This window comes from Dermacentor variabilis, chromosome 11 (assembly GCF_050947875.1).
Source record: "Dermacentor variabilis isolate Ectoservices chromosome 11, ASM5094787v1, whole genome shotgun sequence".
Classification (NCBI taxonomy): Eukaryota; Metazoa; Arthropoda; class Arachnida; order Ixodida; family Ixodidae; genus Dermacentor; species Dermacentor variabilis.
The window spans coordinates 109,030,605-109,174,783 of NC_134578.1; the positions used below are offsets into that span (position 1 = coordinate 109,030,605).

At 46.2% G+C, this 144,179-nt stretch overlaps 3 protein-coding genes and 1 long non-coding RNA gene across 7 annotated transcripts; 2 read left to right on the plus strand and 2 right to left on the minus strand.

Moving 5' to 3' along the window:
* Window positions 1-5,757: 5,757 nt before the first annotated feature.
* On the plus strand, window positions 5,758-63,574 carry LOC142564011 (uncharacterized). Of its 4 annotated transcripts, none has more exons than XM_075674815.1 (2): window positions 5,758-6,114; window positions 62,258-63,574. In XM_075674815.1, exons 1-2 carry the CDS (start codon window positions 5,830-5,832, stop codon window positions 63,455-63,457), a joined length of 1,485 nt encoding a protein of 494 aa, XP_075530930.1. In that variant the 5' UTR covers window positions 5,758-5,829; the 3' UTR covers window positions 63,458-63,574. The 4 variants fall into 4 exon arrangements, with proteins under 4 accessions (XP_075530930.1, XP_075530932.1, XP_075530931.1 ...); XM_075674817.1 differs by having other exon boundaries at window positions 5,764-6,046; window positions 62,258-62,341; XM_075674816.1 differs by lacking the exon at window positions 62,258-63,574 and adding an exon at window positions 11,232-11,348 and having other exon boundaries at window positions 5,765-6,046.
* An 11,180-nt stretch (window positions 63,575-74,754) lies between these two features.
* On the minus strand, window positions 74,755-76,302 carry LOC142563423 (uncharacterized). Its single transcript, XM_075673977.1, has one exon. It carries the CDS (start codon window positions 76,300-76,302, stop codon window positions 74,755-74,757), a length of 1,548 nt encoding a protein of 515 aa, XP_075530092.1.
* Window positions 76,303-86,825: 10,523 nt separating this feature from the next.
* On the minus strand, window positions 86,826-102,442 carry LOC142564012 (uncharacterized). Its single transcript, XR_012824463.1, has 3 exons — window positions 102,287-102,442; window positions 92,586-92,644; window positions 86,826-88,118 (listed from the first exon to the last, which is right to left on the minus strand). It is a non-coding gene; the product is annotated as an uncharacterized LOC142564012 (long non-coding RNA).
* A 4,648-nt stretch (window positions 102,443-107,090) lies between these two features.
* On the plus strand, window positions 107,091-114,371 carry LOC142564015 (TNF receptor-associated factor 6-like). Its single transcript, XM_075674819.1, has 2 exons — window positions 107,091-107,420; window positions 112,040-114,371. The coding sequence occupies exons 1-2, from the start codon at window positions 107,136-107,138 to the stop codon at window positions 113,252-113,254; spliced, it is 1,500 nt and encodes a 499-aa protein (XP_075530934.1). The 5' UTR covers window positions 107,091-107,135; the 3' UTR covers window positions 113,255-114,371.
* The last annotated feature ends 29,808 nt before the right edge of the window (window positions 114,372-144,179 follow it).

The following is a 144,179-nucleotide window of genomic DNA, read 5'->3' on the forward strand; positions in this document are numbered from 1 at the left end:
TCTCAAAGCACTTGTTTACACCTCTAAGCAACACAATATTGTTCTGCTGCTGTTTCACCAATGCTTACTGATGGTGCCCAGCTTTGCATTCTAAGTTTGTCCTCACTTTGTATCAATTCTCTTCCGCTTCGTGTTTTCAACATTAAAATTTTCCCCTTGCCTCGAAGCATCTCCGAGTTATATTCTTTCCCTGCCTTCTCCCATTCCAGAGACAAGTAACGATGTGCCACAGGACGCACGAACATGTTTTTCCTTTATGTTTCTCAAAATGGTCGTATTGCATGTTCTGTATTGGATGGTTTATCAAAGTCGTTTGAGATAATCAGTGACGTTGCAGGCAGTGTTTCTAATGAGAGGCATTCATGCATGTGACCTTGATTCTCCCACAGGAAGCGGCACACCGTAGAGAGTAATACTGCACGAGCTTTCATTCCAAATTTGAGCTGTTCTTGTGCTAAGAAGTGGTTTGGTTGGTACTTTGCAGGCACCGCCATCCTGGATGTCGTTACGCACGACACTTTTGTGCTTGCAGGGCCCAAATATGGTTAGGGGCTTTTCAAACTTAGCATGCGTCGGTACTTCTTAAGACGAATACACACTAGCGGAAAAATGCGCGCGGCACAGAGCTTGTGGCAAAACGCAACTGCGGCAGAGCGACGGCACCAACTGGCCGCGAGCCGCTGCGGCAGTGACACGGCAGCACGAAAATCTTACCTCCTATATTTTACTTTGCATGCAGGTGCGAGACGTCGCGTGCTTTTTCCTTCATCTGCTGACAGAGTGGTGCTGTATTTACATTCTTCGTTCTTAACACGAGTTATGCCTTATGGAGATGACAACGTTGTTTTCACAAATCATAATGATGTCGGTGTGCTCCCTTCTGTTGCGGCTTTCCCGCGTTCAAAAGACAAGGGGCATGAGGTGCTGCCTCCACGTTTGAACGCGACAGCGTTAAGGAGCTCGTGTCGCAGAAAAGCCGGTGTCGTCGGCGGCGTTGGCCGTGAGCGAAAAATCCCGGCAGACAATTTATACATAAAAACAACTTCCGCGGGAATCGAACCACGGTCTTCGGAGTGTGAGGCGGAAACGCTACCACTCAGCCACGAATTCGATCGCTGAAAGTGGGACAAAAACGCCTCTAGTGAATGCGGTGTTGCCTTACAAACGTGCCGTAGAAAGCTATACTGCTGTGTATATCGGTAATTATAAGCATGCAAATTACAGAAGTCGCAGTTAAACGCGTAGCGACGTACGTTTCCGCTACATTTCTTCTGCACTTACCGCACACGCAGAGCCTTCTTGCGGCAAACACAGAAGACCCCTCCTCTCAATGTACGGCGCTTCCCCGACAGGTGGCGCGCCACGCGCGCATTGGGGCTGTGCGGGCAACGGTGCCAGGCGCGTCGCGGCCCCGACTCCCTCTCCCCTGACGACGCTTCGCCGTGCTCCCACACGGGTTGCAGAATCAAGCGCCGTTCCTTTCTTTAGATTACTATCTATCTATCTATCTGCCCGTGCCGATCACGACGTTTGGCTGGCGTAGATCCTTTCCCCCTACGAGACACCGAGTTCTTTGGTTCGTTCCGTTTGCTCAGGCGCACGTTTCGTTGCTGCGCCGAACGCTGCATTGCTGGACGCTCACCGCGTGATAGGTGGGCGCAAAGTCCGATGCGGGGCGCCTCTTAAGTGATCGCTGCGCTGTAGCGCATTGTCTTACACCCCTTGGCGGGTCGACGGGAACGCTGTCGCGTTCCACTCTTGAAGGCGAAGCTGAAGCTTCCTCCATTTTTTTTGTATTCAGGGTCCGTCTTCTCGTACAGACTTGGACATGGCGCACTGTCTATAAACACCTTTCCATCAGTACATCTTCGTTTAGACTCATCATTTTGGAAATTATTTGCAAACCATGACAATCAAAAGAAGCGCAAACGAGACCAAAACAAGCGCGAGCGAGAGCTAGCTTGAGTAGACGATAGTGCGAAGCGAGCACACCGACTGACACCACATACGAGTACAAATCAAGAGGTTGTGCGGGTCCACAGGAAACCAGTTTCCGCTGCACCCGTCACTGAAAGGCGTCACGAACGCCGGTGACGGCGAACACCGCCGCAAAGAGCCGCGGGAAATCAGAGGGGTTATTTATTCTGCAAGTCCACCTAGCGGACTGTCCATTTCGGCTGCTCCTGACTGCCTAGAGCCTATCGTCTCCTCCTCTCTCGTACACCGGCATCGAATCAGCAACGGCCGAAATAGACAGTCCACTGGGTGGACTCTTGCAGAATACCCCCCCCCCCCCAGGACTGATCCATCCTGCGGCACGAAAAAGCTGCCCTGAAGCACATTCGATGCGCGCATCTTGCCGGCGCCGGCGAGCCGCGTGTGTTTTTAAGGCGAAAGCCTTTATAAGCTGATGGCGCAGTTGGTGTCAGCAGACCTTCCTGTTGAAGTGCCCGCCGAAGCTTCGTCACGCCATATGAAGACAGATTAAAGAATGAAAAACGAATGATAATGACAGTTAGTGAATCAGACGGTTAAAATAGAGATTCGTAGATGCTATTAATGACTAGTGATGACTAATGACGACTACTAATGACATGTAATGGCTACTAATGACTCCCAAATGACCAATATGCCTAACGATGGCTTGTAATGACCATAATTGATTAGAAATGACTAGAAATGTCTAGTATTTAGTAGTAATGACTAAAATGGCTACTGATGACTTATAATGACTTCTGATGACTGGCATATCACCAACATGTCTAACGACGGCTTGTTGTGACCATAATTGATTACAAATGACTAAAATTCTTAGTAGTGAGCAGTAAAGACTAATAATGACTGAATGACCAATATGAGTAACGGCAATTTTCAACGACTACAATTCCTTAGAAATTACTAAAAATGCTTAGTAATCACCAGTAATGACAAATAATTACTTCACTGACTTGTAGTCACCACTAAGACTATGACATGACGAACTTGTCTAACGACGCCTTCTATTGACCACAATTGATTACAAATGACTAAAAAGGCTTAGTAGTGAACAGTAACAATAGTAGTGAACAGTAATGATTAAAAGAAAGAAGAGAAAGAGAAGAGGCAAAGAGAAAGAGGCGATTGATAAGAGGAAGAAGAGTAGGGTTTCACCACTCGCCTCTTAAGAGAGGTCTTAAGAGATCTTAACTTTCCGCTAGTGTGTATCTGCCTTAACCTACCTTCGTTGCATACTGGACACCGTATCCTGTTCGACGCTTCTTTTGAGCATGTCTGCTAAGCCCTATCTATATTCTATGGTTTCATTTTCTTTTTGTGTCAACGTTTGCACCTGCACTTAGCATAAAATGTCCCTGGTTGCTCCAGGCTCTTCAGTACGAGCCCATCAGGCAAGACAACAGCCACAAAAAGGCAAATGAGGCCTCCCTTTGACAGCGGCACAGTGTGAAAACGAACTCACCAGCCAACGAGATTTGCTACATAGGAAAGGATTATTCGCTTTAAACATTTTCCTAATTAATACAAACATATGAGCTTACTACTAAATACTCCTGTTATCCATAGTGAAAGTTCAACTTGGTTATATGATGGGGGTGTTGCAGCAGGTAGGGTTAGCTTGGCCAGCGGCTGTTCCACCTGATCATCTCTTACGTACTAGCAAGGCTGTGTCTCTAGATAATGATCAGCCTCGTGTCACGAAGTCAACCAAGTCTTGGAATTCGCTTCCTCATTACCCAAGGCACAGCATGTATATATTCGTTTTATATATTCCCGTTACTCACATTACGATAGCGTGGCGCTTCTTTGTAAAAGGATGAGTATCTTGACGTCAGAATGCCGACAGACTGCATGCATGAAAGTCACTTTCCTGCTGTATTATCATTGTATCAGCATAATTAAAGTGCTTACCTACTGCCACTGGAAACTAACCCTGGCAACGTACAATGCACAATCCCTCTCGAGTGGAGCTAGCTTAGCAGGACTCTTTGAGGAACTATCAGGCGTTGTTTGGGATATCACTGGCCTTAGTGAAGTTACGAGAACTGATCAAGCTGATTAACAGTGCTGACTAACGGCCGGGTCCCCTCCTATAGAGTACTGCCTCATAAGAAGCAACATGGAGTAGAATTCCTAATCCACAGGGACATAATGGGCAACATCGACAAATTCTACAGCATTAATGAGAGGTACGTAGCAGTAGTCATATTAAAACTAAATAGGAGGTATAGAATAAAGGTAGTAGAAACCTATGCCCCAACCGCCAGCCACATTGAGACCGAGTCACGCAGTGATCAGCGAGTATGCACTGACGCCATCACCAGGGCCGCTGAAGCCGGTGAATTTGCCTGCGCTCGCCTCCTGACCTCTCAAGAGAAGCAACGGCGTTTGTACGATCGCCAACACCGAGACGTCCACTTTTCGCCTGGATCTCTGATACTCCTGTGGTCCCCATCTCGTAACGTTGGCCTGTCTGAAAGCTTCTGTCTCGGTACACATGCCTATAGCGACTGCTGCGTGTATATATATATATATATATATATATATATATATATATATATATGAACACACACTTCTGGACAGGCAAGAGTGTATACGCATTCTTGTGCGTATACAAGCGCCTGCCTTAAAAGCCAGTCGGTAGTGCTCTGCCTGCCAAGGATGGAGTGTCGGACCCCACTTGCGCTACGTCGGCGGAGGAGTTGAATGAGCCGGGAATGTCACCTGAATTGAAGGGAGCGCGCAGGTTGTTTCACTCTGCCTTCGCGGAGAGGGCCAGTCCCGCAGCCAACTCCGCACCGCTTCGCACGGAGCAACAAAACTGTAGCAATAGTAACACAGTTGTTCTGCTCTCGCTACACTCCCTACAGTTCTAAGAGTGTACACACATCGCCACCAAGAAGTGCTTTCGCCGAACACACTCGTCAGCGAGTGCGCTCTGCAGTAATTGTCCCTAAGCGTTCCCGTGTGTCAGCCTGCGAATGACACTAGCGGCAAAACTTACTCGCTCGAAGTGCACTTAAGCTTGCCCTTGTGACCCGTGTGCCAGAGGTACACTGGAATCGCAACATGCTTAAAGCTCTTATTCAAATGATATAAATTTGCCGAGTTTATTCCTGCGTCTTTGACATCAACGAAACAGACGAGCGCGAATGTGCTCTCCCGCACCCGTGCTAAGCAGTGGGACTCACGCGGTGTTCGAGCAGGTTGGCGTTCCTGCCATGGATGTACAAGTGCGATCGTGGCCTAAGGGCTGTACAAGGTTGTACCTTAGAGTAAAATCTTGTGGCCTAATGAATAGAACATTGGGGCGCTTCATTGAGAACCATCATTCGATCCCAAAACGGGAAAATACTTCAAATTTTATTTCAAGGAAGAGCGACTCTCAAGTCAGCAGCAGCATCCAGAAGCCACAGTGAGGAAAGGCCGAGAGGGTTCAGATGGTTCAGATGGTCTTTTCAAGATTCTTTTTTTTTATCCGATTCTTTCTTCATTTGACAGCTAGTGGAGCTTCTATCGTAGAGTGATGCTCGGTGTCTCAGGAAATTTTCCATAACTTTTAGTTCCAACGTTCGCGACCTTTACAATTCAACTATCCGAAAAGGCGATAAAATTGTCGGTAACAACATTTGCGCAGCTAGGCGAGCTGATAATTTCCCCATCGTTCCATGCCCGTTTGCAAGCGACGCCGTGAACAATGAGCAAAACGGCGTGCGCTTATCAGAGTGATAGCAACCTTGGCAACCGCTCAGAGGGCAAAGCTCTGGCAACGTTTTGAAGTTTCCGCGGAACCGTCGCTACGACGTTTGCCAGTCGACATATGTGCGCTTCGTCATGGCTTCTCAAGAGCAACGATACACGCTGTGTGGTTTTACCGGAGAATTGGACTGGAGACCTTTGAATTTCGCCGAGCGTATTCCTGCTCACAGAATATGCAACGCGTGTGGCGTGCTGCCCAGAGTGACCGCTTTTCTGCCCTGTCGACACGTGCTGTGCAACAGCTGCTACGAGCAGTGCGTGCTCCGTGAGGGTCACGCCTGCCCACTCGACGGTGAGCAGTTCCTTCAAGAAGACGCTGACTGGAGAGACTTTCCTTTAAAGAACCTGCTCAGGCGGAAGGTAGGGAAAGAATGCGTGAGGAAAATAATCCGTGTACTAATGCTAGCGAGATCAATTTTGCAAAGTTCACTGAATATATTGACACGTGTATTTATCTTTATCGGGCGACCTCGTTTCGCCGCTTAACAAATGTAATCGCACAGCGCGGGACGCGCCTGTATGTATCCGAAGTTTCTGGAAAGTTATCGATGCTTCTACCCGGCTGTCTGTTGTCGCCGAACCTTGTGCTATCTGATTTCATCACCTGACGCGAATGGTGTAGAACTTTGTGGGAGGCACGCGGGTGCCGACGATTAGTCTGGAACATTCGACGACTGATCTATAAAAGCCGACGCGCTTGACCCGCAGATCAGATTTTCGACGATCGCCCACCGTGTTCGCCGCTATAGTTGTACTATACATGTAGCCTGTTTTTGTGGGCACAGGTTCGCCCCATAAAGGTTTTGTCTTTCACAGTATTTGCTACTGTGTTCTTCAACGTCAGCACCACGTGACATCTGGTGGAGGTGCTGGGTAAGATGTCACGTGGTGGTGACGTTGAAGAACACAGTAGCAAATGCTGTGAAAGACAAAACTAACTTTTATTGGGCGAACCTGTGCCCACAAAAACAGTCTACACTTATAGCACAACGATAGCGGCGAACACGGTCGCCGATCGTCGAAAATCTGATCTGCGGGTCAATCGCGTCGGCCTTTACAGATCAGTCGTCGAACGTTCCAGACTAATCGTCGGGACCCGCATGCCTTCCACAAAGTTCTGCACCATTCGCGTCACGCGATGAAATCAGATAACACAAGGTTCGGCGACAACAGACAGCCGGGTAGAAGCATCGATAACTTTCCAGAAACTTCGGATACATACAGGTGCGTCCCGCGCTGTGCGATTACATTTGTTAAGCGGCGAAACGTGGTCGCCCGGTAAAGATAAGTACACGTGTCAATATTGAAAAAGCAAAATGGGGATTTGTTAGAAATACAGGCAATTTTCTGTTAGAGCGGATGAATTACGTGTAAGCTAGATGAAAGGCTATATTATATTACCTAGGAGTGAAACCGCGAAGACAATCATATAGTTGGGCGCTATTGTCCGTACGTATGTGTTGTTGCTTTGAACTCGCCATAATCCTAGGTTCCACTTACTGCTGATTGAAAGCTATGCGAACCCGTGCACAATCAGAAATATTCAGCGTAAGAAGCAGCGAGTATGAAGCAACGCTATTGATTTATTACCTTTCTATTTGGGTGCGCTCACTCGCACCCGTTATTGAGACATAGGGTGCTCTTCTTTGTCTTTATCCTTTAATAATTTCTTACGCAGGCATTCTACATTTTCTTTATTTTTTTTCTCGTCTGTCTTGTTCTCCGGCATTTATTTTGCAGATAGATATATAGGTAAACTTTATTAAAAGAATAATCAGAAAAACCGCTAATGGTCGGGGCGCCTAGTCCCGGGCTCCGCTGGCTCTTGCCATCTTCTCAGCTCTCTTAATCAGCTTGAGCTGGTCGACGAGGGCCGAGCTGGACAGCAGTGCCTCCAATTGCTCCCTCGTGGTGTTCGTGTCGGGTTGTTCTATGTTGTGTACTGTGGACTCCGACGTATTGTGGTATAGTGTTTGTGTGGCCCCACAGCACGGGCACTCGTCCCTGTAGGCTGTGGGGTGTATCCGATGTATTATGTGTAGGTTATGTGCGTCCTCTGTCTTCAAAATTCGATGGGGTGGTGGATATCGCAAGCGACGCCCTCTGTGAGAGTTCACCGTGGCTGAATACTCGAGGTCGACAGGGTCCAGGTCTTCTGCAGCCGGCGTGATGAGTGCTCGGATATGTACGAATCCTCGAGCTGCCCTGTTCGCTTGCAAGTTGCCCGAGATGCCAGTGTGGCGCGGTATCCAGATGATGGCTTGGGGGGTGAAGTCCTCAGGGTGCTCCTTGAGTATTTGGGCTAGAATTCGTGCAGCAAGGCTTCCAATTGTTCCTTGTAGCAAGTTGCCGCAGGCCAGTTCGGAATCCGTGAGGATCGTCAGTGGTTGGTTTGCGTGCTGACCTTCGCGGATGGCTAACTGCAAATGTTCTTCCGCGGCGTCGAATGCTAGGTTGCATGCACTAATCAAAAGCGATACTGATTGACTAAATTGCACTAATATATTACCTGATATTCTCTGAATAACGATATAAAATTAGAGTGTTCAATCATTCAAGCACAATACCCGGAGCTTTTGTCTCTAGCTGCGTCTGTGTTTGCTCCATCTGCGCTCGACTCGCAATGCATTGAATCGGTATCGCGTAGAATAACTCTTACAGCCTGTACTTCATCGTTAGCAGAGGGTGGGATCACGCAGCCCTCCATGCATATGCGTATACAAGTTTCCCGCTGAATGGGAGTGTTTTTATTGTGCGTCCACGTTAGCGTCACGGTAACTCGCCACACTCTGTTTGCGGGTCACTGGCTGACCTCGCTCGCGGACGAGGAATTCTCCATGCCGCAGAGATGATGGGTCTGGGACCCAGTTGTTTGGTTAGCGGCAGCCACACAGTGACGTGCCGAATCAGCGGCGGAGGCTTGGTCGCAATGACTGCGCTCTAACGTTGCCGGCAACCGCACAACCACGGATCACGCGTCGTGATTACTCAGGGGCTTTAATGTTGCGCTGGTAAATACGAAGTCGCGGGGTAAAATCGCGGCTGCGGCGGCTGCGTTTCAATGGGAGCGAGCTGCAAAAATCTTCGTGTACAGCGCATTTAGGGCATGTTCAAAAAACCCAAGGTCTTCTAAATTAATCTGCAGCCCCCAAATACGGTGTGCCTCATAAGCAGATCGTCGCTCCATAAATATTGTGGTTGGTGAAGCTAGTTCGTAATGGTTAAGAAAAGTTGCGGTGGCAAGTAAAGACAAGGACAAGTTAATATCGACACGGGCAAACGCCGGCTTTTAAATAAATCTAATTTGAGTCAGAAGCATATATAAAGGTTCACCTCACATGTGAGTGAACCAGAAAAAGTTACATTTGGGTATGTGATATTTCTGTACGCGTCGAGGAATATGATTTCTTTCCCGTACAAAAACGCAGAAAGCCGACTAACGCAATCATCCCCCTTCTTCTTTAAGTTGAAGCAACAAACGAAAAGAAACCCATGGAAACCACGTGAACCCATATCTTGTTCGTTGCTTCATTTCGCATGTCTTGTGTTTTATATTTACGTGTCTGACCGAAATAAAATTCGGTTGAGCGTTTGCGCTTGCCCGTCCATCAGTATTTAATTTCAGCGCACACTCTAAATTCATGAGGAGGGCCATAGCGGCTACGTGTATTCAGGCAGCACTCATGCAAGCACGAGATGGAACAAAGTTTTTCAAATCTGACAGCACAGTAAACGGAAGCATGCCTTCCTCGTTGTTGCATCACTTAAGTATCTGAAATCACCTTGCAAAAAAGAAATAATAATAATATTTGGGGTTTTACGTGCCAAAACCACTTCCTGATTATGAGGCACGCCGTAGTGGAAGACTCCGGAAATTTTGACCACCTGGGGTTCTTTAACGTGCACCTAAATCTAAGCACACGGGCGTTTTCGCATTTCGCCCCCATCGAACTGCGGCCGCCGTGGCCGGGATTCGATCCCGCGACCTCATGCTCAGCAGCCCAACACCATAGCCACTGAGCAACCACGGCGGGTTGCAAAAAAAAAAGAAAAAAAAGAAAGAAAGAGCGGATAGGTTCCGAGCCAGCACGCAAAGAAAAAGGCAAGAGAACGCTGCACGTGCTGCCGCATTTGCATAAGTTATGGCACAACTTGAGGAAATTATCCAACCGACATAATGTAAATATACTTTTCAGTGCCCCTTGTAAGCTATGTAATGTATGCAATCGAATGAAAGAGCATAGTAGGCCCCGCGTCACCAACAATCGTAAAACTAGATTCGCACACTGTACGCTCAACGTGGTTTGCCAGATAGCGTTAAACTAGTGTATGTAGGACAAACCGGAAAGTTTTATAATGATTGAGCACATCCATACAGCAGCAACGTGACGATTGGCCATGGATGGCATTTAGCGCTCCATTGGAACAAGTGAATATGCACTGCCATGATTCAGATTACGAAGTTCCTAGGGGAAAAAGTAAGGAGCGATAAATTATGCGGGTATGTTGCATGAAAAAGGTTGGATATAGCTGTGTAAGCGTGCCGTTTTTAGCCTGATCAGAAAAAGAAATAGCCTTTTCATGAATGAAAATGATTTTGTCATGTAGATGTTTGTGTACGCATGCCTATTCCGGGATGGATATATAAGGGCTGGCCTTCTTCAAATCATCATTTAGTTGGCAGTCAGCGCTTTTTCTCTGGTACATGTCTCTCTGTGTGTGTTCGTGTCAGTAGCGCTTCTTGAATATGATTCTCAAATAAATTAATTCTGTGTGCCCTGGGTGCTTCGTACCCTTGACATCGCTCTACAGGAACGTTTACAGCATAAATGGCTCACCTCAAGGAGCTTCTCACCACAGCCGAGTTCGAGAAACTCATACCTAAGCACACCGAGTCCCTTCTGGTCGTTATGCGGTTCAGACACCTGAGGACCGCGCTGCCCTACTGGAAAAAAAGCGGATATCCGAACGCCAAACAAACGGAGCTGAGGAAGTTACCTCATCCTATTAAGACATTTCATCTTCAACAATAACCCCAATTCCCAGTGCACATACCATCAGTTCGCAAACACGGTGCAAGCGCTGTCAAAGTTTCGCTCCAGAAAATTACCGATTCGTGATAATCCTTCTTCTGGCCAAGCAGCAGTTCTTCGCTTAAGGACCCGCTTGAGTGGGGTTGGCTGCCGGATTCCTTCCTTCATAACCATTTCTCTTGGGAGTAGGGTGAATATCTTAATAGAACATTATTCACGCCAATCTCACAGCATCACCTGACGAACAAATTTATTGGCTTCCCTTCATAGCGACACTACGATGAGCCATATCTTGATGTCTCATCACATTTTTTCACATTAGACGAACCTTGAAGCAGCGGAAGTTCAAAGACATAAAATAACGTATGAAATATGTTAATATGAAAGGTGCTATGAAGATGCTAATGTGTAAAATTGCTCAAAAACTCTTTTTTCCCCTTTCAGGTAAAATGCTGGAATGAAGAACGTGGCTGCGACATAGTTTTGGCTGCATCAGAGCTGAACAACCATTTCTGCAATGACTGTGACTACCACGCTACATCGTGCCCTAAATGTTCGAAGCTCGTGCTCCGTAGTAATGTTGCCGGGCATTTAGAAAGCAAATGTCAAGATTATGTGCTGTCTCTGATGTCCTGGGCTCTAGAAAAGTCAGACAGTCAGCAAAAAGCAATGATGATGGCTCTGAATGCAAGCTTAGACGTGCGAGTAGTTGAAATGAAAAAAAGGCTAGACGATATTATTAGGGATCATGCTGCCCAAAATGGTCACCTAACTAATATTTCACATTGCATCAACACGGTCAAGGAAACACTGCTACAAAAGTCGAGTGAAAGTAGTACCTTGGATCACTTTGCTTCACAATCTACAGTTACGTTATCCTCAGTCAGAGCAGTCGAGGAAAAATTGATTGACCACAGTGGTGAGGCGCGCATGCTTGCAGGAGCAATAACCGATTCAATAAAAGACCTGAAGGAAGGCTTAGAAGACACGAAGCGAACTGTCAACCACCTCAAAGAAAACAATACGCAAAGCACGTTGCAAGCGGAGTTGAGAGAACAGTTGACGACGTATACCGCTGTGCTCAAGAAAACTTGCGAAGGTGTTGATGCGCTGAAGGAAGCTTTTGGAAAAGTGTTGGACGGCAGCACAAGGACAATCTGCACAAAGTGCGCAGGAAGTGTTGCTGGCATTGCTGAAGTGGAGGACACTCAGAAGCAAGTAGTGCCGAGCGCATTGAATAAGGAAAAAGAGTTGGCCCTAAATACAATCAACATAAGGCGATATGAGTTTTTTGCTAAGGGATACAAAGCAATGAAGGACGACGTCTGTTCGAAAGGCTTTCATTCTTACTCGAGCGACAAGACATACATGTGTGGCTATCACGTGTCGCCAGGAGTGTACTTCAGAAAAGAGGGAGACAATGTCTTATTGCATGCTGGTTTTCAGCTGCACAAGGGTGTGATCGATGAATTTCTACAGTGGCCTTTCAGTCAGGCTATTCAGCTGACCGTGAAACATCCGTCCGTAAGTAAACGGCGTCAGATACTGTGGAACACGTGTGATGAACTTAAGTTCTATGGAAGGCCCGAACAATCGAGTAACAAAATCTATCACCCCTTGCACTCAATTCGCGTAGATGTTCTTGAACGTGAAGGGTACGTCAAGGACGAGAAGCTTCATATAGTGTGGGAGATTCTTCCGAAAGACGTAGCAAAATAAATGAGGGGAACTTTACGTATTTCAATAAATGCCCTAGTAGTTTTCGCTCTTCCCGGCCACTTCGTTGAAACCAAAATAAAGCATCGTCCTGAACTTTTTTCAAATATATTTCAATACCTACGTGTCTACACGACACCGCTTTAGTGTTAGCTTATAAGATAGCCTCCGAGCCGTGTAATGTTTCTTTCAAAATAGGGCGTGAGTGACTCGAAGTCGGAAAGAATTCTAAAATATTTCATAATAGTTCATTCTTTATCTACACATCAGCAAAACGACGAATACGTTAGAGAGGATGCCTTCATTGCTGAAAAAGTGCTAGAATTTCTGACGAGACACTCCGTGAACGTTAATGCACTTTGTATCTCAGAGTTCTTTTGCTTAATCTTACGCTGTTTTTTTATCCCCTGTTAACTTACGGTACTCGCACAAAGCATAATCATCTTAAAAATATTTTTGCTGCACCATATTTAAACATTACACGTGGCTGATAGCACAAATATAGCTATAGAGCTGAATTATTCGATGAGGCCGCGAGTACGTCTACGACCATTTAGACGCGTGTTTGAGTAACAAAATTGCACTAATTACATTTAATACTATTTTATTAGCTGCCATATTCTGCGAATTGTAGCTATTGAACTTGCAAGGCAAATCGATCTGGAACGAATTCTCTGGAGGGCACCGGTTTTGAGATACGCGCCGTCGAACATTCGATAAAAATTCGCTGTTGGTAAACGGATTTTTAGAGGGCATAGTTGGTGCATTTACGACATGGTTTACGATCCCCCCTCCCCCCAGTAAAAGAAACCGCACGAAAGACGCGGTAGGCAGGAGACAATAGGCAGTTTTAGTACTGCGTACGTAGCGTACGCAACGGCGTTGCGTACGTAAGATCGCTGCGTTCTGCAAACTGCGCATGTGCAGAAAACAACACAAACGGTACGAGATGCGTACGCGGCCGTTGCGTACGCACGCATCCGATTCTTGCGTGCGTACGTAGGGAGCCTTGCGTGCTGCTCTCGTGGTTCTCGTTTGTTCGTGGTTTTCGTTTGTTCGTTTGTTCCCTTGTTGTTTATGTGTTCTCTACCGCTGTCCCCGTCTTTATTTGCGTTCAATATGATATGCAGTAAACACGAACTAGGCCAAACTGAAGTTCCTACAGGTCTAAGATAACATTAGTGCAAAACGAAGCATTTGTTCCGCGATGTGGCCTGCACTCTTGATCTTAATTTCTGTACACTGAAGTAAGCTTAAAAATACATTTGTGAATCGAAAAAAAGTCCTTGTGATTTAAATCTAGATCCCAAGACACCAAGTTTTCATGTGCTGCCAAACGTTTATAGAAAATTTAAGCAAATAATCCAGTCCGATTTATTCACAATCACCTAAGGGCGAAAAAGTGTGAAGTTAAAGGGGAGTTAATAAAATAGGACTCTGGAATGAATGAGTTAACTTTCTGATGCATGGTTTGACAGCATTAGTATTGCCACCTGTCTCACTATGTGCAGCTTTTTCTTTCTGAGCTTTCTGCCGATTGGCGTCGTGCTTCACAATCCCAGAGGGCAACTTTATCCTCATTTTCTTTGCCTGGAACTTGAGGGCTGTCGGCCATCTGAAATGAAATATTTGAGGCACCATAAATCAGATGAATACTCATCAGCTTTTTTTTTCACTAAATGCAGACTAACTGTACCACTAAAAAAATGCAATGAATGGCCAGCAGGGCCTGCAGATTGTCGTTCAGCACAAAAGGGACACGAATGCAAAAATGAAAAGTCAAGCTAGATTAAAAGATTACGCTTCTGAAATAACAAATTGATCTGCAGCGATAACACAGCTTTTGTAAACGAGAAAATAACTAACATGGAAAAATGGAGTGGCTCCACCTATGTATTTTGGACGGAATGTGCTTCTACTGTTACACTGGCTCATTCACAGATTGGCATAAGGAGCTGTCACACGGAGATTACATTAGCTCGCACGTTTTGAATAGGGTGACAAGAGTCAAATTGTGGACCAGCAGCAGGAGCTTTGGTGGCAATTTCCTATGCAGCAAAGTGATATATTGGCCTGTAGCAAATAACGATAGACATAAGATAATTAATATAACCTGGCTTAATATTTTATTGTATTGTTCTCTCTTAAACAATAATTTCAGGAAGAATACAAGACTAGTTTGCAAGAAAAGTAAGCGCGGTTAGTCGACTCGCTTGCGTACCTTCTGTACTTTCACTGGGGCCAAGAAAACACCCTGGCGCCCTGGCCAATCTTTAACGTGTGAAATGCTGTGCACATACGGCACAACGACAGGCCGACTTGTTTCTGCGATGTCTCGTTTCTCCAGCATATGTCCTCGTTGCACGACTTCGAGCAACTTTTCAGCAACCGAAGAAAGCAAGTGTACTGGATAATCTGCTTCTACCAGGTGCTTCGCCTGTTTCACTACCTAGCATTGTGGGGGGGGGGGGAGGGGGCAAGATTTCTTGAGGGCGTTGGCTAAGCAAAGATTAGTGATACTCCTCTTAACTAACTTTGAGTGGGCCGTGCTCAAAGGCAGAAGTGGTTTAGCGCTTTGTGGTTCATACATCCATCAACATGTGTAGGCGTAACTAAAAGCTTCAAATCATGAAATCGAAAGGTATTTGAATCGGATAATTCAAAAGTGACGAGAAGCGGCGGTAAGTTAGCGCTCTTCACTCGTCTCTGTCCTTCCTTTCCTACTTTCTTGAGCTACACAAACGCCGCCATTATGAACCACGACCAGCTCGCCCAAGCCTCTATCCTAATGTGTATTTAAGGTTTTGGTTTCAGCTTCCCTAGCGAGGCAGCACGGGGGAAACGACGCTAAATCTTCTACGCCCACTTTGGCACAGACTCTGCACACTCTTCTGCTATATTGTAATTTTAAAACAGAATGACACAGAGACCTACTCTTCGCACTGTTGTTCCACCTTTGCCACTAGCCTTTGCTCAATACATAATTTTAGAGCAACATGACGCCACTATGACATTACCGCTGTCCAGATCTTTGTCATGCTGTCATCTCCCAAGGTCTTATGCCTACAGATGCATCTTCTAGCAGTGCAACATCGCCACACATAAAACGCTAACGTACTTACATGGCCTTCCCCACATGCATCTCTCAGCTGTGGGAACTTGCGCACAAGCTCCCATGCAGCAACTGCATATATATGGCCCTGGCAGCTGAACCTACTGAAAAAAATATCATATATTGTCACAATAGCAATACAATAAGTGACAATAATAAATGCAAGTAGCTTCAATGAAAGTGTAGAAAAGTAAGTTCTGGCAGAACCAATGACACAATTAATGTCCATGTTGATGTAATTAGCGTTGAAGAAATGCATGATTGGCGTTTAAGTGACCCACCATATTGTCGCCGCCAAAATTCATCATTTAAGAGGCGAAATCGGCAGTTATCATGTAGGTACTTTAGTGCATCAACCCATTCGCATACTAAACTCTGGAGCAGATCAGAGAAAAAAACGTTTTCTTGACCGCATCTGTCGTGTGAATTGGTTTAAGCAGAGTTTATTTTGTGTTTATAGAAAATGCTTGTCTTGTATACAGATTATTTTCAATTATACACCGTACAAAAAAGTTGGAGGAGTTTTCACTCTGAAATGCCTCGCTCGGCGTAAATTAGTGGCCCTCCAACCCCGCAAACACATTCCACAAAAGCCAAAGTACTGTACACAAATAACCACACGCACACACCTAACCTAACCTAAATAAACTCATGTTGAACGATGTGTTTCTCAAAGCACTTGTTTACACCTCTAAGCAACACAATATTGTTCTGCTGCTGTTTCACCAATGCTTACTGATGGTGCCCAGCTTTGCATTCTAAGTTTGTCCTCACTTTGTATCAATTCTCTTCCGCTTCGTGTTTTCAACATTAAAATTTTCCCCTTGCCTCGAAGCATCTCCGAGTTATATTCTTTCCCTGCCTTCTCCCATTCCAGAGACAAGTAACGATGTGCCACAGGATGCACGAACATGTTTTTCCTTTATGTTTCTCAAAATGGTCGTATTGCATGTTCTGTATTGGATGGTTTATCAAAGTCGTTTGAGATAATCAGTGACGTTGCAGGCAGTGTTTCTAATGAGAGGCATTCGTGCATGTGACCTTGATTCTTCCACAGGAAGCGGCACACCGTAGAGAGTAATACTGCACGAGCTTTCATTCGAAATTTGAGCTGTTCTTGTGCTAAGAAGTGGTTTGGTTGGTACTTTGCAGGCACCGCCATCCTGGATGTCGTTACGCACGACACTTTTGTGCTTGCAGGGCCCAAATATGGTTAGGGGCTTCTCAAACTTAGCATGCGTCGGTGCTTCTTAAGACGGATACACACTAGCGGAAAAATGCGCGCGGCACACAGCTTGTGGCAAAACGCAACTGCGGCAGAGCGGCGGCACCAACTGGCCGCGAGCCGCTGCGGCAGTGACACGGCAGCACGAAAATCTTGCCTCCTATATTTTACTTTGCATGCAGGTGCGAGACGTCGCGTGCTTTTTCCTTCATCTGCTGACAGATTGGTGCTGTATTTACATTCTTCGTTCTTAACACGAGTTATGCCTTATGGAGAAGACAACGTTGTTTCCACAAATCATAATGATGTTGGTGTGCTCCCTTCTGTTGCGGCTTTCCCGCGTTCAAAAGACAAGGGGAATGAGGTGCTGCCTCCACGTTTGAACGCGACAGCGTTAAGGAGCTCGTGTCGCAGAAAAGCCGGTGTCTTCGGCGGCGTTGGCCGTGAGCGAAAAATCCCGGCAGACAATTTATAAATAAAAACAACTTGCGCGGGAATCGAACCACGATCTTCGGAGTGTGAGGCGGAAACGCTACCACTCAGCCACGAATTCGATCGCTCAAAGTGGGACAAAAACACCTCTAGTGAATGCGGTGTTGCCTTACAAACGGGCCGTAGAAAGCTATACTGCTGTGTATATCGGTAATTATAAGCATGTAAATTACAGAAGTCGCAGTTAAACGCGTAGCGACGTACGTTTCCGCTACATTTCTTCTGCACTTACCGCACACGCAGAGCCATCTTGCGGCAAACACAGAAGACACTTCCTCTCAATGTACGGCGCTTCCCCGACAGGTGGCGCGCCACGCGCGCATTGGGGCTGTGCGGGCAACGGTGCCAGGCGCGTCGCGGCCCCGACTCCCTCTCCCCTGACGACGCTTCGCCGTGCTCCCACACGGGTTGCAGAATCAAGCGCCGTTCCTTTCTTTAGATTACTATCTATCTATCTATCTATCTGCCCGTGCCGATCACGACGATTGGCTGGCGTAGATCCTTTCCCCCTACGAGACACCGAGTTCTTTGGTTGGTTCCGTTTGCTCAGGCGCACGTTTCGTTGCTGCGCCGAACGCTGCATTGCTGGACGCTCACCGCGTGATAGGTGGGCGCAAAGTCCGATGCGGGGCGCCTCGTAAGTGATCGCTGCGCTGTAGCACATTGTCTTACACCCCTTGGCGGGTCGACGGGAATGCTGTCGCGTTCCACTCTTGAAGGCGAAGCTGAAGCTTCCTCCATTTTTTTTGTATTCAGGGTCCGTCTTCTCGTACAGACTTGGACATGGCGCACTGTCTATAAACACCTTTCCATCAGTACATCTTCGTTTAGACTCATCATTTTGGAAATTATTTGCAAACCATGACAATCAAAAGAAGCGCAAACAAGACCAAAACAAGCGCGAGCGAGAGCTAGCTTGAGTAGACGATAGTGCGAAGCGAGCACACCGACTGACACCGCATACGAGTACAAATCAAGAGGTTGTGCGGGTCCACAGGAAACCAGTTTCCGCTGCACCCGTCACTGAAAGGCGTCACGAACGCCGGTGACGGCGAACACCGCCGCAAAGAGCCGCGGAAAATCAGAGGGGTTATTTATTCTGCAAGTCCACCTAGCGGACTGTCCATTTCGGCTGCTCCTGACTGCCTAGAGCCTATCGTCTCCTCCTCTCTCGTACACCGGGATCGAATCAGCAACGGCCGAAATAGACAGTCCACTGGGTGGACTCTTGCAGAATACCCCCCCCCCCCAGGACCGATCCATCCTGCGGCACGAAAAAGCTGCCCTGAGGCACATTCGATGCGCGCATCTTGCCGGCGCCGGTGAGCCGCGTGTGTTTTTAAGGCGAAAGCCTTTATAAGCTGATGGCGCAGTTGGTGTCAGCAGACCTTCCTGTTGAAGTGCCCGCCGAAGCTTCATCACGCCATATGAAGACAGATTAAAGAATGAAAAACGAACGATAGTGACAGTTAGTGAATCAGACGGTTAAAATAGAGATTCGCAGATGCTATTAATGACTAGTGATGACTAATGACGACTACTAATGACATGTGATGACTACTAATGACTCCCAAATGACCAATATGCCTAACGATGACTTGTAATGACCATAATTGATTAGAAATGACTAGAAATGTCTAGTATTTAGTAGTAATGACTAAAATGGCTACTAATAACTTGTAATGACTTCTGATGACTGGCATATCACCAACATGTCTAACGACGGCTTGTTGTGACCATAATTGATTACAAATGACTAAAATTCTTAGTAGTGAGCAGTAAAGACTAATAATGACTGAATGACCAATATGAGTAACGGCAATTTTCAACGACTACAATTCCTTAGAAATTACTAAAAATGCTTAGTAATCACCAGTAATGACAAATAATTACTTCACTGACTTGTAGTCACCACTAAGACTATGACATGACGAACTTGTCTAGCAACGCCTTCTATTGACCACAATTGATTACAAATGACTAAAAAGGCTTAGTAGTGAACAGTAACAATAGTAGTGAACAGTAATGATTAAAAGAAAGAAGAGAAAGAGAAGAGGCAAAGAGAAAGAGGCGATTGATAAGAGGAAGAAGAGTAGGGTTTCACCACTCGCCTCTTAAGAGAGGTCTTAAGAGATCTTAACTTTCCGCTAGTGTGTATCTGCCTTAACCTACCTTCGTTGCATACTGGACACCGTATCCTGTTCGACGCTTCTTTTGAGCATGTCTGCTAAGCCCTATCTATATTCTATGGTTTCATTTTCTTTTTGTGTCAACGTTTGCACCTGCACTTAGCATAAAATGTCCCTGGTTGCTCCAGGCTCTCCAGTACGAGCCCATCAGGCAAGACAACAGCCACAAAAAGGCAAATGAGGCCTCCCTTTGACAGCGGCACAGTGTGAAAACGAACTCACCAGCCAACGAGATTTGCTACATAGGAAAGGATTATTCGCTTTAAACATTTTCCTAATTAATACAAACATATGAGCTTACTACTAAATACTCCTGTTATCCATAGTGAAAGTTCAACTTGGTTATATGATGGGGGTGTTCCAGCAGGTAGGGTTAGCTTGGCCAGCGGCTGTTCCACCTGATCATCTCTTACGTACTAGCAAGGTTGTGTCTCTAGATAATGATCAGCCTCGTGTCACGAAGTCAACCAAGTCTTGGAATTCGCTTCCTCATTACCCAAGGCACTGCATGTATATATTCGTTTTATATATTCCCGTTACTCACATTACGATAGCGTGGCGCTTCTTTGTAAAAGGATGAGTATCTTGACGTGAGAATGCCGACAGACTGCATGCATGAAAGTCACTTTCCTGCTGTATTGTCATTGTATCAGCATAATTAAAATGCTTACCTACTGCCACTGGAAACTAACCCTGGCAACGTACAATGCACAATCCCTCTCGAGTGGAGCTAGCTTAGCAGGACTCTTTGAGGAACTATCAGGCGTTGTTTGGGATATCACTGGCCTTAGTGAAGTTACAAGAACTGATCAAGCTGATTAACAGTGCTGACTAACGGCCGGGTCCCCTCCTATAGAGTACTTCCTCATAAGAAGCAACATGGGGTAGAATTCCTAATCCACAGGGACATAATGGGCAACATCGACAAATTCTACAGCATTAATGAGAGGTACGTAGCAGTAGTCATATTAAAACTAAATAGGAGGTATAGAATAAAGGTAGTAGAAACCTATGCCCCAACCGCCAGTCACATTGAGACCGAGTCACGTAGTGACCAGCGAGTATGCACTGACGCCATCACCAGGGCCGCTGAAGCCGGTGAATTTGCCTGCGCTCGCCTCCTGGCCTCCCAAGAGAAGCAACGGCGTTTGTACGATCGCCAACACAGAGACGTCCACTTTTCGCCTGGATCTCTGATGCTCCTGTGGTCCCCATCTCGTCACGTTGGCCTGTCAGAAAGCTTCTGTCTCGGTACACATGCCTATAGCGACTACTGCGTATATATATATATATATATATATATATATATATATATATATATATATATATATATATATATATATATATATATATATGAACACGCACTTCCGGACAGGCAAGAGTAGCGAGAGCAGAACAACTGTGTTACTGTTGCTACAGTTTTGTTGCTCCGTGCGAAGCCGTGCGGAGTTGGCTGCGGGACTCGCTCTCTCCGCGAAGGCAGAGTGAAACAACCTGCACGCTCCCTTCAATTCAGGTGACATTCCCGGCTCATTCAACTCCTCCGCCGACGTAGCGCAAGTGGGGTCCGACACTCCATCCTTGGCCGGCAGAGCACTACCGACTGTCTTTGAAGGAAGGCGCTTGTATACGCACAAGAATGCGTATGCACTCTTGCCTGTCCGTAAGTGCGTGTTCATATTATATATATATATATATATATATATATATATATATATATATATATATATATATATATATAACTGTAGATCTACACTACGTAACTGTAGATTATATATATATATAATCTACAGTTACGTTATCCTCAGTCAGAGCAGTCGAGGAAAAATTGATTGACCACAGAGGTGAGGCGCGCATGCTTGCAGGAGCAATAACCGATTCAATCAAAGAGCTGAAACAAGGCTTACAAGACACGAAGCGAACTGTCAACCACCTCAAAAAGAAGAATATGCAAAGTACGTTGCAAGCAGAGTTGAGAGAACGGTTGACGTCGGATACCGCTGTGCTGAAGAAAACTTGCGAAGGTGTTGAAGCGCTGAAGGAAGCTTTTGGAAGAGTGTTGGACGGAAGCACAAGGACAATCTGCACAAAGTGCGCAGGAAGTGTTGCTGGCGTTGCTGAAGTGAAGGACACTGAGAAGCAAGAAGGGCCGAGCGCATTGAATAAGGAAAAGGAGTTGGCTGTAAATACAACCAACATTATGCGATGTAAGTTTTTTGTTAAGGGATACAAAGCAATGAAGGACCGCGCCTATTCGAAAGGCTCTCATTACTCGAGCGAGAAGACATACATGTGTGGCTATCACCTGTCGCCAGGAGTTTACTTCAGAAAAGAGGGAGACCATGTCTTATTGCATGCTGCTTTTCAGCTGCACAAGGGTGTGATCGATGAATTTCTACAGTGGCCTTTCAGTCAGGACATTCAGCTGACCGTGAAACATCCGTCCGAAAGTAAACGGCGTCAGATACGGTTGAACACGGCTGGTGAACTTGGGCACTATGGAAGGCCCGAACAATCGAGTAACAATATCGGATATGCCCCCCTCCTCGCAATTCACGTAGATGATCTTGAACGTGAAGGGTACGTCAAGGACGACAGCCTTCATATAGTGTGGGAGCTTCTTCCGAAAGACGTAGCAAAATAAATGAAGGGAACTTTACGTATTTCATTAAATGCGCGAGCAGTTTTATTTCCTGGAAACAAACTTCGCTCTTCCCGGCAACTTCGTAGAAACCAAAATAAAGCATGGTCCTAAACTTTGTTCAAGTATATTTCAATACCTACGTATCTACACGACACCCCTTTAGTGTTAGCTTATAAAATAGCCTCCGAGCCGTGTAATGTTTCTTTCAAAATAGGGCGTGAGTGACTCGAAGTCGGAAAGAATTCTAAGATATTTCATAGTAGTTCATTCTTTATCTACACATCAGCAAAACGACAAATACGTTAGAGAGGATGCCTTCATTGCTGAAACAAGAGCTTGAATTTCTGACGACACTCCGTGAACGTTAATGCACTTTGTATCTCACAGAGTTCTTTTGCTTAATCTTACACTGTTATTTTTATCCCCTGTTAACTTACGGTACTCACACAAAGCATAATCATCTTCAAAATATTTTTGCTGCCCCATATTTAAACATTACGTGTGGCTGATAGCACAATTACAACCGTTGAATTGATTTATCCGATGAGGCCGGCAGTACGTCTAAGACCATTTAGATGCGTGTTTGACTAACAAAATTGCACTAATTACATTTAATAATATTTTATTAGCAGCCTTATTCTGCGAATTGTAGCTATTGAACTTGCAAGGCATATCGATCTCGAACGAATTCTCTGGAGGGCACCGGTTTTGAGATATGCGCCGTCGAACTTTCGATAAAAATTCGCTGTTGGTAAACGGATTTTTAGAAGGCATAGTTGGTGCATTTACGACATGGTTTACAATCCCCCCTCCCCCCCAGTAAAAAAAAAACCGCACGAAAGAAGCGGTAGGCAGGAGACAATGGCCACTGTCAACTTTGTATGCCACAGTGTCATGAAGTGTATACAATAGGCGGAGCCGCAGACGCGTTAATGCGCAACCCGAAAAAGTAACATTTGGGTATCTGATATTTCTGTACGCGTCGGAGGAATCTGATTTCTTTCCCGTACAAAAACGCAGAAAGCCAACTAACGCAATCCTCCCCCTTGTTCTTTAAGCAAAATCCTTTCACTAACAAGCGGGCTCGTCACTGCAGCTTTCCTGAAGAACATTTGCATCGCGAGATGCGCCAAAGCGAGAAGAGCTCACGTGCTCCGTCAGAGGCGTGCGTTCCTTTGTATGTTGAAGGCGCTTGTGCCATGTCTACCCTTACTTTCGTTCTGTGAGTTTTTTTTTTTCTTTTCCTTGCTTTGTTTTTTTTTTGCACTCTTCAATCAGGGCACTGTTTTAATTAGTTAGTAAAGCGCCGCTATATGCATTGGGGCACTAGAGTAACTGGAGCACCAACTTATTTTGTCGCATACTTTGAAGACTAATATCTTGAAACACGGTTCACGCTCAGAATTCTTTCCAAGTGGATACCCCCTTCGGACATCCCGGCTACAATTCGTAAATTGTAATACGCACCATAATGCAGTTATTTGTGAAATTAATTAGTGAATTGTGGTAATTACCCTATTAAGAATAGCATTTTCTCGTAGAAGTATGTCCGCCTCATCAAGCAAATTAGTTAAAGGGTTTGAATTGTGCTATCTGCGACAGGCAATTTTTTAAAAGTAGGTTTAGCTAAAGAAACCGCCTGGTGTTAGGAGCGAGAGAGAGAGCCAAACTGTGTGGGAAAAGCCGAGATATAAACCGTGAAGCTTTTGGTCGGCTACCCTGAAGTGGGGGAAGGGTTAGGGGAAATTAAAAAAGTAAAGAATAGCGGAGAAAAAGCAAGGTCACGAAAAATAAATAGAGGAAGTCGGGGCGTACGCGAGGACTAGTCTCCCTAATGGGCCACTGCTCCAACCACTGTTCGTTCCTTGGTGTCAAGTTTGGCTCACGTAAAATTTAAGTTGCATATCCGTGAACTACAAAGAAAAACTTCATACGTGATTCGGATTCTACCAAAGCTTGGCGCTATCTTGATGTACATTAATCTGGTTACTCTATACTACGCATTCATTCTTAGTCGTCTAAACTATTGCATAACTTAGTAGGGTCAAATCTATCAACCTCACCTTTCTTCCTTACAACATGTTCAAAATTGCCATCCGTTTTATTACTAAGAGTAATCGCCGATCACAAGTTACAGATATGTACCACGATCTTACGATACTATGCATTCCTAATCTTGTGAAATTCAATGTTTACATATTTCCATATCGAGCAGTTAAAGACGATGACCTTTTAAAATTTGTTTTCATGCAAGGACTTACCAGTAGAAGTAATGCACGTTTTTCTCTACACTATTTTTACCCGCCATGGTTGCTTACAGGCTGTGGCGTAGGGCTGCTAAGCATGAATTCGCGGGATCTAATCCCAGGCGCGGCGACCGCATTTCGATGAGGGGCAAAATGTGAAAGCGCCGGTCTACTTTGATTTAGGGGCACGTTAAAGAGCCCCAGGTGGCCCAAATTTCCCGAGTCCCCCACTACGGCGTGCCTCCTAATCAGAACGTGGTATTCGCAAGTAAAACCCGATCATTTTTTACCAATTTCTTACTTCCGAAATTCCGCACTAATTAGGGTACCGAAAGTGTTGGTTTAGTTTTAATTAAGTTGTGGAATTCCTTGCCTTGTAATAAGAAAGCTGTTGTTTGCGTGTCATCATTTAAACGTTTGCTTCGTGCTTTTATTCTTAACCAATAACACAATTTTAATAATGTCTTTTATTATTTTTACTGAGTAATGACAATTTCTTAACTGGAATTCTTTAACGACTGAAATTATTCTACTTGCCTATTATTTTATAAATATTTGAGTTACTGCTCCCATTTTATTGCAACGGTTTTATTTTGCCCATTTGTTGCTATTTAGTAGTTTTGCATTTCATTCAACGTATTATAGGAGGTCCCCCTAAAGTGTTTTCACTAGGGGACCTCCTTCTGTACGATATCATAACCACCTTTGTATATGCTGTTCGTCAGTACAAACCTCAAACTCTAACGCAATAATTTCGAGAGTCCCTTGACTGTCTCGTGGTCTGACGGCTGTGTCAGTCGGCGTTACCGGATTATCAGCGCGGTAGCGAGTGACTCCCTGTGTGCGCCGTATCGGCGACAATAGCAAAGAACGTGTTCCATAGCTTCCGCATTGCCGCAATGGTCACACCTAGCACACTCTTTTCATTTGATGTGGAAAGTAAAGGATTTTGTAAAAGCCACGCCAAGCCACATTCGGTAACGAACCGTTCTCTACGGTAGCGTTAGTCCAGTTGGAGGACGAAGTTGAAAACAATAGTCCAGTCGATGATGACGTGTGAGCTGGGAACTAGGTGTGTTGCATAAATGGCGTCATTTTGAAGCATTCGCGACTCCGCTGCGTTATCTGTTCTAGACAGCGGGATTTGTACCTGCACGCCGTCTTCAAGAGCTGATCGAGCAGCTTCATCGGCATGTTCGTTGCCCATCACGCCAGAGAGGCTAGGGAGCCGCTGAAATATGACGTCGTGTCCTTCCTCTACGTCAAAAGAAATTTCTGCTAGTACGTAAGACCAAATGAATCGCGAAAATGAATCGCGAAAGTTTTCGGTGAACGCACATAAGCAGAGCTCTTGCTAGCTTCAAGCGGACCTATAGGTACAAATTCTGAAATGTTTTTAATGAGATGCCCTTAATGCAGGATTCTTTGGTGGTCTCTCACTACCGTAACACTGCCTCAAAGCTGCGTTCCTTCCGCAGGGGAGTCTGCATGAGTAGGCGTTTGGTGCGTTGCGACACCGCGTTCCCGAGCACATGATCGTTTCAGCCTCCCGCGTGCAGCCGTGCGCGGCTTAGCCCTGTCTGCGGAAAGGGAGATCCTCCGGGTTGAGCCAATGCTGAGTGTTTGGACCTTTAAAGCCCCCGGGCGGAGGCAAGATGCCTCTACGTCACATGGACGGCAACTCCAGACTGACCTACCGGGAGGAAATCGGCAGTCGCCTTTCCTTGTCCTCCTCTCTGCGTCTTTCTCTCCCGCTTTTGCATCTTTCGTGCCTGCCTATATTACCTTCCTCTTTTCCGGGTCTCAAGGATTAACCTTGTGTATTATATCCAATCTTGGGCATATATATATTAGGTTATGGTGGGAACGTACCGCTGGTGTACGCATAATAGAATATTTCTAATCCCCTGACGTCCCCAGGTTGGGCTCCGAGGTGGGCGGCAAGCATTCCTACCGAATACAATAATGCTATATAAGGCTTCTAGTTTCCCCCCCCCCCTCTCTGATCGCTCCCTGAAGAGGGGCGCACCTCTGAAACTTTCAGTTTTCTCATGGCACCAAAAGAAATATTTCCCAAGTACTATAGCCGACATGAAACCAAGACAGTCCGTATAATGTTCCCATTTTGTTGTTGCAAAATGTCTGACACACGCAATCGGCTGTGGTTACAAAGTAACTACGCCAGGAATCGGCGAACTTCTTTTGGTAGTGAGTTTCAAGCTTCAACACATCAAACTGAAAAAACTTGTTGCGTTTGGTGACATTCCTGTCTCTGTGGATCCCCATCGGTCAATGAACACTGTGCGTAGTGTCATTTCTGACGACGACCTCCTTGACCTCAGTGAACTCCTAACTCTCATTCGTCCCAAGCTCCAGTATGCATTTCCCATTTGGTCACCTCACCAGAACTACCTCGTTGAAACGCTAGAATGGATCCAGAACAGAGCAAGCCGCTTCATCATGAACGATTACAGCTAGCACTCTAGTGTAACACAACTTAAAGTTAAGCTTTCGTTACAATCCTTGAGCACTAGCCGAGACATTGCCCTTTTATCACTGTTCCACAAATTCCTTCACTCCACTCAAACACCTGCATGTTTGAAACGACCCTACTCCACGTCACATAGGCTTCATAATCATTTCGGCTATACCAGCCTTTACGGTTCTACAAACGCATTCCATTACTCTGCTCTTCCTCGTGCTATCAGAATATGGAATTCGCTCCCGGACAGCATTGCATGCCGGTCCAACTATGATTCACTCCGTGATGCCTTGACTGAATACATGACTAAAGAAATGTGAAGTTTTTCGTTTGTCGCACAACGATCTCTTGTACTTGCACAATCTTTTACAGCTTATTGTCGCATTATTACCGTCATGTTGCTATGCTTACCGTTAAGTTGGAATGTCGCGTTAGTAACTTTTCTATCTTTCTTTTAATCAGGAATACTGTTTAACACTATGATCTTGTTAATTACACGACTTCACTGAAAACAATCTGTGTGATTTATTCCTTATTATTATATGGTTCTTTTCCCTAGCGAACCGTGAACTAAATAATTATGTTTAATCTCTGTTGCACTTGCGGCTGTAGTTTCTAAACTGACACGGTTTATAGATGTCATGTATTCTATGTATTTTCTATGTAGTGCCTCCGTTACTCAATGCGTCACTTTGAAGCCTGTGAGGTATATTTTAATAAAAGAAATCGAGCTGTTGGAAGGATGGCAAGAGCAAAATGTTGTAAAGATGCAACGAATTAAGTTAATTCGCAATGACAAGGAAATTCCAACAAAGCCTGCAATAATTACGTTTCCGACAAGTGAACTGCCTGATTCAATGCAGACCGGATGTTGTAAACTTCATTCTAAGAACAGTTTACACCCTTTGGAGTGCCCCTTCTGCCACACAACGATGATCGTCATCTGCCTTGATGCGTTTCCTTTCTTTAACGCTGCGAGCCCGGTACTTTCCAGTAACGAACGGCACGCGCGTTATCAGCATGATAGCATTGCCGACAGGATATGCTATCATGCTGATAACGCGCATGCCGTTCGTTACTGGAAAGTACCGGGCTCGCAGCGTTAAAGAAAGGAAACGCATCAAGGAAATTGACAGTTATTGTTGTGTGGCAGAAGGGGCACTCCAAAGGGTGTAAACTGTTCTTAGAGTGTACGCGTACCGTACATTCCAGATCCGCGCCGATGCTTCAAGTGTCAGCGTTTTGGCCGTGGGTCTCACGGCTGCCGAGGGCGACCTACTTGTGCAAAATCGGCATCTAAAGACTACGCCTCAGACAACTGTGCTTCTGCAACTTACTCTACTAACCGTGACGGAGACTACTCCACCTATTGGCGATCGTGCTCGTCGCGGACGGAACAAAAAGTAATAATGGAACTCGGCGTCTAACTAAACATTCGCTTCCCAGAAGCGCGCAATGGTTATTCTGCTCACAAGCAATCGAATCCGTCCTACGGTGATGTGACGCGCCGGGGGCCAGCGTCACATCGTCCGGCGGCCGTCCGAGCCACATGGAGCGTGACGGCATTTACCCCACCAGCCCCGCTGGCTAGAGCAGCCACTGCTGTTCCGCCACCTGACACGAAGGACTAGCAGGGTGTGAGACTGGTCTAGTTGGTATTCCATGCTGAAGTGACTAGCGCTAGAGTAGATACGGGGTACAAGATGGCGACATGGACAAGCGCTTCTCCTTGTCGTTCTTTTCTGCCCCGTCTCTAATCTGGCGCTAGTCACTTCAGCATGGACTAGCAGACCTTCGGGCCTGCCGGTCCAGGGCCACTGCTCGTCCAGACAGGCCCGAAAAAAAAACCTGAGCGTGCCCGCCGAGCGGGCGTCATCCAGCGCCCCTAAAGAGGCGATGGATGTAACAAACACTACTCCATTGTCTCAGACGCCGAAGGACCGTAGTTCCGTGGAGCGCGCCAAGAAAAAAGAAAAATCCCGTATCACGGGGCCTGGAAAGGTCTCGATCGTGAGCTAACCTAATTGATTTCTCTTGAAAGGCACCACAAAACACTTCCAATATGTCCGCACAGATAATGCACTGTAATGCGAGAGGTCTAATAAACAATCTTGATGACATTAGGGAACTTCCTAAACAAGTTTAATCCAAGGGTGCTATGCGTGCAAGAGACACTCCTCAATCCTTCATACACTATCTCCGCCAATATGCCTTTTACCGCAAAGACCACCACGACGCTTTCGCCTCGTCAGGCAGTGTTGCTATAATAGTTGATACGGGTGTCGCCTGCCGACATTTGCAGCTGCAAACGCCCTTTGAGGCCATTGCAGTCAGAGTAGTGCATTTTTGTAAGCTTCTGACCTTTACTTCTTTATACATCCCGCCCAGCTATCAACTTTCCAAAACAGAATTTAAAAGCTTTATTGCACAACTTCCGGAGCCATATGTTGTTATTGGAGACCCAAATGCACGCAATACTTTGTGGGGTGACTCCCGATGGGATGCCAGAGGGCGCCTGAAAGAAAATTTGTTGTTATATACAGATGGCATGTTTGTTAAATAAGAAATAACCGACTTTTTGCAGCGTCGAAACAGGATATTTTCATACATAGACTTAAGCATTGCCTCAAGTACAGTCGTGTCACACTTGGAAAGGAAGGCTCTTTAGAATCTATACGGAAGTGATCATTTTCCGATTTAATTAAAATTAACAAAACGGGATTAATGCTCCCCACATGTGCCCCAGAGGAAAGTCGACTGAGCGGACTGCCAGCGACACAGAGAGCTCACATGTTTGACTTGGGATGACATTCGAATGTTTACTATTGACGATGCAGTTGCATGTTTAATAGCATTTATTGTCGATGCAGCGATGATATGTATCCAACAACAAATAGATCTCCTTCTTAATGACGTGTTCCCTGGCGGAACGATGAATGTAGGGAAGCGCGAAAGAAACAAAATAAAGCTTGGAACCACCTCCCTGACTATCCGCCCGCAGAAAACCTCATCTGCTTTTAGAAAAGAAAGTCGGAAGATAGAAGAACGCGCCGCCATACCAAAAGAGAAAGCTGGCAAAAATACATCGCAGACAATAATTCTTATACAGACGAATGAAAAGCCTGGACTAGCGTACACGAAATAAAAGGCCGAAAAAGTTATCCTTTACCACTAGTAAACATACAAGGAGACACCCTCGAGGACCAGGTTCATTGTCTAGAAGCACATTTCGAGCCCATTTCCAGTACATCCCATTACACAGATACATTTCCAAGATACCAGTGTCAAGCAGAGCAACAGTCCCTGGGTCGCAAATGCACAGGCAATGTAGCATAGAAATGCCCATTTGTTATGGCGGAGTTTAAGGCTTCACTGAATTGTTGTAATAAGTTCTCTCCAGGAAGAGATAGAATACTGTATGAAATTATCAAACACTTACACCCTGAAGCCCACAGAAAATTACTGTTGCTCTTTAACTACATGTTCTCTGCCGGATAAATTCTGTCCGCCTGAAAAGAAGAAATTGTAATTCATATTCTCAAAGAGAGCAAGGACCCTTCCTCCGCCAGTAGTTATAGGCACATACCTCTGGCAAGTTGCATATGCAATCTCTTTGAGAAAAGGATTAAAACAAAAACAAAAAACTCGATCCCTTACAGCGTGGTTTCAGGGACGGTAGATCCACAACAGATCACCTTGTCCGCATCGAGACAGATATCCGTGATGCCATTGTGCACAAAGCTTTTCTTGTCAGTATTCTTAGACATGGAGAAGGCGTACGACGCAACAGGACGTTTTGGAATTCTCCGTGACCTGGCTGGAATGGGAGTTCGAGGCAACTGACTGAACGTGATACAGAGCTACCTCTCCTATCGCACGTTCCGTATTAGCGTTGGTAATGTTCTTTCTCGTCCTATTACGCAGGGGACTGGTGCTGCACAAGGTGGTGTGCTCAGCTGCACTCTTTTTACTGTCAAAATGAACTCAATCCAGACTGTCATACCATGTACTATGTTTTATTCCGTATATTTGAATGACATCCAGATAAGTTACAAATTATGTAACCTAAGTATCTGCTAGCGACAAGTAGAGCTCGGCTAAAATAACTTGTCTAAGTGGGCGCATGAGAACGGTGTAAAACTAAACCCCCAAAACAGTACAGGCATCCTTTTCTCGAACAAGAGAGGTGTACTACCAGGCCCCATTATAGACCTTCATGGAGAACGACTATCTGTGAATTCCGAACGTAAATTCTTAGGTATTATCTTAGACAATAAGCTAACCTTTATTTCCCATCTTAAGTATCTTAAAGTGAAGTGCCTCAAGACTATGAGCCTGTTGCAGCTCGTGTCACATACATCCTGTGGAAGTGACAGGAGATGCATAATTACCTTGTATAAACGCCTATTACGATCACGCCTTGACTACGGAGCCATTGGATATAATTCTGCTACGCCTAGTGCTTTGAATATGTTAGATCCTATCCACCAATTGGGTATCCGCCTTGCTACAGGCGCCTTCCGCACAAGCCATGTACAAAGCCTGTACGTTGAAAGTAACGAATGGTCTCTACAAGTCCAGAGGACATGTTCTAGCTTCTCCTATGTCTTAAAGGTACAATCGGATGTTGATCATCCGTACCATTAAATTATTCGCGACTTGATCACGATCAGGCTTTTCCGTAACCACCTAGCCACCAGGCCCCCTCTGTCCCTCCAGTTGCAAGCACTTTCAGAAGAAACAGGCGTCCCGCTTTTAGAGAATGTCCTAATGGCTTCTACTCGGCTTCCACCGCCTTGGGAATGGCAGACTATCCAATGTGACATCTTATTCTTAGAAATATCGAAACGAGCACCTGAGGCTCACATACAATCGCATTTTGTTGAACTGAAGGAGAAGTATTCCTGCGATAAATTTTACACTGATCCTTCGAAGTCTCCAGCTGGTGCTGCTTACGCAGCCTTCGAACCCTCATTTTCAACATCTAGGGCACTAAATCCAGACACGAGTATCTTTACAGTATAAGCATACGCTGTACGCTCGGATATTCAACACATAAGGCTCACAAACGTCGCTAAGGCGATTGTGCCCACAGATTCAGTCATTGTTGTGAGAACCCTAATTAGTCTAGGAAAACACGAGAGCTCTGTTTTGAATGAACTGTACAGCTTGTGCTCCGCATAAATGTACAACCAAGTGATTGACTTATGCTGGGGACCTGGCCAAAAAGGTATAACAGGCAACGTAGCAGCGAACGAAAAGGCTACGTCAGTGAGTTTTAGTGACACAGATGGAAATATTGCTATCACTGCTACTGACCTAAAATTTTATCTACGCCGTAAACTTAGGAATCGTTGGCAAGGAGAGTGGGATTAACAAGCATCGAATAAGCTACACATTAAAAACCAAAGCTATGGAACTCGATAAGTGAGAAAACAGCACGGTACAAGGAAGTACTTGTTTGCCGATTAAGAATAGGACGCACTTACAGTACTCACTCTTACATCTTGACTGTGGGGGATCCTCCGACTTCTAATAAGTGCGGCAATTATATCACAGTCCTCCAGGTTCTCAATCAATGCCTTGAATAGAAGCAGAGAGGAAAACGTGTTTCCCTTATGCATATCGCGATAATATACCTCCCCACCCGGTATTTTTTCTTAGCAATGATCCGCTTTTTATCCTGAAATTAGCCTAAATTTTTCACTCAAACAGTGACTCTGAAAATCATTTGGCCAGGTAATTTTTTGTACACGATTAACAGCTCTTGTATACAAGGGCTATCTCGAAGCTCTTGTGTCACGGTTATGTTTTGTTGCGTCATGTTTTTAACGAAACCCGATTGCCATAGCCCACATCACTAACCAGTCAGCCTCATTATTCTAGTACCTACATATTGACACGTGTATTTGTCTTTATCGGGCGACACGTTTCACCGCCTAACAAATGTTATCGCACAGTTCAGGACGCGCTTGCATGTGTCGGAAGTTTCTGGAATGTTGTGGATGGTTCCATCCACTGTCTGTGACCGAATCTTGTGCAATCTGATTGCATGTGTGCGCGACGCGCATAATGTAGAACATTGTGGAAGGCGCGCGGGTCCCAGCGATTAGTCTGGAACATTCGACGTTTTGATGTATAAAAGCCGACGTGGTTGACCCGTTGATCAGATTTCGACGACCGCCGATCGTGTTCGCCGCTACCGCTGTTCTTTGAGTGTAACCTGCCTTTTTTTTTTTTTTTGACGGACCCGACGTAGTTGCTCAGTGGCTATGGTGTTGGGCTGCTGAGCATGAGGTCGCGGGATCGAAACCCGGCCACGGCGGCCGCATTTCGATGGGGGCGAAATGCGAAAACACCCGTGTGCTTAGATTTAGGTGCACGTTAAAGAACCCCAGGTGGTCAAAATTTCCGGAGTCCTCCACTACGGCGTGCCTCATAATCAGAAAGTGGTGTTGGCACGTAAAACCACAAATATTATTATTATTTTGAGAGCATAAATTCGCCAATAAAACTCTCGTTTCGTTAATCACAGTTTTGCTGCCTTCTTAACCGTCACTACCACGTGAAAATATTTCACGCAATTTACAGCGACAGGTTTTAGTTCCTTATTCAGTCATGTCATATCTACGATAAGAAATTCACTGTCCAGGCCATCCGCAATTAATGGATATAATTACCATTTGTTATGGCCCTCTTTGGCCATACCTGGCCCCTACACCATAAAACACATATCATCATCATCGAAGCTGCGTTCAAGTTTCCCTTCCTCGGCAATGCTTCCGCATGTAATTATCGCCTCCGCATGCGCCATTAACTGGCCGCTGCCAAGCTCGCAAGCGAGCTAAAAATAGCGGTTCTGTGTTTCGGAAGACGGCAGTGTTCTCTCTACGAAGCTCTAAGTACAACGAACGACAGGAGATTGTAATACAGAAAACGACGGAAAACATAAACAAGGTGAGAGAAGAAGCGGGTATCATAGGTGAAAACAAATTGTGGAAATGCCACGCATTGTGGGGATCTGTTCTGCGAAACATTTTGCATGTACCGCGCTATCCAGCATTGTTTGGGTTTCCGCTAGACGATGCCAGGTGGACCAACATGTTCCCTCAAATGGAGTAGTGTGTATATCGCGAGCACACGTCTTTGCGACAACAGTGACGACACGAGAACCGCGTTGTGCACGATCTTGTGGCACCAACGAAGTGACTTCTCGCGCGCCATTTCGCACCAGCTTGCGCCATATCGATTGTAGGGTTCGACATAGTTAGAGGACAAAACTAAGCTACACACATCCAATATGACGTCATCAGCGACTACGTCGGCACATATGGTAGCTTCTTGTAGTGTTGGTTAAATCGGCGATGGCATTCGTACTTAGGCTCAGAAATATCGGGACTTAATTAACTTGGGCACGATAAGGAAGTCGGTACAACACCTTACCGTTTCTACGTAGCCTGATCTGCTGCGACGAAATTACAGGACAAAGCGGGCCGGTCCCGGCGACGGTGCAGTCAGACACGGTGCTTCAAAGTTCGGGCTGTCACAAGGACAGAAGACCACAAGGTGACATGGGGTGCACGCACCGATCGAGTCTTTTAAGGAGCTGTCTGGCTATGGAACGTGAAAAAGATGCGAACGATTGTGGCCTAACAAAAAAAAAAAACACATCGTGTCCTCACCGGTACGGATTCTCGGAGAATTCTTTTCGGCCACGAACTATCACTTTCGGCGATACTACCGCCTTCGCGTGACGTAGTCCTCAACCAGCCAATTCGATCACCCGGTTTTGCTCAGCCAGCCAATGCGCGCGTTTCTCTGGAGCACCCCAGCAATTTGTCACGTCTGAAAAACGTGCGACACGTGCAAGCAGCAATCTGGAGCTGTAGCGATGCTCCACATGGCGCCGCTGAACATCTGTGCCGGTAACTCCGCGTGTATTGTGTGAAAAGTAGATTATATGCGACTACCAGCTCGTGACTGGAGGGGGCGCCTGATCAAGATTTTTGCGGCTTCTCGTTAATGGTAGTTGGAGGTGCTGTGTGCCGGGAAGCTTCGTATCGGATGTTCAACCAGCTGCAAAATGCCGGCGACGTTTTGTGCGCCGCGCTGTAACGGGCATTATTAGTGGGAGTTAAACGTCCACGTGTTTTCTTTCCTAAAGTGCAAGGCAAGAAATTTCTCGATATAGGCTACTCTGTGAAAAGAAAAATTGACTGGTTCTGTCCAAAACATCCGTGCTAAGTACTCCTTGTTTGTTTGTTTTTTGCAAAGGTATAGTGTTCTTGTTTTGCTTCGGTAGGGCTTTTTTATGTTTCTGCGATCGTTACTAAAAACTGTAGGTGAGGCGTTGGTGCATAATATTACGTCGATCTTATTTGGGCTGTTTGCTGTCATTTTGTAGATATGCAAGGGTCACCTTAAAGAGTACGTCATTCAATATGCCGGGTATGTTGATCAAGCAATCTCATGAGACGCCCGGCGCCCTTCTGCGGGTGAATCACGCACTGGTGTAGCTAGATATAACTAGGAAGAATATTAACTTTTACAATTCTTGGCAGGCTTCAGATGGGCCTTTTACAGCACGGATATAGGCAGGTAGCCAGTTCTCTATATTAGACGTCCGTCAGACTACATGACAAAGGCATGAAAAACTTGCGGTTTCAGAATACAGACGCAAAAAATCAGTGCGGATTCTGCCAAAGCAGATGTAATTTTTAAAAAAATTGAAAAATTCACAGCGCTAGCACAGGCGCTGCGCACAATGTGAAACATGGAACAGTAGTTTTTAATCCTCAAGGACACATTCCCGATAATTATACCTAAGGTAGTACATTACTCAGTGCATCATAACAAGCCAACGAACAAAGACACCAAGGACAACACAGAGGAAATTACTTGTAATAACTAATTAAAATAAACAAACTATAAATTAATGTAATTTAAAGTGGATGAAAAGCAACTTGCCGCAGGTGGAGAACGATCCTACGTCCTCGCATTACGCATGCGATGTTCCAACCAATTGCGCTACCGCGACAACGTTTCCCCATACACTTTCCGAGGTGTTTATATGTTTCTACGAGAAGTGATCCGGAAGCGTTAACCAGCGCCATCACTGACAAACATTGGCGGTGGATATGGAATATTCTTTCTGCCGCAGGCGTCACGAGTACGTGATCTTTCTGGCTGAAGGAAACTGGTCAATAAACCCGCACATGCTACATGAAGGCATCAATGTTGTCGGATTCGAAACTCTCGTCATGTAAGAACGAGAAGATGCCCTCGTCGAACTGAGGGGCCCAATTTTTATTATACATATTATGAGACGCCAACAAGGACACCAAGGAAAACACAGGGGAAATTATTTGTACATAATAATTGAATATAGAGAAATGATAAATAAATGACGCTGAAAGTGGATGAAAAAACAACTAGCTGCAGGTAAGGAACGGTCCCGCGTATTCGAATTACGCGTGTGATGTCCTAACCAATTAAGCTACCACGGCGCGGTTTCCCCATCCACTTCTCAGGGTAGATGTGCTACTACTACAAATAATCCTGGTAGTATTAATCAGCGCCACCACTCACAAACCTTGGCGGCGGATGTGCAACATCCTTTCTGCCGCAGGCGTCGCGAGTACGTGATCTTTTATTCAACAGTTGCCTTCACCAAGAAAGTCATCGTTTGTTAGTGGTGGCCACTTTCAATTTCAATGATTTACTTGTTCTGTATTTCAATTAGTAGTAGGGACAAGTAATATTACAATTAGTAAGGACAAGTAATATCTCCTGTGTTTTCCTTGGTGTCCTTGTTTGTTGGCTTCTTACTATATGTATAATAGAAATAGGGTACCTCGCTTAACACACTTTCTCCTTGTTCATTACTCAGCGCATGTCACTTGAGCAATTTTGATATGGGGGAAATGCAAAGAAGTTTTGAATGAAAGCGGCTGTGTCAGTTGGAACGGATTGTCGCTTTTCAGCCTTGCGATATACATTGACAAAAGGAGACTGGTGGATCCTGCTTTGTGAGTCGCGACCGTCATCGCACACAGCTTACTACCTTCTCGACGAAGAGCTCTCAAAGCAGCTAAATTTAACGCCATCTCGCTGCAGAACTCGGAGTCCAAGCGCTCAGCAACGCAGTGTCCGCGGTCATCGAGTCTGATATGTTCATGCTCAGCCGGTGCGTGCTGACACCACGCTTGCTGATTTAGTTAGTAATCGAATGTGTATAACCTTATGCGGCTGATAAAACTACTAGCCTTACTTCGTATAGCTGTCTTCGAATTGACTATTCCAATCGATGCTTCGCCGCTCGGGCGAAACTGCGACTCTCTTGGTTTACCTTGGTTTAACTCTCTTGGCCCGCCGACCATCGACTACGAACCACGATAACGGCTGCTATTTTATAATGAAGCTATTCACTATATGATAAAATCAAGCGAATTATACATCGAAATTTATGTTCAGTGAGGCGTTCCCCTCTGAAGAAGTCTCTAGCTTGGCGCGGTGCCCTATATTTGCAAATTCCTTCGGAACAAGAGCACTGTTCTTCGCAACTGTAGATGAATGATTCCGTTAAACCATTTAACGCAGCGCGTGTGATGGTCATGTATTTTAAAGCAATAGCAATTGAACCAACCTTTGAGACAAGTTTGCGCGTTGGCGTTTCCGTGATATCCTACTGTGGTTGACGAATGCGTGGACGCTGCCAGTCCACGGACGCTGAGTTAATTTTGCTCCAAAAAGCGACAAAACGAAGCGCGCAGACCGCCACGCTCCATTCGGTCCTCTTTTGCCGGAGTCAGGACAGCGTTATGAATTCTACTGCTGGCATGCGCGTTGCAGGCACACACAACCTTAGCGCTGCTGCTGAACAGCTGTGTGCAAACGGCTGCGTCATGAACGAAAAGCTAAATTTATTTTGTAATTTTCTTGGACACAGACCAACGGTCACTAGGCGCTTCGCCATGCCCCTTAAAGGGTCAGAGAAAATTTCCTACTTCCCAATCAATCCCTCGCTGTCTCGCACTTTGTCTCTCTCTCTCTTCAGTGAGGGTGGTTTTTCTTTAGTTACGCTCGGTGTACCATTCAGGTGCGACATCAGCAACATTGTTGTTGTGCTGCTCACGCCAGCATTCTGAGGCGCCTTCAGTGCAACACTAAACGTTCTTAGCACTTAAAATGTGTCGCCTTCAGGCAACACTGACAATTTTTCATGATTACGTCAGCAATAGTTCTAAAATCAGTATGTTCATGGCAGTACGATATTTAAGGCTAAACTATCTAGATAGCAGTGAATTCTGCAAGCCGTAAATCGTAGTGTTACATTTTTTTCTCAGTCAGTTTTAGAAAAGTGCTGGGTATCTGCAGATAACAGAGTTACCGTTCGTCTTAACCGTTTTTAAAGAGTTTGTCAGTGATTCTTTGGGAATTTCTAAGAATTTTGACTTTGGCTGTTAAAGAGGCTGTTGCATAAAAATATATGAACGGGAACTATATCGGCACATCCTTAGCAAGGCCATTCATTTACTCATTTATTTCTTGACCACACTGATTATGGTGGTAATTTTATTGGAGCTGCCGCATTTCTTTCAATTGCTAATGTTTTGTAATCATCAATCTATAAAATACGTTTAGCATTAGTCACGAGAAGCAGCCTTTTCTTCCTGTAACCCAGCTAATTCTCGCCTCTGCGCTGAATAAATATAGAGCCTCTCAAAAAGAACAGGCAGTATTGACCGTTAACAAATACAAAAGTACAATTTATTCATGGTATTTGTTGATGCCCTAGCTGGTAGCAGTTCCCAATAGAGCCTGGGTCTAGGGCAGGGGAGGGGGGGGGGCGCTTTATAGAGTGATGGCGTGTGCGCGTATATGCGAGTGTGTTTCTTGCCATTTAGTTTGTTTTACCGTACGAATTATTCCCCTGAATAGATGGCGTGCGTTGCACAAGCAGAGATAAATACAGATACATAAAGTAAAAGCTGAAGTTACGGCCACATATTTTACGTATGACCAGCAGAACCTACCCTGCAGTCTCTGTGATTGTAATTGGAATGATATAAACTTCTAAAGATCCTACCGAAAATAAAGAAAACAGTTTTTTAGTCAAGCATACGACATGTGAGGCTTTGTTAATCATGACCCGCCCAGGTGGATGAGTGGCAGTGGCATTGGATCCCGAAGCCGCGCGATCCAATCCTGGGGGCTGCGGCCGCATTTACATGGGGGGAAAATGCAAAAACTCCCGCGAGCAATGCATTGGGTGCACGTTGTTAGATAGGGACCATTTCTCAGGATAGGTCAAGTTCCCCTAGCCCAACACCTTGACGACCTTGCCCAATTATGGTGCGCAGGCGGCCATCAAACGCGTCACCAGACCAGCCAAACTGACTGGTTAGCCTGCTCTTGTGTGTCGCGCGGGGAGATTTCGCCTCCCCCCCTCGGGTGTCCCATCCCGAAAGTGTACATGGAGGTCAGCACGTTTCCAGGTGGATGACCTTAGTCCCGAGAAAGCTAAGCTGCTTTGCAGCACTGGAAGCTCGTTCCAGGACGCCCGGACAAAGAAGCAGCGTGAGACCGATGCGGCCATCGGAGGGGAGAGCCCAGTGAGTGTCCCCATTGGCCCGAAATGACCGACACCTGTACGGGCTCGACAATTGACTGGAGGTGATGTGACCCCGACGGACTGAAGGGGTTATATGCCAGCGAACCATCGGAAAGGCAGAGACGTTCAGAGACGCTCTCCTTGCCGCGGGCCGCAGCGTACGATTTGTTGCCGGCCGACGATGACTGTCTACTGCTATCTTACTTGTTTCTACGTCCTCTACACAATGTAAATTAACCTTCTGTTATAAAAGTCCACCTAAACGTCGGCCAACTCCCGCACTCAGCGGCGATATCTAGCAAGTGAAAACTTTATTCTAAATGTCCAGCGATTTGGCCGCAATATCGTTAAATATACCCACGTGGTGAAAGTTGTGCCTGAGTCCCCCCACTATGGCGTGCCCCATGATTATATTGTTGTTGTGGCATGTAGAAGATCAGAATTCAAAGCTCTGAAACCAAAAGTATCAGTGTTTTCCTGGGTGGAATTTCTGAAGAGCGCGAAGTGGTAACTCTCGCGGTGTTATACAGAAGTCACGACTTGTCTGTTTTGCATAGGTATGTAAGCAAAAATTAAATATACGATCTTTCTATATAGAGTCAATATAAGAAGCAAACTCATGGAGGCAGCTAAATTATGGGACTCCAAAAATAATGATTATGCCTGAAAGGGTTACTGCCCGCGCTGCCGTAGGGACGCGGTCTCATAAAGATCTTGTTGTGGTAACGTTCCTGTATAGAGGCGTCGATAAACAGACGCTTTTGATCTGGCGCGGGCTTTCGACCATATGTTTCAGTGCTTGTTCTCGTTGTAAATATATTGTAAAGACGTTTCCCTTTTGTGTCTGCCTCCACGTAACATCTTGGTGGTCGTGCTGGGGGTCTGACGCAAGACGGAGATCCGCAGCTATCGCCAAGTCGCCACTCTCGGCATGTCTTCCTGCGGTAAAACTGCGTCAGCGGCGGCCGCCATGCTAGCCATGATCCTGGCTCCAGTCCGTGATCCTGGCACCTTTCCCGGCGCTGATGGCGACGACGTCGACGACTGGATTCGACTGCATGAGTGCATGAGCTCACAAGCTGGAGCGTATGTAAGACAAAATTTCGCGATTTCCTTGGCAAACATGCAGGGTGCCAGCGTGCCGCAAAGCAAGAACTTGCTTTGCGTGTGCAGAAGTCTACCGATGCGTACATGATGTACAGTGCTCACGGAATGAAATAGAACACAGAGCATTTAGTAGAACCCTACATATGTGCAAGGTACACGAAAGCACCATGTCATGCAGCTAGGAATTTGGTCACCAAAGGTGACGAGGACTCCGATGCAGGTGTACGCGCCAGAATTACGTCTATGTGACACGAGCTGCAGTCGGTGGAAACGAAAGTATGCGAATTACTTAGCCCTAAATTGACGCGTTTCATTCCGTGAGCACTGTACATCCAGGATGTGCTGGCCCTTTGTCAGAAAGTTGATGCAAAGATGACAGAAGCTGATAAGTTCGCGCACGTACTGAAACAAATTGCGGACGATGCGTTCAACCTAATCGTGTTTAAAGACTTTTCGACAGTCAACCAGATGGTTGCTGAATGACGAAGCTTCAAGGATGCTTAAAGCCGACGCATCGGTCACAGTTTTACCCGCCTTCTGTACATGGCCGCGACATCCACGCATGAGGATGTTCACATTGCGACTCAGCCTTCACTGTCAGGGCCTATTACCCGAATCGGTCGACGCAAAATCAAAGCCGCAGCGCCCGCACATTACATGCGACAGAAGCCCAGTGTGCCTAACCGACAACACTGCTTATAAAATCCGTTCTTCGACAAGAGCTGGCAAACATGTGCACTCAGACCATCTTTTCTGTCACCCGTCCTGACATTTAACCTTCGGCCACCTTCAACCCTCCTCGACGTTATTGTCGTACTCCTGCGAGCAGGAGCGTCTGCGACAGCAGGCGTTTGGCGCGTTGCGGCACCACGTACCCGAGCACATGAGGGTTATCCCCTCCCACGTTTAACCATGCGTGGCTTAGCCGTGTCCGGGAAAAGGGGGATCCTGGGGCTGATACGAAGCTGGATGTTTGGATCTTTACTGCCTCTCGGCGGAGGCAACATAGCCCTTGGGTGTCGGCTTCACGTAAACGCCAACCCCGGTCTGACCAACCCAGGGTAAAATAATCTGGTAAAAGAAACTGTAGAAGAATCGATATTTGGTAGAGTTTGTACTGTTTGAACAGGTTGAAGGGACAGCGCAAGACGACAGCGCTGCCCCCTGTGTTTCCTGCCTTTTGTGTTTGTCGTCTTGCGCTGCCCCTTCAAGATGTTCACCCAGGGTAAATCGGTGGTCGCCTTTTTCTGTCCCGCTCCTCAACCTGTTGCTTTCCTACCAACTTATCGTTTCTGTCCTCACATCTCCTTTCTTCCCAAATTTTCTTTCTCTCTCAGGCGGCTTGGGTCAACATGGTGTAGTATATGCATCCTTGAATGTGGCGAATTGTTATAGGCTCCGCACAGTCGAGTTTATGGCTACTCTGACGCCATCTGCCACAGCCATTGGACTGAACTGAAAAGGTGGCTCTGCGGCTCGGTGAGCTGGACGCGTATTCACGCGCACTGCACTTCGTATCGGCCACGGTTGGGGCCGTTTTCCTGTGATAATTATCCCTCCCCTTTGTTTCGGATACATCTTCCGACAGTGCAATAGCGGCCGCTTCATGGATAAGCGTCGAAATTACGGAGATACCCAGAGGAACGAGTGGCACTGGCGATAATGATGCATAAGAAACTCATAGCCACGAAGGCCGGCCCGGCATAAATTGATACATGTTTCCTGACAGGCCTTACGAACTAGAACTGCGAAAGAAATGGATTGGAGCTGTGAGGGGAGTAAAGTAAATCAGCTTCGGTCATCATATTTGTGAGAAGGACTTCTTTTGTAAATCATGCTACACGTGCGCGTTTCGCAGCTTCTGCGACACCAGCGGTCATCCCTGGGTCAGCTGGTCAACATTTAAAATAAATGTTTCACGACTGTGCTGATTTGACGACTGCTTAGTGCATCCTTAGCATTTGAAATGGTCAGGATAACACTGGTGTGCGTGATGAGCAATAAGTTATGCCGAGGAATCTTATTTTATGCTGGCGAGCGCTAATTCATAGACAATACTCGTTTCGTCTGCTCGCGTCAGAGGCGCAGTTTCACATGATGCGATTGTTCTTGCAATTTTACATTTGCGAAAGCAAAGCGCATTTGCAAGCAAAATCGGACCTTGTGAAAAGGGCATGATGAACCTAGATCATTGTACATGATAAATAACGAACAAACACCTGATATAAATTCAGATCTCGTGGTTGTTAAATCTCATTTTTCAGCTGGAGATGGATCCGAATGGGTCTCAAACGAATCTACCGGGATGTGCTCTAAGCATTTCGTCAATGCAGAAAACAGCAGAACCGAAAGTCAGCCTGACAACAACCCCACTATTTTTCCGGACGTTTACAAATTGCGGCAAACTGATGAGAATAATTTGAACGAATCGAAAGACCTGATAAATAAGGCCATGTTTGTCTAACCTAATTAGTGCGTATCGCGACTTGTTCTTGCATCGATTACGTCGGCAGGTAGGTCCCGGTTTTGTGTTAAGCAGTGAGTCATGGCGGACAACTTCCAACTGCTTCAAAACTCCAAAAGCTTTCATCTGGCGCCGTGACAGACGACGACAAAGCCCACAAAGTTGGAGCACCATCGTGTCATGCTGTCACCTTCAATCAAGATGGCGTCCGACCAGATGAAACTTCTGAATTTCGATCAAACATGGTCAATCCTACACAATCCAACAATTTGAATCGTGTAAGTTTAGCTCACGTGGTATGATGGGGCCGACGAAAGCCTAAGAACGCGATCGTGAATCCCGAACTAGAGGCAGCGATCGCGATGGACTGAACGCATATCGACAAAATCGCGATCCAAAGTGACCGTGCAGCTGTACCCGGTCCAGATCGATCTGTATGGTGATCTGAAGTAACAATGCGACACGGGCATCAAATGATAGGCCGCCGCTTACAATGCGCCGGAGCGAGATGAGGCGTGCAGCGCCAACAGTGAGGCGTCTATTAAAAATTAGTCAACCTAGTAAAATCACAATCTTTTGACGTTGCCAGTTTAGTGACTTCAATGTTATGTCACAGTAGGCTTTACTCACGTGCAGGATGACTTCGTCGGCGTGTCAGACGCCGTCGACAAGCCGGCTAACACGCGTGCGTTGACACGTGGTTGACAGAAGGGGGCCCCTGGCCTTGGGCACAGCATTCCTTTATTTTATTCTCAATTCGACACGCTAACACACCTTCCCTCGTTGCCCCACCCACCCGCCTTACGCCCCCTCCCCGGTACAAGAAGGCCACTTGTATATACTGTGGCGAGGAAAGCATATGTTGCCTTGAAGAAGACAAGTCCACTTGTCGAAACGTTGGCTCCTGCTTTCACTTCATTGTCTTGAATTTCCATCTCCCGCCTTCACCGTGTATTCCATGAAATACAGAGACGGTCTCATAGTGCAAGACATTATATTAGCAACAAACAACGGGCTGGTGATTCCAAAGACTCTCTGGAAGAAAGTGCTTTGCCAACTGCACGCACGGCGCAAAGGGGTGTCGAAGAGTTGAGAAAGGGCAAAAATGTCGATATAGTGTCCCGGGCTAAGTGATCAAATTCACGAGGTTGTCGCAAACTGCACCACCAGAATCAAGAACGGACTCCAAGAGCAGAGCCAATGATTGAGTCAGAGCTACCAGAATATCCATGGCAGAAAGTTACTGCTGACTTGCTTGAACTGAGAGGCAAGCAGTATTTTGTCGTTGTAGATTATTACTCCCGATATCTAGAAGTCTTATCTAGGAGACACGACTACGGATACAGTGATAGCTCTGTTGAAGTCATCGTTTGTCCGTAATAGACTACCAGAGACGTTTAGGTCAGACAATGGACCTCAATTCGCGTCCGGGAAGTTCGTCAACTTCGCTAAGGAGTACTGAATAAGGCATGTCAAAAGCAGTCTTCACTATCCCAAGAGCAACGGTGAAGCAGAAAGGATGGTGAAAATTGTCAAAGACATGCCAATAAAGGTGAAGACACAAGTTTAGGACTGCTCATTTACGCGATGACTCCTGGACGTTGTGGATATACTCCAGCGAAGCTTTTAATGGGAAGACAGATTAGGACGTGTTTACCTACCCTGCCATCCCAGCTAACCAAAGTTGCCGAACCATGAGGAATTCCGGAGGAGAGATAAGGAAGAGAATCTGAAGAAAGCCCAAAGCCAGAACCAAAGGCACAACGTAAGCGTTCGAGGCGAGTTCACAGCAGGAAGCTCAGTCTGCGTGAAAAAACCTGGTACAGTGGGCCCACTCGCGAAAAAGAACAAGCCAAAATCCTGGGTTTCCATTCCTCCGGAGCGAAAACTTATACGCAGTTCATATAATCTCATTCTTACCGCATGAATTCAGGAAGATCACGTAGGTATCGTACATTAAGAGGAAATGAAACCAACTTCCAGACAGAAGGAAGAAAGGCCCGAAATGTTAACATCTACACCAAGGAATGAAGAGGAGGACGTTAACTCCAACCTGAGCGAAGAACACTCTAAGAAGTAAAGGAGGAAATGGGGTATTGAGGTTACTCCTTTAGGGGAGCAACTGATCTGCCACAACCATTCCTCCCTTTAGGGGGTAAGCGCGAGGGGATGAACTGTTACTCCCCATGCAGTTACTCTTCCGAGGACTAACAGTTGCTCTTTTCCGATGCTCCTCAAGGGAGTAACGGTCATTATTTCCGATGCTCCGCAAAGGTGGAATTAATAAAATTAGGCATTTATACACTAATAAAAAGATTACTGAGCTGAAAAAAAAAGAAAAAAAGGTGCCCGAAAGGAGGATTCGAACTCACGTCCTCGCGCCCACAAGTCAGCTACTGTAACCACTGCGCCACGGCAGATTGCTTGACGGGGTAGGAAATTGAGACAAGTTAAGCATTGGCATGCAGGTGCAGCAATGTAAAAGCGACTCGGCATTTTGTGTACGCTGTGCGGGGAGAGTGTAACGTTGAGTGTACCTGCAACCATAAGCGAGTGCGAAAAGAAATCTGCCCGAGTATTCTTAGGGTGCTTTAAACTTAGGCACTACGCGATGTAAACGTGTATATGCGAACTCAAACGGGGCACCTAAGACGACAGAGACGGACAATTGCTCTGTCGCTTAGTGTGTCCCGTTTGAGCTACACACCACTTCAGTTAAGTTCGTAATCTCCTTGGAACGGAATGAACTTAGGTACTATCGACCAGCACAATCTGGCAGTCTATCAATGACTTGCGCGTTTAATGTGTATCGCTCACTTATGATGTGCCCACGAAGGGCATGGCCCTTCACATTCCAACTTTAAATTTCACGCAATTTTCTCACGAAGAGGCAAAGTGCTGCTTTGCATGTAGTTCAATAGACAGCGCACTAACTTCGAACTATTCACGATTTATAGACAATACAGTTTTTGCCGCATCACTCCACGACATGGACGAAAACAGCGGAGCGCATGGGGAGTAACTGTTGCCGTTCGTCCTCCCGTTGCTCTCTTTCTGACCAGGGACTAAACACTTACTCTCCAAAATTTGCACACGACACGCACATCCATGCAGTTACTCCCTTGAGGGACGAAAGCGCCCTTTTTAGGACGAACTGCCCAGTTACTCCCGTTTTCCCCGGAATTCTTCTTAGAGTGAAGTGAGTGTCTTCTCAAGATATGGTCGACGCATTGTGTGACCCATTACATTCCAGGATTGACCGTGTCTTCCGAGTGGGGCAGAGAAATGTGGGATTAAACGGTCTGGGTAGTTGAATAAACGACATTGAGGGGGCGCTTCAGTAGGAAGCCCACCTTGGGTCTTGATGTCGTACGTCTCTCGGCCGTTCATTATCCAAGCCAAAAGTAACGCAATTTACGACACAAACCACCACAAAAGGTCTCACCACATTTGACCAGATTTACCATGATCAAAGTGCCTCATGTGTATGACTCGTTTACTGTATTCATATTTCTTTTCGTCTAAGAAATTCTCTTCACTATTAAAATTACTCTCGGGAGTATGTACAGCGGCAATTAAGTGACTCCCCCGCAGAGGCGTATACTTGAGCAGGCGTTAGGTGTGTTGCGACACCGCGTACCCGAGCACACCAGGGTTGGAACCTCCCGCGTGTAGCCGTACGCGGCTTAGCCGTGTGTGGGGGAAAGTGGGATCCTGGGGGTTGAGTCGATGCCGGGTGTTCGGACTTTTAAGGCCCTCCGGCGGAGGCAACACACCTCTTCGGCCTCTGCTTCACATAGACGGCAGCCCCGAACTGACCCACCCGTGGGAGATCGGTATTTGTCTTTTCCTGTCTCTCTCTCTCACTCTAATGTTCGTCTTTCTCTCACATTCCACCTTTCTTGTGTTCTCCTGGCTTCCCTTTTCTTCCAATTTTTCCAGGCAGCTAGCGCTAACCTGGTGTGAATAGTCAACCTAGGTTATTTCATATTTGGTTATAGTGATAATGTACAGCTGGCGTTTGCAGGACCTGTTTTTACAGTTCCTGTAGCGTCGCCATGTAGGGCTCCACGGTGGGTGGCTGGCGTTATTGCCGAAAACTAGACATTCTTCTATGGATAGTTCCTTCCCTCCACTCGCTGATCGCCCTCAGAAAAGAGGGCGCACGGGTGAAGTTTTCCAGTTTTTCGGTCGGCAAAAAGAATCCTTCCCGCGTTTCCATGTCATTCATTCTGAAACACCATACAAACCAGTAAGTCATTGACTGAAGTCTTTGGTCCAAGTTATAAGGCGTAGAGGATGGTAAGTGGTAATCTTCTCTTGGAGCTCCGCGATCAAAAACAGTATGAAAAATTGCCAAACCTAGTGTCATTTAGGGAAACCCAAATAATTGTAACCCTACACCGTACAATGAACACATGCCGCGGTGTTGTCTCGGATGAAGACTTTCTGGAGCTCACTGAGGATGAACTCTTGGAGGGCTTCAGTGACAAGAATGTTATCAATGTTAAAAGAATTAAGATGAGGCATGACAGCAAAGAAATCAAAACCAAACACCTGATAATCACATTCGGTTCAAGTATTCTGCCCGACTCTGTAGAGGCCAGGTACATCACGCTCCGTGTTAGACCATCTGTGCCAAATCCCCTCAGATGTTTCAAATGCCAACGTTTCGGCCACAGCTCGCAGAGCTGCCGAGGCCGCCAAACAGGTGCGAAATGCAGTGCCTATGAAGACACGTCTGAAGCTTGCGAGAACTCTTTGCATTGTGTAAACTGTGATGGAGAGCAGGCCGCGTACTCGTCGTCGAGCGCGTCTTGAAAACAAGAAAAAGAAATTGTCAAGATCAAAGTGAAAGAAAATATATCGTTCAAGGAGGCACGTAGGCGGTTGTCATACCTGCCTAGGCCTAGGCAGAGGCCTTCACGTGAAACAAAGCGCTCGGAAGACAGCGTGTCGAGCGCCTCGCAATAGGCGATGGACACAAGGACCAGCCAGACGGTGCCACCAGCGCCTAAGGTGCGGCGAGCATCTTTCGACCGCTCCAAAAAAGACAACACTCCCGTCACGGCGCCTCGAAAAGGCCCGTGAACTAATCTTAATCTCTTAAACACACAGCACCCAACACATTTATCAAAATGGAAACACAAATACTACACAACCTCGACGACATTAGAGAACTAATACACAAACAAAATCCCAAGTTGCTGTGTGTTCAAGAGACACATCTGAAACCCACACAGACACACTTTTTACGTCAGTACATAATCTATCGTAAATACCGCAACGAGGCTAACGCCTCCCGCGGTGTTGCAATTGTTGCGGATAAATCTCTAGCTTGTCAACAGATCGCCCTTCAGACACCCCTTGAGGCTGTGTTGGTTCGGGCAATCCTTTTTAACAAACTGGTGACTGTGTGCTCTTTATACATACCGCCTAACTATCGCCTGAAATAAACCGATTTCCATAACCTAATTAATCAGCTTCCTGACCCCTACATACTCGTCGGTGATTTTAATGTTCACAACACGATGTGGGGAGATTCGCGATGCGACGCGAGAGGTCGGTTAATTGAAAAGTTGCTTTTGAGCTCTAGTGCCTGCCCGTTGAATAAGAAGGAGCCAACGCATTACAGTGTCCAACACAACACAGATTCAGCAATTGATTTAGCAATCGGTTCTTCTTCTGCCTCACCTAGAATGGTCCGTAATCTATAAATTGCTTGGAAGTGACCACTTCTCTGTAATTTTAAACGTGATAACTCTGCATGAGGACCCTGCACATATTCCTCGATGAAAATTAGCATCGGTGGATTGGGAGCACTTTAAAGAATCATCTTATTTACCACCAGATATTATAAATAATTTTACTATAGATGATGCAACTGCATATTTTACCGTTTTTTTATTATTGATTCAGCCGAAAAGTTTATCCCCAGACGAATGGTGTTTCACTAAGACGACGTGTTCCCTGGTGGAACGAAGACTGTAGACATGCGCGAAAGAGACAGAACAAGACATGGGGCGTATAGCGCAGATCACTAACTACAGAAAATCTAATTTAATATAAATAAATTAAATCATAGGGAAGGCGGACACGCCGTCAGGCAAAGAGAAAAAGCTGGGCGAGGTTCCCCTCGGGTATTAATTCATACACGCAGGAGTCGAAAGTGTGGAATGGCTTAAGAAAGTTAAAAGGCAGCAAATCTGTCCGTTGCCTCTGGTGAACGACCAAGGGCATACCTTGCATGACCAGGCACACTCTCCTGGGGAACTCTTTGAGCGTTTGTCGAGCTCAATACGCTATCCTGAATCTTTCCTTAAATACAAAGAATTAGAAGAACTTAAGCCATTCGTACGTGAATGCAGACACGACGAAGCGTATAACCGGCCATTCAGTATTGGCGAGTTGGCACCTGCCTTGATCTCATGCAAGAGCACTGCACCGGGATCAGACCGAGTCATGTTGAAATGATCAAAAACTTGCACACTGACAAACAAGTTACACTACTCGCACTCTTCAACACTATTTGGGCTGCCGGATACCTTCCACACACATGGAAAGAAGGAATGGCGTAACCTGTTTTAAGCAGGGGAAAGACCCATCCCTGGCGCCAAGCTATCGCCCGATAGCTCTTACAAGCTGCCTGTGTAAGCTTTTTGGAAAAATTATAAATTGCAGACTCATACATTTCCTTGAACTCAACAATATACTTGATCCCTATCATTGTGGCTTGAGAGAAGGCCAGTCGCCAACAGATCATCTTGTACGCATTGAAAGATATATTCGTGATGCATTTGTACATAAACAGTTTTTCTTATCAATATTACTTTACATGGAAAAGGCGTGTGACACAACATGGCGTTACGGGATCTTGCGAGACTTGTCGGGAATGGGCATCTGTAGAATTAAGCTGAAAATAATTGAACGCTGTTTATTGAATCGTATCTTCCGCGTTAAAATCGGCAACGTATTGCGCGACCTTTCCCACAAGAAACAGGTGTACCCCAGGGAGGCGTGCTTAGCTGTACGTTCTTTATCGTGAAGATGGACACGCTTCGTGCTTCATTACCACCTGCCATTCTTTATTCCGTCTACGTGGACGTCATACAAATCGGCTTCAAATCCTGTAACGTCGCAGAATGCGAGAGACAGGTGCAGCAGGGCTTGAACAACGTTTCGAAGTGGACAGACAAAAACGGACTTAAAATCAACGCCCACAAAAGTGCTTATGTTCTTTTTACTAGAAAAAGAGGCCTGGTTCCAGATCCTTGTGTTCAACTGTGTAAACATGAAATACCTATCAACAAAGAACACAAATTTCTAGGCATCATTCTTGACTCCAAGCTTACTTTTATTTAGCACATTAAATATCTTAAGGAAAAATGTCTAAGGACAATGAACTTATTGAAAATTCTATCCCACACAACATGGGGTAGCGACAGGAAGTGTCTGATGAATGTCGATAAAAGCCTAATTCGATGACGATTGGACTATGGTGCCATCGTATATAACTCTGCCGCTCTGAGCGGAATAAAGATTCTAGATCCTGTCCACCGTCTAGGTATCCGCGTAGCCACAGGCACTTTCAGGACAAGCCCTATTGAAAGCTCATATGCAGAATCAAATGAATGGTCACTCCATCTACAGAGAACTTACATCAGCCTTACATATTTCCTGAAAATACACTCCAATCATCAACATCCATGTCTTAACACTTAACTATGACGTTACCTATGTTAATACGACGTGTACTACACTTTTCTATAACCGTGCCTCTGTAAGACAGCCTTTCTCGCTTCGTGTGAGGGAGCTTAGTGATGAAATGCATGTCCCACTCCTCGAGCTTCGCCTAATGCATCCAACCAAGCTGTTACCACCTTGGGAGCGGCAGGTGATAGAATTTAACATATCCTTTTGAGAAGTAACAAAACTCGCACCAGAGATCGAAATCCGAATGCATTTCCTAGAACTCCAGCACAAGCACTCCAGCGCAGAGTTCTGCATAGACGCTTCGAAGTCTAATGCCGGGGTATCCTATGCTGCCGTCGGCCCATCCTTCTCAGAATCCGACGTACTGCATCCGGAAACAAGGATCTTTATGGCCGAGGCAGAGGCATTACTGTCTGCTGTGAAGCATATAAGAAAATCGAAGCTTCAAAAATCAGCGATACATACAGACTCCCTAAGCGTCGGAAGGCCTTGATGTCACTCTGTGCACACAAAAATCAAGTTCCTAATGAACTCTATTCCGTCTTGTGTAAAGCGTACATATCTAACCAGCATATCGTTATATGCTGAGTGCCTGGCCATAGGAGCATCGAGGGTAACGCTCTGGCGGACGAGAGGGCCACGTCAATCGCATCACAAGCCATTAACCCTACCGCTGAGGTGCCTGTCACAGATCTGAGGCCTTTCTTGCGAAAGAAACTACGAAACCACTGGCAACGCATGTGGGATGCGGAAACAATAAGCTCCGCCTGATAAAGCCACAGTTAGGATTCTTGCCCTCTACTACAATATCGTGCCGAACAGATGTCCAATTCTGTCGTCTCAGAATAGGACACACATTTGGTCCCCATAATTTTCTTCACACTGGAAGTTAGCCTCCAACCTGTGGTAGATGCGGGGAGAGGCTGAGCGTACTCCACGTCCTTCTGGAGTGTCGGGAAGCCGAATCTGAGAAAAAAAAGACATTTTTCCTTAGCATACCGGCAGAACATTCCTCTTCATCCTACAATGTTTCTTTGTCTAGAACCGCTTTTTATTACAGATACAGTCCTAGGTTTCCTCAGAGATGTGGTCTTACAAGTTATTAGTCCCATACATTCGTAGCGCTTCCTCAATTTAGAGGATGCCGCTGGGATAACCGTACTGTAGAGCACATTCCTACAGGCCATTGTGTTTCAAGGGCTCTGGTGAGCCAGTTGTGCTGTAGCTAATTTTTCCATGTTATATGTTCTGTATATCATATGATTCTTCCGCAATGCAGTAGTGTAAGGCTCATAATATTCATCATTAGACATCACCATAATATTATAGCACGTAGATTTTACGCACTTTACACAGACTATTTTTAGGCCTCTTCACAGCTACGTCACATCAACTTCACAAACTCATCATTCCACCGCGATATCACTAACACTGTTTCGGGGACCTTTGGCCATACCTGGCCCTTGCGCCACTAAACAACACACATTCATTCATTCATTCATTTAGTAAAGTGACTGACGCACCCGCGGTCGGGATAAATGGCTATGTACAAAAAGGGCGTACAAATTACCTAATGCAGTCCCAAAGCTATTATGTTCCTTCAATTCTTAATAAGCATAAAAATCAAGGTTTTGATGTTAATGCCTTTATCCGGAACGATATGCGACACCATTTTTGCTCTTCAGTCGTTACACGACGCCTGTACGCGAGAACAAATGGATGATTATCTGACGCTGGTGTTACCAATGCGTTCTTCCCTTTCTTCTTCGATGTATTTAATGTGTTAATGATAGTTTTGGTTGAGACAGTTGCGTTGTTCGCTCCTTTTAGTAACTGATAACTCTGCAATTATTGCTGTTAAAGACAAGTTATTATCTAGTATATCACTATATATGACACGTGATTATACTTCCTAGTACACTGACTGCTGTGCAGTCATAAAAAAGTCCTTCAGGAACTTTCAAGCTGTTTACAACAGCTTTTCCGTTGAAGGACCCCGAACAAATTGTAATAACTTGTTGAAAATAAAGTTCTGATTTTGTCTTATTACTTCGGCTGTCATTCTGCTATTACACTCCTGACGCTCTCTGCACACGCGCACCACCTTTGCATTCTACTGTGCTCTGCAAGATAATGCTGCTGTATCTGGGTTCTAGCAATGTAAGAAAAACAAACGAAAGGTCAGGAGACGGGGCGGCTCTATGGCGGACCAGAATGAAGAGGGATAACAGGGTCTCTTTTTCCCGCTTCCAATCTAATGTTCGTCATGTGGTGAGCACACGCTGACCTTATCGAAACGGCTATAAGAGAACAATGAAGGCGAATTGCGCACGCCGTACTTTTGTCGGTGGTGTGTAAATACACTGATGCTACCTATCGACAGTGTCTCCTGAGAAGAGTCCGTACTAGCTAATCTGCGGACGGAATTTGCTTTTCGTCATTCCTCGGCAACTTCTTTTCGCTTTATCGAAAACTAAACGCTGATAATTTGTGCTGATCACGACGGTTAGGTCACGTAGATCGTTTCTCCCTCCGAGACACCGAGTTCTTTTATTTGTTCTGCTTGCTCAGGCGCACGGTCGTCTTTGTGTGACTCAAGAGCATGCCGAGCGAATGAGTGGATGGTGCGAACGGGGTGTGATAACTCTATCGCTTTCCACTCTTGAAGGCGAAGCTTAAGCGTCCTCCCATTTTTACTTTACGGAGCAAAACTAAAATCCGCCTGCTTTTCTCTTCTTTATGGCGTATTAATCTGCCTTATGCTCTGTTCGCTGTTGGTAACTCAGAACAAAGCAGACGAAATGATTTTGCTGATAACGAGCAAATTTACCGTCATGTCATATCACTCATATCATATCATAGCACTGCGTACAAATGTGTTCACGTCTAGACTAGTAAGTGCCCATAGATAGTTGGCCAATGCCCTGCAACTTTTGTCAGTTAGTCTTCCGATAATAGGTGTTTTCATAACGAGGAAGACAGGGATTAGGTAAATGGTAGAAAAAACTAATCCGTCACTGGATTTTTTTACTAAGAAATAAGAAATTCATATATCAAGATAACTTAACTGCGAGAATTTGATGAGTATTATCTGACTTATCTTGTGAGAGCGGCATCGCCAAAGCTGTTACCCCAAGATAGTAGCACTCTAGAACAAAAATTTCGATTGGTAAACGTTTCTGCGATATCTTTATCAGAAACTTCACAACGAGATACAGTGTCTCCATGAAGTCATGGTGCACTTTTGACCGGTCACAGGACCCGCCGTGGTTGCTCAGTGGCTATGGTGTTGGGCTGCTGAGCACGAGGTCGTGGGATCGAATCCCGGCCACGGCGGCCTCATTTCGATGGGGGCGAAATGCGAAAACACCCGTGTGCTTAGATTTAGGTGCACGTTAAAGAACCCCAGGTGGTCGAAATTCCCGGAGTCCTCCACAACGGCGTGCCTCATAATCAGAAAGTGGTTTTGGCACGTAAAACCCCATAACTTGACCGGTCACAGGAAATCAACGAAACAAGATGGAAATGTGAAATATGCACCAAATAAAAAAAAAACTCTCCAAGTTTCATAAGTGTTCAGTGTAGTTCGTGCAGCTCTCCCGTATAGCCTCCACAGACTCGCAACTTACTGACAGCCTTGCAGAACGGTGTTTGTCAAGCAAACTGCCGGTATCTTCAACTGCTTCTCCCACCGATTAATGTTATTCCTATGTCGTGGCGTGGGTTGGATTGGTAAACGTTTGTGCGATATCTTTATCATAAATTTCACAACGAGATACAGTGTCTCCATGAAGTCATGGTGCACTTTTGACCGGTCACAGGACCCGCCGTGGTTGCTCAGTGACTATGGTGTTGGGCTGCTGAGCACGAGGTCGCGGGATCGAATCCCGGCCACGGCAGCCTCATTTCGATGAGGGCGAAATGCAAAAACACCCGTGTGCAAAAAGTGCACGCGGTGATTCTACACGCTGTGCACTTTGGTCATAGATTCGAATTTAGCAAGCCACAGAACAGACTGAATTTTCATCTGTACCGTCCGCATCTCGACTGGCCTCGGCTGTTCACGCTGATGCCTAGTTAGTGGTGCTGCGTCCTCACTGGTGTGCCCACACCATTGCAGATCATACTACGAAAACTTCGAGTTTGATTTGGTAAAGATATCAGTTTTATGTCTTGTATTGTTGCTTTCCAGTGACTGGTCAAAAATGTACCATGCTTTACGGACACACTGTGTAATATGAGTTGACGTGTTTCAAGTGACAGTAGTGTATCGCAAAAACAGGCCTGAACTTTGCTCCCGCAATTGCGTTGCGTGTAAGCATGTCACCTGTTACCTCAGTTTTTTTGTGCACCAAAGCCTTATAGCACGGACAATTCCACCGCCCCCAAATCGCTGCTTCTTCCGTGCTTGTGTATGCCAAATGTGCTGTCTACAACCTTTGACCGATCTCGTTCGCTGACATTCCTTGCGCGAGCATTCAGAGATAGTTGTTGCGACAAGCGATTAGCTTTGGTAGTATTGTAACATGCAAAACGAAGAACAGAATTTTGCTGTTATAAAATTGTAAGTTTTGTTTTTGGTATGCATATGCGCCTACAGGATGTGCAGTTTGTATGGTACATACGAAATACTCAGGTTTGCAATATCTTTTCGTGTGTTCTGCTTCGTGCTCTACAGAATTTGTTAATGAAAAGGCGAAATGAGCCACGTTCATCTATCGGCCATTGGCCTGCCGAAACGCAATAGCCACGAGCTATGACGTCCTGGCATAGCTCGTGGCACCAGGGTGGCATAGCAGGATTGGCCATCCTGGTGCAATACTTGCCCACAACCTCCTATATGAATACAAGAATCGAACCTCGGCCCTCATCATCATCAGCCTGGTTACGCCCAGTGCAGGGCAAAGGCCTCTCCCATACTTCTCCAACAACCCCGGTCATGTACTGATTGTGGCCATGTCGTCCCTGCAAAGTTCTGAATCTCATCCGCCCACCTGACTTTCTGCCGCCCCCTGCTACGCTTCCCTTCCCTTGGAATCCATTCCGTAAACCTTAATGACCATCGGTTATCTTCCCTCCTCATTACATGTCCTGCCCATGCCCCCCCCCCCCATTTCTTTTTCTTGATTTCGACTAAGATGTCATTAACTCGCGTTCGTTCCCTCACCCAATGTGCTCTTTTCTTATCCCTTAACGTTACACCCACCATTCTTCTTTCCATAGTTCGTTGCGTCGTCCACAATCTAATTAGAACCCTTTTCGTGAGCCTCTGCGTTTCTGCCCCGTAGGTGCGTAGTGGTAAGACACAGCTATTATACACTTTTCTCTTGAGGGATAATGGCAGCCTGTTTTCATAATCTGAGAATGCCTGCCAAACGCACCCCAGCCCATTCTTAATCTTCTGATTATTTCAGTCTCATGATCCGGATCCGCCGTCACTCCCTGCCTTTAATTTATTTTATTTATCAGAGGAATGGCTTAATAAGCTCGAGGGCAGAAACTGGCGTTTGTGGCGCAAATCTCGTTTATCTAGATGGTATTCCAGATGACATAGGTCCGGTTGTATTTTCGAAGAAAGTATTCTGACCTAATACATAGAACGTTGGGTTGCCTTGCTTAGAGACGAATGGTTCGGTCCCACCATCATGCACAGTTTTCAAATTATATTTTAAGCAAAAGCTTTTCGCGAGTCAGCAACAGCACCAACCAGACCGTGTCGGGAAAATACGAAAGGGCTTCCAAAGAAAGCGTCACCCTAAAGAACTCAGTACCCTTCCAGTCTGTGAAGGAAAATGACGAGCAAAGCTGTGTATGTGGGCCCCTTAATGGCAAACTGCACTTCCGCCGCGTGTTGGTCAGGCGTTGCACTACCTTCAGCTTCGCCCACGTGTGGGTACGTTTAACGCCTGCTTCACCCTCGCCGTGGGTCGGACCGGTACTGCATTATCTTTGGCATCGGCCCTCGTGTGAAAAACTGATCTACACGCGGACGCGTTCCGCCAGATCTAGCCATTGACAGCTTCGCTGTAAAATATTCAGGCGGTCTTCAGAATATTTTCTTTCTCTTCGTGAATAGTTTCTTCACTTCGCAGTTAGTCGTGCTTCCATCTTAGGCTGCCCGTTGGGGTCTATGGAAATTGTTTTCCCACATCGTGTCGTTTCAACAATCGCGACCTTTGTGCGTCAGCCATCCGAAACACGTGATAAAATGGTCGGTAACAACATTCACTGAACAAAGCGAGTAGTTAATTCCCAGACCGCTCCGTGCCGACCAATGAGCGACGCCATTAACAGTCAGGAAAAGGGCGTACGTTTATCAGAGCGATAGTAGCCTCGGCAACGGCTGAGAGGACAGAGCCATAGAGAAAAAAAATTTCAACTAGAGTGAACACTCCCATAGAGCCCAGCGGCCGAATTGACTGTAGCGCACCAAGCGGTTGGTATTAACACCTTCCGGATTCGGGCGCGTGCGTTTTGAACGCCAGTTGGTACCCGCCGCGCCGGCTCCGCTGACGGGCGCGGAATCGTTTGATTTAGCAAAAATGATTGCGGACGTTCTTTACAAGCCTCCACCGAATCTCTGTCATGTGCGATTTCACAAAGAAAACTCGACGTCTTCTGAAATGATGAAATATTTATTTAGCTCTTTCTAAATGCTCGTTCCGGGCTTTTTGTGCATTCCTCAAAGTTGTGGTACCAGGCAAGCAGCAGTCGTTGCCATACAAAGCTCCACCGGATGCCATCAGCTGAAAGAAAGTAAATTACAAGCATATATCGTTTTCGTATATTGACCTAGCAGGAATATTGCGTGTAGAGGAGAAACGTGCGTCAGTGGTGAATGAGCGGCATTACAGATAAATTCACTTTTACGTACATTTCATAGCAAATAGACTCCTCCCACACAATACAATAAAATCTGAAGAAAACATCCGATTTTCAAACATCCCGGTCATTCTTTCCTTCACTTTAAGAGCGCAAATACACGGGTGACTTCGCGTTTCCAAAACAACTTGGCCTTAGTCGACGCGATGGTACGCCAAGTACGCAGAGGTGGCTAAAACAGGCCCTCAGCCAGGCCAGGTTACACACTCGCAGAATGCCTTTTGGTCGCACTCAAGACAGATTCATGGGTATAAAGCCTGTTTCCAATCGCTAAGAATACAGAAATGTCAAGTTCTTGAGCTCCTCGGTGTTATCTTTTGCGCGTCCTGCAGGCGCAAGCAACACTCCCGTGTTATCACTGTCGGCAATCGCTAGTTGCGTTTTAAACAAGCGTGAGCAGCGAAATAAGGTATATGTTGTTGCAGGGCCATAAAAACATCACAAACTTGTCCCACTAAAATTCAGTACACGCAAAACTAACTCCCCATGGCCGGCTTGCTTTTTTGCTTACAGCTTCACAACCCCAGGCGCTGCGAGCATGCCTCAAAAGTATCCCAAAAAGTTACGAAATGAATTACAATACTTTTTGGGGTCAAAAAATGGGTCACGAACTTCGAGTAAGATTCAGTGCACGTGAAACTGCGGCACACAGCCGAGCTGCGTTTCGCTAACTAAGCCACTACGCCGAGCGCGGCCACTCTGCTTGAAAAGTATCCTAAAGAGTAGCGAAATTAGTTACAATAATGTGTGGGGTCAGAGAAAGCGCCAACACTTGTCCCGGTAAGATTCAGTACAGGCGAAATTGCGTCACAAGGCCGAGGCGCTTTTCGTCACAAAGCCAGGTGCGGCTTGTGTGCCCCAAAACTACCGAAATAAGTTATAATAATGCTTGCGCTCTTAGAAAGCGTCGCAAACATCTCCCAGTACGAGTAATTAACTCAAATTAACTAGGCTTGGACGGTGCAGCTCTTTTCGATAAGTGCGCCACTATATAGGTTCAGTTTTGTGCAGTTAAGCCTACATGTGCTTGAAGCGCGTCGTAGAGTGTCAAACAAAATTCCTCACCTTGCTGTAGTCCAGTAGGGCAGCGGTGCCGCGTCGAAGTGCAGATGGAACGAAGAAAACGCCGGAAGCCCCGAAACGGGCTACATCGAGAAGAGACGGGTCGCCGAGCACGCGAGCTTCACATGCGCAGCCGGCTTCGCTAGCTCCTGCGGCTTGTCTGGCGCATGACGTATACACGCGCGTCTGCCGTGCCGCTAGCTTGTTGCTAGGCAACGCAAGTAAGTTGCAAAGTATAAGTTCATTTACACGCAAAACTTTTATTAGTTTTAGTGGGAAAGAATACCAATAATAAAGCGTTGTCTGTAAGTTCATTTCACATTCTTTTTTTCTAAAGCTCGCGTCAACTAACGGATGGAGCTGAAACTAGGCGTGACGTGTTTCCTGTTGCCAGTTTTTGCCGCGTGTCCCCCCTTGTTGAATTTCTTTCTCTATGACAGAACGCTAGCAACGTTTCGAAGTTTCCGCAGAACAGTTGGCTGGCGTTTCGCAGTCGACGTACGCGCCGTCCGCCATGGCTTCTCAAGGCAAGCGGCACACGCTGTGTGGTTTTACCGAGGAACTGGACTGGAGACCACTGCGCTTCGTCGAGCCTATTCCTGCGCACAGAATATGTGACGCATGCGGTGTGCTGCCCAGAGTGACCGTTTTTCTGCCCTGTCGACACGTGCTGTGCAAAAGCTGCTACGAGCAGTGCGTACTCGACGACGGACACGCCTGTCCACTCGACGGTGGCCAGTTTCGCGAAGAGGACGCTGACTGGAGAGACTTTCCTTTCCAAAACCTGCTCGGGCGGAAGGTAAGACAACGCGACGGAAAGAATGCATCTGTTGTTGCTAGCAGGTCAATTTTGCAAAATTCTTTGAATAGATTCGTAAAGGAAAATGGAGCTGCTTTGTTAGAAACATGGCTCATTTCTTTTTAGAGCGGAGGAATCATGTGCAAGCTAGATGGAAAAACAACGGAGATATTGCATAGGACGTAAGGCAGGTAATTCGACGCTGTATACCCGCAGTGGTTGCTCAGTGGCTATGGTGTTGGGCTGCTGAGCACGAGGTCGTGGGATCGAATCCCGGCCACGGCGGCCGCATTTCGATGGGGGCGAAATGCGAAAACACCCGTGTGCTTAGATTTAGGCGCACGTTAAAGAACCCCAGGTGGTCAAAATCTCCGGAGTCCTCCACTACGGCGTGCCTCATAATCAGAAAGTGGTTTTGGCACGTAAAACCCCAATTATTATTATTAAGATGTTGCGCTAAGCATAGACATGGCCAAGTGCAGACTATCAAGTGAATTTTATTTAAGCATGAGGCGTAAATATAAGGAGTTCACCACACATCTGCAAGGATGTAACAAACAAAATTAACCCATCGAAACCATTTCAAACCGTATTTTCTTTGTTCCTTCAATGCGCATGTGTTGTAAACTCCTTATATTTAAGCCTGTGACCGAAATAAGTCAGTGGAACGCTTGCACTTGTCCGTGTCGGTAGCGTGCCCTCGTCGGCATTTAATTTAACAGCCCAGCCTCTACTTTGTGGAAGAGGGTCATAGCGGCGACGAGTATAAAGGGAGCACTGAATGAAGCACCCATGCCAACACGAGATGGAGCAAAGTTTTTCAAATCCGACAGCAGGCTTAGCAGAACATGGTTTTCCTCGTTCTCTTATCGCTACAGTATATGAAAGGATCCTGAGAAAAAAAAAACGATGTTTCAAACCATCACGCAAAGAAAAAATACAGGAGGCCAGTGCACGTTGTGCCGTATGCGCACACGTTATCGCATTATTTGATGAAAGTAGCCCACCGACAGAATGTGAACTTACTTTTCAGTGCGCCTTGCAACATAAGTGCCGTGTGCACTCGAATGAAAGAGCATACGAGGCCCCTTTGCACCACCAATGGTTAAACTATGTTGACAGACAGCAGACGCAACGTGATTTGCCACAAATCGCTAAGCTGTGGTATGGGATGTGCAGGAGAAACAGGGCAGGGTTTTAATGAACGAGTACTTCAGCCGGCGGGGCGCCATAATGTGAAGAGCTTGTATAGATGGCATTTAGCGGGCCATTGGAATAGGTGGGCAAGCACTCTCATGCTTTAGATCACGAAATTTTGAGAGGCACACAAAAACCAAGGATGGAGAAATAATAGGGGCATTTTATATTAGAAAGGCAGGAAAAAGCTGTGTAAGCGTGCCGGCTCTCTCACTATCAGAAAAAAGAATGGCGTTTTTGTATGATGGACAATCACTGTGTCCTGCAGATGGCTTTGTGTACGCATGCCTGTATGGACGGGCAAAATGCCTCGCTTCAAGAAGGGACGGGAACAAACAGAGCCTGCAAGTGAACAAGTGAGGGTGACAGACAAGTCATTGAGCTAATAACAACGGTTTTATTGCTGGTGCTGCAATATATATGCAAAACATTCTGAGTGGAGTAGACGAACAAAAAAAACAGGCTATTTTGCGCCACTATAGGAATGAAATCATCGCATATCGTGCGTTGTCATAGCAGGCTGTCACGTTTTCAATATAGCTAATCTAACAGCTATGGAGAGAAACAGATCGTACGCTGACAAAGGAATTTCCTTGCGACTGGATACAAAAGCTTCGCAAATCGCTCGTGCTCTTTGTTCCGTATTTCTACCTAAAATTGTGAATTTTCACAGATAGGTGTGTAGTCACATTCTTTGCAGTGCTGTGATAAACGACTAGGTACACACCCTTTCAGCGAGTATGTATGCTCTCTCAGCAGGCCATTCAAACGTCGGCGTATTCGGCTAATGTAGCAGCGTTTGCAGTTTACCATCAGTCTTGTCTGTCATGCTCACTTCGTCTCGTAGAAGAGCTGTTTGTCCCAATTGTGTAACGACCACTCAAGACGAGTGCACTTCTTTGCCTCAGGAAGCCTCTCACTGCTGCCGAGTTCGAGGAACGCATACGTTAATGTACCGAGCCGTTCCTCGTCGTTGTGCGGCTCAGACGCGTGAGCACCGCGCTGTCCTACTGGAATGAAACTGGATCGCCGAACGTGAACGCAACGCCACCCAAACGGAGCAAACGAAGTTGCTTAATTGTAGTAAGGGATTTCACCTTCGACAGCCGCTCTCAATCCCAATGCACATACCACCATTTCACACATATGGTACATCTGTGTGCGCACAGCATGTACAAAAGCCAAATAGCAATGCTTCTCGTAACGTTGTCTTCTACTGGGGTCGTGGCTGCTAGATTTATTCCTTCTTTGTTCCTACCAGTTTCTGTTTGTATTGTGGTGAATATGCTAAAAGAACATTATTCACGCCGGTGTGAAAGCCTCCCCTCGCGACAAATTCATTCGCTTTCCTTCATAGCCATATAGCGATGAGGCATATCTTGATGCCTCATCACGCAATGTCACAGTAGACGATCCTTGAAGTATTCGAGGTTCGAAGGCACGGAATAACACGAGAGACACTAATATCAAAGGTAATATGAAGAAGCTAATATGGAGACTTGCTCAGAACCTTCTTTTCTCTTTCAGGTAAAATGCTGGAATGAAGAACGGGGCTGCAACATGGTTTTGGCTGCGTCAGAGCTGAACAAGCATTTTTGCAATGACTGTGACCACCACTCTACGTCATGCCCTAATTGTTCAGAGGTCGTGCTCCGTAGCAATGTGGCCGCGCATTTACAAAGCCAATGCCAAGACTATGTGATAGCTGTGAGGTCCTGGGCTCTAGAAAAGGCAGACAGTGACCGGAAAATAATGATGGTGGCTCTAAATGCAAACTTTGACTTGCGAATGGTTGAAATGAAAGAGAGGCTAGACGAAGTTATTAGTGATCACACTGCCCAAAATTATCACCTAAATAACCTTTCACGTTCCATCAACTTGGTCAAAGAAACACTGCTACAAAGGTCAATCGGAAGTAGTACTTTGGATCAACTTGCTTCCCAATCTACAGTTACGTTATCGTCAGTTAGAGCAGTCGAGGAAACATGGATTGACCACAGGGGGGAGGCGCGCATGGTTTCAGCAGCAATAACCTATTCAATAAAAGAGCTCCAGGAATGCTTAGAAGCCACGACGCGAACTGTCCACAAGCTGGAAATGCTCAAGGAAATTTGCGACGGTGTTAATGTTCTGAGGGAAGCCTTTGGCAAAGTGTTGAACGACGCGGCAAGGACATTCAGCAGAAAGTGCGCCGGAAGTGTTGCGGGCAATGGTGAAGTGAAGGACACTGAGAAACAAGGAGGGCCGAGCGCAATGGATAAAGAAAAAGAACTCGCCCTAAGCACAATCAACGTTATGCGATATGAGTTTTCTGTTAAGGGATACAAAGCAATGAAAGACGACGCCTATTCGAAAGGCTTTCATTCTTACTCGAGTGAAAAGAGCTACATCTGTGGCTATCACGTGTCGCCAGGAGTGTACCTGGTTAAACAGGGAGATTACCTCTTACTGCATCCTCGTATTCAGCTGCACAAGGGTGTGATCGACGAATGTCTTCAGTGGCCTTTCAGTCAGAACATTCAGGTGACCGTCATACATCCAACCCAAAGCAAACAGTGCCAGAAAGTGTGGAAAAATAGCGGTGTACTTAAGTTGTATGGAAGACCCCAAGAAACAAGCAACGTCGGCTGTTACTGCGACACGGTTTCATTTCGCATAGATGACCTTGAACGTGAAGGGTACGTCTCGGAGGACAAGCTTCACATGGTGTGGGAGCTTCTTGCCTAGGACGTAGCAAGATAAATGAAGGAATTTTACCTATTTCTTAAAGTAGATATGCCGTATTATTTCCTGAAAACAAACTTTGCTCTTCCAGATGCCTTCGTTGAAAGCAAAATAAAGTTTCGTCGAGAACTTTCTTCAGTCATGTTTCAATGTGTATGTGTGTGCAGGACATTGCTCGAGGGCGAGTTTATGAAATTGCCTTTCAGTTGTGTAACGTTCCCTTCAGAACAATTTCAATGTAGGTGGCTCGCAGTCGGGAACAGTTGTAATATATTTCTTCGTGGTTTTCTTGCGATTGCAATTATATGGACACTCGAGCTGCATATTTGCCGTCGCCGTCATGTTCCGTGTAAAGGGCGATAACACCGCCGCCGTGAGTTGTATGCTGTATGTGCGAGTGAAAGCACATGAGGGAGGCTGGCGATCGCGGCTCAGTCTTGCGCGCACGAAAGGCCGTGAGGGTACGGGAGGGAGGGGGCGGAGGGCATACACAGCGCTGCGGCGGCAACTGCGCGTTTCGCGATGGCGCACAAGGGAAACTAGCGATCGCGGCTAGATCTTGCATGCCACCTATGGCGGAAAGCGGGGAGGCAGCGCGGGATGGAGGGGGGGGGGGGTGCTTCGATTCCGCCAAGTCGGTAACTCGAAAGGACGCGTGCAGTCGCGCGTGTCGTATCTTGTCGAATCGTGTGTCGTATGTCGTGTGTCGCTCAGTTTGCGTTGAAGCGATAGACCGCACGAACGTGGCTTCGCTCGAAGCTGCTGCCGGGCTCGCTCACACCAGCGTTTTCACACCGAGCATCCGCGCTTATCGAGAGTTACGTATCCGTGTTTACATGTGTGTGCTTACAGCGTGCTTTTTAATGCAGTTGGTAAGGGTAAGTCTTCAGAGTAATATTAGCCCTTGTCTTCTGCTTCTATGTGGGTCTTCTTTCCCGTCTTGAAATTGCGCTTACCAGTATTAAGCATGAAGCAACTAGCCCAGCAACAAATTTTGTATGGTAAGGGAACGTTTCCAAGTTTATACCGCCGATAAAGCTACTATCCTTCCTTAGTGAAGCTGTCTACTAATTTTACATCGCAGTCGATGTTTCGCCTTCCGGGCGATACTGCTACTTTTGAATTAATATTTATTCATACATAAGTAAAACTGTCCGAACGTCAGAGACGACGGGTTCATTGCTGAAACAGAAAGCTTGCACTCCTGATGAATCGCTCCATGAATGTTAACCCATTTTGTATCGCACATACTTCTTTTCCTTAAGTTAACGTTGATTTCTTTTCCCATTCACTGCGCACACACAAGCGGTAGTCATCTTCAAAATATAGTGCCATTTTCTAGCTGCAAGAAAATTTAAAAATTACCTGTGGTTGGTAACACAATTCTAACCTTTGAACTGAGTTGAGCGTTTGGCGGAAGCCTGCCTGGTCGGGATGGAACATCCTCAAAAGGTAGACAGAACCCGGAGCACTACGCCGATCAAGGTTAATTTTAAAGAAAGTATGTTTCACCAGCCTTCTTCACAGGTAAAAGAAACAAATATTCGAGCAGTTCGTCTAAATAGGCCTAAACTAGTGACGCAGGCAGCGCGCTTACAGTCACGGCAGATTGCCATCGCTCCTGGTCTGAGTGTTTGAAGTAGTAGTTCTGCGGAAACCCGCAAGGTGGACAGAAGAAATGAATAAAGGGAAAATCAGACATCCACCCGTTCGCAGCGATTGCTACAAAGGACAACCATACGGGTTCCTCGAAAGAAAGGCCTCATAGTTGAAGAAAAATTCATCCTGGTCCGGGACTCGAACCACCGCCTTTCCGGGGCAGCTGCTCTGCCATCTGAGCTAACCATCTGCTGAGTGTGCGGCGTAGTCTGAATCAAGAGCGACTCAAGATAAAGATTTCGCGATAGCCCATTTTCCCTGGCACGGATACGTGCCGTCCCCCATTCGATTGCGTGGCCCCCTGAGGCGGCACGCTCATCCAATGCCCTAGTTTTCGCATTTTGTTATGTTATAGTTGCGCTGTTTAAGACGCCTTCCAAAGTCACCAATTTCGCCAATATACACGTAGTCACAATCAGCGCTAGGGACAGCGCACACAACACCTGGGAATTTCTCTTTTGGTAATCTGTCCTTCACATTACCGTGAGATTGTCCAAGTTTCTGGCCAGGAACGTGTGCCACTTGAACCTTTTAAGAACGTAGAACACGGCTTAGAGCATCACGTATGGACCGGATATATGATATTCGGGTGCGCTTTTGACCAGATGCAACATAGTGTAACTGTTGGCGAGCCATTTTCCTTTGATGTCATTAAACAGTTTTCAAGAGAGAACATTGATAACCACAGGCTGATCTTTCCCGCCATACCATGCTTACGTCGGCTGCGTATTCGTCCTGTCTTCGAGCAGATTTTCTCCGCGCGTCGTGAATAAAAAATTACTCGATGTCGCGGCCATTACATCTATGAGCGAACAGATGCGTATTTGACTGATCATTCATTTGATCATTGATTTTATATGGTCATTGTTTTACTTATTACGTTTCTCACTAGTTCCTTTACAACACATGTTGCAAATGGTGAATTCTAGCCAGTGAATTTGCAAAGCACATAGAACCCGCCGTGGTTGCTTAGTGGCTATGGTGTTGGGCTGCTAAGCACGAGGTCGCGGGATTGAATCCCGGCCATGGCGGCCGCATTTCGATGGGGGCGAAATGCGAAAACACCGGTGTTCTTAGATTTAGGTGCACGTTAAAGAACCCCCGGTGGTCGAAATTTCCGGAGTCCCCCACTACGGCATGCCTCATAATCAGAAAGATGTTTTGGCACGCAAAACATGATTATTTAATTTAATTGTTAAAGCATATAGACGTAGAACGGATCCTGTGGATGGCACCGGTTTTTAGATGTTAGCTGCCAAAGTTCTGTTACATATCCACTGTGTTTAAACGGACTTTCACAGGGTGTAGCTCACTACTACGTGCCACAATGGTCCGCTCACAAAAAATGACGAGGACACTCCCAGCACGGTGACGCTGCGTGTGCTGAATCGGCGGAATCAAACTTCCGCCTTATTGAGCGGGCTTGGTTGAAAATATAATTTGTGGACACCAGCCACCAGCGTCCGTCTGACTTTTATTGACCCACAAGTTGGTGATCCCGGACTTCGCATCATGGCTCTCAGCTCAGCGTGCTTCAGCGGCTTCCGCTGGGCCTACGGGCGCAAGAACCTGTCGCGCCGCTGTCTTCGCAGTCCGCCTTCTATCAAGTCAGCCATGGCCTGCGATTCGCCCAATGAAGTACTAAGGTCAGCGCCACCACCTCGCGATCTTAAGGTCGCCGCTGTCAAGCCCGCGGAGTTCTGGTCGTCGGACTTGTAACTTTGGTTCCATTCGCAGTTCATTTGGTTTCATTTTCAGTTCGCAGTTGACCATGTTCGACCACGTCGTTGGAGTACTTCCTCGTACTACTGCTGTCATTGTTGATGATGTCCTACACTCCCAGTCCGTCGACCGCCTGTAGAGCACATTAAGGCCATGCTCATCCAGCGCGCCATTGAAACGAAGCGGCATCGATTAGAGGAACTTCTTATTGTGGAGGAGCTCGACAACCGCTTACCTAGCGACTAATCAAGTCGTATTCAAGCTACCTTTCTCCTTGAACCGACAGCGCATTTTTCCGGAAACTTTTCCTGCATCGCCTTCCACCGCACGTGCGCATGATCCTGACCGTGTCTTCATCCTCGACTCTGGAATCTCTGGCTCAGTAGCCCTCTAAGATTATGGATGTCGGTTTTCCCTCCGTGGCCACAGTTCATTGTCCTCGTTACCTTCTGTCCTACGGCGGAGCCGCTGGCGAAAGCTATGCGCGTCTCGTCAAAGCTTACGAGGAGCTTACACAGCAAGTAGCGCGACTGACAGATGAGGTTCCTTCTATCCGAACATGCCGGCTGCGTTCTTCGTCACCACCTCGCCGCTACAGTGCCGGTCACTGTGGACGCCGTTCTTCTCATCCCGTTCTGCTTTGCTGTTAGCACCGTCGCTATGGCTCTCGCCCAAACCAGTGCTTCCAGCCCTGCTCCTACGCAGGAAATCGATGGGCCTAACACTGACAGCAACCGCTTTTCTAGGCCTCCGATCCAGTCGCCTTTTCTCTGTTACAAACCGTGTCATCAAAGTTCGCTATGCCATCGACACTGGCGCCGATATTTTTTCGTGCTTCCTCCTGTGTTTTCTGAGCGCTGCCAACCTCGCGACTCGCCCCCTTTCACCGCGGTCAACGGATCCACCATCCAGACCTGCGGCCAAAAGTCGGTGACTCTTAATACGGGCCTCTGACCGTACCTGTCGCTAGATCTTTGCCATGGCGGCTCTGCGCCAGCCCATGATTGGAGTCGACTTTCTGTGGCACTACAAACTAGTTGACGTGCAGCCCAGCCGCATCTTGGATTACGAGACGAGAAACTGTCCAAGTCATTTCCTGCCGCACTCCACAGCTCCGCTTCTCCAGGCGCACATGGCCGTCCCCGACACTTGGTCAACCGTCCTTGCGGAGTTTCCGGCCTTCTTCCGACACCCCATCCTTTCAGTGTACGGTCGTTCATAGCCTGACACATCATATCAAATCGACTTTCCCTCCCCTGTTTGCTCGCACTCGTTGCCTCGTGCCGGATCGTGTAGCTGTTGCCAAAAATGAGTTTTAACACATGCTTGACGTGGGCTTCATTCGTTCCTCTTCCAATTCTTGGGCCTCGCAACTCCATATGGTGTCCCAAGAAGACCGGCTACTGGCGCCCCTGCGGTGATTGCCATGCTCGCAACAAGGTCACTGTCCCTGACCAGTACCCATTAGCTCTCGTTCAGGATTTTACGTCGGCACTCTACGGCTGCACCATTTTTAGTAAGGTCGACTTGCTGAAAGCCAACCATCACATTCTTGTGGAACCCTCAGATATTCAGAAGTCTGCCATTATAACACCTATCGGTCGGTTCAAATATCTGCGCATGCCTTTAGGTTTTCGTAATGCCGCTCAGACCTTTCAGCATTGCGGATACGAGGTATTACGTGGCTTGACGTGCTGCTTCGCCTGTCTTGACAACATCCTCGTCTATAGCATAACCCCTGAAGCTCACAAGACCCATTTACGTGAAGTGCTCTCGAGAGTCGGCAAGATTGGTCTTGTCGTTAACGGTCCGAAAACTGAGTTCGGCGTAACAGAGCTAAATTTCCTCGGCCATCGTGTTAACGAACACGGCATTCGTCCAATCCCGACCTGCGTCATAGCTATCAGTGAGTTTCCAGTGAGTTTCACCACGCAACTGCGCGAATTTCTTGGCCTCGAAAACTATAACCGCCGCTTCTTTCCTCGCTGCGCCAATATAGCATAGATTCTCCACGACCTTCTCTCGGGCCTCAAGACAACGAATACTCCTGTGGCCTCGAACGACACCGCTGACCGCGCGTTTAGAGGCATCAAAGCCATTTCCAGCGCGACGCGCTTCGTCCACCCCAACTGCGGTACCCCAAGATATGTCATGGTTGACGCATCGGACACCGCTGCCGGCACAGTCTTGCAGCACTTCGTTGCTGGTGCTTGGCCGCCCAACGCCTTTTCTAAGAAGCTTTCGCCCTTTGAGAGCCACTACAGCTCGTTCGGCTAAGAGCTGCTCGCCATTTATCTGGCTGTGAAGCACTTTCAACATATACCCGAGGGGCGCTCCTTCCATGTCGTTGCCGACCATAAACCACTGACTTCCGCACTAGCGTTCAGCCGCACCTCCTACGCACCCCGCTAAATCACAGACAGCTCGCCTACATTTCTGAATACACCAGCGAGATTCGTCAAGTCAGTGGAAAATCCAACGCAGTTGCGTACGCACTTTCTCGTGCCGACATCCATGCAACAGACCACGGACGACCGGCTAACGACTTCACAGCCATGCGTACCGCCCAGAGTGCCGACTCCGAGCTCCAGCTGTTTCGCACGAGTGGCACCTCTCTGGTGTTTGAAGGTATCTTGCTTCCACACTGCGATGCGAACCTCGTTTGTGATACATTGACCGGACGTCCTTGTCCTTACGCACCTCCCCCGCATTTCCAGGCCATCTTAGATTGCCTCCATTCTTTGGCACTTTCTGGCATTCGCGCAACACAGTGACTCTTCGGTCCCCGTTATGTGTGGTCCAGTATCAACGTCCACGTTTGTTGCTGGTCACAAACGGGCATCATCTGCCAACAGTCTAAAGTGCAGTCCCCGGACACCCGCTGCAGCAATCTACACGTCGATATTCTTGGCCCCCTTCTGCCCTGGCGGAATTTTCACTACCTGTTTACCTGCACTGGCAAGTTCACCTAATGGCCTGAAGCGATGCCCCTCCTGCACATATCAGGAACTTGATAGCTCGAGCACTTATCCCACTCTGGATTAGCCGCTACCGTGTCCCTTCAGCATTACGACTCCCCGAGGTCGCCAATTTGACTCAACATTTTTCGCCAATCTTTTTCAGCTAGCCGGCGTCATTCCTATCAGCACTACCTCTTGCCACCCAATATCGGATTGGATCATCAAACATTTTCACCGCCAACTGAAGGATTCACTCATGGCTTTGACTTTTCCTACATGAATCGAGTGCCTTCCTTTCGTTATGTTTGAAATCTGCACCACTCATCGCAGTGAATCTTCCACCAGCGCCACCGAGTTTATGTTTGGCAGCATTCCACGAGTCTCTGGCGAATTCTTCAACGACTCGCCAACCGTGCGTGCTGACGTTTCTGAATACGCCTACCGTCTACACAGCTCTATTCGTGCTGTCGTTCCCTGCCGCAATGGCGTTCTTCCCGGAATCAGGCGGAAGCCTGATTCCGCCGATTGCACTGCTCGCGCACCGTCAGTGTGCTGGGCGTGTTCGCGTCGTCTTTTGTGACCGGATTATTGAGGCACGTGGTAATTCGCTACGGGGCCACGCTTCAGGCTAGAGGAAACCGTGAGCTGCACGAATGCCGAGGCGCAGATGGCGGTGGTACGAAACGCACGCAGGGAGTAGTACTGGCCTGGTCGGAAGGGAACGTGACAGCAGAAGTGGCTAAGTCGTCAGAATCCAAGAAGGCAGGTTTCAGACGGTCGACAGGGACCGTATTTTCTCGGCAGTTGATGCGAAATACCAAGTGTTTAGGTGCACGCCTGAGTACTTTGAACGGACCATCACACATGCACAGTAAGGGGAGGACGCACGTCGTCATGGGGCACAAAGACGTGCGTGCAGTTCTCAAGGCCAGGGTTGACGCATACACGTCGGGAAGAACGTCATTGTTAAAGGGGAACGCCAGTACGCACAGCGCTGCGTAATCGATAGGCGTAGCCGCGCACCCTAAGCGTACTCGGCGTGTACTCGTCGTCCTTTGTGAGCGGTCCATTGTGGCACGTAGTAGTGTGCTACAAGAGCAAAGCTGGTGCATTTATGGCATGACTTCGGAGTTAAAAAAAGACACGGCACCAAAGTAAGGGTTGGGAGGCAACAAGGGCTACTGTCAACTTGTTATTACACAACGTCTTGAAACATATAAAATAAGCGGAAGCGCAGATGGGGTAATATTGAACCAGAATATTAAAATTTGGCTATCTGATATACGCCTCGACATACCTGATTATTTCACGTACAAAAAAAAAACAGAAGGCTAACTAACGCATTCCTCTCCCCCTCTTCTTTATGTGACGCCCTTCCTCTAAAAAGCGGGCTCACTCACTGCAGCTTTTCCCAATAATATTTGTACCTCAAAACAATGCGTCACAATTAGAAAAATTCACGTGCTCAGCTATGTGCGTTTGTTCGTTTCTTTATGTTCAAGGCGCTTGTTTCTTGTGTGTCGTGTATGTTTTCTACGCTCTTATGTCATGGCAGTGTTCTATATAAATAATTAGGATAACGCTGGTTTATGCGTTGAAACGAAATTATCTGGAACGCCAATTCAGTTCTTCGGACGCTATGAAGTTTCACGTATTGAAACTTGGGTCAACCTGAAAATTCGCTCAAAGTGGTTGCGCCTTGCGAACTCGCCGGCTGCACTTCATATATTGGAATACGTGGCGTAAATTATTTATTCGTGAAATCACTTATTCAATTTTGTTAATTACCCTATTACAGATTGGGAATATTGTAGTTTTTTTTCCACGTCGTCGAGTTTCAAGGTTTCGAATTGTGCTATCTGCGACATGCGATTATTAAAATTTGGTGCAGCTAAAGAAACACCTAGTGTACATTCCTACCAGTACGTAGTGTCAAATGGTAAGGAACAGTGGCCAGTTTTCTTTGAACTACGATAACGAGGCATGTTTCTAGATTCAGGCAGACTTCCGCCCAAATTCTGGAAGCTGATTGAGTCGCCCTAATGAAGAATTTCTCGATGCTCTCGCACTAAGGTAACACAGCCTCAAAGCTGCGTTCCAGTTTGCTAGCAAATGCTTGCCCACGTAATGATCGCCTGATCATACGCCGTTAACCTGCCGCTGGCAAGCTCTCAGGAGAGCTAAAATTGTGGCGCTGACTTTCGGCAGGCTGCAGCGTTCTCTCTACAAAGTTAAACGTGCAGCGAATCACATGAAATGGTAATAAAGAAACTTGCAGAGAAGTAAACAAGATGAGAGAATAAGTGGGCATGATAAGTGAGAAAAATTCTGCAGCTGCCACGCACTGTGGGAATCTACTCTAGGAAGTATTTTGCAGGCACCGGACTATAGTTCGGCGTTCCACCAGACGATGCCAGGTGGACCAACATGTCTCTGCAAATCGAGTAGTGCGTAAATCGCGTGTGTACGTGTGTCTGACAACCCGACGACGACGTTGTACACGATGTTATAACAGCAGTGGCGTGACCTCTACGCTGGCCGTTCGACACGAGCCTACGACATGGCGACTATGTGGTTCTATACAGCTAGGGGACGAGCATAAGCGAGAAGCACGGATTGTGACCTCATCACCGATTACGTGTAACAACCGTAGCTTCATATGACTATTTCATGTGGTGTGTGTTAAAACGGCGATGGACAATCTTACTTCGACGAAGAAATATTACGACTTGTGGGCGACCATGAAATCCGTTCAACGTCGCTCAGTTTCTACGTAGCGCAGCTTGCTACGAGGAGACTACTGGGCGATCGCCGGTCGCGGCGATCGTGCCAACAGCGTGGGCTGTCGCAGAAAAAGAAGACGACATGGTGGCATGGCGAGCACGCGCTGAGTGTTTGAAGTAACGCGAGAAGCGTGTGTGCTATCATTGATATGTCGCACTAGGCTTAAAAACACTGACATCAATCAGACATAACGCCGCAAGCACCGCAGCTTTATTGCAGCCTGCGTCCGTGTGTTCCGCTGCTCACGTGTCATGATGACCATGGCAGTGCCGATGAAGGCACGATGAAGATGACGATGAAGTTGGCGATACATCACTTCTCCCCCTCTTACAGGTCCAAGCGTTCAGGAGGCCGTCGCTGTCGGGTCGATCTTCGTAACGGTGGCGGGCTATCCGTCTGGGCCACTTCCGGACTATGTCGCGACGTGATTGGAGTGCTACCTGCAGGGTTTACGGCTACCCTCTGTGTCGAGAAAGCGTCTGAGACAGTTCGACGTCTCACCTGGCCCAAGTGTCGCCGCTAAATTCCTTTCCCGGAATCAACAGTGCCCATGCTAGCTCCGCTACATGCTCTCTTATGCAAATGAGTCAAGTGGCAATGGAGCCAGGAACAGGAGAAAGCATTTCAGCAAGTTAAGCAGGCAATTGTGGCTTCCAAGTTTCTGGCTCACTTCGACCCGGATAAGCCACTGCGGCTGGAGTGCGATGCATCATCAGTAGGCATTGGGGCCGTTTTGTCGCACCGCGTGAATGGTGTTGACTACCACATCGGATTCCGGTCCAGGACACTTACCAAGAGCGAGCGCAATTACTCGCAGTTAGAAAAAGAAGCTTTGGCACTGGTATTCGGCGTCGCCCGGTTTAAAGACTACCTGTACGGACATCAGTTCGTCTTAGTAACAGACCACAAGCCTCTTACTGGTTTATTCAATCCAGGTAAAGCCATACCACCGATGGCGGCCGCAAGAATACAGCGTTGGGCCTGGTTTCTTGGCAACTACAACTACACATTGCAGTACCGGAAGGGCAGTGACCATTCCAAAGCTGATGCCCTCAGTCGGTTGCCCTTGCCAGTAATGGAGGAGCCGCGGGACTTTGCTGCCGACGAGTACGTTTTGTATGCCCACTCTCTTGCGGAAACAGCGCTTTGCGCCCGCGAGGTTGAACATCTGACTAATCGAGACACCAGCCTTCGGCAGGTTAAAAAATGGATTTCCCAGGGATGGCCGTCATATCTTCCGCAGGGCCATGAGCACCTCCGGCCGTACTTCAACAGAAGGACAGAGCTTACAGTCAGCCATAATTTGGTGTACTGGGTACATCGCATTGTTCTACCCCTGGCGGCGGCAAGGCGTGTGTTGCGTCTTTTGCACGAGACACACCCCGGCATGACAGCCATGAAAACCACAGCGAGAACGTTGTTTTGGTATCCGGGACTGGATTCCGACATAGAGCGACTGGTGAACTCATGTTCCACATGTGCGCAGCCTTCAGCGATGCCACCAGCACAGATACCTTTGGCCTGGCCAGCCACCGGGGAAAGGTGGAGCCGGCTGCACGCAGATTTCGCAGGCCCGTTGGACGGACAAATGGTCTTAGTCGTCGTCGACTCGGAAACTAAATGGACGGAAGCCATTTCAATGAAAACTGCCACTTCGCAAACCACTGCCAACGCGCTAAGATCAATATTTGCACGGTTCGACCTTCCAAAAACCTTTGTTTCTGATAACGGACCACAATTTGTGGGCAAAGTTTTTCGTGAGTTTCTGGCACGGAACAATGTGCAACAACTCACAACAGCCCCTTATCATCCACAGTCGAATGGGTTAGCCGAATGAGCTGTGCGTACGCTCAAGGAAGGACTAAAGAAGAACCCCGGAATGGACCTCAAAATACGCATAGCGCGGGTTTTATGTCGATATCGCCGAACGCCCGTCAAGGATGGAAAGTCGCCGGCGGAACTCTTATTGGGGTACCAAATAAGAACAAAGCTGGACTGTATCGCTCCCGATGAAAGGTCACCAGAATTCCTACCACGAGTTGGAGGGTCTCCAGTTCAGGCAGGTGACCCAGTCTGGATGCGCGATTTCCGAACAAGTCGTCGCAGGTGGATACCAGGAGTAGTGCGAGATCAACTGGGGCCCAGAATGGTCACTGTTGATTCCGGGAAAGGAATTCAGCGGCGACACTTGGACCAGGTGAGACGTCGAACTGTCTCAGACGCTTTCTCGACACAGAGGGTCCACCCATCACCCTTCAAAACGGCTACCACAGGGGTTGCCCATTCAGCGGTTTTTACCGGCGTCAAAACGCCTTCCGCGACCAGCTGATCCAACGATTCAGACATCTTATCTCTGAGAGCGTAGGGTACAGTACGGGCCTTAAAGAAGCGTGGACACACGTTTTCTTTCAATTGAAATGTGACCGGTGGTCCTTTGCACAGGCCGAGTCCCGGAGCAAACACGTCGGCATATTCGTCAAGCAGCTGTTGCAGACCTGTGCTGACAGCCTGTATTCCAGCCGGTTGCAGGTTCGCTACCACATTCGACAACATTGCCACTCCAACTTCATTAAATGCCTTGATGGTGTCTCTGCCGCACAAAGATGGTCCGGAGCTGTCGACCACTATGACAGTACCAGGAATATCTTTCCCGTCGCACGTAGCGGTCATGCTAAGCTGGCCGACAACTGGAAGTTCTCCCAAGAGACAAGAGAGCTTGAACTGTGAACTCTCCAACGGAGGCCAGAGCTGCTTGTACTTGCGGAACACCGTTACGGGAATGACGCTTACAGGTGACCCCGTGTCCACCAACATAGTGAGCGGAACGTTATTCCAACTGATGTCCTTGTAAATAGGCCTAACCTTGCGGATACTGGCTGCGTGATGGAGAACCGCTGTAATCGTGTGCAAGGCGTCGTTGTCGTCCGAGCTTGTGTCCTCTCCAGCTGCCGTGGCGTACGAACCCTGGCGCCGTTGTCTTGCTGGATAAGATCCCTGCCGACGGTCACTATTTGTGCTAGACAGGCACATCCGACGTAGATGTCCTCGTTTTCCACACCGGTGGCACACCGCGCGAAGGTGTTTGCAGTCGTCCTCAGCATGCGATTCTCCACACCTTCCACACACGTCGCGTTGTTCCGGCTTGGGAAGTCGCTTCGAGGAATGGCGCTTTTGTCGGGCAAAATGTACTTCTGAGTGCGCCGAGTTCATGCTCCTGGCATTTTCAACAGCTCTCTGTGCCGAGACAGCAAAGTCTTCAGCCTCTTCTAAGGTGAGCTTCCGTCGCGTCAGTAAATGGCGCCGAACGTCTTCATCCAGCACTCCGCAAACGATTCGATCCCTCAACATGCGCTCCAATGACGTGCCGAAGTTACACTTCTCAGCTAGGCGTCGAATGTCCGCAATGAAGTCCTGAGCAGCTTCCCCGTCTTGTTGCGAACGCATGAAGAAAGCATAACTTGCAGCGATCTCGTTGACTTCCGGAGCATAGTGATCTTCCACATACCCGACGACTTCCTCATAGCTCAGTTCATTCACCTTTAGTGGTTGACACCGGCCCTGCACCACACGCACTGCACTGTCCGTGAGCGAAGCGATGAGCAGCGCTCGCTTCTTCGTTGGGTCCACAATGCTATGAGCCTCAAAGTACGCCTCCAAGCGAACGCGATACGTAGGCCACGTACCTTCTGCATCGGCAAATTCCGGTGGCCGTCCAGCACTCATACTGACGCGGGGCTTCTCACCTAGGGACGCTAGGCCTCGTCGCCACTGATATGTCGCACTAGGCTTAAAAACACTGACATCAATCAGACATAACGCCGCAAGCACCGCAGCTTTATTGCAGCCTGCGTCCGTGTGTTCCGCTGCTCACGTGTAATGATGACCATGGCAGTGCCGATGAAGGCACGATGAAGATGACGATGAAGTTGGCGATACATCAATCATGACCTAAGAAATAAAAAGAAAAGTCGCTGTTTCGCCTAAGAGGCGACGCATCGATTGAGATAACAAATTACTGAACAGCTATACGCAGTAAGAACTGTAGTTTTATCGGCCATATAAACATGTAAACATACGCATACTAATAAGTTAACAAGCACGGTATCACGCGCTGACATACAAACATGACCACATCTCACTCGATGACTGTGGTAACTCGCTGTGAAAACGATGTAGTGAGGAAGCACCACAGCAGCAGCAAGCAACTGATTTTCGTGCTGACTCCCGCACCCCCCAACGCGATCTAAGCCACGAAAACGCACCGCAGTGCGGACTCTGTACCCGTCGCAGATGGCTTTCAAGTACAGCTGCATGGCTGGGCGCGCGCGGCCACTTGGGCCGCCCAGAGTACACCGCCCTTGCCCCCTCCCTACCCTCTTACCGAAGCCTTGCGTGAGACGGAAGCCAGCGAGCTTTCTTCCCGCTCTCCTCCGTTGCGTCAACGAGATTGAGTTGCCATCGCCCGCTCAACCTCGCACGCTTTCACTCGCATATACACCCCATGACATGCGGTGACAATTTTATCGCCCTTGAACTTTATAAGGGACGTCACGGCGACGCCGACGGCAGTGATGCGTCTGGAATGTCCATAGGTTTGTTATCGCTTTAAGAAGGTGGTGGCCTAATGGGGACGTAATTTGGAACAATTACTTTCGGCCTCAGACGATCACTTTCGGCGATACTATCGCCTTCGCGATAGTGTCGCCCAAACCCGCCTATCACCGCCTATCAGATCGTACGATTTTGCTCAACCAGCTAATAAGCGCACACTGAAATCGGTTCCACCGAAAGCAATCATATGAGAATAGATTGCATGGTTAGTGCACTCAGCTGCTCTAACCATTAACTCTAATTTACAAATTAGAGTTAATTTATAAAATTCTTCGGTTGCAATGTCGCGGGTGGTGACTGGTGTTGTCTAAATATTCATGGCTATCCGTAGGCTTCCGGTAAAATGTCGTTCTCCGTTTTCCATTTTCTATCTAGACAGTCATGTCGAGGAAGTTGATTTGACTAGGAGAGTGGTGAGCAGTGAATACTCCGGTGAAAGCGCTTGAAACGGCTAAATAAGTCGGTTGAAGCGATTTCGCCGTGTTCCCATATTATAAATATTGCCTATTTAACGTAGGTAGGTGTGGTGTTATACAGGGTACGATTTTATCAGATTTGCTTCAAGCTGTACCATGAAAATGTTGACATTAGTGGGAGTGAATGGTGTTCCCATCAATTGAAGTCATAGCGCTAGATTGAGAGAAACATGAAAGACGACGGAACGTACGTCATCGCAAGCGCAAGTCCTGTCGTCTTTCATGTGCCTGTCAATCCATCGCTGTGCCTTCAATTGATGCAACGAACCAACTAGCCCAATAATCTGCACTGCTGGTGTTCCCATGCTTGAGCCGAACGTTTGCAGATAGTGAATAGAATCGAATTAGAAATAGTTGAGCGTGAGAACAAACTTAAGGAGTGACAGGTAAACTTTAGGCGCGTGCGCTCGAGGAATGACTGCGAAGGACTTCGATATGGTTTCGATTCCTTCATTCATGGGTATGTTAGTCTAAAGGGTAGAAACATCTAAAGCAACTAGAACAGTGCGGTCGGAAATAATTTGCATATGCAGCTATTCTGGACTTGCACCAACCAACGCACCGAGTGGACGCGGCCCGAAGCTAGCGCGTTTCCAATGGAACGAGTAGGTTTTTCGCCAAAAATAAAGTACGAGTCGATTATTGAAAAAGGAAGGTGACGGACGTGTTCTAGAAGACAATCCGGACGAGACAAGTGCAGCGATCATGCTATGGAAAGGTAGTATTTTATTCCCACAGCGGTTAATGATTCAGCAAAGGGAGCCTATGGAAACGACGAAGATTTATACTTAATTTTCGAGACTAAAACGGTAGCTGTGATAAAACTATGGCTACCGGTACAGCGCATGTAGTCCGGAAACTCTGCTTTCGATTTCTGCCCATTTCAACTCTCTACGCACGCGTAACACTCTTCCCAAAAGCAATTTTTCAAACACGGTCATGCAAATTTACATGGTATATTGATAAACTCAAGCGCATCGTTGCGGAAACGTTGGAGGCCGTGCCCGAATGGTTTCATCGCCCGTCTCACTGCCCCGTGTCATGCTGGAAGCGGCCCAATACCAATGTCAGTGCTAATTTTTTTAAAGCCATATGGCACTTAGTTCCAAATCTTCCACTAGATGTCAGCACCAGAACACTCAAGATTAGGTCTCGGGTTTGGTTTATTTAGTGAGGCTCTTTAATATTGTATGTTCTGTTCTTTTTTTCTTCAAAAAGAGTAGCAACGTGTTGCTCATTTGTGAAGTCATCAATTTTATCATCAGATTTTATTCATTGGACAACATAACAAGCATGCGCATGTCTGTGTTATGTTAAAAAAAGGAAAAAAAAATTACCGAGGATTACGTTACTTCCTAATGCGAAATTTGAGCGCAGCAAATAAGCTGTTTCACCTTTTCGATAGATTGAGGCAAAGAAATCGAGCAACACATGTATGCGCTATCACAGAATTTTTTTTTTATATTTCCCGTACTCCTGGATCATCTCGACGGCGGCGACGGTAAGCTTCTGCTTCGGCGGCACGCACCTCTGGATTCTGACGGCGACGGCGCTGGGCCTCTGCTCTGGCAGCTCGTTTAGCAGCAGCAGCAGCAGCAGCAGACGGAGGACTTCCATCAGTCGTCTCGCTCATGGCTCAGAAAGAACTGGCAGATAATTTCGCAGTGGCAAACGGCAGCGGCAATTTCGGCTCGGGCGGTGCACATATACAGATCCGCCGCCACCGATCTGGCTCTCTGATTGCCACCGCACAGGGCGAACGGCAGCGGCAATTTCGGCTCGGGCGGTGCACATATACAGATCCGCCGCCACCGATCTGGCTCTCTGATTGCCACCGCACAGGGGTTGCATTGGAGGAGGAGCGAAGAAAGGAGTTAAGTTCGAGCCGGCGCTCTGACAACCGGAGACTCGCAGGAAGAGGGGGGAGGGGGGCGGCGTGTACACCCAGCGGCAAACGATGGGGGCAGAAGCACGCGCAGCAAGCGGACAACACGATAAAGGGAGGAGGGAAGAGATAGCAGCGACTGACTGATGCCGCTGACGCCGATACAGGGGGGGGGGGGTCCCTTTCCTCCTCTTTCTGCATGGCGGCGACGGTGTTCTATGCAGTCACGTTATCTTGACTCTCTAGCGGCGTCAGCGGCATCCAGAGGTATCAGTCGGTCGCTGCTAGCGCTGGGGGGATGAAAGGGGGGCGGAGCTGGTTACGAGGCCGACGACGACGCGAAACCCAGGAACGGACGCCAAAGGGCTGCGCTCTAAAAAAGAGTATAGTGCTTTGTAGCATAGAGAAAGGAATTCAACAAGAGTGGGCACTCCCATAGACCCCAGCGGCCGAGTTGACTGTAGCGCTCCATGCCGCCGACATTCATACCTGAACCACACTGCCGGTTTCGGTTTTCTACGCGCGCGTTTTGAACGCTAACTGGAACATGTTGCGCCTGCCGCGCTGACCGGCGCGGATTTGTTCTTTTTTTTTTGGCTTCTACTGCTCGAACGCTCGCGCTCTTGATGCGCAATCTCTATATTATTAGCAGAAAATGATCCCGAACGATCTTTACAAGCCTCCACCCAATATGTCGCACGTGTAATTGCATAAAGAAGACGCAACACTCGCTGAGAAACGAGGAAATGTTTACTTTGCTGTATATAAATGCTGGTTCCTGGCTTTCTCTGCATTCTTCCAACCTTGTAGCCCCAGGTAAGCAGGAGTAGTTCCTGTACGAAGCTCCACCGGACGATGTCAGCTGAAGAAACGTAAATTACAAGCATGTGTCATTTTGGTCTTAGCACCTTACAGCAACAATGCACGCAGAGGCGAAACGTGCGAAAGTGGTCAATGGGCCGCATTCCAAACAAAAGAAGTTCGCTTTTACATACATGGCATGGAATATACTTGACCCATCCCAAGCAATACCGTGCATATCACGAAAACATCCTATTTCCAGCATTCCCCTATTCTCGGGCCTTATTTCCCGCACCTCGAGGGCACAAATACACATGCGACTGCGCGTTTTCAAAAGAACTTGCCTTCAGCCGATGCAATAGACGATATTACGCTATGTGTATGTACACAAAGGTGGCCAAAACACAGCCTCTAAACGAGACCACGCTAGGCGCTCGCAGAATTCCTTCTACTCGCACTCAAGACCAATGCGTGGGTGCAAAGACTGTTCTCGCTCGCTCGGAGGACAGAATTTTCGAGTTACAAGTTCCTGGTGTTTCAGCTCCTTGACATTATCTTTTGCGTGTTTTGCCGGCGCAAGCATTACACTCCCGTGTTATCACTCTTAGCAAGCGCTCGTTGCGTTTTCAACAGGTGTGAGTGCCGAAAGAAGGTATATGTTGTTGGGGGGGGGCCACAAACAGCTTCATGAATTCGTCCCAGTAATGTTCTATACGGGGGAAACAGGTCACACGGCCAAACTGCTTTTCACTAAATGCGTCAAAATTCGAGGTTTCGCGCCGTAGAGCTAATTGTTTGAAATGCGTCGCAGACTGCAAAACAAAATTCTAACCTTGCCGTAGTCCAATAGTGCAGTGGTGCAGTGTCAATGTACACAAGAAACGCAAGAATACTCCGGCAACCTAATAAACAAAGCTAAATAATGAAAAAGAAAAAAACACAGGCAGGTGGGTTGCCGAACAAGCCAACGCTCACCTGCGCACCGGCCTTGCTCGTTTCGACGGCGTGTCTGACGCATGACGCATGCGTCTGGTGCCCTGGCGCCTCATTGGCCTGTCGCTAGGTAACGCAAGAAAAGTTAGTGGCAAAACATAAATTATTTATACGCAAATATTTTTAGTTTTGCTGGAAAATAATAAAATAAAGCAATTTCATTTAAGTTCATTTCACATTTTTCCTCCAATGCTCACGGCAGTAAGCGGTCCACATGAAAATTAGCGTGACGTATTTTTCGTTGCAAGTTTTCGCCAAGTGTCCGCTCTTGTTGAACTATTTTCTCTATGCTTGTAGCACGGACATGCTCAGGAATTCTGGAGATTGCACATTCACCATTCTGTGGAACTTCACGGCAATGCCCATGCGTAACTGAATGGGAAATATTTTAGAAAGCTTTATTTCAATATTGGCACGTGCTACAGAAGGTCTTTATGACAAAATGTGCTGCACCTGCAGAGACAAGGCCTAGCTGAGAATATGGCCGACCCAAAGACGACTTCTACTTCTCCTTTCTTTGCCTGAATGCTGGCTCGCTCTCGCCGCACCTGGTTACCTGGTGGCATTTTCCCCCTCTAAAAAAACACTGGCATCATTGCAATGCTCGTGCAATCGAACGTAGGTAAAGAGGAAACCGGCGAGCGAACAGAAAGTATGCACGGGGGGGGGGGGGCAAGAAAGAAAGTCAGAAATTTCAGACGTTTTCGCACTGTCGCGTGAACTAAGGCTTAAGTCGCACAACGTCGACCGTCTCCTAGTGGTGCTTTCGACGATGCGGCAATATGGCACTATCAGGGAGGACCTCGTAGTTCAGGTCACTAACGCGCACGTCGCTTTGTAGGGTGCCAAGTAGCGACTGAGCAGCTTCTCTGAATATCCTTGGCGACGATCCGGCGCCCTCGTGCAAACAAGATCGCCCCGGTGGTGTAGACGACATAGCTCACGAAAATCACAAAAATAAGAAATAACGAAGGAAAAAATCGAAGGTCTGAATCAAATCAGCCCTGCCAAACTGAAACGGCTCAGCAGATGACAACCGCGTTTTGTTAATTCCTTCCCCGCTGTTCAGTGAAACCCGAACATATGCTCAACTGAGTCACCCTGTCGCAGTAGGCGACCGTCTAAGAGACATACTTCGCAGCTTTTAATACGGGCAATTATTTGTTTTCCAAACAATTTGGTTTTCCAAACCATTTGATTGTGTCAATTGCTGAAGCACTGCTCACAGCAACGCAGTCAGGAAGGAAGGAAGGAAATCAACTTTATTCAGGTCCTGCAGGCCACGAGAGCTTCGGGCTCTCATGGAGTGGGCGTCTCCCACGACGGAACCGGGAGGTTGAGTTTCCTGGCGGCGTCGTGGACCTGCTGGACGGCCGAGAGTTGGGGAGCGAGTTCTTCGCTCCGGATTGCCTCTTCAAACTTGCGCTTGTCCTGTTCGTAGTTTACGTGAGCTTGCGAGCACGGCCAGAGTAAATGATAAACGTTAAGGGAGAAGCTGGTTTTTTGACGTCAGCCAGCGCAGGGTCTCTTAAAAAGAAACATTTCGCCATAATTTCTTACATCCACCGCTTATCGCATAACCTGAAGAAGATAGCACTATGTGGAAAGGTTGACGTAGTATTCATTGTTCCAAACAAGCTTATCAGCTTGCGTGCAATAACAAGACCATAGAGTAACATAAAGGACGCGTGCAAGCAGCAGCACAGAAAAGGGTACGTTAATTGTAGGACCTATGTCATTTACTAAATTTCATTGCCCTCTGGAACGAGTTATATCGTACAAACCCCGCACATGCATTAATGATAGACTTAGGGAGCACTCCAATAACGTTAACAAGCCTTCGTCAAATGGGTTTGTCGCAATTCATTGTCCTAAGTGCGGATGCGTTTCGCGATCTGAAGATAGTTATTACGGGCAGAAGCAAATGTGAATTCACTCGTCTCACCATTGAAAGTGCTCGCATTAAGGAGTTCGGCAATACTTCTGTTAGCCAACAGTCCACGTCGCTATCAAAGAAGGAGTTGCAATTCCTGCGCATGCGTTATACATAATAGTTTTGGCTTAGTATACAAGTGAGTAGTGCTATCGTTTGCCCTGTTATCTTGTCTGTATGCACGTGCTTAAAAGCGATAACAAGCGAGGGCAGAAAAGGGGCGTTGGTCCCGGAAATAAATTGCTTCAAGTTTGCGCCTCTGTGTGTCTGTTTTTCTCTTCTACGTCCTTGCGGTTTTCGCGCTACAAGAAAAACTGGAAAATTATTTGAAACGCGTGCCAACCATGGAGCGGCCAAGCCCATGAGTAGGCTACTTTAAGCCTCCTTTGTCCATCTACCTCGAAACGGCCCCAAGACCGTTGTCAATTTGGTCACGGGACGGCTAGGTGGAAAATCGAAGAGACAGTTGGGACCCTCTCTCGGCAACGTATTCCGAGCCCTCAGCTCGGTCCTTCCGAACTAAAAACTCCACGTGGCGCGTGATTCGTAAGTGGCCAAAGCAAAAGAACACGTCGCTCTTTTGAACCACGGAATTCGTCACAACGATCAAAATACTCAAAGGGATCAGTGCTGAGTTGCCCGTTCGGTCAATGCCACCAGCTAGTACCAGCGCCTCAAATGCGAAACGTACTGGGCTCTGCTGACCATTTTACTCTAAACTAAATTAAATCGTAGAGTGGCATTTAAAACTTAAAAAAACTAAAAGCTACACTCTACCTGCGCGTAAAAATCTTTAAATATCATCGCCTTCCTAACGCGCCTCGGTAAATCCAAATGTCGAAGTCGTATACGATGACGCATCTACTCTATAAGCCTTGAATTACCTCACAAAAGTTTGTCTTTACAAACACCTCAAGTTGCAATGCTTATCTACAAAAATCGGTGCAACCTCGAGTCACCACAATCGCCAAATGTGCTTCGCACTTTTCTTCTCGTAACTGGCTCTTACAACAAAACAGTGCAGCGAAACTGAACTTAACGCAAAACTAGTCAAATGAAACGTGATCAAAATTGGTACGTCCCTAATCACCAACGAAAAATTGCATCGCGCAATAATTACGGACAACACCACGAAAAAACTCATGGATGCGCTCAATTTTACAATTACTGTTTCTTAATGCATGCTCGATTGAGTCGCTGACTGACAGCCTTTAAGCCAGGCTGAGCGCAAGTGGCGCAAGACCTAAACTGTCTTCTATAGTGACCTGACACACCGTGTGCTCGCGAATGGCTGTCTCGTCCCTGAGGTGGAGGCCATACACGCGGAAAGAATACCCATTCTCCCTTCGTCCTCGCTCTCGCGACGCATTCCGCTTCAGTGAGTGTTCGACTGGCCCGGTTCCGACGCGCATGTCTAAGCCAGGTTGAACATCTCAGCCACAACATTGCTCGCAGACACGCGCCCTCTCGTGTCGTAATCGGGTTTTTGCGTCACTTCCGTTTTCTGAATTGCCACACTGTACCCTTCTCGGTTCTGCATGATGGCCTGTTCTTCTGTTTCACGTGCTGTGATGTGGCGACTTTCGGGAGTTTTCGATCCCCCGAATACTTCGCTCTTTTGACCCTGCGCCGTCTGAAAAAATGTTGCGCTGCCATGTGGTTACCGAATGTGCCGGTAGAAACTTCGAGTGCCGGGTTCCTGTCCTGCCTGGCCGCCATGTCATTCTCTACGTTTTGCGATTCCGGAAGGTCGCTGTAGTGCGGAGGTACGAAGAAGGCTTTCAGCGCCTCCTTTAATATGTTAGGGCTATTCAAACAAGCCTCCTCCCCACAAGGAACACCTTTCGGAATTGCCCCTGTCTCTACTTCGCTCTCTATTCTTGGCAATACCAGAGAGTCCCTCAAGTGATGAGGCACGAGGAAGGTATCGAGCCCTACACTGACCCTCGTAGGGTTGCTGGAACAGGCCTCGTCCCTGCAAGAAGGCCTCTCCGGGATGACCGCTGGCTCGGTTTCGGTGTACGATTGCAGTGCGCAGTCACAGATGCTGGAGCCCCGAACGATTTCCTCTCCGTTCTGCTGCGTCGGATCTTGTCTTGGCTCGGCCGCAACCGTATCCTGGCCTAAGCTAGACGATTCCGGAAAGTCACCCATGTGCTCTGATACGGGGAAGGCCTCTAGCGCCTCATTAACCTCGTCATCACTACTGGAACAAACCTCGTATCTGCAAGGGACCCCCTCCGGAATAGGCCCTCTCTTTAGACTGGTGACGGCCTCGCTTTTCTGACGCTGTCTCTGAGGGTTTCACCGCCGCGCACTTTTCGTGTTCTACATTCACTGGCGCGACCTCAGTTTCTTCCCAAGTACAAACTTTGCACTGGTAATTTTGATATTGTCTGTCGCTCTCCACAGAAATAATGAAATGGCGCAGTAATACCGGTTTAGCCAAATCGTACTTCTTGAAATCGACATAAGAAAGGCCAGCTAAGCAACAGGACACGTTACAGGGAAGTACTCCCAACAACCCTACAGACCAAAAGTCACAGTCCAGCGGTACCTCCGTGCGAACATTCTCGAAAACATAAAAAAAAAGCTTTCTATATTTTCACCGTCCTCGACTACACTGTAAAAAAAATTTCTTCAGTTTACGGTCAAAGTTGCAGGTAAAACGTTGCCGGACACTTTTCCGTTAAATGAAAAACGGTGTTTCCGTAGAACGGACAGGCCGTAAGAATTATTTCCGTTAAATGGAAAATGGTGTTTCCGTAAAACGGACAGGCCGTAAAAATGATTTCCGTTAAATGGAAAATGGTGTTTCCGTAGAACGGACAGGCCGTAAAAATTATTTCCGTTAAATGGAAAACGGTGAGCTCCGTAGTTGTGATTACAGAATTGACCGTATTTTGCAAATAAGAAAAACGGTGAGTTCCGTAAAACGGAAATGCTGTAAATTGAGCCCCGTACTTGTGATTATAGTACATGACCGTACTTTGGTAATGAAGAAACGGGGACTTGAATGCTCGTGTTCTCGAGCCAAATTGTTTCGTTCATTGGAATAAGTTATTTTGGGCAATGAACCACCCAAGTCGTACATTACAACGTGGATAACTTGCAACATCATTTAAGATATAGCTGGAAATGGGGCAGAAATCGTAGCACACAGGAAATACACCACACAGAACGTGCTGTGTTTGCATGTTTCCTCCTAGTGTCATTGTTTTCTACACCGCTTATTCTTCGTGTCAGTGTTGTCATGTTGCACTTGGGTTCTGCATCCGACATGTACACAGCATACGTACAGATTTGTGTTCGAGAAACAACAAGCCACTTGAATCTGAAAAAACCTGTGTTTATTCTGCTTTACTGAAAAAAGCAGGGTGTGAGACCGGGCTAGTTGGTATTCCATGCTGAAGTGACCAGCACAAGAGTGAACGCGGGACACTAAAAAGGTGACAAGAACAGGTGCGAACTTCCAATTGGTGTTTATTATGAAAAGGCATGTATATGTACTTTTGTGCACTTGATCATAATCAGTAACAAAAGCGCACTAAGGCCGCCCCAAGGCCTAAGGCGGCCTCCCACATACAGACCCCAGGTATGCAAATTTTTTAATGTCAACGCTAGGGATAATTTGCTAATGCAGTTGCCTTATGCGTTATCTGCCCCCTCAATGATGGGCCTAGTGCTTTCTTGCGTGTTGCTTGCTATTATTTCTGTTTTTTCAGAGTGCATGACATTTGCATGGGGAGTTTTGGATTCCAAGGAAACCCTCTCTCCCTTTTGTACTTTTGTATTATGTTCGTGTAGTCTCATATTTAGGCACCTTCCCGTTTGTCCCACGTAACGCTGCCCACAGAAAAGAGGTGTGCTATTCACTACTCCCCCCGAGCATTTCGACGAAACCTTTTCTGTGAGCAATGTTGCATGAAATTGATTCTCTGCTGACAGGGCTGGTTTTGGCACATAACTGAGATAACTTGTTGGGTGCGGGAAAAATGACCGAAACTCCCGCCCTTTGGCCTATTTTCTTTAGTTTATGCAAGATAGCGTGAATGTATGGGATGACTGCTAGATTCCTGCGAACAGTATCACATAGGTGCAACTAAAGAAAATAGGCCAAAGGACTGCAGTCTTGGTCATTTCTTCCGCACCCCGCAAGCTATCTAAGTTATGTGCCAAAACCAGCCCTGTCAGCAGACAATCAAAATCATGCAACATTGTGCAGAGAAAGGGTTTCATCAAATGCTCAAGAGGAATAGTGCATAGCATACCTCTTTCCTGCTGGTAGCGTTACGTGGGACAAATGGGAAGTTCCCTAAACTTGAGACTACAGGAACATAATCGGAGAGTACAAAAAGGGAAAGAAGGTTTCCTTGGAATCCATTGCTCCCAATGCAAATGTCATCGACTGTTTGAAAAAACAGAAATAATAGCAAGCAGTGTGAAAGAAAACACTAGACTCATCATTGAGGCAGCGGCTATTGCAGAATGCAACTGTGTTAGCAAGCCATCCCTATAGCACTGACTGTTAAAGAATTTGAATATCTGGGGTCTGTATGCAGGAAGCCGCCTTAGGCCTTGGTGCGCTCGTTTATTTGTGATGGCCATGTTGACTTGCACGATTGTAACAGATTATGATCAAGTGTGCAAGAGTACATATACATACCTTTTTGTAATGAACACCGGTTGGAAGTTTACGCCTGTCTTTGTCGCCTTTTTAGTGTCCCGTGTCCACTCTTGCGCAAGTCCTTTCCGCATAGACACTAGAAATTGGCTGACTAGAGGAAGGATTGGTTGAGACTTGGAATGACTGGCTGCTTGCAGAGGCCTTCGGCTTTGCCTGAAAAGAAAGAAACACCAATCAATTAAGGCTGTTCAATTATTTACCATCATCATCACTATTGTTACTCAGATAAACAATGATTTCGTATTCACAACTGTCACTACAAGTGCTCTTGTCAAAAGAAATGGTTCAGACTCAGCCATGTTGGTATACATTCATTCGTAGCCTTATAGCATAAAAAGCTTCAGACAGAAAGGACCCAAGTCAATTGATGGTTTGCCTGGAACAGCCAAAGATGTCACGTGCACATTATGACATTCGGAGATTACTTCTCCCATATTTAGGTAGAGCTGCCATGGCCACATACTGCAGACCATAGCTTTCAACTTTCACTGCTCTATTGCTCCATTAAACAACCTTGCAGATTTTACTGTTTCCCAAAACAATGAAGCACTCTTGAAACAAGCGCAAACCATGCATGTTGTTTACTTCCGACCCAGAACAAGCAAGCCAAAGATATTGTCCAGCTGACAGGCTGGTAGAATAGCAACAATACAAAAAAACCATGCTTGCACCACAACTGTGTCACAACAGCCGTCAGCCCCTTTCGGATATGGTTTGTGTCACGGAAGAAGTATCAATGTGGAATATTCTTTTTACTCAAGCAGTGAAAATTGAAAGTTACGGTTGTGAATGCATCAACATACCCTTCCCATCTTCATAAAAAGTTATAATATTGCACTGTGTTCACCGAAAAATTTGCCCTTTTTGTAAAGAAGCCTGCAATCATGCCTGGACCCCATACATGGCTCTGGCAGGCAGTACTGTTTATTCTGTCCATTTCTTGACTTGCAATTCCATAACGAAACAAATAATGCAACATATTTTTTCAGATTGCATTGCTTCATGTGAATGTGCTTAATTCGGGAAATTTCTGAAATGAATCAAGCCTCTCCTAAAAAATTTTAAAGTAGAGTAATTCATTAACATGCCTAAACATGAGCACTTCTCGTAGATTTTGAGAGCCAATGAGGACAGAGCTATTTGCTCAATTTTCTATGACTCATGGCAACAGGATGGCCAAATTCCGTGCTGTTAGTAAATGCAAAGAAAAAAAACTTTGGTCAATTTATGCAATGTTTTTTTCCAAAATTTTTCTTCTTTATACCGTAGTGGGGGTACTCTGTGGTAATTAGTTGGAATTAATGCTATTGGCCTGCAGTCTGGTACAAAATATTTTTAAAGCCGCAGCGACAACACTATTTTCTGCGGATCTATCCAAAATGCAGATTCGGTAAAATACAGGGAGAATGCTTCTAACTAAACAGGTAATTCTATATTGCTTTTTGCAGAGACACCTTTTTTTTTCTTGGAAAACTAAGGTTAATTTCATTGTTGCCAGGCTTGGGCAGCAAAATAAATTTTTAAATCAAAATTAAAAGTGATCGCCAGGCATGTCCAGTTGAATTTATCTGAACATGCCCTACTGTCGGCAGTACACATGTTGCCACTTTAAAGGCCTGCAAGAAGGCACCAGTTACATTTTCTAGGGCAAGAAGGCAATGAAGTATGTTACTTAAGGCAATTAGTCACAGGAGTCCTTGATGAGTAGAAGAAAATTTAAAGACTATAAATTGTTTAGAAGACTTAAGTCACATAAAAGTACCATCATTGTATTGTGCTAAAACTAACCTAAGAGACTGAAACCTGACATGATAAAAATGGAGCTTGAGAATGAAAGCTTGCTCAACAAGCAACAGAACGACAAAAAATGATATGCATGATAAATTTAAAAAAACACGCTGTTGAGGACGGTAAAGAACTAGGCACCATGACGAAATTTGTAAATATGCAAGCATAGGATGGAGTCAGTTGGCGCAAGCCATATATATTTACAGATTACTAGGAAAGGCCTTCGTCCCGCAGTGGACATAATGTATGTGAGAGCACTGTGCCCCTTCGATTATGCAGTCCCAGACTGTCCGCAAACCACCTGCGGCTTCTGGTCTGGCTTGCATTGACAGAAGGGCGCATCTCAGTCATGTGATCCCGCTGCCTGGGACTGTCCAAGGTTTTGTTTGAAAGCACCGTGATTGGAAGTCGCTCTCCTGGCTGCTGTTGTCTGCTATTAGCTGCTTAAATTATGGGGTTTTACGTGCCAAATCCACTTTCTGATTACGAGGCAAGCCGTAGTTGAGGACTCCGGAAATTTCGACCACCTGGGGTTCATTAACGTGCACCTAGATCTAAGTACATGGGTGTTTTCATATTTTGCCCCCATTGATATGCGGCCACCGTGGACGGGATTTAATCCCGTGACCTCGTGCTTTTAGCTACTTGTAGATAGCGCCCTACCCAGCAAATTCAGTAGCGTGGTCATCAAAATGGTGCAGTCTCAGAGGCCATGTCGCTGACACAACCATAAAGCTTGCATAATGGAATTGCAGCCTGAGCACATTGAACATGTTAACAAAGCTCAGTTTACATCGTGCTCTCGCTCTTCGGGCCCCTTAACCGCTGTATTTAAGCCAGCTCATTCATTTCCTGTAAAATTTAAGCGTCATTGCCACACAAAAATAAGCAAAAACACGGTTGTGCCACATCACTGTTCACCCACAAAGCACAGGCCGATATCCTCAAAGCTCGTGAAACCGTCTACTAAAGGCCTGACGTGTGTCTAGGACAGAGCGCGTCTACACTGTCTACTAATCCTGCACATCCAAAAGCAAAATTCCGAATTTGGGTAACAGAAGGAATCAGCACACATGTCAACAGCAATCTGTGAAGCTCTGATTATACAGGTTGTCCCACGTAACTTGAGCCAAACAATAAAAATGTGCAAATGTGACGTAGCTCGACAGAACCAAGGTAATGTTGTTTGCCGTCACTTGGAGATACTTAGATATTTTTTCATTCCACCACAATAAATATTTCATCTTCGTTAATTAATCAACTTTTCAAATATTATAATTAGATTAGAAGCGTCCATGAGAAAATTGTAGAGCAACATGAAAAGCTCCCCATACAGCTTTCTGTTGTTTGAGACATGCTGCGTAGAAGTGTTTTTTCGAGAAAGAAGCTCGCGAATACACAAAAAGTGCTGTGAATGGACAGTCACGCAACAATTTAGTGTGTATTTGCAGGCTTCTTTCACGCTAGGAAAAACACTTTTATGTAGCATGTATTAATCATAATATTTGGGAAGTTGATTAATTACCGAATACTAATGATTTAATCTGGCGAAATGAAAAAGAAATGAGTATGTCGAAGCGACGGCAAACAACATTACCTTGGTTCTGTCCAGTTATGTGGCATTTGCATATTTTCAATGTTTGGCTCAAGTTACGTGAAACACCCTGTATGCCACGCCAGCTACCAGCATTAAATATCTACATGCAATATGATATGTTTCCTCGTCCACCAGTTTCACTCATCTGAACAGCGAAATCTACATGTTTACTATGCATATAGCAATGAGCATGACAGATGTCACGAAACACATCAAGAAAAGCAAGCATTTGCGCCTGATCACTGTGTTTTGCCTTAAAAAACACAAGGACTAAGGTTGCAGCAATTAGACCACTCATGAAAACCTCGCATTATGGCACACAAAGCATCGATTTAACAGAAGCGATAGCTGAGTGCATGATATTTGCTGTCTGGAACGCGCAAAGTACACATAAACACACAGCCTCTTTTAAAACATAGCGTCAAGCCCGCATGCATCTTTTTAAGACAGCCGCTGTCTGGTAGCTACTTGCATATGTCTGAACAAATATCTGCTGACAGCTCTGAGAGTCCGCAGAGTCTGTGACTTCTGGTAAAATGAATGCGATACTGGCTGCTCTCGGACTGGTGGATGGGGCTTCCGAAGCCGATTGAGAAAATCAAATGCGGGACAGCAGTGCTAAGCAGTCCAGGTCTGTCAAGGACTGATAATCGAAGAGGCCCACTAATGCTTTGTGTTCCTATCCTATGTAATCTCTTCATACTGATCAGCTCAAGCTGCATGGCAAAGTCTCTTGTTAGTGCTCTGAAGACAAGCCTCTGGCCCAAACATTGGCTATAGAGACGACCATCGTTCGACAACTGTTGATCTGTTCATAGAAGTGAGAATTCCGCGACAAACTTTTCAATGAAGTAAGCAATATGATGATGAACTTGTTTCACAAAACTTCATAAGTACACCTGACCTTTGACTCATTTTTGCATGTAAGTAAATATTATGAAATTGTCGCTGTGAACAGTTGTCCCCGACTGCTGTACACTTGTGATAAAAAATTAACCGTATTTGAAAGTTTGTATAATTAGCCAGGAGAGCCGCACTTGCTGGATGGCTCATCATTTAATTTGGAAAAAAATTCAGCAGTGAGCAGCAATTGTATAACTAATGACCTTGAACATCTTTTATAACTATTAATTTGTAAACAACTGTTGTCGAACAGCCCACCTACTGAAGTTTTGAACACATTGTACACAATTATAGCACATACTACGCGAAATAAGATCTGTAATAGACCTTACCAAATACAATATTAGTGTGGCGGCAAGTCAAATGGCTCCTTGCAATGCTTGCGTCCTTCCTGGGAGAACAAAAAACGACATTAGGCTTACACTGACAGCACCAAACCACATAATTTAAGTTGCAAACAAGTGCCCCAGAACATAGGAAGTTCTAATTAGATATGGTCAACCTGCTTGACCATGTCACAGACATTGAATGACAGAATGTATTTTTATGGAGCCTCAACTCTATGAAATACATGCTAATACAAACATGCTAGTACACAGAATCAAATTGGATGCATGAAAATTCTCAGTAAACCTTTATTTCCTAGCAACCACAAGTTGCTCTTTGTGAAGTGCAACAAGTGAGTGTCTAACCTACACTAAGAAGGTGGAAAATTCGGGATCCTTTTTGGTGAATAACTAACCATATCTCTACCGGTACCCAGCAATACAAAGGTGAATTGTAAGTATTATATTGATTAACGAAACAGTTCAGTGCTACCAAGCAAGTACAATAAATTATTTCGAATTCATCTTCATGTCAGGCTAATCAAGTTAATTTTCTTTAGATCACATGAGAGAATGGTTGGAAAAAAATATTGGAATCTGTCAACAATGTTGAAGCAATTTTATGATGGCCTGCAGTTGTTGAAATAAGACCTGGGGCAGGGGGAGAAAAGACAAAGAAGTGTGATAAAACAAAATGGGGCCTGTGCTGCGCAGCTACTAAATGCAGTTTTATTAAATTATGATGTGCAAAACAGCAGATGTAAGAGATGCGAGACCCTCAGGTGGTATTTTGCAATGTTGTTACGGGAAATTGTTTCAAGGAGCATGACTCCTTAACCCTTCAAGGGTCAATGACGTATATTTACGGCACTGTCTGTAGGTTTAAAAAGCGCGACAATTTCCTAACCTTTTCTTTTCTGTCATGTGCTGCCATTATGTGGAAATACAGGGAATTTCTTTTGCACGCCTCGCTCTCTCAGTTTTCGTTGCATGGTTTGTTTTAGCGCTAGTTTGCTCCTGCGTGTCTATGTACTACCGCTTGCGCATTGGCGTGCGCGCGGGCGGGTGGCGGCTTGGGTTTTGTTTTCGCAGGCCGTTTCGGCTTCTTGCGCTTGCAAAACTGATGGCTATCTCGTTACTAATCGCTCAAAAGGCTACTGCTTGTTTCTCGCTCATTTAGTGCTCGCAGGGGTGCGCATAGGAAGGATGCTGCCGTGCATGCGCTTCTGTTGCTCCTTTTCTTTTTTTTTTTTTTGAGACTCGCGAAAACTAATTGCATCTGGTTGGCGATAAGATGAAGATTAGTGGAAGTTTGTCACACGTTTTGCTTTTTTGATGGGCACACAACTGCACAGTTTTCTTGAGTGCATGCACCTACACAGTTCGATTACACTATGGATGTACTATCATAAGCAATATGAAAGGGAACACAGGAACGCGTGGCAAACAGCCTTGAAACAGACTCTGAGCGATACGCGGATGGCGCTGTGAAAAACGAAGGGGGAAAGGCGAGTGCTCTTCCACTAACTGTTGGCACTCCCACCACGCTGGCATTTCTACAAAGGAGCAGCTTACGTCATGGATCGTCCGACAGCCGATAAGACTGTGATCGTCACCAGTGACTTACACCGATTCACTTTCTTTTCTTTCATTCTCTTTTTTTGTTCATGCAACCGCTTGATAGTACTCCGAGAAAAAGTTTGCCCTGTATTTTAAACAGATTCTTTATTTGAATCGACGCACTCGGTTGTCAGTGGCACCTCGAACAGCGGCGACGCTCAAACCAATGACGACAGAGGAATAGAATAAAGAGAAATTTAAAAACAAAAGAACATTGACAAACTGTCTCTTGTGCGACTGTTGCACGAAGTTCGTTCAGAAAAAATTCACGTCGCACACTGCAGTGGCCCACGCAGAGCAGTCAACTCTGAATTTGCAGCCTCAAGATGCCTCGAGTGCCTTTTAAAGAGCGGGAAGATATAATAGAAATGTCTAAAAGAGGTTATACACAGCGCAATATTGCTCTCGTGACAAGCCGCCCATTGAAAACGGTCAACCGGATTATCCAGGCTTACCGAGACGAAGGACGCATAAACGATGCGCCGCACCGCACACCACCTCGATCAACAACGAACGACCAAGACCTTTGCATCGTGGCTGCCGTCAGCGACAAGCCATTTCAAAGTGCAAAAGACATTCGAGGTGCTCTTGGCTTGAACAACTTGAGCGACAGCACGGTACGACGAAGGCTTAGAGAAGCAGGACTGCAAAGTCGCATTGCCGCACAGAAACCTCTGCTCACCGCAGCCAACAAAGCGGCTCGCCTGAGGTTCGCTACTGAACACCGCAGCTGGAGTGAGAGTTGGTAGAAGTATGTAGTTTTCTCTGATGAGTCCACGTTCTCGAGCCGCTGGGACCAACGAAAGAGAGTGTGGTGGACCGCAAACACAAGCTTTAGTCCGCAGAATATCCAGGAGGTGGCCGCCAGTGGACGCGTGTCTGTGAACGTCTGGGGGGGCGATTTCCCACGCAGGCCTAGGCCCACTGGTGAGAATTGATGGGAGGTTCACCAGAGCTGCGTATTGCACTCTGCTCGAGCACCAGACGATCCCCTATGTGTTGAACAGGCTGCACCTGGATGGGTGTTATTTTTTCCAACAGGACTTGTCTCTCGTTCACACATCGAAGGACGTGGCGCGCCTTTTGGAAGAGCGAGGGGTAATGCAACTTCAGTGGTGTGCGAAGGGTGCCGACATGAACATTATAGAGCACGTTTGGGGCCGTATGAAAGTGAACCTTTCGAAGAGCTCACTAGAATTGGCGAACACCGACCAACTATGGGAAGCAATAGAACATGAGTGGAAGCCCGCCTTCAGCGTGATACCGCACTCATCGAGGCTCTCTATGCATCTTGGCCTCAAAGAATAGAGGCCATCGTTAAGGCGACGATGGCATGACGCGTTATTAGGCCACCAACGAACAAAGCAAAGGACGAGGATAAGCTGCGATAACGCTATTGCCTTATTTCATTTGCTTCAATATCTTTTTAATATTCGGCAAGCGCCAATAAACTTATTTTGAACTTACCCTTAAAGACAATTTTTTCCCGGTTTAGAAGATTTACCATAAATCAATATCGAAGTCCGGAACAGTGCTATCTTTTGTAATGATTCGACGCAAAAGGTTACCAGTGACGCAATATCGAACAGTGTTATCACTGTCTGCTGGCGATGTGAAATTCCGCACTTTGCAGACGCATGGCGGGAGTGCGAACAGTTGTTAGAACAGCGTCCCCCTTTCCACTTTGTTTCCAACGGTGGCCGCTGCATATCACCCATATAGCTGGGTCTGAGGGTGTTTTCTACGCGTTCCTGTGTTCCCTTAGATATTGCTCATAATAGTACATATTAGTGTAAGAGCAGGAACATTTGAGTCTTGCAAAGTATTCTCGTGTGCACATTTTCAAAGCCTTGAACTATAACAATGTAACAAATTTTTTACTCTTATAGGTTTATTTCCTTTTTTATTATTGTTATTCATGAATAACGAGTACCATATATACCAACGCAAAACAATTTTTTTGTGGCTTTACGGACACCCTAGAAAAATTACGGTAAATTTTTTTCGAAATAAGTCCCTAAGAATTGGAATCTGCAATAAAAAAAATCGACCCTGGGCGGTCAAATATGGCGAAAAAGATCGACCCTCAGAGGGTTAATTATATTCATGTAATCTTTAGAAATGGATGGCATAAAGGACATACTTGTTGACAGTTTTATAGCAAGTCATGAACACGATGCACGCGGGAGTTAAAGAAGCATCTTTAAAGAATGCTCTAGAAACTTGCAAAAAGCAAGTTTCTATAACCTCTCACAACACCGAGCTTCACCTACAAGTGTTGTAACATTTCCTTGCAACGTGCAGCACTGTTTTCACAGACATAGTTTGAATCACTGTGTCACAAGCTCTGGAAACAAAAGTGCATACATAAGTGCTAAACAAGCACATATGATGCCCTACCCCTACTGCACAGACACATTTATCTACACTAACACATGTAGATGGATTATGTCATCCATTTGGTAGCTTCTGATCATGTTCCAAAGCATGAATCTCATAACTGCAAATTCTATAAGAATGTGACACCGACTGATTACTTGGGGACAACACGAAAAGATGGGAGAAGGCCAAACAACACGAGCGCAGGCTAAGACTTTTGGTTAATTGCACACACACACACACACACACACAAGCAGACAAACAAACAAATATTAGGCCTATTTGTCCTGCCTAGTTGCAGCTGCAGGACAGCGGGATGTTGTAAACAACCACACAGTTGAACTGCTGCATGTGCCTCTTGCTACACTTTGCGCCAAGGCCTGGTCTGATTCACCTTTTTGAACCCAGATTTTGAGACCATGGCTGACCTTCTGAACGTGATCTAACAGTGGTCACACCACTGTAGGCCAATGTTAGACCTGGGTATAGAAGTTCTCCTCGACTTGTTGAGGATGCTATTTCGTGCTTCTGTGACAGAGCTTCACAGCCGAACAGTGCGCTGATGAGAAAGGCAGAATTCCCTCCTTAAAAGACGGGGCATAGATGCAGTGCACATGACACTCACCAAAGAAAACAATGAGGTCAAGAAATGGAAGATCACTGTCTAGTTGTAGTTTTCCAGTAGAACACGTTGTGGGGGCTACTTGGTGAAGAGCTTTCAGAAGATGAAGCGCCAACAGAGACAACACAGTAAGAAAGAACAAAGACAGCACAAGCTGCTACTTGCAACTGTTTATTGAGGTCAAAAGCAGCTGAATATATAGCCATGGGGAGAAGGGGAAGAAAAAAACAGAAGCATTGCTTGTGTGAAGGCGCACGCGCGAGAACACAGAAGATGAAGGGAATCATAAGATTAGCCAAAATCTAAAATTTATCTAAAAACATGCATTCATTTGTGTAAATATTCAGACACAGGCATGCTGACACAGGCATCCCCTCTATTCTTAATCTGGTTGGCCTCCAACAGCTCACCTGCCACAGTGTATTTGCTTTTAAGCACGATCGTTGTATCCTGAAGCCTTGCTTCACATACATGCTTATTCTCATTCCTGCAGGCCTTGCAATGAAGTGGCAAGTTTGAGCCATAACTATTTTTCAGCGGAAGCTTGTGCTCCCACAGGTGTTCGCTGATACATCAGCCAGTTTGTCCGATACACTCTTTCCCACACTTCCACGGTATACAACCGCTTCTTCACACTTCACAAAAGGATTTGTATGTTTAATAGAACACTCTACTTTTAGAGTCATGAGATCCAATCAGGCGGCACAAAGTAGCAAGCTTTCGGGGCGCAGCAAAAACCACAGGAATTTTATATTTTGCGGCGATGTGTTTAAGATTACGCGCCACTTCATGAGAATACGGTATCGCCACTGGATACGGCAGAAATCCTTGCGGGCACGAGGTCGGTATACCGACCCTGCAATTAATTGTTGCAATATAAGTCTATGCACTCAAAGACTGTTAAACGTGCGATTGCCACTATGTGCCTTGAATTTACCCTTAAAGAATTGTGCTGTCATAAGGCACACAAAACCTTTGACGAACAGATTTTGAAGTTGAAGAAAGCTGGCTTTCCTTGTTTGGTTTTGAGCAAAGTTTCGGAGGCGTTGAAAAAGGTGCAAAAAGAAAAAATGAAGCAGTGAAGAAGGTCAAACATTGGAAAAGAAAGCTACAGTGGTGATACCGTATTCTCACAAAGCAGCACATAATCTTAAACATGTCATCGTGAAATACAAAATTCCTGTGGTTTCTTCCGAGCCCCAAAAACTTGCTTCTTTGTGCCGTCTGATTGGATATGATGACTAAGAAAGTAGAGTGTTCTAGTAAACACACAAACCCTTTTGTGAAGTACGGAGAAGAGGTCGTATACTGCATACCGCTGAAGTGTGGGAAGGAGTAAACCAGACAAACTGGCCAATGTATTAATGAACGCCTGCAGGAGCACAAGCTTTCACTCAAAAATGGTTATGGCTCAAACTTGCTGCTTCATTGCAAGGCATGTGAGAATGAGAATAAGCAAGTACGTGAAGCAAGGCTTCCTAATACAACAATCATGTTTAAAAGCAATGACACTGTGGCACGTGAACTTTTGGAGGCCAACCAGACTAAGTAAAGAGGGGACGCCTGTGTCGACCCCCCGTCTCCGACTATTTACAGAAATGAACGCATGTTTTTAGATAAGTTTTAGATTTTGGTTAATCTTATGATTCCCTTCATATACATCTTCCATATTTTTGCACATGCGCATTCACATAATCCGTGCTTCTTTTTTTTTTCTTCCCCCTCTCCCCATGGCTATATATTCAGTGCTTTTGACCTCAATAAACAGTTGCAAGTAGCACCTTGTCCTGTCTTTGTTCTTTCTGACTGTGCTGTCTCTGTTGGCACTTCATCTATTGAAATGTAGTTTTCCCCTTTCCATGAGCTCATCTAGCACTGTAGAGAAGACAGAAAACAAATAACTCAACCCATTTAGTAGCCTTGCTTCACGTCATATAGGGTAGAAAGTTTCCAATGAAGCAGAATACCTTTACTACGCTGGTTCTTACAGCAGCTAGTGTTTTACGACTAGCTGACAGTGTTCTCGGCAGTGAAAAGTCACAATTAAAGTGGTTGAGCAACTATTTAATGTCTCCTACAAAGTGCCACGCATGTTCAAGTAAGCAAAACTACTACTGAAAGGCAAGCTCCACTATCTGGGCCTGAAGATTTTCTGTGGTGAGCATCGAGCTGGAGCTATTCCCTGCACTCAAAGGTGTTTTTAACTTTTCTATTGGTGCACCTGAACACTGAAGCATGTTGTTGCTACAGGAACACCGGAGATCACATTTAACACTTGGTACCACCCCGACGTGGAGGGGAGCTTCCATAACCAAGTACAATGTTTGCTTTTAACAGTGCGTTCGCACTGCCTTTTAGCATGCATTGCCAAGAAGCATGTAATGGAGTTGAACGTAGCTGACGTCTTAGGTCAGACAACTTCGAGTAAGCCAAGGCCTATGACTGTTATGCAATCTGTACACAAAGGCAACCATCAATTCAAGCAAATTGTTCAGAGAGTTGAAACTACCTTTTTATTTTCAGTGCCAAGCAATCTGGGCACGTACAAAATGTTAACCGGACCAGGGCAACACGTGAAGTTTACATCAAAAAGTATGTGCTGGAGTTCATAGGTACTATGGTTGGTGCTGTTTACAATATCCCACTGTCCTGCAGCCACAATTATGTAGGACAAACCAGCCAACGACTCAAGGATTATCTTACAAAACATGCACAGACCCTTGACACAACATGGGGGAGCAACATAGCTATTGATGCTGCTTTGTGCAGTTGTACACCAAATTTTTAGCAGTGAAGTATCTTCATCACACATTTTCATAGCAGACATAACTTTCAGAATAGCTCCTACTATGCTAGCGTGTCATCACTTAACCTGCCGGAGCATTCTGAATTGGGCTGCTTGGTGCATGTTTAGAAGGGAACCGAACAGGGCTACAGACAGGACAAAGGGAATATGTTGCTGTGTACAACGCTGTCACTTCATACTGGCAGTAGCACTGTTCGTTCCCTTTTAAATATTCATATCTTTTGGTCGCCTGACCACGCAACGCAGCTGCGAGCTCAGGCTATAATTTTACATTGTTACGTTGCCTTCCAATGTTGCACTTAATTACATCATCGCATACTCACCTGTTATAGTTAGCTCAACACTAGCTCACAGTGAGCTTATTCGTGGCTAATCTTAGTTACCATGGAGCCCATGCATGACAGTGCTAACGATCAGTGTGCAGTGTTGTTGCATACTCATTAAGCCAACACTAGACAAACAGTTATTTTATTGGTGCGTGTTTTATCTGTTGCCTCGAATCTTGAACTCTGGCACTATAAGTGTTTTTTAAACACCACTCATATGTGCAACCAAGTCAGGTATGAAACAATATCCCTTTCAAGTCGACGTGCTCATACTGAACCAATTTGTTGCCACAGGAAAACAAATCATCAATTATCCTTTGAATGCATCTGCAAAAATTACTCTACTTGCATAGGCCTCGTCATTCCACCAACATTTGCAGTCACTGTCTATTAAGACTGCATATGCAAGACAGATATACAATAGAATGGCACAGCTTTCCAGAACAAAGAGCACCACTAGACAGACTGCTGTGGCACACTTTCTCAGGCCCGCTGGCTGAGAAACTGAGCACAAACCGGCACACAGACATCCTTCACTGGTGCAATAGCTGCAATTGAAGCAAATAATATCAGGTATTTTCAGACCGGTCGTCCACAGTAAAGCAAAAACATTTTCATATACAAATACTCTTGCACATAAGCTTGTCACCGAATTACCAATTGCTGTGGTATCGTTTGGTGTCTTCAATTGTATCGTTCAACTCATTTAAAAAAAGACTTCATGAAGCACCTTCTATTCAGCAAAACAGCAGACATTTTGCTCTACATAACTCACAACATGTATTTAGAATAATTATTGTATTGATGCCTATATGCTGAAAATTAGTCTATGCAACTAGAGACAGTCAGTATTAGAACCAGCCTTTAACATCAGTGTTGACACATCTTTTGATTTTTTATACCAGTTTGGAACATTTGTAACTTTGGATGTCCATTACACACTTTTTGGCACCGCTATTCTGTGTCAAGGTTACGTTAAAAATTACTTATCACATGCACTTGCTTTACAATTAAGCCGCAGATGGGCAAAGTTTACGTGGCAATCCACTCCCAGATTACGTTAAATGCTGACGTATTGCGTCAGAACGTTGATAGTCAGCCTGGTAGCTGTCTGAAGTAAAAACAAAACAAAAACAAAAATTCGCGAAACATCTGGTGCCGATTACCAGCTAGCAAAATAATCAATTTCTTCTCCAGCGACCCTTAATGGGTATCACGCGGACACTTTCAAGTGCGATCGCGCACGATTGCTCGGGCTCGATCCCAAAGTGTTCCAAGGCACCGTGTTACACCAGTGTTACGTAACACTGCAGATCGCACGAGGTTACGGCAGCAAGCACGCTACACCGTCCATTCATTGTGATGTAGGGGCATCGCATGCAACATGCTCTATGAGGTCTTCATACACAAGTAGACTTTAAATTCCAGAAGCAGTCTTTCAATTACGGATATGAACACAGCGATTATGCACGCCAAGCACACTGCGTCCTAAGCTTAAGGAAAAATAGAATTTCGCTGTGATGCAATGCGTCGCCGAATACGGCTAACATAGTGTTACACCGCGCCGTGAGAGATTGCTAAGGGGAACAGTAACTTCACTTTATTTTGGAATGCCAAGAACACATCACAACACATTGCAAAACTGGAATGCCAACGTCAGTAAAACAGCTGCCACATACAGCCGATAACGAACTGCTACAGACGACATCGTCGCTGATGTTGCCTACGCGCCTCAATGTACTCTATATGAAATCAGCACAACAAACGCTACACCATTTATCACAGACTCGCAATGCCGCGGCTTTATCAATCCTCATGGCCAAGCGGGAATGTCGTTACAGGGCATTGACAGGGCATGCTCACACAACACAGTTCAGCCCGTCACCGGCCATCGCAGTGCATTTCGCACGCGCGACGTGCACCAACAACAAAAAAGGACACTTAAATCACTTACTTGCGTAGCAGTCCATCGTCGATTCCTTCTTATTCTCTCAGTGAAATCCCAAATGCAACAGGTATACCACCACCGCACACCGCCATTTCCAGCCGCTGTCCACTCTGTACTGTTGAGGCGGAGAAATGCAACCCGTCGTGTAGAAGCGATGAAGGGTGGTAAGCAGCGCCACCGCTGAAACCTCTTCCGTTTGTGCGTGCGTACTACGATTCGCCTATGAATAATGTTCAAGCAGCGTTACCTATGGTGATATTAGGTAACTGCTGGTAAACGTGGGCGGTGTCTTTTCTTTATATTCGTTGCGTGTTGATTTTTCGCTCTTAACATGCTCAGTTGCCCTCCACATGAAATTACGGACGGTTCTCCGTATTTCAAAAACAGAGCTCACGTCCGTTTTTTTACGTAGAATTCCGCCGTTTTTCATGAAACTGAACGGTCTACGTAATTTTTACGGCAGGTTTGACTGTAAAATTACGGAAATTTTTTACAGTGTACGTCAAACTAGACCGTGCCTGGAGACCTCTGAGATGCTCGATATCCATATAAACGTCCACCATTTCCCTTTCGTACTTTTACGGGGATATTGGGAGTGTAAGACTGTATTTACAATGCATATACAAGCAGAGTGAATGGGGTTAAAATGGCTGACTGTTACTAGTCAGTCATTTAGTGACCGCTGACTGCTGGCTGCTGACAGCTGGCTGCTGACTGTTACTAGTCAGCAGCCAGCGTCTCGCGATCTTCTTCCTCTCTCTCTTCTTTCGTCCTTCGGTAACAAGACCCCCGGGTGGTGAAGCGTTGTCTCGGCGCATGGCAGGCAAAAAACTGTGGGCGAAGTATGGTTTCAGCCGCGAAACATGCACGACGTCAACAGGCAGCAAACTTGATGGTGGATGAAACTGTAACGGTGCGATCTCACAATTGACGTCGTTAAATTGACGTAGGACTTCATAAGGTCCTGTGTAGCGAGACAGAAGGTTCTGGGAGAGGCCAACCCAATGACATGGGGACCAAAGCGGCTCCCAAGCGCCTGGGCCGAAATGAACATCGTGATGGCACCGGTCGTAACGCTCATTTTGCAGATGCTGTGACGCTAATAAGCGAGATCGGGCAACTTCACGCGCTATGTGAGCGCGATCGATGACTTCACGAGCGTACTCAGTGGCGACGCGGGGCACAGAAAGAAGGATGGTGTCAAAGGGCAAAGTGGGGTCGCAACCATACAAAAGATAAAAGGGTGAAAATACTGCGGTGTGATGTCGGGACAAGTTATACGCGAATGTCACGTAGGCCAGCGTTCCGTCCCAGTCGCGGTGATCGTTGGAAACGTACATCGGCATCATCTCTATGAGTGTTCGGTTGAGACGTTCCGTAAGACCATTCGTTTGTGGGTGGCAGGCGTTGGAGAGCTTGTGCTTAGTGGCAAAAGAGTGGCTGAGATCTTCCGCAACTCGAGACAAGAACGAGCGGCCCGGTCTGTAAGCAACAGCCGAGGTGCACCATTCTCTATAATGATGCCATGGAGGAGAAAATCGGCAACGTCAGTTGCGCAACTAGTCGGCAACGCCTTTGTTGCCGCGTAGCGTGTCGCGTAATCAGTAGCGACAGCGATGCGCTTGTTTCCACTAGTCGTCGTCGGAAAAGGGCCGAGCAGGTCAAGACCTACGCGAAATAATGGTTCAGAGGGAACTACGATTGGATGGAGTCGACCGACAGGTAGCAAGGAAGGTTTCTTCCGGCGCTGACGCAATTCGCAAGTTGCGACATAACAACGCACAGAGTGGTAGAGACCCCGCCAGAAGAACCGGCGTCGTACGGGGTCGTACGTAAGCAAAACTCCAAGGTGTCCCGCCGTCGCTGCATCGCGAAGTTGTTCGATCACGACGGATCGCAGATGACGAGGAAGGACAAGGAGCAACTCAGGGCCGCCACGGTTGATATTGCGGCGGTGGATGATGCCGTCATGCAGCACGAACATGCGGCACGTGCCGTCGGTGCGGCCAGATTGCACTCGGGCGATGATGGACTGTAAGGATGCGTCGCGTTGTTGTTCAGCGCGCACGTTGGTCATGTCAGTCTAAGCCATCACTCAAGTCACCGGATCATGCGCAACAGGATCGGGAGGGTCCACGGGGTGACGCGAGAGGCAGTCAGCGTCCTTGTGCAGACGTGCTAACTTATGGATGCAACAAATGAAAATTCCTGGAGCCGCAAAGCCCAGCGTCCAAGCCGTCCTGTAGGGTCACGGAGGGAAGACAGCCAGCAGAGGGCGTCGTGGTCTGTAACGACCAAAAATGTGCGGCCATGAAAGTACGGCCGGAACTGGCGATAGCCCAAACTAAAGTCAAGCACTCCCGCTCGGTGATGGAGTAATTTCTCTCGGCGGGTGACAGCAAGCGGCTGGCGTAATTATCACGCACTCGGTATCATTCTGCTTTTGTGCGAGAACAGCGCCGATGCCGTGGCCACTTGCGTCAGTGTGGACTTTGGTTGGTGCAGATGGATCAAAGTGGGCAGGTATGGGAGGGGTGGTCAAAAACTCGATGAGAGCGGCGAACGCGTGAGCTTGCTCAAGACGCCACGAGAACGCCGTGTTCTTCTTTAGAAGATCTGTCAAAGGCCGAGCAACGTCGGTGAAGTTTTTGACGAAACAGCGAAAGTCAGAACACAGGTCGACGAAAATGCGCACGTCAGGAGCAGAACGTTGCACAGCGAAACTGCGTACGGTGCGAACTTTTTCCGGATCTGGTTCGACACCGGATGCGTGAACGAGGTGACCCAACACGGTAATCTGACGGCGCCCGAATTGACGCTTCGAGGAGTTCAGTTAGAGGCCGGCTTTTCGGAAGACCGCAAGAATGACAGCGAGTCGGGTAAGGTGGCTGTCGAACGTGGGAAAAAGAACAACGTCTTCAAGGCAACAGAGACAGATTGTCCACTTGTAGCCTCGAACAAGAGTGTCCATTATACGTTCAAATATCGTAGGAGCATTGCATAGGCCAGAGGGCATGACTTTGAACTGACATAAGCCATCCGGCGTGATGAAGGCCGTCTTCTCGCAGTTTGCTTCACCAACTGAAATCTGCCACTATCCCGATCGAAGATCGATGGGCGACAAGTATTTAGCTCCGTGCAAGCAGTCCAAGGCCTAATGGATCCGTGGTAGTTGGTAGACGTCTTTTCGGGTGATCTTTAAATGGCGAGAATCGACACAAAAACGCCAAATAGCATTTATTTTTTCACAAGGACGACAGGCGAAGCCCAAGGGCTCGCTGATGGTTCAATGACCCCTTTGCGGGGCATTTTGCCACTTCTAATTGGATGACTCGACGTTCAGCATGCGATACGCGATAGGGACGCCGAAGAATAGGATTCGTGTCTCCAGTGTTGATACGGTGGTGAACAACAGATGTTTGTCCTAAAAGTTTGTCGCGGAAATCACCATATTTCGGAAACAGCCCTGAAATTTGTTCCAGGAATTGCGTTGTGTGTAAGCATGTAACTTATTACCTCAGTTTTTTGTAGACCTAAATCCTAGAATGGACCGTTCCACCTCCCCCGAATGTCTGCTCGTTCCGTGTTCTTGTATGCAGAATGTGCTGTCTACAGCCTTTCGAGAGGTCTCGCTTACTGACATACTTTTACGCGAGTAGTCAGAGATAACTGTTGCAACCAACGATTTGCTTCGGTAGTATTGTCGTGTCACATGCAAAACTTTTGCTATTCAGGAATTGTAGGATGTTTTGTTTTTTGTTATCTACATGCGCCTATAGAACGTGCAGTTAGCTTTGTAGATACGAGATAATCAGGTCTACAATATCACTTACCTTATTGTATTTTGTGCTATACAGAATTTGCTAATGAAAATGCGAAAAGAGGCGCATTGATCTGCCTGTTATTGTGCTGCCGAAATACAGTAGCCGCGCGCCATGACATGCTGGCTCACGTGTAGTAACAGAGTAGAGTAAAATTGGAGGTATTACTAATGGCGTTGCAAGGATTAAGCGATACGCGAACAACCACGCACAGAAAAAAAAACTGCAATTACGAAAATAAGCAGGCTGTCCCGCTTGCTGAAGAAGGTATTCCTTACACGCGAATTATTCCGGTCTGCAAAGTCTGCTAATAGCTCTCCCCTGCTATTCCTAGAACATATGCCATATTCCCCCACTGAGTTGCCTCCAGCCTGCCTATTGCCTAGCCTGGCATTGAAGTCGCCCATCAGTATAGTGCATTTTGTTTTCACTTTACCCATCGCCGATTCCACGTCTTCATAGAAGCTTTCGACGAAGCTGTGTATGTGGGCCCTTTAATGGCAAACTTCTCCTCCACCGCAGGTCGCCCCGGTATTGCAATATCTTTGGGATCGGCCGATGTATGAAAAATTGTTGATCTAGGGGCGGACGCGTTCCGCCCAGATCCCAGCAATAGAAAGCTTCTCTGTAAAATATTCTGGCGGTCTTTAGAATATTTTTTCTCGTCGTCAATGGTTTCTGCACTTCGCAGTTAGTCGATCTTCGATCGTAGGCTGCCCCTTCACACCTCAGGAAATTGTTTTTCCGCAGCGTTTCGTTTCAACAATGGCGACGTGTGTACGCCCCCCCCCCCCCCTCCGGAACAGGTGATAAAATGGTCGGTAACAACATTCACTGAGCAGGGCGAGTAGATAATTCCCAGACCATTTCATGCCGCCCTGCGAGCGACGCCGTTAACAGTCAGGAAAAGGGCGTACGTTTATCAGAGTGATAGTAGCTTTCGGCAACAGCTAAGAGGACAGAGAGCTGGCAACGTATCGAAGTTTCCGCAGTTTCCGCACGACGCTTCGTAGTGAACGTATGCGTCGTTCGCCATGGCCTCTCAAAGCAAGCGGCACACATTGTGCGGTTTTACGGAGGAATTGGATTGGAGAGAGTTGCACTTCGTCGAGCCTATTCCTGCGTACAGAATATGCGACGCTTGTGGTGTGCTACCTAGAGCGACCGTTTTTCTGCCCTGTCGACACGCGCTATGCAAAAGCTGCTACGAGCAGTGCGTACTCGACGACGGACACGCCTGTCCACTCGACGGTGACCAGTTTCGCGAAGAGGACGCTGACTGGAGGGAGTTTCCTTTGCAGAACCTGCTGGGGCGAAAGGTAAGAGAACGCGAGGGAAAGAATGCGTCTGTTGTTGCTTGCAGGTCAATTTCGCTAAGTTCTTTGAATACATTCGTAAAGGAAAATGGAACTGCTGTGTTAGAATTACGGGTCATTTCATTTTAAAGCGGAGGAATCATGTGTAAGCTAGATGAAAGACACGATGGAAATATTACATAGGAGCTAAAAGCAAGCAGTTCGACGCTGTATTCAGTACGTGTATGATGTTACCTCCATAATCCTAGGTTTCACTTACTACTGACTGAAAACTATGTAAACTTGTGTAAGATGAGAAAAGTTCAGCGTATCAAGCTGCGATTATATAGCAGCGCCATTGATTTATGAATTGTCCTTCTTTTAGCGTGTACTTACTGGCATCAGTTAACGAGGCGTAGGGTGTCCTTTCGTTCTTGTTGTCTATTTTAACACAGGCATGACGTATTTTTCTTCTCTTTTTTCTCGTCTCTCTTGTCCTGTTACCTTTTCTTTATGCAACGAGTTCTTCGTGGCGTCGCAAGGTAGCTTGCATGCGTTTATCATCAAAAGACGTACTGAAATACTATATTTGATAGCTACATTTACAGATATACTCTAATTGACCATGTAAGAGCAAGTAGGCTTGCGGCAGCCACAGAGCAGGAAGGCCAATCGGCGGCAGATGCGTCGTTTCAATGACCACGCTCCGGCACCAACGGCAGCCGCACAACCACGGATCAGCCGTCGTGGTTGCTCAATGGCGTTAGCGTGGCGCTGCTAAACGTGAGGTCGCGGGGTCAAATCGCGGCAGCGTTTCGATGGAGGCGAACTGCAAAACTGCTCGTCTACCGCTCGATGGGTGCACATTAAAAAGCCCCATGGGTTTGGCGTTAATCGAGAGCCACCCACTAGGGCGTGGCTAATTATCAGAACTTGCCTCAATCAAACTTGTTGGGCAAGTTGGTTCATAATGTTTAAGATGTTACTCCAAGGATATACATGTACAAGTGCAGACTGCCAAGTCACTTTTGTTTCAGTATGAGGCGTAAATATAAGGAGCTTACCACACATGTGCAATAAAGCAGCAAACAAAATTAGCTCATCAAAGCCATCTGAAACTATATTTTCTTTGTTCCTTCAATGCGCATGTGTTGTAAACTCCGTATATTTACGCCTGTCACCAAAATAAAAGTCAGTTGAACGCTTGCGGTTGTCAGTGTCGATAGATTGCCGCCGTCGCTATTTAACAGCCCAGCCGCTACATTGTTAAGAGGGTCATGGCGGCGACCTGTATAAAGGCAGCACTGAAGCACCCATGACAACAGGAGATGGAGCAAAGTTTTTTCAAATAAGACAGCATGGTTAGCAGAAGTTGGTTTTCCTTGTTTTCTCCTTACTTCAGTATATGAGGGGATCCTGAAAAAAAAACAATGTTTCGAACCAGCACGCAAAGAAAAAAATACAAGATACCAGTGCACGCTGTGCCGTATGTGCACACGTTATCTCATTAGTTGATGAAAGTAGCCAACCGACATAATGATAATTTACTTTTCAGTGCCCCTTGCAAGCTATGTACCGTGCGCACTCGAATGAAAGAGCATAGCAGGGCCTGTTGCACCACCAATGGTTAAACTATGTTAATAGACTGCAGGCGCAACATTATTTGCCAGATATCGCTAAGCTGTGGTATAGGATATGCAGGAAAAGCAGGGCAGTGTTTTAATGGTCGAGCACGCCGATCGGGTGCAGCAATGTTAAGAGCGTGTATGGATGCCATTTTGCGGGTCATTGGAATAAGTTGGCGTGCACTCCCATGCTACAGATGACGAAGTTTTTAGTGACGGACAAAACCAAGCAGAGAGAAATAATAGAGGTATGTTATATTAAAAAGGCTCGAAATACCTGTGTAAGCGTGCCGGTTCTGGCGCTACCAGAAAAAAAAAATTGCCTTTTTGCATGACGGAGAATCAATGTCTACTGTATATGGCTCAGTGTACGCTTGCCTACTTTTTATGGATGGGGAAAATGCCTCGCCTCAAGAAGGGACGGGAACAAACAGCGCTTGCACAGGAAGAAGTGAGGATGGCAGACAAGTCATTGAACTAATAACAACGGGCTTATTGCTGGTGATGCAACAAATGCAAAACAGGCTCTGTGCAGAGAACCAACAAAAACACGGTATCCGCGCCGGTATAAGATTGAAATAATGGCATCGCGTGAGTTGTCATAGCAGGCTGTCACGTTTTTAATATAGCTTATCTAACAGCTATGGAGAGAAACAGATGGTACGCTGACAAAGCAATTTCCTTGCGACTGGATACAAAGCGCTTCGCGAATCGCGCATGCTCTTTGCTCTGTATTTCTACCTAAAATTGTGCAATTTCACAGATAGGTATGCAGCCGGTCTAGGTATAGGTCCGGATAGGTAGAGGTGCCGGATAGGTCTAGGTATGCAGCCACATTCCTTGCAGTGCTGCGCTGAACGACTAGGTACGTACCCTTCCAGCGAGCAGGGATGCAATCTCAGCAGGCGATTCAAACATCGGCGTGTTTGGCCGGTGTACCAGCGTTTTCACTTCACCGTATGTCTTGTCTGTCGTCCTCACTGCGTCCTTTACAAGCGCTGTTTGTTCCAAGTATGCAGCAACCGACCCAGACCGCACACTCCTTTTGCCTCAAGAAGCTTCTCATCACTGCCGAGTTCGAGGAACGCGTATGTTAACGCACCCAGTCGTTCCTCGTCGTTATGCGGCTGAGACGCGTGAGGACGGCGCTGTCCTACTGGAACGAAAGCGGATCGCCGAACGTGAACGCAACGCTACCCAAACAGAGCAAACGAAGTTGCCTCATCCTAGTGGGGGATTTCACCTTCGACAGCCACTCTCATTCCCAACGCACATACCACCAGTTCAAACACATGGTACATGTGTGTGCGAACAGCATGTACAAAAGACAAATAGCAAGGTTTCTCGTAATGTTGTGCGCTTCTGGGGTTGTGGCTGCCAGATTTATTCCTTCTTTGTTCCTGACAATTTATATTTGTAGTATGGTGAATATCGTAAAAAAAAACCTTATTCAGGCCGGTGTGAGAGCGTCACCTCACAAAAAATTCATCCGCTTCCCTTCATTGCCCTTCCCCTAACATCCAGATCTCATTACTAAACTAATTGCCATTGGTGTACACGAGAAAACAGTATCATGGATAAAGAACTATCTTGAAAACAGAAAACAATGCGTAGCTGTGAATGATATTACGTCTGATTACATCAACTTTTTTTTCTGGTGTTCCACAAGGCTCCGTTCGTGCGCCCCTCCTATTTCTGATCTACATCAATGATATTCGGTAATGCTTTCAGCCTCCTATTCAAATGCGCCAATTCACCGATGATTCCGTAGTGTACACAACAGTGAATACCAGAGACGATCAGGTAAAACTAAATGATTCGTTAGCTGCTATAAAAAAGTTGGTGCAACATTTGGGGGATGAAACTGAATGCATCAAAAACTACCAGTATCTCCTTCACACAAGAAAAATGCGCTTCAGTTTACATACACAATAAACAATATACCACTAAGAAAATACCAGGAGGTCACATATCCCGGGGTCACTGTTACAACGAAATTAAATTGGGAAACTCATATAAATAACATATATGACAAGGCCCTAGGTAAACTACATGTCTTGAGAAGAAAACTTAGAAACACACCTAGTGTTAAATTAAATGCATACAGAACCCACATTAGACCCGCTTTACAGTATGCTGACATTATAGGGACCCCGCACCAGAAGTACTTAACCGAGAAACTAGAACGCATATAGAACTTAGCGTTGAGATTTATATATTCACAATATTCACGTCAAACGAGCATTACGAACCTGCGCGTCAAGGCTAACGTCCAATCACTGGCTCAACGTAGAATGATTTCCAGATTAAAATTTCTATACTTGGTTTATCACGGCTCCTATCGAATACCACAAGCAACATACACTCACGCGTCATTCAGACTTTATGCCCGAACCAACCATAATAAATCAATACGACCCCACCCCAGCCGTAATAACACTCACAAGTACTCTTTATTCCCACACGCCATTTCCGATTGGAACATACTACCCTCTAGAGCCGTAAACTTCCCATCTGCCTACGCATTTATTGACAATATTGAGAATCTGGAATTCGAATGGTGATATTACCTGTATTTGATATGCAGCCTGTGTAGATGCATTCTAATGGTAAACGCTGTTTCTCCTGCTTCCTGGACCGTTCCTTTAAACAGCGCGTATATATTTATTGAGTATGTTCATTTTTGTGTATGCTAATGCTCTTTGTTTTGAATTCACTAGTTTCACTTTCTTCTTTCTTTGTACTGTATTCCATGTTGTAACCACTCCTGCATGGGCCCGACGAGGGCCTGCAGTATTGTAAAATAAATAAATAAATAAATAAATAAATAAATAAATAAATAAATAAATTGCAATACTACGACGAGGCATATCTTGATGTCTCGTTACGCAACGTCACACTAGACGATCCTTGAAGTATTCGAAGTTTGGAGGTGTGGAATAACATGGAAGATACTAATATCAAAAATATGAAGATGCTACTATGGAAAATTACTCAGAAGCTTTTTTTTCCTTTCAGGTAAAATGCTGGAATGAAGAACGCGGCTGCAACATGGTTTTGGCTGCGTCAGAGCTGAACAAGCATTTTTGCAATGACTGTGACCACCACGCTACGTCATGCCCTAATTGTTCAAAGCTCGTGCTCCGTAGCAACGTGGCCGCGCATTTACAAAGCAAATGCCGAGTCAATGTGGTGTCTCTGACGTCCAGGGCTCTAGAAAAGTCGGACATTGGCCAACAAGCAATGATGATGGCTCTGAATGCAAGCTTAGACGTGCGAGTACTTGAAATGAAAGACAAGCTAGACGAAGTTATTAGTGGTAATATTGCCCAAAATGATCACCTCAATAACATTTCACATTGTATCAACACGGTCAAGGAAACACTGCTACAAAGGTCAATCGAAAGTGGCACGTTGGATAACCTTGCTTCACAATCAACAGTTACCTTATCCTCAGTTAAAGCAGTCGAGGAACGATTGATTGACCACAGCGGTGAGGCACGCATGCTTACAGGAGCAATAACCGATTCAATAAAAGAGCTGAAGGAAGGCTTAGAAGACACGAAGCGAATAGTCAGCAACGTAAAAATGCTCAAGGAAATTTGCGAAAGTGTGAATGCGCTGAAGGAAGCCATTGGCAAAGTGTTGGACGACGCGGCAAGGACAATCTGCAGAAAGTGTGCCGGAAGTGTTGCAGGCAATGGTGAAGTGAAGGACACTGAGATGCAAGGAGGGCCGAGCCCATTGAATAAGGAAAAAGAACTGGCCTTAAACACAATCAACATTAGGCGATACGAGTTTTTTGCTAAGGAATTCAAAGCGATGAAAGACAGCACCCATTTAAAAGGATCTTATTGTTTTTCGAGTGAAAAGATATACATATCTGGCTATCACGTGTCGCCAGGAGTGCACTTCAGAAAAGCGGGAGATCACGTGTTACTGCATCCTTGGATTAAGCTGCACAAGGGTGTAAACGACGAATTTCTTCAGTGGCCTTTCAGTCAGAACATTCGGGTGACCGTCAAGCATCCGTCCCAAAGCAAACAGTGCCAGGAGGTGTGGGACCATAAAGGTGAGCTTAAGTTCTTTGGAAGACCCGAAGAAGCAAGCAACCCGGGCGGTCACAGCACAAAGGCTACATTTCGCCTAGATGATCTTGAACGTGATGGGTACGTCTCGGAGGACAACCTTCACATAGTGTACGAGTTTCTTCCGAAGGACGTAGAAAAATAAGAGGGAATTATGTATTTCTTTAAATACATATGCCGTTTTATTTCCCGGAAACAAACTTCACTCTTCCAGATAACTTCGTCGAAACCAAAATAAATTTTCGTGCAGAACTTCTTTCTGTAATATTTGAATGTGTATGTATCTATGCTTCAGGGCGAGTTTATAACATTGTCTTTGAATCGAGTAACGCTCCTTTCAGAACAACTTCGATGTAGGTGGCTCGCAGTCGGGAACAATTGTAATATATTTCATCGTGGGTTTTTTGCGATAACAATTATATGGGCACTCGCGCCGCCTTTTTGCCGTCGCCGTCATGTTCCGTATAAATTCCAAGGGCTATCACACGGTCGTCACGCGTTGTATGCTGTATGGGCGAGAGAAAGCACGTAGCGGAAGCCGGCGATCGCGACGCAGTCTTGCGCGCCATACATGGCGGAAAGGGGGGAGGCAACGCGGGATGGAGAGGGTGGGGCGGCTCTGACACTGCCAAGTCGGTAATTTGAATGGTCACTCGCAGTCGCACGTGTCGTATCTTGAAAGGGATCTGCCGACGCTCATGCCTTTGTGGGCGCTGCGTTTTCGCCGCAGAGTTTGCGTTGAAGCGATGGACCGCACGAAGGTGACTTCGCTCGAAGCTGCGGCCGCGCTCGCTCGCACCCGCGTTTTCACACCGAGTATTCGCGCTCGTCGAGAGTCACGTGTCCCTGTTTACATGTGTGTGCTTATACCGTGCTTCTTAGTTCAGTTAGTAAGGGTATGTCTTTAGAGAAAATATTTGCGCTTGTCCCGTGATTCTATGTCGGTCTTCTTTCCCGTCTTGAAATTGCGCTTACCACTATTAAGCATGAACCAACTAGCCCAGCAACAAATTTTGTTTAGTAAGGGAATGTTTCCAAGTTTACGCGGCCGATAAAGCTATTATCCTTCCTTAGTAAAGCTGCCTACTAATTTTCCATTGCAGTCGATGTTTCGCCTACCGGGCGACACTGCTACTTTTTAAATTACTATTTATTTAGGGTTAAAACCTCGACACGTGCGTCGAATTTTCTGGCATCGGTAGTTCTTCGTGAAGTCGTCAATGGTCCAAGATATTGATGTCCTCAGAAACATTGCGAGTGTACGAATACGGCGATATAATTTTTGGTAACATTCGGCATATTTCCGCACGATAATATTTTATAAATGCAGCGTGATATGTGATCTTGTCCTCACTGCTGCCAGACGCTTGTCGAGTCCCCTGGCTGCAGCTAGAGGCTTCCAAACGAACACCGCGTTCTTTGAGACGCGCCACAGCAGCACGTTTCTGGAGTGCCCCTGCAGTGTGTCACCTCTAGAAAACGTCGTGCGACACATGTAAGCAGCAATCTTGGGCTGTAGCGATGCTAGACCAGGCGCCACTGCGCATATCTGCCTGTAACTCTGTATCATAAGACGCCAACAAACATACATACCAACGAAAACACGCGGTAAATTACTTGCGCTTACTAATTAAAATGAAGGAATTAAAAATAAATGCAATTTAAAGTGGATGCAATAGATGAAAACGGGCAGCAAGTTGTTCTCCCAACCATTCTCAGTTCCAATAATTCATAATTCTTTTTTTCAGTTAGTCAGTACAAGTAATTTTCCCCGTGTTTTCCTTGGTGTCTATGTTTTTCGACTTCTTAAGATATGATTAATAAAAATGGGGTCCTTCGGTTAACCCTCCTTTCTTCTTGTAACTCCGTATATATGTCCACAATGTATGGGTGTGCAGATGTGTGACAATCTGAGAAATGCCGCGACGTTTTGTTTGCCGCGCCCCACATCGAAATTATTAGTTGGAGCAAAACGCCCACGTTCTTTCTCTCTTGAAGTGCAATACAAGAAACACGTGGATATGTGCTTCTCCACGAAAAAATAAACTGGTTCCGTCCAAAACTGCCAAGGTATGCAATTCATCCGAGTTTCCTTATTGTCACGGCATGACATCTGTGAGCTGCAGTATGGCTTTCGTATGTTCCTTCTATCGTTAGTAAAAGCTACACTTGTTGCGTTTAGTGCATAATACTAGCTAGATTTTCTTTGCGCGAGGTTGGCGCATTTCCTGTAGGTATGCAAGGGTCACTTCAAATAGTACATCATTCAACAGCCAGGCACGTTGATCAAGCCATCTGATGAGACGCACGGCGCCCTTCTGCAAGCGACTCACGCACTGTTGTGGCTAGACATTACTAGGAACAAATAACTTGTGTAATTTTGTAAAGATGCGCCTTTTAGAGGACGACTTTAGATGGCTAGCCAGCTCTCTCATACGTCCGCGAGTCTACATTATAAGAGTGTGAACAAGTTTAAGCTTTGGAACACACTCGCAAAAAGTTGATACAGTGTCCGCCGAAGCAGATCTATTAAATAAAGAAAATGAAGATGACGCAAACGCAAGTACGTCTGCTGCGCGCAATGTGCAACATTGTTGACACAACACACGCTTTTAATCCCGGTTATTCCTAACGTAGAACTGTACTCAGTGCGTGGAACCTAATAAAAGCTGAAATGTGGGAAACGCAAGGTTGTCTTCACTGAAGGCGACCGTTGCACTTGGGACTGAATATCGCTTTTACACCGTTGCGAGGCGCATTGACAAGCGGAGGTTGGCGCATCCTGCCTTGTGAGCCTTGACCATCGTCGCACACAACTGAACTATAGACGAAGAACTATGAAAGCGGCTTAATTTAAAGCTAGCTCGCTGCACAACTCGCCTTCTAACGCTCTGCAAAGAGGTCGTTTCAGTGTTCGAAGTGCAGACATTCAAGTTGAGTTTTGCCGGCGGGTGAACAAAGCGAAGTGCAGGAGCCAGACAAAAAAAAAAAAAAAAAGAAAGAAAGCGGGAATGTGTGACTAATCAGTGACGTGAGCGCGGTTTCGCTCCAAAAATCGAAACATAGCTACTTTTTTTTCTCTTTTACATATTGTTCTTGCATGCTACCTAGCTGCCGAAGAGAATTTATGTAACACCCGCACGGACTGAGGAAGCGCAACCGCTTACCACGCTGCGGCATCGACTTGAGGGAGTCTAGGTGGCATTGGCCAGAGCCAGAGACAAAGCAAGCCAGAGAAAAGCGCGAAAGCAAACAAACGTTCCTTCGTTTGCCATGTGTGGCCACTGGCCATCGACCACCAACCACAATAAGGGCTACAAAAGCCAAAGAAATCTATTCGCATAATTACAATATTGTCACGAGTATAAAACTATTTACACGGTGTGCTAACCCTAGATAAACAGCTGCCGAGAATCCCGAGAGGCTCTTGCCAGTTCGTCCTCTTCACCGTCGACGACCTCGTTCTCTTTTCCCACCGTAACAATATTATCAAGTGTTTTTGTTCAGTGAGGCGTTTGCGAATTTCAAATATTTGCGGATTGTTACGAAAGAACAGGGTTCTTCTCTACCACCCCCGAAATATTCGTTTTAAGAATGGCCCCGACGCATGGGATGCGAAAATATTTTATAGAGGTATCAATATAATGTTGTGTCAAAAGACATTTGCGCAGTTGGCGTTGTGTTCTTCTACGATGGATGACGCATGCGTGGAGAGTGTCTGTCCAGAGAGGCTGAGTTGGTTTCGTCGCTTTTGGGAGGAAAACTAAGTGCGCGTACACCGGTGAATCCACTCCAGTCAATCCGCTTTTGCCGAAGCCAGGGCAGCGTTCTGTATTCCGCTTCTGGCATGAAATGGGTGCTCACACGCACCATTAGCACTTATGCTGAACAGCTGTGTCAAACCACTGTGTGGTGAACGTCAATCTAAATTTATATTCTCATTTATATGAAAGCTGAACAACTGCGACTAGCCCCTTGAAAAAGTTACAGAAAACTTCGTTTTTTCTACTTCCCAACCGCTCTCTCTCTGTCTCTTTCTCTCTCCTACGACGACGGGCTTCCTTCGGTCTCACCATGTGTACCATCGAGGTTCGTCAACAACAACGCCGGCACGCTGCTCTCGCCAGTATTCTGAGGCTGCTTTTAGTGCGACGTTAAACGCTGTTAGCGCCTTAAAAGCTTCGCCTTTAAACAAAACTGATAACTTTTTCATAATTTTTTCATAAACTAAAATATTTATGTTGACTCCATTACAATATGCAAGGCAGAATTATCCAGATAGGAGCGAATTCTGCAAGCCGTAGAAACTGCTGTCTCTCTTGTTCTTTCTTATCAGTCAGCTTTACAAAAGTGCTAGGCATCTGCAAAGAACAGAGCTAAGGTTTCCCTTGAAGCAACGTATCAAAAGTTTTTGCTCGAAACTGCTTGAAGAACTTTAAGTTTAAACTTTGGCTGTTAACGAGGTGGTTGTATGAAACTCAGATCAATGCAAGCTCGATCGGCACATCTTCACCAAGGCACCTTCTTCGGTCATTTCCTCTTTGGGCACCCTCATTACGCTGGTGAATTTTTAGGGCTGCTGTATCGCTGTGAATGCCTTCCGTTTTGTAATCCTCGATCTGCGTTAAAAAAACGGAGCATTAGCCCTTTTCGTTTTCTTTTTTTCACAGTGATATCGTCTGTGGTTGTGGGCGTGTACGCGGGTGTATTTCTCGCGCTCTAATTTGTTTTAATAAACAAATTATTCCCCTCAGGAGACGGCGCGTTGCACAAGAGGGAAATACAGATTTAGATGGGGAAACGTTGACAGCCACACACTTCATCGATGACCAGCTCACGCTGGTCAATCGAAATGATATAAACTTCGAAACTTTTAGCTAAATTTACCCGTCATGTCACCTGTAAATATTAGTATCAGGTCGACTCAGACATTTGATATTTATTTTTATCCTCTTTTTCTCCCACTCTCTTCTGGAATATTTTAATCCCATTCCCCATCCCTATAGAGAGTAGCATGCCAGATGTTATATACGCGCCGGCAAAATTCTCTGTTTTTCTAGTAAAGAGCCCTCTCTCTCTCTCTCGAAACTTTTTACAAAAGATGACGAAAACTGTATTTTAATCTTAGGTTTTCTTCTTAGGCTCATCACTTACGACCCGCCGAGATGGCATAGTGGCTATAGCGCTACGCTGCTAAGCCCGAGGTTGCGGGATCCAATCCTGGGAACGGTGGCCGCATTTCCTTGGGGGAAGATTGCAGAAACGGCCGTGGATCATGGATTGGGCAGACGCTAAAGATCTCCACGTGGTTTCTGGCGGTATGCCCAGACTTGGCTGCCATGCATAGAGATGGACGGATGCATGAATAACTTTCTCGAGGTCCGTTGGTGTGCGCGGTTAGTGGCCATGTCGGGACAGAAAGGCCATTGCGCCTCCGCCGCGTCGCGGGCGCGGTGGATAGCCCACAGCTGTGCTTCAAGGTCCGCGCTGCGTAGAGCTCTGTCGCACACTTTCTTGGTTGTCCTGGCCCCCTTCGCGAGGGCGCAACCCCAGAGCATGTGAGCAAGACTAGCTATATCCTTACAGTAGCGACACGCGTTGTGAGGGTGCGCGTCCGGAAAGATGAGCAGGAAGGGCGGGCATCGGTAGGTGCCCGTCTGAAGCCGCCTGTGCGTGACTTCTTGTGCTTTATTGAGTGCTTTGTGCGGTAGCGGCATGGTTCTCTTGACTAACTTATAATGCTGGGTGAGATCATTGTAAGTGACGAGGGGGTCGCGCTGGCACCCATCCTGCCGAGAGGGAGTCCCGGCTCGCACGGTGAGTTAGGTCTCGTGCGGCCTCGCGTGCCGTCTCGTTGAGGTTAGGGAACGGCACCTCCAATGGTCCATTGTGTGCTGGGAACCGATTGATGTTGTGCGAGGTGAGGCGGTGAGTACCAAGGATTCTGCCGACGGTCGGGGATGTGCTCGCTGTTTCGGAGGACGGAATTGCCCTCTTGGAGTCGCAGTATACCAAGCTTCTACCGTCTTCTAGGAGTGCGAGGCTGATGGCCGCCTGCTCGGCCACCTCAGAACTATCTGTGTGGACCGTGCAAGCGTTGATGAGCGTGCCATCTTTGTTGACCACCGCTGCTACATAGGGATGTCTGCCAGGATATTTGGCTGCGTCCGTAAAGCAGCATGCTTTCCCGGAGGCGGCTGCCCGTCGGAGGAGTGCTTTGGCTCCAACAAGTCTTCTGTCGATGTTGTGCTCTGGGTTCATATTCTTGGGCAGAGGGGCTGCCCTGATGTGAGGATATAAAACCAAAAACAGAATCTTTGTAATTTGGCAATTTGGGATTTCCATCAGGTATATCTAGCCTCTAATCTTGAAGCGCTGCAGAACCGCGCTGCTCGATTTATTTTTTTCAGATTATTCAATATAGCGTTACATCTTTAAAGAAACGTGCCGGTTTGCAATCCTTGAGCCTTCGTCGAAAACATTCTCACTTATCACTATTTCATAAAATTTTCCACCATACCTCACTTCGTGATGATTTTTTTCAGTCACCGCCGATTATCTTTCCTCGCCGCGATCACCCTAACAAAGTGAAACGCATTTTGTGTCAGTCATCAACTTTCGCTCAATCCTTCGTTCCACACACTATCATCGATTGGAACGATTTACCCTCATACATAGCCATGGAAACTGACATAGCCAAATTTAAGGAAACAATTTGCACTACTGTGACGCGCTGTTAAAAATATTGTGTTTTCTTATTAAGTGTGTTTCCCTGATACTTTTTGATGCTTTTTGAGTTGTTGCTCGCTCCTGATCTTTTTATGTACGTAGCTTTTTTTCTCTTTTTTTCTTTTCTTTTTTTTGGTTTCTTGGTTCAATATGATAACTACACTGCCTTGTTGAGCGGCAAAAAAAGAAAAAAGATATCTTGTAAATGTTTTTCTTTTTATGTGTGCTGTACCTTAGCGTACACTTGTGTTTTTTCTTGTAGGCCCCCTCCCCCCCCCCACTGTAGTACCCTCCTTCGAGGGCCTTTAGGGGTATTGTAAATAAATCAATCAATAAATAAATACCCGTTGTAAGCGCTAAATATATTTGCGATAAAAGTACTTTTTTGTTCATAAGGCAAACAAAAATCACCGCCAATCCACTTCTAACAAGGTGGTAGGCCAGCGAAGTTGTACATATGTTGCGCCTCATGTAGGAGAATTCTCAAACACCGATACCATGATGTGTGCCCACCACGCACACTGCTATTCAAAGTGGTATATCACAGAAACACCCATTTCAATGGAGTTCTCAAAAGCTTTATTTTATTTATTACTTTGAAATTACTGGTATATCTGCTTTCTGGTCGCTATGATGCACACAGATGTTTTCCGTTCTGATTTGAGAAATGTTTTTGTAGAAAGTTAAATCGACGCATGGCCGGCGTAAGGTAGTTGGTTGACTCGGACCGCTGAAGTAACCGGGGCAAAAATGTTCCGCGTAGTTTGCGAACCACTTCTTTGTTACCGCATTTCACATATCTACGTCGGTCGCCGACAACGACCACTGGCGAGAGATTGGCGGCAACGTTCGTTGCTCAGCGCGGAAGTGCGTGCGCTGGTCATCAATCATGTGGTTTGACGGCTTCTTTATTTGTGTGTTTCGTACGGAAACGAAAGCTGTGCTGTACGTTGGCTTCACGCCTCTGCCTAACGGGGCTATGAGCCATTGCTCCGGGCCTCGCACTGCCGCCGGGATCGGCCCACCTCAGTTTTCTGTACACGTGATCGACCCGTAAAAGTCCCAGGATCCTAGCTATAGAGAACATCGCTGTAACAAACGATAGAAGATACTTCAGAACATAAGCCAGGCAACGACAAGTGCGCACTAAGAGCGGTTTATTTTGGAGGATTCGATGAGACGTATTCCGCTACACAGATTTGCAAACGAGATGAAAGCTGGCGTTACTAGCACAGCTGCACATTGGCATTCTTTTTGCAGCACTCAGACTAATAAATGTTGTGGTCAGTGGCAGTGATTAGTTCGCTGCTTTTATTGCAAAGGTGAAATGACTTCGCAGATGCGATGAGTGATGGCGACCTTCGTGCTATCTCCTACGCCATACATAACAAGACAGACTTTGATGAAAAGCAGCCAACTCGGTGCTCATCGCGCTACTGATTGGTTTGACCGCACTAGAATGAACGCACATACCCATTTAATTAAGAACAAACCTTTGTGTCTTTTATGTAATAACAAGAGAATATGCCAGGTGTTTTTCTTGGAACATATTTTCTAACTTTTCTGTGGGAGATGGGACAATTTCAATCCCTAAAATGGATCGCCTATAGGCGCAGAAAGTTGGCAAATAATAAAATGCTTCATTCAATAATTACCTACATTTCACTAATTACAAACTATCGTACGATATCTAAACACTCTGATCAGTGATAGTGATTCGTTTGCTACGTTTCTTGCAAAGGTGAAACATTTGGAGGACGCTTAAGCTTCGCCTTCCAGAGTGAAACGCGATAGCATTCAAAGATTCCCGACTCCTCACGCCTCTCGGCAACTGCAGCTTATGTAACCGTAATGTCTAGGCGCTGAATCGTGCTCCCTAAAGGGCTGCAGAAAATGGCGCCTCTTCCTCTTCACAATCACTCACACAACCGTAATGTTTACCGGGAAACGCTAGCGGCGAACGTTATGCACTAAGTCGAGCGGGCGAGGAAGAGAAAGAGAGAGGGATATAAGGAAGGCAGGAATGTTGACCAGTCAAGAGTCGGATTGGCTACTCTACGCTGAGGGAAGGGAGAAGGGGAGGACAGTGCCGGGAAAGAGAAGGGTATAGAGACGCGCAGGGAAAATACTAGAGTCAAAGCCGCTCGTACAAACCAGATGTTCTCAGAAAGCACAAAACTACCTGCACTGCCTTCTGAGCCAATGACCGGTGGGGACGATTTTCTAGCACTGTCGGTTCACTCAAAGGACGATCATCTTGTTTCCTGAATGTGTTGGACATAACTGGTAAAAATGCGGCCTCTTGCGTAGGCCGCGGCTGAACGGAGGCGAGCGCCATCTGATTGTCTTTTTGCATGAAACCTAGCTCAGCGCGTTGCTCTATGAAGCGTAAAAAGGTGGACAATGGTGTATCTGGGGTGTCGCGTAATGGAATTATGTTTACTGCTATATTCAAATTACAATTCGACCCCATCATGCCTGTAGTTTGTGCTTAGGTTCTACTTTATAATTTTTCTGACGCCTGTCAGTTTGAGTAATTCAATTAGTTCAGTAACGCCAGTGGGCCACGTGGAGCGCCTGCGTGGTTGTTGTTGGCAATGACTTTTCGCTGAACGACGTCCGACGCAAGACACCGACAACGGATTTGGTACGACACGAGGCTTTTAGCGCTATCGCAGTAATAACTTAGCAGATGCGACGATTGAGGGCGGCCTTCTTGCTTTATCCTGCACTCTACTCATCACAGCGCATTTGCAAGAAAAGCAACGAAATCAGTGCGATCCGCACTGTCAGGGCCGGATTAACAGCGCTGAGGGCCCTGTCCAAAAAAACAAGGGACACCCCCGCCCCTCCCGCCTTACCCGGCCGTGGTTCTCGAGACATGGGTGCTATGCAGGATGCGCCGAGTTTCTCGTTCACCCGAGTTTTACCCGAGTTTGCTCGACGGCAGTCAGTGAACCGAGATAGCGCGGAACGCGCCGAAGGTGCAGGCAAAAAAATATGTAGACAGAAAGCCGCGTATGACAACATGAGCGCACCCTGCGCGGTACGCTGCTTCCACGTTTCAAGCGCAGAAGGCTGCACAACGAAACGCGACAGCGCCGCGTATTGTTATCAACGGATTATCGCAACTTAGCGATACCGTGACTGCCCCGCTGTCTGTCTGCACACTTGCGGTGAGCCGCTTGCCACGCCTTTCCCGGGCGCGTCAAGGGCGTGCCTCATCTTTCGGGCACTGTCTTTCTATCCTCCATCGAATGCGAACAGGGTACATGCGGCGCATTCTTGCACCTACACTTTCACTCAAACGAATACGTTGAAATACAGCAAATAAAATAACGAACATTTTTATCTCTTTAGGTATCTGTTTTTCGTTTTTAACGCTAGAAATTTGCGATGACAAACGGAGATCGAGCAAATTATTAAATTTTGCACTTCTTGCCGCGAGTGGCGACAGGGAGGCGAAAGCTTAGAAGCGGTACATTGAAGCGGGTCGCACGCACGAGGGCGTTCATACGGTGATAAGTCGCCTAGGGGCGCTGCAGTGCTATTCTCAATAAAGTCGGTCATGATCCATAGAGGGTCATGGCCACTCTTTCTCTATTAGGTTTGTGCGACCACCTGTGACTATTAAGGCAATTTCTGTAAAACCGCACGCGTCAGCGAACTTGCCACAATTTGATTCTTTCCTTCCCTCCTCTCTCTCCCTGTGATCTTTGCTTTCCCCTTTCCCATTGCCCCGGTGTAGGGTAGCCAACCGGACGTTATTCTGGTTAACCTCCCTGCCTTCTTCTTTTCTCTTTCCTTCCTTCCTTTCTCTATTAGGGGAATAGAAACGCAGCGCCGCGGTACGGCTGTTCATCGCAGGCGCTTCACTAGGCTATTAACGCCCCCGCATTACCGACTAAAAACGACACAACAGCTGTCGCTGCCAAATGGCGGTATGTTATTTTAGAGTGCGTAGTGACGCAGTTCAGTGAAAATGTACCAGTTTATCTTTGTGCGCGAAGCCTCTGCGATACACTGCGAAAAGTACGTGCTTCCCCAGCGACACCATTCATCGCTTGTCATCGCTTGCCCAGTGAAGGCGCCTCTGAGCGCATGTACGCAGTATATGAGTGTGTTGTGCAGTCGAAGGTGCTTGCGGATTACCTCTGCTGGAGCCAGCAGCGATCGCAGATGGATATCGTAACGACACCGCAGCACTCGCATTTTGGCAGGTGACGGCTTTTGTGTGCAGTTATGAAATCAGATTTCGAACGGAGAGAGGTGTTGGAACTGTTGAGTGCGCAGTGCTTGTGATGAAGAAATGTCATTGCACTGGGTCTAGAAGAGCGAGCGATTCTCGGACGCTGATCGTGTTTACGACGCTGTGGCTCCGTTTCATCATCGATGACAGAGCAGCCATCTCAAACGACTGTTGCAAAAATTGGAGGACGCTTAAGCTTCGCCTTCAAGAGTGGAACGCGACAGCGTTCCCGTCGACCCGCCAAGGGGTGTAAGACAATGGGCTACGGCGCAGCGACTACGCGCCCCGGATCGGACGCGGTGAGCGTCGAGCAACGCAGCGTTCGGCGCGACAACGAAATGTGCGCCTGAGCAAGGAATGCACGCCTGAGCCTTAGAAACAGCGCGTTTCTAAGGCAACACCGCGTTCACTAGAGGCGCTTTTGTACCGCTTTGAAGCATCGAACTCGTAGCTCAGTGGTAACGTCTCCGTCTCACACTCCGGAGACCCTGGTTCGATTCCCACCCAGCCCATCTTGGAAGTTGCTTTTTATTTATGAAGTGCCTGCCGGGATTTATCGCTCACGGCCAACGCCGCGGACGCCGACACCGACGCCGACGACACCGGCTTTTCTGCGACACGAGCTCCTTAACGCTATCGCGTTAATACGCACTCCTCAGCATCGTCGTCGCCCTCGACGCATCGACGCCTTGCAAGCAGCTACAGTGACGTGCCGATAATTATTTACTGTGCGCTGCGCGACACAATGCAGGCAATGAAACCGTGTTGTGCGGCCATCTCAGCCCGAGAAGATGTATGCATAAGCCAGCGACAGTCAACGCTTTGTTTTTGAGAGTGGTGCTCAGTACATCACCGATGACAGTGCGTTGTGCGTGTTTTATGTCGGCGGTCAAGATTGTTGATGCCTCTCAGCTCGACACCGCGTCGCTGTTGCCGGAAGATAAGTTGGGCGTGGCCGAACTGTAGTGGGTGCGCGCGCAATAGTTACATGCCTCGCGCGGGGCGTGACCTCTGGTTTTGATTGACAGGCGAACTCGTGCTAAACTCGTACATCGCGAAACCCCCTCCGAGTTCAACTCGGGAACATGGCGGCGGCAGCAGCAGCCTGTGTCAATGCATCCAGCGGCAGCAAGCGTCAGTATGACCGTCCGGACCCGTTCACCTGCATGACCGACGGGGAGTTTCAGCGTCATTTTCGCCTGTCGAAGACATCAGTGTGCTGGCTGTGTGACGAGCTAGGCGAAGACTCTCGTCTGCGGAGACAGCTTGGCGGGCTTCATTCGCTCACCGTCGTAGAGCAAGTCATCTGTGCCCTCCGTTTCTACGGGACTGGGAGTTTTCAGGGAAGCGTCGGCGCCGAGCGTTACATTGGACGCCATCAAACTACTGTTAGCAACTGTGTCAGAGATGTGTCTGACGCGCTTATCGATGCGGCAGTGCGTAAGCGGTGGCTAGCTTTCCAGAATACTGCGGCGGAGCAGGCATATATAAACGAATGCTTCCTACTTCGTGGGAACATTACGAACGTAGTCGGGTGTGTCGACGGAACGTACGTAGGAATTAAGGCGCCTTCAATGTCAGCGTTACTGTGATGAACAGACTTTTTCGCTGGTTGATCACTTTTTGCCGATTGTTCTACTTGTCTGTCAGGGTGCCTTCCAAATGGCTCACTTTCTTGGGAAAGAGGTTAATTAAGTATAAATAGATAAATGGATATCACAAATTGTGTGAAGTAACCTATGAATCCTAATCTCATAAAGAACTTGGGGTTCTTCATTGGTGAAGTTACTAAGTATGCACAATGCTGAATTTTGGTCATGCGTAATCTATCGGCCGCACTATGAAACAGCGAGGCATTGCACAATTTGTTGCAGCGCGAGATGTGGATGTTGCGCCAAGCCGGTTGTGCCTATGCATTTGTGGCGAAATGAAAATGCATTGAGAATCTTAGTGTGTTGGCTTACATGAAGAAAATACTTTAGATTGTTTGCTCTGTTCACTGTCGATGCATGTGCCAGAGGTTCAGTGCATCTTCTTTTTTTGGGGGGGCGGCGTTATTCTGGATGGATAAATTGTATATTTTCGTCTCATAATGGGACTCTAATTCTTAAGCAGTAGAACAATGCACATCCGATACTCTGCAGAACTCTCTGTACGTGAAGATGTCATGAACCACCAAGGCAAAATTACATATCGGGAGAAATGTGGTGCAGATGCCAATGAAAAGTGGGTGTTTAACCCACCATGATAAAAATAAAAATTGCAGAGCAAATAGACCATTTGTACAGCTTTAGAGCAATGATTACACAAAACGTGATAAGCTCAACGAGTAAACGCTTGCCGCAATGCCAAAGTAGGCTGAGCGACATGCAGCATATATTGGCATTGAACATGTCTCGTAACCGTTATTTTTATTGTAAGCCCTCGCTGTCACACCTTTCCCTCCAGCACTCCCTTTACTGAAACGTGGCACTGTCTTTCCATTGGTGTCATGATGATAATGGTAACGGCAGCAGCAAGGCTGGTTAATGCTTGCCTCTTTGATTCCTGTGAGTTTAGTGGTAAAGAATATGGCACGTGCATACATACAGCTGTGCTGCAAAATTTAGCATTTGTGATTTCTTGGAGAGCTAATTTGTGTTGGGAAATTTCAAAGATATACACCATTGTGGCCTAATAACTAGAGCATTGGTGAGGATGAAGACGGTGTATAGAAGCTTGAAGTTTAATTGCTCAACAATTCGACGGGACACAAAGAGAAATACACACAGCAGAATGCTTTGCTGTGTGTGTTACACTTCTTTGTGTGCCGTTGAATTGTTGTGCGATCCAACTTCACATAGAGCATTGGGCTTCTTTGGTGCAGGATCGAGGAAGTGTGAGCTATTCGACAACATGCCAGTGCCTTGCCACACAATTATGGAAGTCGGAAGGTTTGCAAACAAAGCTTTGCTTTCAAATCCACCTGGTCATGTATTACAAGCGCTGATTGAAAGAACCATCACACAAAAATAATGGTGAAATCAATGGCCTGTGAAAAGTGTAATTTGTATATAGACACTGTTGACATAATAGGTGCCATACCGGCCTCAAAATTGTACTGGACAGAGCAGTTTGTTTCCCATGTGAAGCACAACCTCCCATTACATGCTGTGCAAATAACCAAGCTCAATTTGTTGTGACGTGCTACACAACATTCAGTGTAATCTGTTTTTGATTTTAAAGAAGTGCCAAACACTACCTCTTTTTCAAGGACGTCATGGGAATATTTGGCGAGACCTTTTTCAGCCCCTCATAATGGAAGTGTGGCCAGCCAGCTTTGCTTGGATGCCTTCATAGATTTCTGCTCCTGATCATCGTGTGCTATCAAGTTGCAGAAGTCTATGCAACTGGTGCAAGGCATTACGTGTTTCTATAGTCGGATACAACTTTAGGAGGCTGCGGAATCTGCACTTTAAGGCAGGTGAACACAAGCCTGCACCAATGGGCACGCACTCTAGACTGACATCGTTACTAAGTATTTCACTTGGATAAAGATACTCTTCCATAAATTTTGCTGGGTTAATGTCGCTCATGAATTTCTGTGATCTCACCAAGTTAGTGAAGGTTACCTTCTTCTTTTCCATATTTTCGCGGGCCCACTTGCATGTAAAAGCACGAACACTCATTGATTCTCACTGCCTTCTTTAAACTGCTGGACATTCAGTTCGTTACTACGAAAGTGACTTAATCCGTGCTCTCTTATTATGCTAAATATGAACCAGTAGAAATATACTTATCTGCAGTTTGTCGATGTCTCCTTCACTGTGTTGGTAGCGAGATCCATCGTCGGTACCACCTCCTTGTCGCATCGTAGCTATATAGGATGTCTGCCTTTTGCCCACACTATGTAATGTTCGTGACGCTCGCAGTCACGCAGAGTGGAGGAACTCGGCGCACTCGCAGAAGCAGCACGGGACAAGTTGTTTCTTCAGCACTTCGCCGTGAACAGTAGGTGCGCGTTGCGATCTGTAAAATCGCCGAAGCTTTTGGCAGTCTTACCGGGTGCACGGGAAGATTGCCCACGGAGGAACAGAACTATCCAAGAAATAGTGGCCATCGTCGAGCCTGATCACTACGTCGCGCACTGCAAGCTCGTTGTACGGGTTTTTTTACACTGGGCCTCTCTGATGCTTAGCCGCCATGCTTACCCGGTGAATGGATGTGATGACGCCACCACAGCGTTCCCTCGTGGTATAATGCGAAGCGTACTAAATTACAAATTGGTCTAATGCATATTCAGCGTACATGTTGTAAGCTTTAAAATGCTTCTAAACCACGTTAAAGTAACTAATAATATTGCACTAAATCCATTTGTTTTACAACTTGCTTCTGCATGTAATGCACTCGGTGGAACGACAAACAAGTGAAAGAAGGCACGACCATGCACCGACGGTATGACCACGTGAGCCCAGTTTGTCGACCGCCCAGAAGGCAACGCCCAAGGAATGATAGCCAGCCAGAGTGAATCTAGATAAACCAATGAAACTGGAGGCTTGTCGAAAGATAAACTGTGTCTCGGTACCATTCGTGCTTTCATCTTGGGGTGTCGCCAGAGCTCGTGAAGATCCCGAGTTTCGCCAAACTCGGCGCATACTGCATAGCACCCTTGATGCTTTTTAGAATTTGCTACAAGGAACACATGCCATATGTATTCGAAGAGTCTCCGGAGTGTTTATGAACATCGCCTGGGCGTATACTTTCTCGCAGATGACGTGAAGAAATAGTCATCGTAATTGAACTATGCCAGGAGACCAATAGACAAGACCGCAACAAGATTTGTTGATCAAGTTGGTTCAGTACTGAAAGGAGGGTAAATAGTTTTAATAACATTCTCGAATAAACAGTCATACATATTTTTATTTATGCACAGATCGCTCACTTTTAAAGCGGTAATACATTTACATATTTTGTAGGCAATATCCACTTTTATAAGAGGAGGAAACACGTTCATATTGCACACGCCGTTTCAGCTGTTAAACTGCGGAATAAATTTTCATTTTTATAAAGAAAAAGCTTTACTTGAACACAATGCAGAAAATACGTTATGCGTTTCGCAAGAATTCTACCTTGAAATGGGGCGTCGATACGTATTACCGTGTTTTTTTCTTTTTATTCATCTTTTAAGAAAAGAATGGTATGTACGTTTCTTGAAGAGTTTGGTGCTTTTAGCTGGGACAGTTTGTTGATGAGATCTTCAACATTGACCCTCCTAAGATTCTCCGTCTCCACGCTCAGCAGCGAGAAATCGCTGAGGCGGCTGTCAGTCATCGTTGATCAAATACTGTTCTTCACTGATTTCAGCTTGCTGAATGATTGTTCGCCAGTGCAATTTGTCACCATCAAGCACAAAAGAATTTTAAAAGCAACGTGAACATCTGAGATTGAACCTCTGAACATCTGAATTCACGAATTTGAAGTTTCAGCATGTCTGCCATAGAAGAACAGTCTTCGTTACTCGCTGAAATAAACTGTTTAAGCTCATCGGGAAATGTTTCAGCCAGATCAGAAGGATAATTTTTCACGACGTCCATTGCCTGCAGGCGTCCCTGTTCTTGGGAAAAGCAGTTTCAATCTGCAACAACAGCACACTGCGAGCAGACTTCGGCGCAAGCGCTCAATCGAGCTGTGAGAGCGTGCAGGAGATTGTCAGTCCTGACGAAGAAAGTTTCACAGCGTAACTTAGCTGAAGGATCTTGTGGCTGTGGCGTGCTCGTGCCTTCAGTACTGTCGTATCGTGACGATCGTTTTCTCTTTCTCTGAGTGCTTGGTTTGTACGAAGCATTGTCCGACGCTTCCTTCGCAAGCTTTTCAATTTCATTAAACCTCTCTCTTAAGCCCGATGCATAATCACACGACGATTTCATCAGGTTTACTGCAGCATTCAATGACAGTGTTGAGCTCTGAAGTGCCTTGCTTGTGGCCTCGAAACGCTGCAAAACTCTATCCCAAAACTCAGCCATCAGCGCGGTTTCGAGCGTTGTCATTGCCTTCAGTAATGAATTTGCCTCGTGCTTCGTTTCTACTCGTTCGTCATTATCTTCGGATAGTTCCATGAAGGCGGATTTGATTTCTGTTAGAAACTGCCATGAGAGGCCTTACTGCATCCGTTCGCGCTGACCACCGCGCGTCTGAGACTTGCTTTGGGATTACAGCGGTTGCGTTTTGTTTCAAGTGTGCCTGGAGTATACAGGCCACCCATGAGTAGCCGCAGCAAGGAAAACGTATATACGCTGTACAAGTCCGAAAAAAAATAATGGCTTGCCCACAATAATCTACAGCACGTGCCCCGACCACGTTAAGAGAGTGAGCGGCGCAAGGGATAAAAATTGCTTGCGGATTGAATTTTTTCAAATGAGCCTAAATGCCGGAGTATTTGCGAGTCATATTGCTTGCGTTGTCGCATGACTGGCCACGACAGTCTTAGAAGTTAACTCCTAGATTTTTAAAGAAGTCAAGCGTTCACTTCGCGAGATGTTCCCGCTTGTGAATGGTTATGGGTGAAAACCTGAGAAAATGTTCAAGCTCATCGTTAGCGACATAGCAAATGACCGTTGTAAGTTGAACTTTGTGACTCGAATTAGGTGTAGAATCAACCGAAAGAGAGAAGTACTTGTCACTTGCGATCTCGAAAGTGATTTTTTTCGCACTTCAATTACAAGAGCTTCCGCACCCTCTACAACAATGGTTGAGGAGAGGCGGGTTCTCTTGCCACATCCAGCGTTCCCAAAGTTCTTTATATGGGACGCAAGGAAGGGATCAAACTTGGCGATCAGTTCAACACACCCGAGGAAGTTGTCATTTAGGGAAGACCGGATTAAATCATTAGATACCGTGAGAAAGAGCCCTCGTTATGCCAGAAACATTATTTATTTATTTATTTATTTATTTATTTATTTATTTATTTATTTATTTATTTATTTATTTATTTATTTATTTATTTATTTATTTATACATTTATTTATTTAAAATACCTTGCAGGCACGAAGAATAGACGTTGGGTAAGGGAAGCTCCAAAAATTTTACATAGTGCTAAGAGCATAGAATTATACAGAGCATAAAGCGCTTTGATAATAATAATAATATAACGAAGAGTCAAGTTTACACAAAGTCTATATTCTGAGATACAAAAAAGAAAAAGAAGAAGGCATACAAGACGCAACGCAGTCAAGGCGTTTTTTTTTTTATGTAAGAAATGAATTTTTATGCCGAGACTGAATTTTTGTTTGTTAGCTTCAGCTACCAGGATATCGGGAACGTGGTTCCACAAGCGGATGACACTTGGAAGTGCAGATGAGTTAAAAGCGTCTGTTTTACCACAGATGAGCGTGAAAGAAAGATGATTATGCAATCTTCGTGAGGTGAGTGGATGAACTTGCAGAGCTATTGGTGATGGCCTTGGTCCGTGAACGTACTTGTGAAACAGCAATAAAAGTGCTACATCACGACGAGTGTTCAAAGAAGGAATTGTTAAATTCTTTTTAATTTGCCTTATACATTCGTTCCAGTTGTAATTTTGTGAGATGAATCGAGCCGCTCTATTCTGAACTGATTCTAGCATAGTGTTTAAATAAATGCAATGAGGGGACCATATTGAAGAAGCGAATTCAAGTTTAGGGCGAAGAAATGTACGATAGGATCCCAAGGATCGGGAGGCCTTTCCGCAGCTGTTGATATGTGTAGTCCAGGAAAGGTTTGATGTCAGGGTTACGCCTAGGTATTTGAATGGAGTAACTACAGACACAGGATTGTTATCATTATAGTATGAAAAGTTGGAAAGAAAATGTTTTGCGAGTGCAAGACATTACATTTATCTGGACTAATCGACATTAGCTAGGTGCTACACCCACTGCTAATAAGCACAAGATCATTTTGACTTTTCACGTGGTCATCAGCACCAGCAAATTCTTGGTAAATTATACAATCGTCAGCGAAGATCCGCACATGAGAATATATGTTATTCTGTAAGTCGTTTGTATATATCAGGAAAAGCAGTGGACCCAGGACACTGCCCTGTGGCACACCAGAGGAAACGAAAGAGAGCGGGGAGGAAAAATTGTTAGCCACGGCGAACTGCTGCCGATTGGTAAGAAAGTTCCGAATACAAGATAGCGTTAGTGAATCTAAGAACAAAAACAGTTTACAAATTAGTCGGCAGTGACCTGCGTGATCAAACGCTTTTAATGAATCTAAAAACATGCAGTCACTTTGCAGGTTTTTGTCCAGATCAAAATGTAATTCAGTCGTGAACTCAAATAGTTCCGTGTCGCACGACAGACCCTTCCTAAATTCATTTTGGTTCGCGAAGAAAAAGTTATTATTCCCTAAATGATTGTAAATATGGGAGGTGATTATACGCTCTAGCATCTTACACCCCATTGAAGTAAGTGAAAAGGGTCTGTATTTCAGTGGTGAATTTGTATTGCCACATTTAAAGATGGGAATGACCTTCGCAATTTTCCAGTCTTGGGGAAGTATTCCTTTCGATAGCGATTGCCGGAATATATGAGATATTTTACTCGAGACTGATATCGTGTTATCGCGATATCTTTGAGTTTATGTCGCCAACGCCTGCTGATGTGGACACTTTCAGATCATTTATAATAGATGCCATTCCGTCTACAGTAATGTCGATGGGTTGTAAAAAAGGGTAGTCAAGACCAGCTACCTCGGGCACGTTTTAATCGTCTTCTATTTTACATACTGGCGTAAAGAATAAATCGAACGCGTTTGGATTGTCATGGTCTGGATTTGGAATGTGGTCGTTATCATGCAAGATGATGTTGCTGTCCTGGACCTCGGGGCACAATGATTCCCATTTTTGTGTGTGTGTGTGTGTGCTAGTTGTGAGGAGCGTTGGAAAATCGTGCGAAAAGTACTTATCTCGGGCAGCGCGTACTATAGACCAGTAGCTTTTCAAGAAGTCGCTGTACTTCTTCCAAGAGATTGGAGTGCACGTGCGTTTGGCGGCCGCGTACAATCGCTTCTTTTTTATTTCTCAGTTTCTTGAGTGGCTTATTGAACCAGCGTTGCGGTTATGATTTTTTATTTTAATTAGGGGAACATGTTGACTAACCAGTGCTATTAACTTGTTTTTGAGCAAATCCCAGTTATCTTGAACTGTTCGGTTACTTAAACAAGGAAGTAATACACTAACAAGAAATGTTTCAAGTTTAACATTCATACGACTGTAATTTGCTGCGTTATAGTCACGCATTATCTTAGTTGGGGCAGTAGAAAAACGGGATGGTACTTTAAGGTTTACTTGCATTATTTTTGGTCACTGAAACCATCTAAAAATGTTATTTTTTCAACAGTATAAGCGACCGTTGTCAATACTAGATCCAGTATATTAGAATCACGACTGGGCTGACATATGATCTGTGAAAGGTTCAAATCCTATGTTAAGGCAATAAAATCAGGAGAAAGGCGGCAGGTTGATGACAACTGCTTCCAGTCTATGGAGGGAAGACTAAAGTCGCCGAAGAGACAACACCAACTATGTGCTGAAGGCCATTTCTCCAGCAAGTTTACCGCTGCGAGTTGTGCTCTTCATGGGATCGACTGGCGGATGTTCTAAGGAAACGTCGCTTGCACAGGTCAAGCACGTATTCTCTATGACACTCACTTACTTCGTGTCCCTTTAACTACGCATATGCCTTGTTCCATAAACTGATCCGACCCGACCCTGAAAATTTGTCCTTTTTTGTGGATATCGGAGTACAAGTAAAGCAATACATGAATCCTTTGCAGGGAATGTGCAGCAGCCATTCGCGCAAGGCGACTTCGCCATTGTTCCTGTAAGCATAGAATATTTCTTGCTTGAAGTGGCGGTGGCAGCCCTTCGATGCCGCGTCAGTTGGCTTAAAATACCTCTTCGTGCGAGATTAATCCTCCTTGCATGTTTGTAGGGTTTTCACACACATCCTGGATTTGTGCCACCCAAAAGTTGACAGTGGCTGCCCGCAGTGCAAACCAGTCAGCGGGAACCAAGCAATGGCTGCTCTGTCTCGGTCGGGCTGCTCGTCCCTGGAGAAACAGGCTTCGTAGTTGTGTGCGATGAAGTTGGTTCTTTGAACGCGCTCGTTGAGGCTGTTGACTTTAAAGTCATTACGAGAGTGTTTCGTTTGCGTCTGCTTCAGCACAAACGGTCTCGCTGAGCGCATGGCCTGCTTGGTGACATTCACTGGCCTAACTGGTTGACGGATCACTGGCCGCGCTCTTGTGGCTGACAACATGGCTAGAAAGCTTAGGCATTTATCGCAAAGTGTCGCTAAGGTGTTTTTTTTATTTTTTTCACTGTTGCCAAATGCCGCTTTTGAGCGCCAGAGAGCTTCTTTTTTCCTTGGCATGGTACAGTCACAGAGCCTGCAAGCCAAGGTTACAAAGCCATAAGTAAGTCATGCGAAGTATGTTTTCATAGAATTACTTTTGATTAAGCGCAACAATGAAGATTACTCTTAAAACAAATGTATGACTTGCGTTACGGTAAATTAGCAAGACAATAAAAAATTGCCAAAGAAAGCTGACACTGGCAATTAACCCGCCGACGCGAAGTTATCGCTTGGTCCTGGTTTCTGCTGCTCCCCGTCTACCAACTACTCTCTCGACATGATCCGGATCTGTCTCTAATATGAAGGAACTTCGGAGAATAAGATGATACAACAGGAATTCACTTTTTAATAAGATCTCTAGGTCATTACTATTCACATATCTTCAGAACGAAATGCCCCCTCGCGGGTCCTCATTCAAGTTAATTACAGCGACGCTCGCTCACTCCAATGAAAGCAGACCGACAGTATTCAAGGACGGCAAAAATAGAGCAGGAAATGTGAAAGCTTGGCGAAGCCTGCGGCTCTGAATAAGGCAGTTAGAAAGGCTCGTACCAATTAATCACACCTGGCGCTTAAGCATGAAACTATTTGATAACAACGGAAGCAACACAAAAGGAAACGCACGCACTCAGTAATTGCGTCATAATATATTCGTGACAAATGTATTCAAATGCTAATTCGCTGGATATTAACGTTCCAAAGGGTCTCGCAGGGACCTAAGTTGTGTCTCAATCTTCGCAAAATAATGAAATAGCAGCTGTGCAAATATCACAGGAAACATGCACACTTTACTTTTAAGCTACCTTAAAAGAATCCGTGTCAATTACTCTACAACAGATATAATAAATGAGCTTCCAGTTGTTTCCAGTACTCATATCCCATGTAATTTTTGAACCTCTTACCTTTAAGGCCAGCAGGTGATCTGATTGTCCTCTAGTATCTAGACAATAACGAGTACAAAGAACAGGGAAGGGTTCAGAGCATGAAGGTTTCACTGGTCGCGCACACACACGAGATTTAGTCAACCTGTGGCCAAAACATTAGCGAAAGCTTCGCGCCAGCTCCGGTCTACCTACGTCCACTGTGGCGCCGCTAGAAGCTGAGCCTTTTGTAAGGTTTGGCGCGTTGCTATTTTGTTCTCCTGTGTGGCGAGGGACAGTGCGCGACGCGAGTTGGACCCATTGCGCTGCCGTTTATTTTACCGCCGTATTCGAGAGCGATCCTTAAACTTGACGGAAAGGGCACTTATGTAAGTACAAGAAAATTAAAACTTCGTGATGAGCTTCAGGAACTGCACTTAAGGCGCACTTATGAAAGTGTCAGTTTTCTGGAGGAGTGACGCACATGGGGATGAAGCTAGAAAAGTTTTCATTCTTCTTTTGTTAACTGAAGCACGAATAAATTATCGTAACGTTAACCTAACGCTGTGCGTAAATGTGTACAGGCCTTACAAAGTAACGTTGCGCAATAGGCTAAATAAATATTGCGAACGGTTGTCCGCTTATCATCTTTCGTCTGGCCACGACTAGCGCCCGCTAAACTGCCCTGTCGATATTTTGCCGTCTACACCTGTTCCTTGGTTGTGCACCTCATGTGTGGCTTGGTTCACGCTTCTGCACTACTGTTATTGTGCGCCCTGTCTGCGTTCACCGTGTTGTAGTTCATATGTTTTGAGTGCTTTAATCGCTGTGGGCAAGCAGAAGATGATCTTCTCCGAAATGGACCACGCTCAGCTCATCCACCTCAACAGCATTGGGAAACTTTACGAGCTCGCGGAACAACCGCGCAGCGATTATATGTGATACAAGGCTTATTATGCTGGATACTGACATACTGTAAGCTGTGGAACATCCACAAGATCGCCGGTGATGAGTTGATACGTTTCTGCGCCGTAGAATCACAGCGTCACGAGCAGTTCAAGCAGCGGCAGTACGGGGAGGCTCGCTGAACGCAGCAGAGGTGTTAGGTGATACGTGCTCTCGGACCGACTGCGCGCCTCGGCTCGGCTCTAGAAACATCACGTTCACCTCGGCGGTCCAGCCCTCGGAACGCGCCCTAAGCCCGGAGGTCCCGGTTCATTTGAACCATTTGAACGCTGGATAAACCGCCCCTGCGCACTAATGTGTGTTTTGGTTGCACCATAATGAACGCCCATATTTATTTCAATAAACTCACACCTTTATGTTTATTATTCGTCATAAAACGTCAATACACCAAGTGTTTTCTTGGACTAATTCAAATGTCCAAGTCACTAATTTCAAATGTTTCACTAATTCCGAACAAACCATAATACGATACCTATTGCATTTTACGAAGTAGAGCCAGTGAACTTGTAAGGCTTAGTCAGTTCGAACAAATTCTGATTACCAAACTTAATTTGAGTACTACACGGTTATATGATCAGCCTAAACTTCAACAAAGCAAGTTCGGGCAACTGTAGCATTTTTCTTTCCAATCTAATTGCCTGCAACCGTGACAAAGCCTGATCACTAATGCCGGCAGGCGGGTAGTGCCACAGTCCGCGCAGGCTTGCAGAAAAGCTACCACCAGCAGCAAGGTCACGTTGGACTCTTTGTTCGGGGTCATTGTCCCTAACATGAGACGGATTGAGCGTTTAGGGTCCCAGCGACAGTGTAGGAGCCCATCGGGGCGATTGTGAAATCAGCCAAACCAAACTCAGGGTGTCGCACATTGTGAAATATCGAGGAGCCGGCCACCGAACCAACGATTCAACAAAGGACCACGCCTAGTCATTGATGGTCCTCCCATCGGACCTTTCGACTGTGAATGCCTCCTACGCATAGCACCATGCTGTAATCTCTGACTGTTTGACTGTTAAACCAGGATGGCTACAGAATCACATATATATTTAATACTAACGTAAGTATACTTACGTCTTTTTCTTTATCTGGACGCCCACCTTTCTCGTCGTTTGTATGACTGCGTTTAAACGTACGATACCCCGTCGCACATAAAGCACATAAGCAGCTGATTGTAGAGATATAAGTTACGTGTACAATGAACCCGGAGAAAACTAGGTTCACAACTTCATCAGTAGTCATAATAACATATTCGTTATCCTTATGTTCATTACTCATTTCCAATGAAGAACCTCACATCTTGCATGTACCTGCCCAATCAAAATTTGTAAGACTTGACTTGGTACCCGGACATAAGGCATTATTCATTATTGAAAAGGCAGATAGCCTGGTGAGAGCGGGCCTGAATGGTACAATTCTCACGGTATTTCCAGTGTCCACATCACTACACATCCATTCAGGCCATATGACATCATGCTTGACTTTTTAAACCCAGCTGTAACTAATTTTGCAGAGTATTGACACATACTATTCCCTTTGCGCAGAAATTTCTTTCAAACTTAGGTAACTTTCACTCGACTACGCTGTCGAATACCTCGCTTAAAGTTTAATCAACATAGGGCTGGTCTGGCTCCCTACCCACTTTTTCTGTTGTGTGGAGAAGATAGACAATTGACTACTTTTTCTTGCTCTATAGACGATCTAAACATGCAAGGTAAGACATTTTAGAAACAAAATTTACAAAAATTTGAGTAAATTACAAAATTTCCAAGTTAGAGTTTATTTAGAAAAATTATTCGCTTGCAATGACGCGGATGATGACTGGTGTTGTCTAAATATTGATGGCTATCCGTAGGGTTCCGGTAAAATGTGGTTCTCTGCAGGTTTTCCATTTTCTATGTAGACCGCCATGTCGAAGAAGTTGATTTCACTTGGAGTGTTCTGGTGAGCAATGAATTCAGTACTCCGGGGAAAGCGCTTGAAACGCATAACGACGTCGGTTAACGCACTTTCGCCGTGTTCTCATGTTATAAATATCGTCTATTCAACTTAGGTAGGCGTGGCGATATAAAGGGTATGATGTTACCAGATTTGCTTCAAGCTGTCCCATGAATTGATGTCATAATGCTGGATTGACAAGGACATGAAGTCGACAGGACATGTGCCATCCCAAGCGCAGGTAGAAACATCTAAAGCAACTAGAATAGTGCGGTCGGAAATGATTTGCATATGCAGCTATTCTGGACATGTACCAACCAGCGTAACGAGTGGACGCGGCCCGAAGCCAGCGCGTTTCCAATGGAACGAGTAGGTTTTTCGTCAAAAACTAAGTACAAGTCGATTATTGAAAAAAAGAAGGTGACGGACGTGTTCTAGAAGACAGTCCGCACGAGACAAGTGCAACGATAATGCTGTGAAACGGTAGAATTTTATTCGCACAGCGGTTAATCATTCAGTAGCGGAAGCTTATGGAAAGGACGAAAATTTATACTTGATTTTCGATACTAAAACGGTAGTTGTGACAAAACTATGGCTACCGGTACAGCGCATGTAGTCCGGAAACTCAGCTTTTGATCTGCGCCTATTTCTACTCTCTACGCACGCGTAACACTTTTCCCAAAAGTAATTTTCTGAAACACGGTCATGCAAATTTACATTGTAAATTTTCTAAACCGAAGCGTATCGTTGTGGAAACGTTGGAAGCCGTGGCCGAGTGGTTAAATCGCACGTCGCACTGTCCCTTGTCATGCTGGAAGCGGCCCAATACCATTGTCAGGGTAATTGTTTAAAGCCATATGGCGCTTAGTTACAAATCTTCCACTACATGTCAGCACCAGAACACTCAAGATTAGGTTTCGGTTTTAGTTTTTTAGTGGGGCTCTTTAATATTGTGCTTTCTGTTTCTTTTTTCCTTCCAAATGGGTAGCAACGTGTTCCTCATTTGTGAAGTCATCACTTTTATGATCAGATTTTATACACTGGACAACATAACAACAAGCATGCGCATGTCTGTGTTATGGTAAATAAAGAGAAAAAAAACTATAGTGCCTTGTAGCATAGAGAAAGGAATTCGACAAGAGTGCGCACTCCCATAGACCCCAGCGGCCGAATTGACTGTCGCGTTCCATGCCACCGGTATTCATACCTGAACCACACTGCCGGTTTCGGTTTTCAACGCGCGCGTTTTGAACGCTACCTAGAACATGTTGCGCCTGCCGCGATGACCAGCGTGGCATTTCTTTTTTTTTTGTCTTCTAGTGCTCAAACACTCGCGCTCTCAGTGCGCAATCATTTTATTAAAGGGCCCCTGAAACGGTTCGGACAAATTTTGTAGACGCGTAGGGTACAGCTTAAGTATAACATTCGCACCACAATTTGAGTGAAGCGTTACGTATTAATGGAGCTACAAGCGATTAGAAGTTACCCTCCTCCCCATCCACGCTTTTCCTCCTCAACTCGTTCGCCGAGCGAGCGGGGCTACGCTCCGTCTTCACTGGTCCTGCGTCACGATGCGACGTCACATCGTCCACTTCCGGTTGTTTTGGAGCCCGCCCCCGCCCGCGCGAGACCTCTCCGCTAGCCGCTTGGCTGTCGACCCCAAGCGAGAGCTATCGAAGCAGCGTGCGTTGCGAGCATTCTGTCGTAGCGCTGAACGTGTCTGGTATTCCGTTACCCACAGGCAAGCTGGTCATTTCGGCAAATCACTGGAGGCATAAACTCAAGCTGATGAAGGAACTTTGACGTAGACGTACGTGAGCGGCCAAAACAAAGCCTCTAAACGAGACCACGCTAGGCGCTCGCAGAATTCCTTCCACTCGCACTCAAGACCAATGCGTGGGTGCAAAGCCTGTTCTCGGTCGCTCGGAAGACAGAATTTTCGAGTTACAAGTTCCTGGTGTTTCAGCTCCTTGACATTATCTTTTGCGTGTTTTGCCGGCGCAAGCAACACACTCCCGTGTTATCACTCTTAGCAATCGCTCGTTGCGTTTTCAACAGGTGTGAGCGCCGAAAGAAGGTATATGTTGTTGGGGGGGGCCATAAAAAGCTTCATGAATTCGTCCCAGTAATGTTCTATACGGGGGAAACAGGTCACACGGCCAAACTGCTTTTCGCTAACTGCGTCAAAATTCGAGGTTTCGCGCCGTATAGCTAATTGTTTGAAATGCGTCGCAGACTGCAAAACAAGACTTCTAACCTTGGCGTAGTCTAATAGTGCAGTGGTGCCGTGTCAATGTACACAAGAAACGCAAGAATACTCCGGCAACCTAATAAACAAGGCTAAATAATGAAAAAGAAAAAAAGACAGGCAGGTGGGTTGCATAACAAGCCAACGTTCACATGCGCACCGGCCTTACTCGCTTCGACGGCGTGTCTGACGCATGACGCATGTATCTGACGCCCTGGCGAGTCATTGGCCTGTCGCTAGGTAACGCAAGAAAAGTTAGTGGCAAAATATAAACTTAATTTATACGCAAATATTTTTACTTTTGCTGTAAAATTACAAAATAAAGCAATTTCTTTTAACTTCATTTCACATTTTTCCTCCAATGCTCACGGCATTAAGCGGTCGACATATATAGTAGCGTGACGCATTTCCTGTCCCAAGTTTTCGCCAAGTGTCCGCTATTGTTGAACTATTTTCTCTATGCTTGTAGCACGGACATGCTCAGGAATTCTGGAGATTGCACATTCACCATTCTGTGGAACTTCACGGCAATGCCCATGCGTAACTGAATGGGAAATATTTTAGAAAGCTTTATTTCAATATTGTCACGTGCTACAGAAGGTCTTTATGACAAAATGTGCTGCACCTGCAGAGACAAGGCCTAGCCGAGAATATGGCCGACGCAAAGGCAACTTCTACTTCTCCTTTCTTTGCCTGAATGCTGGCTCGCTCTCGCCGCACCTGGTTACCTGATGGCATTTTCCCCCTCTAAAAAAACACTGGCATCCTTGCAATGCTCGTGCAATCGAACGTAGGTAAAGAGGAAACGGCGAGCGAACAGAAAGTATGCACGGGGGGGGGGGGGGGCGGGAGGGGCAAGAAAGAAAGTCAGAAATTTCAGACGTTTTCGCACTGTCGCGTGAACTAAGGCTTAAGTCGCACAACGTCGACCGTCTCCTAGTGGTGCTTTCGACGATGCGGCGATATGGCACTATCAGGGAAAACCTCGTAGTTCAGGTCACTAACGCGCACGTCGCTTTGTAGGGTGCCAAGTAGCGACTGAGCAGCTTCTCTGAATATCCTTGGCGACGATCCGGCGCCCTCGTGCAAACAAGATCGCCCCGGTGGTGTAGAAGACATAGCTCACGAAAATCACAAAAATAAGAAATAACGAAGGAAAAAATCGAAGGTCTGAATCAAGTCAGCCCTGCCAAACTGAAACGGCTCAGCAGATGACAACCGCGTTTTGTTAATTCCTTCCCCGCTGTTCAGTGAAACCCGAACATATGCTCAACTGAGTCACCCTGTCGCAGTAGGCGACCGTCTAAGAGACATACTTCACAGCTTTTAATACGGGCAATTATTTGTTTTCCAAAATATTTGGTTTTCCAAACCATTTGATTGTGTCAATTGCTGAAGCACTGCTCACAGCAACGCAGTCAGGAGAAGCTGGTTTTTTGACGTCAGCCAGCGCAGGGTCTCTTAAGAAGAAACATTTCGCCATAATTTCTTACATCCACCGCTTATCGCATAACCTGAAGAAGATAGCACTATGTGGAAAGGTTGACGTAGTATTCATTCCTCCAAACAAGCTTATCAGCTTGTGTGCAATAACAAGACCATAGAGTAACACAATGGACGCGTGCAAGCAGCAGCACAGAAAAGGGTACGTTAATTGTAGGACCTATGTCATTTACTAAATTTCATTGCCCTCTGGAACGAGTTATATCGTACAAACCCCGCACATGCATTAATGATAGACTTAGGGAGCACTCCAATAACGTTAACAAGCCTTCGTCAAATGGGTTTCTTGCAATTCATTGTCCTAAGTGCGGATGCGTTTCGCGATCTGAAGATACAGTTATACAAGCAGAAGCAAATGTGAATTCACTCGTCTCACCATTGAAAGTGCTCCCATTAAGGAGTTCGGCAATACTTCTGTTAGCCAACAGTCCACGTCGCTATCAAAGAAGGAGTTGGAATTCCTGCGCATGCGTTATACATAATAGTTTTGGCTTAGTATACAAGTGAGTAGTGCTATCGTTTGCCCTGTTATCTTGTCTGTATGCACGTGCTTAAAAGCGATAACAAGCGAGGACAGAAAAAGGGGCGTTGGTCCCGGAAATAAATTGTTTCAAGTTGGCGCCTCTGTGTGTCTGTTTTTCTCCTCTACCTCCTTGCGCTCTTTGCGCTACAAGAAAAACTGGAAAATTATTTGAAACGCGTGCCAACCATGGAGCACCCAAGCCCATGAGTAGGCTACTTTAAGCCTCCTTTGTCCATCCACCTCGAAACGGCCCCAAGAGCACTGTCAATTTGGTCACCGGACGGCTAGGTGGAAAATCCAAGAGACAGGACCCTCTCCCGGTAACGTATTCCGTGCCCTCAACTCGGTCCTTCCGAACTAAAAACTCCACGTGGCGCGTGATTCGTAAGTGGCCAAAGTAAAAGAACAGGTCGCTCTTTTGAACCACGGAATTCGTCACAACGATCAAAATAGTCAAAGGGATCAGTGCTGAGTGGCCCGTTCGGTCAATGAAACCAGCTAGTACCAGCGCCTCTAATGCGAAACGTACTGGGCTGGGCTGACCATTTTACTCTGAACTAAATTAATTCGTAGACTGGCATTTAAAACCTAAAAAAAACTAAGTTACACTCTACCTGCGCGTAAAAATCTTTAAATATCATCGCCTGCTTAACGCGCCTCGGTAAATCTAAATTTCGAAGTGATAACCGATGATGCATCTACTCTATAAGCCTTGAATTACCTCACGAAAGTTTGTCTTTACAATCACCTCAAGTTGCAATGCTTATCTACAAAAATCGGTGCAACCTCGAGTCACCACTATCGCCAAATATGCTTCGCACTTTTCTTCTCGTAACGGGCTCTTACAACAAAACAGTGCAACGAAACTGAGCTTAATGCGAAGCTATAAAAATGAAACGTGATCAAAATTGGTACGTCCCTAATCACTAACAAAAAATTGCGTCGCGCAATAATTACAAACAACACCAAAAAACTCATGGATGCGCTCAATTTTACAATTACTGTTTCTTAATGCATGCTCGATTGAGTCGCCGACTGACAGCCCTTAAGCCAGGCTGAGCGCTATGGGTGCAAGACCTAAATTGTCTTCCGCGGTCACCTGACACACCGTGTGCTCGCGGATTGCTGTCTCGTCCCTGAGGTGTAGGCCATACACGCGGAAAGAATACCCATTCTCCCTTCGTCCTCGCTCTCGCGACGCATTCCGCTTCAGTGAGTGTTCGACTGGCCCGGTTCGGGCGTGCATGTCTAAGCTAGGTTTAACATCTCAGCCGCAACGTTGCTCGCAGAGACGCGCCTTCTCGTGTCGTAATCAGGCTTTTGCGTCACTTCCGTTTTCTGAATTGCCGCACTGAACCCCTTTCGGTTCTGCATGATGGCCTGTTACTCTGTTTCACGCGCTGTGATGTGGCGACTGATGCGCCGAATAATTCGCTCTGTTGACCCTACGCCGTCTCAAAAAATGTTGCGTTGCCTTGTGGTTATCGAATGTGCCGGTAGAAACCCCGAGTGTTGGGTTCCTTTCCTGCCTGGCCGCCATGTCATGCTCTCCATTTGGCGATTCCGCAACGTCGCTCAAGTGCTGAGGTACGAGGAAGGTTTTAACCGCCTCCTTTACAATGTTAGGGCTACTGAAACAAGCCTCGTCCCCGCAAGGAATGCCTTTCGGAATCGCCACTGTCTCTAC

Bases quoted from the DNA above. Each gene is read 5' to 3' on its own strand.
- LOC142564015 (XM_075674819.1), top strand. From the start codon at position 107,136: ATGGCCTCTCAAAGCAAGCGGCACACATTGTGCGGTTTTACGGAGGAA. The intron at 107,421-112,039 runs GTAAGAGAACGC...TTTTCCTTTCAG, and splicing joins AGAACCTGCTGGGGCGAAAG to GTAAAATGCTGGAATGAAGA.
- LOC142564011 (XM_075674814.1), top strand. From the start codon at position 5,830: ATGGCTTCTCAAGAGCAACGATACACGCTGTGTGGTTTTACCGGAGAA. The intron at 6,115-11,231 runs GTAGGGAAAGAA...TTCCCCTTTCAG, and splicing joins AGAACCTGCTCAGGCGGAAG to GTAAAATGCTGGAATGAAGA.
- LOC142563423 (XM_075673977.1), bottom strand. From the start codon at position 76,302: ATGAGTGCTGGACGGCCACCGGAATTTGCCGATGCAGAAGGTACGTGG.